This window comes from Periplaneta americana, chromosome 3, assembly GCF_040183065.1.
Source record: "Periplaneta americana isolate PAMFEO1 chromosome 3, P.americana_PAMFEO1_priV1, whole genome shotgun sequence".
Lineage (NCBI taxonomy): Eukaryota > Metazoa > Arthropoda > Insecta > Blattodea > Blattidae > Periplaneta > Periplaneta americana.
In genome coordinates, this window is record NC_091119.1 from 60692533 (window position 1) to 60836711 (window position 144179).

General features: G+C 35.2%; 1 protein-coding gene across 3 annotated transcripts; it reads right to left on the reverse strand.

The window, feature by feature from the left end:
• Window positions 1–47179: 47179 nt before the first annotated feature.
• On the reverse strand, window positions 47180–118279 carry LOC138696074 (protein IWS1 homolog). Of its 3 annotated transcripts, XM_069820600.1 has the most exons (6): window positions 118128–118279; window positions 85720–85923; window positions 68809–68947; window positions 67260–67392; window positions 63065–63176; window positions 47180–50781 (listed from the first exon to the last, which is right to left on the reverse strand). In XM_069820600.1, exons 1-4 carry the CDS (start codon window positions 118245–118247, stop codon window positions 67352–67354), a joined length of 504 nt encoding a protein of 167 aa, XP_069676701.1. In that variant the 5' UTR covers window positions 118248–118279; the 3' UTR covers window positions 47180–50781; window positions 63065–63176; window positions 67260–67351. The 3 variants fall into 3 exon arrangements, with proteins under 3 accessions (XP_069676701.1, XP_069676700.1, XP_069676702.1); XM_069820599.1 differs by lacking the exons at window positions 63065–63176; window positions 67260–67392; window positions 68809–68947; XM_069820601.1 differs by lacking the exons at window positions 63065–63176; window positions 67260–67392; window positions 68809–68947; window positions 118128–118279 and adding an exon at window positions 92805–93371.
• Window positions 118280–144179: the final 25900 nt, after the last annotated feature.

Here is a 144179-nt window from a genome sequence, read left to right on the forward strand (position 1 = left end):
GTGTTGACGTCAGTTGGCCGGGTTCGGTGCACGACTCACGAATTTGGCGGAACAGTACCGCACAAGCTGTGATGCGCAGAACCAAAAATACGGTACTAATTGGAGAGGAGGGCTATGGATGTGCACCCTGGCTCATGACACCCTACAGAAATCCAAACACACCCCAGCAGCGGTCTTACAATCGTCTACTAGCTGCAGAAAGAGTGATTATTGAACGCTGTTTTGGCCAGCTAAAGAGGAGATTTCCAAGTCTTCACTATGGTGTGAGAGCTGATTTACATCGTGTACCATCATTTATACTGACCTGTTTCATTCTTCATAACATTGCAAAATATCTTGAAGGCGATGACGATTTTAATGAATTTAGTGACAGTGGTGATTCAGACAGTGATGATGATAATAGTGATGTTGATTATGTTAATGAAGGTGTAGTACGTGAGAGAGGTCAGTGCAAGAGGGATGAAATTGCTGAAATTGTACATAACATGTAAATTATAATATTCAAGTGTTAGTCCACTTAATTTTCACAAAGTTTGAAATGTTTGTTTTTAAGTAATAAATTACAGTCAAAACTACTTCTTAAGATTTATCCTGTCATAATTTTCATTAAATGATATGGTATGCAGAAATAATTGTCAAATAATAATAAAATGTTTATCCTTTATAGTGACAGTAATGAAATTTTCAGTACACACTGCAATACAGTAAAAAAATTTAAATTACTGTTTTGTTTAACGACGCTCGCAACTGCCGAGATTGTATCAGCGTCGCCGGTGTGTCGGAATTTTGTCCAACAGTTCTTTTACATGTCAGTAAATCTACTGACATGAGCTTGTCGCATTTAAACACACTTAAATGCCATCGACTTGGACCGGGATCGAACCCGCAATCTCGAGCACAAAAGGCCTACGCTATACCGACTACGCTACCCAGGCCGACGTAATACAGTAAAATTCAAAAGTAAATGAAATGTTAAAATAAGCTGTGGAAATATTAAAAAATAGAAGGGGATTTTAAGCAGAGTGAAGCGAAAAAGGGAGCGGGGAAGGTGCTAGAAAATTATTTCCATTTTCATTTGGAGGCTACATTTCACAAAATTGTTTCCTTCAAAGAGCTCAAATTTACTCTGCATAAAAAAGTGAACACCTAAAAATTCTAACTCCGGTTATTACAATATGTATCATACGTATATTTTACTGAAAATGTTGAATAGCTATAATTTTTTCTATAGTCTCACGTTACTATTACTATTAATCATTAGGTAAAGAAATGAATTTAAGCCAAACATCACATCATCATTGTTATTTGAATGTTTATTTTTATTTTTATTCATATCCATATATGATAATTATATGTATTGGCTTAAAACACAATGGAGAATACAGTGAGTGTTTTTACAGTTTTTGTTAGCTATTAATATTTTACGACACTATTATGAGGTTAGCCTATAGCTTACTTCAGGTTTAGTAATACAGCAAGGACATATAGCTACATTCCTCAATGGTACAAATAACTTAGGCTACATGAAATGTTTGAGCAAATATAAAGTCGATGGTAACATTAATTGATTGCTGTTTCTAACCTTAATAACCTAGCAGCAAACTAAAAATGCATCGTAATAATTCCATTTACATCCAGGTACACAACAATCATTTAGTTTTACCAGTCACTTTTAAAATGTAGGAAAATATACCGGTAATTAACAAAAACGCTATTATTGTAAGGATGTTGTTAGAAACTTCAAAATAAGAATTACTAATGCATAATAAAATGGATTTTGCACGTAAATATTAGCACATGGAACAGGGATGGAATGAACACGGCACACAACACAACACGATACACAGTCTTTTTCTCTTCCTTAACTATTAATATTATTACCTCATACGAAATATGATAAGCCTAATTGCAGTGTTTAAACAACTACGTACACAAGACCTATAAATGCACATAAGTCTAAATTTATACTAATACTAACACATAGCAAATATAAACTGCGCTTAGCTGCACTACCACATATGAACAGCTGTTCCGTAACTAATAATGAGGGTGTCCTGATTGTATCAAAGAACACCCAGCATTATTTATTAAACAACTCATGCTGCAAGAAGTGATAAAAACACACCATCCAGGTTATGAAATTTGAGGTCGAAGTTTACAGTAGGAAAAAAAATTGACGGAGAAGCAAATTATTGTGAAGAAAATAATTACCGGTAACATGAAAAATAAAATAAAGCCAAAGTCAGACCTAAATCACACGAAACCACAAAGTTAGTAATTAAATTTACATGTAACCTAAAATATTGTAGACACACGGAGTTTTTTTACGCAAATTAAATGTATTATAAATACATCATAGAATCATTTTCCTAAAAATATATTATTTCTTACTAACAACAAAAATGAACTAACTTTTCTAATCAAGAACTCAGTTCTTGTTAAATTGTTTCTTGAAATATTCAGTCTGTAGGTCGACCAACATTAATTGCTTAATAATTATCAGCCAACGCTGCATGTCTCCTGTGCTTAGCTTCCTTGTTTCATCAGTTTCAAATGAGGCAGAACGGAGGCACTTGGCCGGCCTTGGCCTTAGAGGGATGTTTTCGGTAAAATCTGGAGTCCAAGAATGTGAAAGTCCTGCCACTTCTGGAGAGGATATTCCTACGTCTAGAGCACCTGAAAGAAATATCGTGACAACATGTAGCCTACAAGAACTCTTATAGGTCTGTTTGTACACTCACTATCAAAGTAATAATGATGACCATTATTCAAGCTGCAAACACAATTTGTTAATCTATTACACAACTAAAACGCTAAAATAATTAATTCGGTCAATGTAGAGTATCCACCGCCCACTGAACGAATATTTTACACTTTTATCACTGCCAATGCGCTATAAACCAATTTTCGGCAATCTAATGTAAAAGACTGCCTACAGATATTTGGAAAGTTTCAGAGAAAATTCACAGATTCAATCTTCTAACACGATATTTTTGTTTTTAAATAATTAAGTAATTTGCTGGGAGACCACTCTTACACTAAACTGGAGTAATTTGGGCTTATTTATCAGATATGATTCTACTTACTGTTTTTATACGCTCACCTGTTATGTAATTTTTATTTTATACATATTTCATTGTTATTTCCCATCCAAAGATCATTAAGAACGATGAATATTACTTAATATCTCCTATCTTTCTTCAAATAGTGTTTATATGCCATGTTAATTTTCATTTGTTTTCATAAGTTAACAATGATGCACATGGGAACAACTTACAAGAAATTATTTTCCTACGCAATCCACGCTATGTTCACGTTGTTTTGAAATGATTAATCGAAGATGGCTTGCTTATTGTTTATTACACGCACATTTGTATGTAATTCCTATTCCATACTTTTTTTTCTATCCCAAGATCATTAAGAATGGTGAATATTATTCATGCTTGTTTCCTGTATTTCTTAAAATAATGTTATGTGGCATGTTAGTTTTTATTTGTCGTTATTTACGTAAAAATGATGCGCCAAAAAATAAAAAATAATAATAATTTCGTACTCACTCCACATCCTATATATTCACTTTTGTTTTTCAGTGATTTATTAAAGAATGTACCGGTATTTAAAAGACTAATAATTTAGAAACATGTTACATAAATCATCCTTGTGCCAAAAGAGAATGCTCCCTGGACCAAATTGTCGTATTTTGCAGTGGTCGTCAGTACTCGCTGAAATGGGTAATAATATAATAATATAATATAATTATGTTGTACGTAGCATTTAGAAACATGTTACATAAATCATCCTTGTGCCAAAAAGGAGAATGCTCCCTGGACCAAATTATCGTATTTTGCAGTGGTCGTCAGTACTCGCTGAAATGGGTAATAATATAATTATGTAGTGCGTAGCAAGTGGGGTATCGGGGCTGCAAGCCCCGATGATGATCCGACGTGTAGCACATGATGAAAAAAGCGGGGTGTCGGGCACTGAAAAGTGCCTTTTCGAAAGCATGATGATGCGCATTTGACAAACGCAGTGTACATACTTGCTAATAATCTCTTTTTATTTCTCGTAATTACGTAAAAATGATGCGCCAAAAATAATAATAATTTCGTACTCACTCCACTTCCTATATTCACATTTGTTTTTCAGTGATTTATTAAAGAATGTACCGGTATTTAAAAGACTAATTTAGAAACATGTTACATAAATCATCCTTGTGCCCAAAGAGAATGCTCCCTGGACCAAATTATCGTATTTTGCAGTGTTAGTTAGTACTCGTTGAAATGGGTAATAATATAATATAATTATGTTTTACGTAGCAAGATCGATTATTCAATTGATAGAATATTTTAAGAGGTTGTCATGACTGAGATATCTATTGTCAATTGCTTTTATTTGTCAGAAGGCCTTGACTGACGGGTATATAAGGACTGGCGCTGTTACGGGTGGAGGTCGGGGTTTGGGATGGCTCACAAGCAACAAGTTATACTAAATATGTTTAGTGTAAAACTGGCCTATGTCTCTATAGTGGGCGGGACATAAGTAACATTCACCATTAATTCTTACTTACCCGGTATTCTGTTCATAGTGGGATTTTCCTCGCTGGACAAGAGGGACAATAATTCTTTTTCCCAAGGCAGTAGCTTTATTTTTCGGTTTCCCGTCCGATTTAAGTCTGATTTTGACTTTACTTTACTTTTCATGTCATTTATTTTCTTCATAATTTGCTTTTCGTCAATTTTTTTACTACTGTGAACTTCTAGCTCAACTTTCATAGCCTGGATCGCTATTTCTTTATCACTTCTTGCGGCAGGAGTTTGCGACTTGTTTAATAATGCTGGGTATTCTTTTAATAGATTAATAAACAGCAATTGTTCTCATTCTCTCTCTTCTGCACTTCCCACTTCGCTGTAGTTGTCGATTTTTTTGGTTAAACTACACAATCTTGTTAAACTAAACTCAATTTTCCCACAAAGAAATGGGAACCTTTCGCGTGTAGTAGCAGAATTCACCACCAGAGCGCACCAGGGGCTAACCCGGTCCCACATGGCGCGCTAATGTGCTTCTGCTTCGTTGTTACATGACGATGACATTGCTGGAAGTTTATTTCCGAACATAACTTTACGCTCTCTACTCATTTATGCAAAAGTGTGAATAATGGAGAATTGCGATGAATGGAGTTTAAGTCAATTGAAAAATGAATTACGCCGAAGGAAAGCGAGAATTCATGGCAAGAAAGCAGATCTTGTACAGAGGTATGTTCCTAGACCTAAAGTTTTATATTATTACATTTACGTCATTACTAAATTGAGGATTTGATTGAATTTAAATTCAGTGAAAATATTTCTTATTTAAAGTCTGATATGTAGGGCCTAACATTTGGTAAAAAAAATTCTTGTTTCAGGCTGAAAGATTACGATGTAACCTTCAACCAACGTGACATCATTCCTAGTGAAGATGGTAGGCGTACGTTCGAAATGGATTTGCCACATCCTTCTTTGTATCGGGATATTAATAGCGATACTGTACTTCCTGCCATATCGGACGACTGCATTAAGGTTTATTTGCAGCTGTGTGAAAAACGAGACTGTGATATGGGGATGAAAATGTATAATGAAAAATATTTATTGTGTGTTCGTATGGCATCAGTGAATACGTTTTCTTTTGTAAAAAGCAGAGTTGCATCTTCATATAAAAGTAATATAGTTTATAATGTTGATGTGAAAGTGAAAGACTCTTTAATTGACGAATGTGAATGTGCAGCAGGAATGGGACCAGTGCGCATTGCAAGCATGTATGCACAGTATTATGTGCTTTAATGGACTTCACAAAAACAAAAACAATGAAAACACAAGAAACGTGTACCAGTAAGCTTCAGGCATTTCACAAAGTGAAAAAGTTCAAGGGTTCACCAATGAAAGCGTCATGTTTGAATATAAGTAAGACAAGCACTTCAAAATCATTTTCTCAGTTTGACCCCAGACCACATAACCTACATTCCTCTGAGTCCTATCCCAGTTACTTTAGAAACTTATCCATTAACTTTTCTGTTAATTTTCCAACTACATTTCCTCCTCCTATATTGCAACTTTATTCCCCAGCAAATCTAAGAGCATGTTATAACGACCATGACTACTGTCAGTCACCTGAAAAATTATTTTTCCTTTCACATAAACTGATCGACCTGAGTGCAGATGAAGCAAGGAAAATAGAAGAGGCAACAAGAGGTCAGATATCTAATCATCTGTGGATTGAACATCGATCAGTGAGAATACCTAGTACAACATTTAAGAGAATTTGTCATTTAACTGAGAAAACAAACTTGTCGAATCTTTTGCAAACCATGACAAATTGGTCAGAAATGTTTTCAAAGCCCACAGAGCACGGAAAAAAACATGAATCTGTGGCTGTCAGAGAATTTGAAGACAGATTTGGAATTGTAACATCTCCCTGTGGGTTGTTCATCAGCAGTTCACATCCATTCATTTGTGCTTCACCTGACCGAGTGATAAGTGAAGAAGAAATACTAGAAATTAAATGTCCATATTCCGCCAAGGACAGTGTGATATCCCCAGAAACAGTGGACTTTTTATATCTTTGCGATGTGAATGGACAGTATGTGGTGAAAAGAACTCATCAGTATTTTTATCAGATACAGGGACAGTTATTTTGCAGTGCAGATTATTTGTGTATACATTCAAAGATTTTTAAGTAATTCATGTATATAGAGATGATGCTTTTATTCATGATATGGTTAAGAAACTGTGCAATTTTTATGAAATGCATTTCAAAGAATTTTTGCTCACAAAATTCTTATATAAGGAATGAATCATTTCCTCACTGTACAATATTTGTTGACTTACTGCCATTTTTATTTTATTTCATTCAGTAATACTCTCACTTTTAAAAACATTTGCATTCATCATATAATTGAATATAGTATTAAACATGGAATATAAAATACTCAAATATAAAACAATATCATTTCCAAGCCTATATATCATGTACTGTATATGTAATTATTGCAAATAGTGAAAATACTGCTAGGTCTATAGTTAAAATTAGCATTAATAGTGCTACTAGTATTAGTATTCAAGTCACATGTTAAAATAATTATAATTCAGAAACTTTACTCAGTCAATAGGCTTCACAGCAATATATAATTATTGTAAATAGTGAAAATACTACTATAGTTAAAATTAGTACTAGTGTTACTACTGGTATTAGTATTCAAGTCAGATGTGTTTAAATAATTGTAAGTAATTCATAAACTCTATTCAGTCAGCTAACTTTACATCCTCGTAAATATTGTAAATAGTCAAAGCACTACTATTGTTACAAATAGTTTAATATTACTTTTAAAGTTCAGACAGAAAGTAAAAGTAGTGTAGCAACAAATCTGTGTAGTATTGCATTACTGCAATGGAGCATACTGAAAAAAAAAATCATGCATGTTTACCAATAATTCCCTTCTTAAAATTGCATAACATAAAGCAAACAAATATTATTTCACTAGACAATAAAGTATGAGTTTGTATCATAGGAGAGCTTAGAATTTTGTATGTCTTTGCTAAACCAAGGATTCGTTCAATGTGAACTCTCTTACTAGCAACTCTACGGTCTCGCTTTACAGTTTCACACGATAGTTTGTTAGTCTTCTTGAAGAAGGATGGGATATTCAGCATTACATTATGAGGTACTAGTAAATCTTGTATGTCAAATCCCTTGTCTGCCATGATACTGTCCCCATGATTACATTTTCTTCAAATATTTGTCTGTCACTTGTAGCACCACCATAACTTGGACTCACAAATGAAACCAGTCCACCAGGTGTACATCCTACCACAACCTTAACTGTGTTCCTGTTTTTATAAACAGAAAAACTTGCCTGTTGAGCTTTTGGAAGGGAGGGTTTCTTAATGGGGCATTCTGTGTCATCAATAATTATACGAGTACTTGGAAATTTTATGTAAAAATCCCTTGGAGAGAAAAAATGGGTAAGTTCATTGCTGGGCCAAATATCTATCTCTTGCCACTGAAGGTACATGAATCTAATCCATGTGATGAAAATATTGGAAACTTGTCCTTCTGTTGTTGAAAACGAGAATGCTACCTCCTGATATGTTTTATTCTGTCTTAGAATTATTAATGTCATGAAAAACATATTTTGAGGATCTAAATGTGCTGGAGGAGGGTATTTGAAATAACTCAGAGTGTAAACTGCAGGTCCTAAAGAAAAAAAAAACATACAAGAATTTTTTAAACGTTTCTAAGCCTGTGTAGAAATGTATCATTTCATCATTATTAATCAAATGCACTATATCTAAGGGAATGTGTCTGGTTGTTTGACATTTGCTGCCAACTAAATTTAGTTGACAGTTAGTGGTCTGTTTTTCATTTTCTATATTGTCATCAGTGGACACTTCACTTTCCACCACAATTTCACAACAGTTCAATGTTTCAGGAAATTGTTCGCAGTTTTCCTCATCTTGTTGATCTTCTGCTATAGTCTGGCTTTCTAACAGAAGTTGGCGTCTGTGTATGCGATTCTCTCTCTCCTTGTCCGCATCTGTTGATCTTTTGTTCCATGGGAAAACAGACGGGACAGCATCTCTCTTCAGTTTTCTTTGCAGTGGTTTGTTACCCCCTATGAAAGAATAAAAGTGAGGCAGTATTATCAATTTTCGCTCTAAAATGATTACCCAAATGAAAATTATATACGATATGAGTGTTAATATATTGCACAGTTCGTCTAAAATGTGCTTACCTCGTAACGTAGATGAAATGTAGTCGTCGGGAGTGAAATGATTCGAACAAACAACACTAGTTTTACTTAACGTCCATTTCTCTCTCTTTATATTCAACAACCACTTTTTTCGTACAGCACTGTCTTTAGGAAACACGTGTCCACCTCTGTTTGCGCACAGGGGAACGCAACAACACGTTTTCGGCATTGCAATTGAATTACTTTTCAGTGCAAGCAGACAGCCTTGGATACAATATAAACAAAGCTGGCGCCATGCTGTCGGACCTGGACCGGGTTAGCCCCTGCTGCCATCTGTCGGGACACCATGACAAAAAAGTTCCCATTCAACGAAGCCTAGTAATTACATATTGCATTCCTTTACTTGTACACTACTGAAAACGACAAATGTCGGCGATTTGTGGTTCTGATATGGTTATAGTTGAGTTTCATTTTACATATTTTTACATATTCTTAGTAATATTACATATTTTACGTATTATGCAAAGAATGTAACATTTTTATACATATCTAGGCAATTATTGACTTTTAAATTTTTTTATTAAATTCTTTTCATTTTTCAGAGTAAATTATTTGATTTTTTTTTTTTCATATATACTTGGACATATGTCTTAAAGTCCTTGTCCTATTACTCCGATTGCAGGGCTGCTTTATGTTCTCATTATGGTACACGATGCTGGTAAAGAGGGAGGGCCCGGTACTGACGTCGTTATGTTTTGTTCACAACTATAGAAAATACTTCAATTTCTAAAGCTGGCTTAAGACAATAGTTCTTTTATAAATAAAAAAACAAACATAAAACTAGGGATTCTAACTCTTTGTCTGTAAAACATAATAGTTCGGAGTGCCTCAACTCTATACATTTGCCCTAAAGTTTCTCAGAATCTGGGATGGTCAGGTGCGCCGGTCATTTAACTATGTTACAAATTGAAAGTAGGCTATTAATAATAATATGAGAATTGCACACAAATGTGCAATTACGAGAAGGGTGTCACTGTTCACTAGCGTAAAGTAGCTATTAGCATGGGGTTTGGGTCGGGTATCAGGTAAATCAAAATACCATTTTGTGTTTAAAAAAAATATATTGTTCTAGGAAATCTTAAGACACGTGACAAAAAAGCATGAATTGTGGCAGAGACAAGTTGTATTTGCAAACTATACAATGAGGTGGAAATGGCAAGTCACTTTCCAGGCTATATCCTCCCACTTCAACTGACCAGTTAAATTGTGACGACATTTTTTGTGAATTTAATGCATTGATAAATAGTGACTTTAAATTACATATTTTATTAATACTACATATTTAATTACATATTTCCCCAATATTTACTACATTTTTATGTACATATTTCGCACTTTGATATTATATAAAAATCCGGGGCCTAATTATGAAGGTCCTGAAGGGACATTCATCTGCTTTCGTTCTTCTTGGAAAACAGAATCCCTCTGTTGTACAAACACAGTAGGCCTACCAGGTTGGCAAAATTAATATTTTGTAAAAAGTTATAAGAAAGCATAAAATATTGTGTAAAGAAATTATTAAATATCGTTTAAATTTAAATATTATTGTTGTTATTATTATTATTATTATTATTATTATTATTATTATTATTATTATTATTATTATTATTATTATTAAAATCAGCTTTACAAGGAAGTTAAATTTGGAAGCCAGATTCGCATAATATACGACCCTGTTCGTTAACATGAAACCACAATTTAAAGTCACACATATAGTGTACACCAGTCACTTCCAACTCAATGCTCTGTGATGTCATAGCGAGCTTCTTGCGTTCTCCGTAGCAATCCAGGTAGACTCTCGGAGCAGACCACAACGCCAGACCCTATCGAAGCAGTGCTGTATGGCAAACCAGTTTAACTTAGCATTTACTGTATCTAATAATAACATATTAATGTCTTAGGAACGAGATAGGTACACACTAGTATACTTAAATAATTTTGGTAGTTTCTCATATATTTATTGTACTCATGTGTTCATGTGGGCTTATTTTTAGACTAAACTATAGTCCTGGGCGGCTTGGCCTCTTATTAAAAACCCTTTGTGATGACCCAAGCTAAATGCAGTTATTTAGTAGGTAGACATATTTTACTTATGTAGAAAGTCACCTGATATAACTTAGGTAACAGAACTACATGTCTTTAAATAATTTTATATCTTATTTTCTAGGTTGAAGATATAAATGAAAATGCAAGTAATTGCACCAACCCTGAAATTTCTGCAAAGTGTTTCAAAATAACTATTTCTGTTGGAAGTGAAGCTGATTTATCAGCTCATCAGCTCACAATCCTAGGAAAGAAAGGTTGAGGAAATTAAAAGGACTTAAAAAAACGGTATATACAAAATAAAGTATCATCATTATCACCTGTAGGAGAAAACAGTCGTGATTCTCAGCTTGCGGGTGGAAATAGCGACCAATTAAAAATTTATGTGATAAGTTTTCAACTACAGTAAAGATTTAGCACACATTGTGAAAATTCAAGTGGATTTATGGGATCGTGGCAAGAAAGGAATGTGGTACCCAAAGGAACTGAAAATTGTAGCTCTAACGATGTTTTCAAGTCCTAATGTTCATAAGTTTATGCAGTAGGCTACTATTGTCTACAATGTGCTTAAGACAAATGACAGAAAAATGGCAGTACCGGTACTCTCCTGCCCCAAATGAATTTATATTTCCTGCTGTAAAGTTGAAAATGAGTAATTTGAGATAGAGAAATATTGTCTTAATTTCAGATTAAATGTAATTTTTACTTCACATCGAATGATGAAATAGTAGGATTAGGTAATACAGTACTGTGCAATGAAATGTGTAATCAAAGTTTGGCAAGAACTGGTAGGTCTACAATGTAAATTCTACATAGGGTAGACTGTATAGTTGTTGACACTGTTACAGTTATCGACACTTTTCCATTCTTGTGTACATAATAAGGTTCCTACTGCAAAGAGAAAGAAGGTACTTTCATTATTTGATGGTACATTTCAATCCTAAAACAACACTGGTAATTCGTTTTAAATAGTTGGTTGCATTGTCGAATAATTCTCAACTTTCATAGGGCGTGTAAAAATGAGTGCATATTTTAAATTTTTTCTTGAGCATTTACATTTATTCTTTGTGTGCCTGCGTACATATTTATTTATTTATTTATTTATTTATTCTGGTGTAGTTAAGGCCATCAGGCCTTCTCTTCCACAACACCAGGAATACAAATACAATAACAGAAATAAAAAGGGGGAAAAAAAACACTATAAACGAAGTAAAGTCACACAAAAATATGCACAGGTTGCAGTCACACAAACTTTAAATGAGTGATTAAGTATAATTAATTGTATCCTAATTAACTAACATAAACAAGAAACTTGCGATTTTAATCTGGAGTAAAAAAAACACAAATCAACACTTCTAGCAATATTTAAAAAGCATTAAACAAGACAAAACTTTCCAATTTAATTTTGAATTGTGATAAAGTCCGGCAGTCCCTGACATCATTAGGTAGCGAATTCCAGAGACGAGGTATTTCTACAGTGTAGGAGGATGAGTATAGAAACGTTCTATGATGAGGGATAGAAAGAAGTGCTTGATGTCGGTTTCGAAGAGTTGTAAGAAATTGAAAGCGCGATAAGAGATAATTCGGAGAAGAAGTATGCATGATTCTAAACAGAAGAGACAGTGAATGTATTGTTCTTCGTTCCTTCAGACGCACCCATGAAAGTAACTGGAGGGAAGGTGTTATATGGTCAAACTTACGAGTATTGCAGATGAATCGTATGCACACATTATGAACACGTTGTAGTCTCTCAGCTACGAGTGAACTTACATTAGTTAGTAAGGAATCGCAATAATCAAAATGGGGCATTACAAGCGTCTGAATAAGATTCTTTTTTAGACTAAGTGGTAGAAATTCTTTCATATGAAACAAAGAGTGAAGTTGAGAAAATATTTTTTTGCAAGTGTGTGTTACTTGGGTGTTCCAATTTAGATCGCTATCCATAAAAATGCCAAGATTTTTAACTGTTTCACTGTATTTAACAATAATCCCATTCAATGTTATATGTGGTATAGTACCACTATCAAGAGTACTTCGTAGACGATTATGTCCCGTTACGATTGCTTGCGACTTCTCTGGATTTAACCTTAATCCAAATTTGTGTGACCACAGTGAAATCGAATGTAAGTCTTCGTTTATTTTATTTACTGCGTCACTAGTCTCATCAGGGTGGAAATGCAAATAAATTTGCAAGACGTCAGCATACATATGGTATTTGCAGTGTTTTATCATTTTAGTCACGTCATTAATATAAATCATGAAGAGTAAAGGTCCGAGAACTGATCCTTGTTGAATTCCAGATTTCACGACACACCATCTTGAAGAATAATCGCATGCAATGACACATTGTTGACGTTCGCGAAGGTAGGATTCAAACCAAGTAACAGAACTTTCAGAAAGATTCAGAAGTCTTAATTTACATAATAGAAGGTCTGTGTCAACTGTATCAAATGCCTTACTGAAGTCAAGTAATGTCAGCAATGTTAATTTACGTTCATCTGTGGCTTCACGTATATCCTCATTCACTTTTAGTAGTGCTGTAGTCGTACTATGTCCATTTCTGAACCCGGATTGGTATTTGTCCAGTAAGGCATGTTCGGTTAGATAGTTCATTAGTTGTTTGTGAACAATACGTTCCAGAGCTTTTGATAGGGCAGGTAGGATACTAATTGGACAGAAATCATTTGCACATAATGGGGTTTTGATTTTAGGGATCGGACGGATAAAGGCTTTCTTCCAGAGGTTCGGGTAGGTAGAAGTTATGAGTGAGGCGTTGAATATATGTGTTAATGTCGGCAGTATTATGTCCAATATTTTCTTCAATAATATTATAGTAATATTATCCACATCTTCAGCTTTAGAAGTAATACGTTTTATTGCCGCTCTCACTTCAGTTTCTGTGACATAAGTGAAGAAAAATATTTCTCTATCCGGAATTGGAGTCATTTGTAATGCGTTAACTGTCTGCTGTTTGTCAACCGTATCCAAGGTTATTGACTGTACCGTTGCAAAATGGTCATTTAGTTCGTCAAGAGAAACTGGCACTCTGTCTACCTGAGTCCTGGGATTTCCTAAGCCAATTGTCCGTAAGTTTCTCCACAGTTGGGAAGGGTCAGCTCCCCCCTTCAAGATGTTGTGAAAATGTCTCAGTTTTGCGTTTCTAATGGCTTGAGCAGTTCTGTTACGTAAGAGTTTATAATAATTATAAGAGATTTCTGTCTTGTCATGTTTAAACGTTTTGTATGCAGCGTTTCTGTCCGTAATCATACTACGTATGTCAGCAGTCATCCATGGTGCTGGTGTCCTTTTTACACGTTTAGATTTGATAGGAGCATGCTTGTCATATAAATTTATAATATACTCATTTAGTTTAACAAGTTTCTCGTCAACAGTATGTAAGGTCCGTATTGAGTCCCAGGGAATCTTTATTGCGTCTTCAAGTAGTTGGGTTTCATCAATACGTTTCAAGTCACGATACTTTATGAGTTAAGGTGTGGGCTTGGGACACTTCAAAGAATATACTAGATAAATAATATCGTGGTATGAAATTCCCGAAGCCGCACATTGTCCATGTTTTTGTACTTTATCTGCATTCTTCGTAATAATTAAGTCTAATAGGGATTCGGAAGATTGTGTATGGTGGGTGGGTTCAAGGGGAAGGACTGCTAGATGAAGAGCCTGGAACATGGTCAATAGATGTCTAGTGTAGTTCGAATCAGAGGCTAACAAATTCGTATTAAGATCACCCATTATTAAGACGTGTTCATAATCTGTGATGAATTCCAACAATGATCTCTCGATCTCTGCAATATCGTTAATCTTCGGGGGTTGGTAAATTACACAAATAAGGCATTTCTGAAAGCTTGTCAAGACTTCTACAAATAGCATTTCAGGTTTTCCGGCATACTCGCCAGGAGATGCGTGTATTATTCTGGGATTGAGATCTGATCTGACATATGCAGCAACGCCGCCCCCTTGTTTATTTAAACGATCATTTCTCAATAGCGTATAACCATCTAGGTGTAATGTCGCTGAGGATAATGTAGGCTTTAGCCAAGATTCAGAGATGAGAAGAGCATGCAAATTCTGATTCGAGAATATGGATTGAATTTCGTCAAAGTGTGCAACCAAACTCAGCGTTGATATGGGCTACGTGAAGGGATGAAGAGTTCTTGGAAAATGCTGTTGTTAAAATGTTGAATGCTTCAGGGTGAGAGAGAGGATTCTGGTCAGCAGGTATAGGGGAATGGTGTGAGTGAAGGTCATTGTACAATGTTCTGTCAGAGACAACCTGATTATTGCTGTCAAAAATCATGGTATCCAACTTAAAAGAAAAAAAAAGTTATATAAAAATATGAAGTTGATACAAGTAAAGATTTCCTATTAATTAATAACTTAGCTAACTTAGCTAAATATAAACCCAGTTGAAAAGCTAGTAGATCTAACCTAGACTAAGAATTAAAAAGTATAATTAAACAATAATAATAATAATAATAATAATAATAATAATAATAATAATAATAATAATAATAATATAGTCTTGGGAAACTAACACTAAAGAAAATTAAAAAGTAGGAAGAATAAAAGTAACATTGCACAACAGCTCACAGTTCAGAAGTTCAAATCTGTAGCACAAGTTATCCGGCGCTTTACATTACCCACTTTAACGAATATTAAACCGTCTATAGTCCAGACATTAGACACACCAAATTTGCCTATCGCTTCCCGTAACAGGCCATGCCTTACCTTGGTCAGATCTTCCCTCAGGGTCATTCCGGAGCCCTTCAGCCTCTTTTTGTTAAAGAAAACTTCACTTCTCTTCCTGTAACTACAGAATTTGACAATAATAGGCCTCGGTCTACCGTCGCTAGTCGTGTGGCCTACCCGGTGGCTTCTGTCGATATCTTCTACCTTCAGTTCCACTCCTATGTTCGTTGCCAGTTCCACCACGAGCTTGTCGGTATTCTCGCCAACCTCCTCCTCGATCCCGAAGATCTTGACACATTGTCTTCTCTGATATTGTTCGAGATCGTCCACTTTTCTTTCCAGTTCACCAATTTTACAGTCCCGTTGCTCAATAGTCTGCTTAAGGTCCTGGATAACTTCGGAGTTGAAGTCTATGCTACGCTGCAGCTCCAACACTACCGCATCTTTTATAAGGTTGGCTAATGTTTGCAGCGCTCCAGACTCCTGCATCAACGTTTCTTTAACCACTCGCTGCACTGCAGCCTCGATTTCTTCAGACTTTAACATTTTCGGAGGCATGATTGCAAAGTATATAAGCACAAATAATTCTCTAACACTTTATAAACTGGATGAGCACTATTCTAACACTTAACACTAGATATTCACCTTCTTAACAACGTCTAAACTAGGAGCGTTTTGTATGCTGTTACTGACTATCCGCCATATTGGAATTATTAGTATCAGGTAAGATATAATTTCAATTAGTATTATGATTATGAAACTACCTAATATATTAAAACTATTTCTACCACTTTATTAACTATATTCTGGTAATTTATTCTCAGTGGCAATAACTAGAACCTTATACCTATTAAACTCAGTCACTGACACCCTATGTCAACAAGTGTATTTTTGAGAAATTTATTTACAGCTAGAGTTTTAACGGAATTTTATAGATTTTGCCATAATGAAGTGCTAATTTCACTTCTTACAGTTATTGTCACTGGGTGTCAATAACTGTGTGTTGTGTGTCAACAACTATCTTATTCTTGTTCATGCCTAGGCCTAATATAAATAAAAAAAACATCGGTATTCTTCTGAAGCATTGGAGACTGCTATAGACGCTGTGGATGTACATAAAACTCATCTCACATATCAGTTGAGTGAACTCTGTTCTGAATTAAAAATAATTCTGATTGCTCTGTACCCAAATTCTACGAGAATCATATAGCCAACAGATGTATCTGCTTTCTTTCCCCTTAAGTATGGATGGAAGTCTGCTGTGTTAGAATGGCGAAGGGCACACCCATCACAAGAATTGACCAAGAAATTCTTTGCTGCAATCCTGGAAAAAGTGGTGAAGACACAATAAAGGCTGAAACATTGCAGAAAGGTTTCAGAGCTTGTGGTCTATATCCTTGGGATAGCAATGCTATAGATTATTCAACATGTTTGGGTGACAGCCATAAAATAAAAGCCAAATGAAATGATTTACCTAGTAGAGATACGAATGAGCAGAGAGCATCCAACTCTGTTCTCACATACAACAGATTCAAGGAAATTATTGGTCAACATTTTCTTTCAAAATTTGAGTCTGCAGACAGAAACAACAAGATCTGTACTTGGGAGACTGAAGAGTCTAAAACGTTGTTTACAATGTGGATGGAGCTAGTATAGTCCCATGAAAGTCCGACTGAAATGTTGGAAACACAATTACCAGCAGAGAATGATGGGAACAAAGAAAGAGATTTGACTCAAGAGGAAGATAATGTTTCTGTACTCGAAGAGGAAAAGTACATCACAGATGCAAATCAATCAATAGGTGAATCAAAATCAATTCAAAGATGTGTAAATGATAACCCGGCTTTGGTTGATAATAGTCTACCAACACAAAATAACCACTATCAAATATTCTTGTATGGCCAAATCCCCTAAGAGGAAGGGGAAAAGAAATATTAAAAGAATGCCTTTTGTACTGACTTCAGATAAATGGCAGGAGTTACACAATGAGGAAGAAAAGAGGAAGCTTACATTAGAAAAAGAGAAATTGGAAAGGAAGAGAAAAAGAGAAGAAAAGAAAGAAGAAAAAACAAAAAGAAATAAGTAAAGCAGTCCGAAAAGAGAACAAAGGTTTACAGAAACAAATGGTAAAGAAGACTGTAACTGAAAATCAGGTAGAAGAAAGTAAAAATAATAAACTAAAATAGAATGAAATTCTACAGAAAAAAATGAAACTGCGAATCAGGTAAAAGAAAAAACTAAGGTAGTCAGGACAAAAAGCAAAGACCGACTTTAGATGGACTATGCTTTAAATGTGCAGCAAATGTAAAGAATTATGGAAGAGAGTGTGACTTCTGTGAAAAATTGTTTCATGACAAATGTTTCTCAAATCTCCCTTCAACATCAATTTCCGACAGTATTATTCTATTGTGACCATTGTAAAACATTTATGGATGATATTCTACATGATCGTATGTAGGATTCCATGTTCATTTCTCATAACCAGTTGTTGACCTTTATGTAGATAGACTAACTTACATAATTTATTATGTACTGTAAGTGTAATGTAGTCTAAATATCCTTCATTTCATTTTGTGTAAAAGTTGACTTAAAAACAGCTAGGCTAGGTCTGAATGTAAATAAAATACTTTTGTGTCAACAACTGTATCAAAGGTGTCAATATCTGTCTAATAAGTATCAATAATTATACTTTTTTGTATTTTTTTATTTATTAATCAATTAATGACCATTAAAGTGTATTTGAAAATATCTGACTCACCCAAGATAACATGAGTTCTTTAGAACTAGCAACAAAATGTAAAACACCTTAGCTACTGAAAAAAGAATTGCAGGAGACAAATGTAAAGAAAAGTGCTTAATGTGTCAATAACTATACAGTGTGCCCTATTTGTAGTTGCTTCATAAATGAATGGGAATTTAAAAAAAATTAGACAGAAGGCATTGCCTGTTTAAGTATGGTATTTCTTGCATACCGTATATAATATGATAATATGTAAATGTATTTAGTATCATTATTATGCTACTACTACTACTACTACTACTACTACTGCTACTGCTACTGCTACTGCTACTGCTCCTGCTCCTGCTGCTGCTGCTGCTACATTTTTCTATTATTATAATAAGCCTAGTTCTGTACCTAATACTTTTTCAGTTTTGTATTTCTTTGTATTACTAGTATGTATAGCAGGCCTGGTTTCAACACGGCTGCCAGCATGGCTTCATAATAGGCCTAATCAGAGGAACCAGAGCTAATAGCTCTGACAATCCACGATCCACCACAACTCCGAGCTCGGCTCTGACTATTTCTCCAGCCTCTTCTCCGAGAGGAAAAGCGTGTCTCTGACATCACAACTCGACCAGTTGGTAATGGCTGGTGTACACTCTATTTTGGGTCTTTGACGTTTATCAACCCACTTGAGATATGTGGACATAAAGGAAAGAATTGGTCCATGGTCACCTATTGTTCCTGGATAGCTCAGTGGTACAGCAAGATATTTTCTTGCTCAGATTTTTCAACTTTGTTGAAAGTTAGAGATGTATGTCTTAACATGCAGCTTGAAACTGATGCTGGACATGGAGATAACGAAATAGTTTCAACCTTGAAGGGCAACTTAAAGTTGCTAGAGAAAGAGCTCTGTTATAAAGGCGTGAGGAATAAAACATAAACTGTTCTCAGATTTATGTTTCATGAATAAACATTCAATAATGCTGGTACTGATATTTTCCTTTATTAAAAATTTCCAAGTATTTAATGAAGTTCCTGACTACTTTCCTATCAGGACCAGCTATATGCCCCCTGATAGAATATTTGACAACACAGAAAAAGATGTGAGAAAATTGCTACAATAACCGTGCCATCCAACTACAACAACATTTTCAGAAAGTATGTTGTAAACGTTTGGGACAAGGACTGGAAACCTTATGACTTCAAGTCAAAACTATACAGTATTGAAAAGCAAGCTGACATTTAAGATCACAGCAACGTCACAGACGTAAATGGCAGCTGGGTAGCTCAGTTGGTAGAGCAGCTGGCTATGGATTGGAAGGTCCGGAGTTCGATCCAGGGTGGTAACAGGATTTTATTGATGCCAAACTTCCAGAACGGACCAGAGTTCACTCAGCCTCCTATCAAATTGAGTACTGGGTCTTCCGGGAGTAAAAGGCAGTTGTGGGTGGTGCCAAATACACCATCTCATTCTAGCGCTGAGGTCAAGAAAGCATGAGGCTCTACCTCTATGCCTCCAACTCTCTTCATGGTATGTGAGGGGAAACCTTTACCTTACTTTTTACCCATGCGTAAATATCTAATTCAAGTCACACATTATGCATTTCCTATCGAAGTTGAAATACTAAGAAGAGTGATTACTGGAGACAGGATTTTCATGCACTATCAAATCGTAAAATATGCATGCATCCATGCACTATCAAATGGCCAAATATGCACAATGAAGGAAAAAACACTGAAAATATGCACTATCAAAATTGAAACTTACATTTTATTTTCGAATGGCACAATGTACTACTAACAGTCTTTCCAAATTTCTAAGATATTCTTTTCCCTTGATCCACTGTGCCAAAAGCTCTCTTCTCGAACATTTAATCGGGGGCATTACAACACTTCACAGATCACCACAGAACACAAATACAGTAGCTAATTCACAAAACACCTGTACATGTAGCCTACTACAGACCTTCTACCTATCTACCTTTCCAAATTAAAGGCATGTTAGGGGAAGCATGTTAGTGCTATTGTCGCCAAACTACAAAGTATGGGAGGGAGCAGAAGAGGCATTCTTTTAATAATAATTTTAACCTCAGGGTAAGACCTGTATAGAACAGGAGTGTAGAATTCCAGTGTGACAACACAATGAGAGGATTAGCTGGTAAGATTCAAAGTCCTCAGCTAGAAATCCTGCAAACCGTTAGATTTCACTTATATTTTTCAGTACATATACTCAATAAGCTCAGAAATACCAAATTCTACGAGGCAACATTTATAAAATGCTGTATCATGCGATTTAATATAAAATATGCAATGAAACTATAAAAAATGGACGTAATATGCAACATAAACCTCAAAATATGCATTTTTAAACTTAAAATCTAAAAAACATATATTATGCATGAATTTACCACTAAAATGACCAAAACATGCAAATATGCACGAAAAAAGTATACATATTTCGAATCACTAAGCCATGAAACGGATATTTACAAAGTTTGAGAACTGTAGCAAGCTTATATAAAAACATGCATTTGCATGGAAATCCTGTCTCTAGTGATTACAATTGCACAAGCAATTAAAAAATCAGAGGGACTTCAGTCCACAAATCATGTGAGCACAAAAAGAGCGAAAATGCCAAAAAAACTACGTACATATTCTGACAATACTACAGAAGATAGACATGTGTTTTACAAAAGAGAGAAGTAGGAAATATGATGGAAATAGGAAAGAGTACGATGAAGAATCTTTATATTAGGAGAATTAACGAAATATTTCGCACATCTAACTAAATAGTATTAATTCCTAAGAGCAATCTTAATATATTTGTAAAAAAAATATTGCAATTTCAACATGTGGAACAATTATTTGAGTTTTGTCACAATATTTTACTAATTTTAATAAGCAAAATATGTTTAGGCCTATATTAAGTATTTAAATATCATAAAACCAATAAAGCGACAGTGAATTTTTGGAGATGTTCAGTTTAAAAAAAAAAGTGCAATATTTTAATACATTTTTCTGAATATTGTATAACTGTAATTTTCATGAATGCACTTGAGAATGTGTATCTAGTTTAGAGCTCTAATACATTTTTTTTTCTGTTTTTAATTTCTTTAGTAAAACTGAAAAAACCTTCTCGTGAAAAATTAAGTTTTGATAAATATTGAGTTTTATTAAAACAGTCCTCAATTTTATTTTCAGATTAAAATAAAGACATCATTGGATAGACCAGTTTTTATTCTTTGATTTACATATAACATATTCCTATAAAGACGCCATAGATATTAAATTATTAGCATCACAAAGCGGAGTTACGTCAGTGTTAAGCGAAAATTTATCCTTTTCATCCCAGTCATTCTGGAATAATAACCTTAATCAACGTTAAACATTAAATGTATATAACATGCTATGGCAGCATAAAACACAGTACTGGTAGCTAGCAAAGAAAAAACTTTTTTGACTGTTCTAAAATATTAACATTTCTAATTACTATTCTCTAACAGTAAGCCCTCGCATTATACCATTACACATAACAGTAGCCTAGACTGATCAGCGAAGCTTCAAACATCTAGTAGACAATGACATAACAATATGGAAACAATCAAAATAATATACTGTTTTCTGTTACTTGGTAATGTGATCTACATTTTGCTAATTCCGCTGTAGGCTAAATTCATTAAATCTGTACATATGACATGTGAAAAGAAAAATATAGCCGAAGATAATTTTGTTGAACAAATTATTATTAAGATTCAGCTGCAATGAAGAATCGCATATGATAACAGCTTAATTTCAAGACGAGAGAAATCATATCAATATTATTGTGAAATGAATCCGTTTCAATGTCTTGTTGAATTTCACTTGATTTCATTTTTACAGGTGTTACATAACTTTTCAATATACTGGTACAATTATTATTCGAAGTTTTCTGCTGTCTGGATAAATATTTCCGCAACTTAACCCAAAATAGTTGTGTTCTGTTTTCTTCACCTGGTTCTTTTCTTCAATTATGTTATCATATTATCGTCGCTTACTGCTACTGGAATGAGTGTAAATACTATATGTACTATGTACTATTCATAAAATACTTTTAATAGTTGAATAATTAGCTTTATTGTTTTATTTGTTATCAAACAATTTATAATTACTTTTCGGAACATTTTACTGTCACATTGTAATTTATTCAATATTTAGGCCTAACTGTACATTGCTGTAATCCAGTGCACTGCCACTTCTTACTTACTTACTTACTTAATTACTTATGGCTTTTAAGGAGCCCGGAGGTTCATTGCCGCCCCAGCATAAGCCTGCTATCGGGCTCATCCTGTGCAAGTTTAATCCAGTCTCTATCATCATATCCCACCTCCCTCAAATCCATTTTAATATTATCCTCCTCTACGTCTCGGCCTCCCCAAAGGTATTTTACCCTCTGGCCTCCCAACTAACACTCTATATGCATTTCTGGATTCGCCCATACGTGCTACATGCCCTGGCCATCTCAAATGTCTGGATTTAATGTTCCTAATTATGTCAGGTGAAGAATACAATGCGTGCAGTTCTGCATTGTGTAACTTTATCCATTCTCCTGAAACTTCATCCCTCTTAGCCCCAAATATTTTCCTTAAGCACCTTATTCTCAGATACCCTTAACTTCTGTTCATTTCTCAAAGTGAGAGTCTAAGTTTTACAACCATACAGAACAACCGGTAAAATAACTGTTTTATAAATTCTAACTTTCAGCTTTTTTGAGAGCAGACTAGATGACAAAAGCTTCTCAACCGAATAATAACAGGCATTCCCCATATTTATTCTGCGTTTAATTTCCTCCCAAGCGCCATTCATATTTGTTACTGTTGGTTCAAGATATTTGAAGTTTTCCACCTCTTCAAAGGATAAATTTTTTATTTTTATATTTCCATTTCGTACAATATTCTTGTCACGAGACATAATCATGTAGTACTTTGTCTTTTCCACTAGACAATTTTAATTCGTCTATTTCAAATTTGGATATTTTCATATGAATTAAGGTCTAAATTAAATACTACAGCATGACAACACCTTTGCATTTCACTAATATTTCATAATGCACTACATATCCGAATTCTAATTAAAGAACCTACTCTTGTGGTAGCAAATGTACTGGTACCCGTACGTAATTTTTATAAGTTCTTTCAGATGAAGTATGTTGCAATTACTAAAATAGTTCGATTTGGTGTATAATGATAATATGAATTCAAGTTAAAGGAATAACAGTTCATTAAATGGAAGTATGTAAGTATTAACGAAAGGTTCGGTTAAGTGAGTATTATATATTCTGTCAAACGGGGTGAATTGAGACAGATTTTAGATATTTTGTTCTATGTTATTTTTGAACTAGTTCTTTTTATTATCAATAGTGCAATTCATACCTCAGGATATATTTGAGCATTTGATTACAAATGTGTCTTTCTTTTTTTAGAAATATGTTGTCTCATGTCACCTCGTTAGTGGGGGTGACTTGAGACACTCATGGAAATCAATTGAAATCTCAAATAACACTGCCATTGGGGTGTAATGAGACAGAGATATTGTTTTTAAAAATATTTTAACGCAACAGAAAAATTCACAAATTTAAAAATCACTTAAGAACTACCTAATATGCAACATTATGAATAAAAACCATATTTAGAAACAAATTTAAGATAAATGAAACACAAATATAAACATAGAAATGTGAAACAAAATGTCAGATATAAAAAAATTAAGGACATAATAAAGTTATCATTTCAGCTCTTTCGCCAAACAACCTCTGTTTCTCTTCTTTCATGCCAAAAGAGCAACGTGCCATGTTTTCTTGAGGGAGCAAGAAATGCAAATGAGTGCTGTTTGCAACTAACAGCACAAAGTTTATGTCCCCGGTCTGACAAATACTGATCACCTATTGTGAATGATGGCTGGACAGGTTGTCTCCAAAGAGAAGCTTTTTTTCATCAGAGCGAAGTCGCTGGAAATACGGCAATGCAGACATGAATCAATCCTCAAATACATGTTGATCAAAGCAACCAGATTTTGTTCAGTTGTATCGTGTTCCTGGAGGGCCATTTTGGCAGCACGATTTTCAGAGGTGGTCGGCATTGCAGCACACATACAGTGACAGTAAAGTTCCATCAGCGCTGCCAGAAAACATGACTGAAATAGCTGCTTTGGATGAATTATGTTTTTCTATATGTTTTAATTTATACGACGCTTGACTACAACTTTTGTGTGACCAGGCCCATTCACGAAGTTAGTTCCGTCATAGTTGACAATGTGAGATGGCAGAAATCCTTGGACACTCTGCTTTAAGTTGTCAAAGTAAGCATTAATTGTTTCATGGCTCACTCCTGCCCTAGCATGATTAATATTTTCACCAAGTCTTTCCGTTAGGACACTAGAGGGCCGATAGAGGAATGAATTTGTCCACTATCAGTGGCGGCTCGTAAACATTTAATGCCTAGTGCCAGAGATAAAGATAATAATAAGCAGTAACAATATTATTATTATTATTATTATTATTATTATTATTATTTTTATTATACTCACCAAAATGTATACAAGTGTACACAAAGTCCAGACAAATTAGAGGAAAAATGCACACTCGTTGGTTAATAGACAGGCATTCCATCAAGAATGGAACGTAATTTACTTATTTACTTGGTTATTTAACGACGCCCTAAGTGTAGTAAATCTGTAAGACCCCTTTTGACTAGTTACGTTCACCTCGGAACAGAACACACGGGAAATAAAAGAACACTTCTCCATATCTCATCCACACAACCAGTTGTTTTTTATAATAAACATCCAAATTGAATTTGCCAGATCTGTTAACTTTGGCAAGTTGCTGTTTTTGGTGAGTATTTAAACGCCGTGTAAGTAAATTATTTAACAGGAATTTAGTTTTCATAATATATTAATATTGAAAGCGGAGATTTTAATAAAGTGATAACTGAATTAATTTATTCACAACTTACATAACACGATAACACTTCACAGGTATATACATTCACACTACAGTTAGAAATATACTGAAATAAAAGTATTCTTAAACAAAGTATTTTAAGAAACCGGCAAGGATTTTACTACCTTATTTTTGCATCCTTTCTTCCAAGTCTAAGAAATTTATTCCGACAAAGCGGGAGAACAGACAAGAGTGCGAGGTAAGGGAGTGAGATAGTAAATAGGGTTGTATACAGCAACACAAGCATTTAAAAACGAAAGCGCTAAACTGTGCCTGGCACCTTTTAGAAGCTGAAATGGACGGGAGGAGATGAAAATTGCGCGCGCATCCCATTATGGGATGTAGTGCCTGGCTCAGATCCATGCTGCAAACACTGGTTACAACGTGGTTGGCGGCAATGATAATATTAGCGGTAGAGTTTTCAAGTACAAGCGTAACTTTTTTCTCTCCGGTTTTGCGCGGAAAATATGAATTCTCCTTTTTTCTCTTCTGTTCTGGTAGTGCCATGGCACGATGGCACTGCCTCTAAAGCCGCCCCTGTCCACTATACTACCAGCATGTTATTTCGGAACCTATTTTCGTTTCTACCTCTATTGTCCAGGTAACCTTTTACTATAAATTTGATTGTTTTAGTAGTAAACAGAAATCCCCATATATCTGTGACAATGATTCCGTCAACCAATTGTTTTTCATCTGAAGTTAAAACTCGACCTCCAGGCATCTTAGCGTGTGCCTCGTACTTGGCATTGTACAGAATCTTCGGTCACGTTATAGTTTTCAGCAATGGCCTTTAGGGACTGACCAAGATGTGTACAGATGAATTCCACTGCTTTCATTCAATTCTAAGGGTCATAGTTTCGATAAGATTTTGATTCAAACCTTTTCTTATAAATCCTCAGCATGTCTCATTTCACCCCACGGAAACACCTAAAACCAAAATCTGCTTTAAATACGAATGTAGGATGCAAACCAAACAATGCGAATTTAATGGATCGCCAGTAAATACATTTCTATTATATAATACTTTAAAAAATGGTTGCTCAATATAATCATTGGTAGTGAAATATGCAGAAGTTTAACGAATACTTACAATTTGAATAAATGAAGGTCAATATTCACGATGTGTTTTGAAGACTTGCCGAATCAGAAACTTGTTTGTAACTGAAGTGATGCCTACCTCTGACCATACGAACCAATGGTAAAAAAGTCGCGAGCTGATTTAAATAACAGTATGGAGATTAGGCAACATTAAACAGAGAAAGGCACGTTTGTCTCAAGTCACCACGCAGTCTCAATTCACCCCATTTGACTGTTATAAAATTAATTTTGAAAGTCCATAAATGTAGGTTAAGTACCGGTATGCTATAGAAATGGAGTATTATTTATCAAATATTGGCTACAGATATTCTTTGCATTGTGCAACAGTGATAATGCAGCAATATAAAAAGGCAAATTTATTTACTGTTATTTGAAATCTTTTATATTATGTGAAAGCATATATTTATGCATCTTGCGTATTCTGAGATTTGGAGTATATGCATACCTTCAAGACATCGCTGGTGGACCAGTATATATAAAAGCTAAGGCCCGATTGTATAAACCATTTAATCTTAGATCAGAGCTTAAATTGATCCTTGTTTCAGCTGAACTTGGAATTTTGTGTTGTATAAAGTCTAATCTGAGATTAATTTGTCTCAAACTAAAGTCAGTTTGTTAGCTTCCTCAGAACTTCGTTTTTTTGCACTTGGTCAGTTTTCATTTTGACTGTATTAATTATGAAAATGAGATTGCATTTAATCCTCTAACGACTATGCAAACATTATGTAAAAATTTGGAATTACTTGCATCTTCACCCCTTCTACAAGCCGATCAGAAATTCTCTATCTTAAATGCTTCGATTTGCCCTACACTCATCTATCATTTTCAAACTATTCCCCTTCGTCAGATTCCCCAAAAATTTCTAGAAGACTCTGACAAAATGGTAAAATGCACTTTAAAGGAAATCTTACAACTCCCTGTTCTTCCTGACATATGGTTTACAGTCCCAGAAAACTTAAAGGCTTGGGACTTCTCAGATCTCAATGGGAAGCAGTTCTGCAGCAAATTAATGCTTTGAAAACACTATACAAATCAAATAATACCTATATTCTAAATACCAGAGCCCCAGTAGATGAAAGCAAACATTGCTTAACCAGACTAAATTTAACATACGATGACAGTCTCACTAACTCCCGAGATGAATTTCTTGATTCAAGGAAAGTGAGGGCTACGCTAAGAGATCTAGAATTTCAGAAGTGGAGCACGCTTTCTCAAAAAGAGAAAGGAGTTTCCCTTTTCACGGAACATCCTGCCACAAACCATGGATCACTCATCATGAAGGACTGAGCTGTAATGAATGGAGGGATGCTATAAAAATGGTCGGTAATGTTGCGGCTGTACGCACTATTCCAGGCAGATCCATGGACAGTAACCGTTCTCGCCACTGCTTCACATTCATGGTGAGACATTACGCAATGCCAGGCATCACAAAATCAGGTCCGCAATTGCTCAAGCTCTTCGCGACAAGGGATATACCAGTTATGAAGAAATCCATGGTCTATCGGAAACAGGAAGCTGTCGGCGGGTTGATATATTAGCCTTAAACAACACAACAGGCTATATAATAGATCCTACTATCCGGTTTGAATTGAATACAACTCAACCGGAAGATGTCAACAATGGGAAGAATCAAATTTATGGTCCAGCTGTTCCTTATTATTAACATATCGATGGCTGAGAACCAGACTGTTCTAAGTCCAACTTTTTATAAGAAAGAAATCTGTGTTTCATTGTGTTCCAATTCTTGTATGCATGTATGAATCGAACAAAATTGTAAATACTCATCTCCATAAGGTTGCTATGAAGCTATTCCAGATTGTTTCATGAAGCTTTGAATGTCAGGAGCTTAAAATGGCTCTCCTGAAAAAAAAAAATAGTAAAATGGACTTGGAACAGTCTGGTTCTGAGCCATTGATATGTATAAGTTACAAATAATTGAAATTATTGGGTTATTAGTGGGTGCTAGAGGCACGATTATAAAAGGGTTTATTAATTTCTGTAAAGAGTTCAATCTTGAACCTTCTTTGGCCATGACTGTTTCTTTGATAGCTCTAAAATATTGAATCTATCTTCTGAGAAATCATATATATAAAGTAAATTAATAACACAATGATAATAATTGTATTTCTCACGAAAACATTTTCACAAAATTGTACGCATTCACCAATACTTGTCTATTTGGTAGGCTATACTTTGTCTTTCAGGTCAACCCCTATTTTAGGGGAAGTTTGTTTTATATATAAAGTTTAGGTGTGCTCACTCGAAAGCAATAATTGACAATATGAAATATATTGATATTGAGTTTCTAAGTGAATGTCTGCAACTTGAGTGACTGTCCTTGAGCTTTATTTTAATATGGTCATTACTCATTACAAAAATCTATCTCGCAGAATCTATCTCGCAGTACGCGGGCGCAGAATAAGATAGCCACAGATCACACGAGATACTTCTTCCATGCACATACGTGCGCATTTCGGTGTTCATCATTACTCATTACAAATTCTAGTCGCACTGAAATTGAACTTGCTTAAAATCGAAAGGCATGTTAGTGGGTATCACAAACATACATAGGTTAAAAAATTTTCTCCTGTCATTTACACCTAATATTCTCACTTATATCACGTATTGCATTAGTTTTTTCACAAAAATTCTTATTCCATTGCATAAGTATACAGGTAAATATTTTGCTATAGTACTATTGGTCATTCAAAATTAAGTTTCAAAATATTTTGATGGCAATCCTTCAAAGAATTCAAGAAATCAGTTGGATAAAATACTACAGCCTGCTGACTATTTACAACTGTATCGAGAAACTCGTCATATATGGTCCTGGATTGTGTAAAGATACTTATTGCCTGAATTGTCTAGATTTTAGCCTTCATGATGTAAAACAATGTTATTTAATTTCGTGTTGTATTTTCCAGGGACTCGTGAAAATATATAGGCCTATGTTGAATATAACAGAAAATAAGAAAGAACATTTGACAGCAGAATATTGGATTTTAATATTATACATGAATATTTGATCGTATTTATTTTTGTTTTATTTTTTAATTAATTTGACGTCCATATGTCCAATTTTAATGTAGCCTATGTTTCTTTCCTGGCTATGAAGGTTAAATGTGCACATTTAAAAAAAAACGAAATAGAATGTGTTCTAAACCAAGCTCTCAGGCATAGGTGGAGTTATGGGGGGGGGGGGGGGGGCATGGGGGGACACTGCTCCCCAAAACTTGTCTCAACTCTTTTTTTTTTTCTATTAACATTAGAAAATATTGAATTCAAAAGATTTTTCTTGCTTCTGTTTATGATTAGGTTTCTGTGCTAAATTGAAGAATTAATGTCTTCAGATCATTTATTTTAAATTTCTAAATGTATCAGAATTTTTATACCTCATATGAGGAATGGAAGCACTGTAATGTTTCTTTTGTAACAGCCTGTACCCATGTGTTAGAAGTCTGCAGGTGTTCAGGCCACCATTTGGAGAAATATGAATAACATACTGCAGAACAATGCAGAAAAAATAAAAGTCATCCTGGTACAATGTGTAAATTTAAAGACGAGAGATTAAGTAAAATAATTAGAATTTACATTTCATATGATATCTTCAGGAAGGTAAGCTTCAGGTAAAGTTTCTGTTAGCACTGTTACATAGTGTTATTGGTGTATACATGTGTTTGTGTATGAGAGAGAAAAATAGGGAGATTGTTTTAAGTTATGCCCTATTATAATTTGTAGTAGACCTACAGTTCAAGTGCTATACAACTCAGTCCAAAACATCGCGGATATGGATGTAACACTGTAAGAAATATGTCCCCCGAAAACACCTTGATTAATGATCATTTTCCGATATACTGTACCACGGTCAAACTATAATGGGAGAAGGAGGTAAATAATGTCCTCCATAACCTTGTTATATAGGGATTCTATGGGTTTGCTTTGCCCCCCCCCCCCAAGGAAACTGTTCTCTCTCCGCCTATGCTCTCATGCTCATTACTGGTGGAATCAAAACAACTCCAATAGATTCTATGAGATTCCTCACTAATACAGATATGTAAGTAAAATCACGTATCAGAGAGAAACAAGGAAAGAACCACTCAAATTTAATGGGAAAATGCTTACTTCCAGCAGCTCTATTGCCGAAGCCTTTAATAAGGATTATAGCTCTCAACATAAACTTTTTCCTGAAGCTAAAAAGAAGCAAATGCAGATTAAAAAAGATCTAAAAAAATTAAGAAGTGTCCAGAACAAACAAATGATATATTCAGCAGAGAATTCAGCATAAGGGAACTAAATTCTGCAATCCATTAAAAGATAACAAATCTCCTGGATCAGACAAAATACATGTTGAATTTCTGAAATATCTCGGACAAAAGGGAAGAAATGCACTACTGAAATTATTTAACCTATCATGGACCTCTACTGTACCTACAGAGTGAAAAAAAGCAATAATTATCCCTATTCTAAAAAAAGACAAGACAGCTGATGACATAAATAATTACAGACCAATTTCTTTAACAAGTGTCATTGCAAAAACAACAGAACATATGATTTCAGCGAGTTCAAATTGGTTCTTAGAAAGTAATAACATACTAACAGCAGCACAAACAGGATTCAGACAACACCTATCTACAAAGAAAATACAATTCAGTTATCCCACGATGTCAAAGAATCTTTCAACAAAAATCAAGATACACTATCAGTTTTCATTGATTTTGAAAAAGCATTCGATTCAGTATGGAGGTATAATCTACTCGAAAAACTCACAAAACTAGGCATTCAAAACATGTTAAACTGGATCACTCACTTCCTTTCCCAGCGCTTCTGTGCTACAAAATACAATGACAGTACTTCCAAATTCCGACAAATAAAAATGGTTCTCCGACAAGGTGCAGTATTGAGTACAACCTTGTTTAACATTTACATCAACGATCTTCCCTCGGCTGTATCAAGCACAGAAATAAAGACAGCTCTTTTTGCAGACGACATGGTCATGTGGACATTTTCCCCACAAATAGTCAAATCCAAAGCTTCAATGGAAAAGGCTCTGATCCTATTAGAAAGGCGGATTGACAACAATTTGATGGCCATAAATACCGATAAAACAACATTTCAAATATTTAGCTTGAAGAAAAAAATCCCTAAACTAAATCTACAGTTCAAGAAAACAAACCTGAGTCAAACATATGAAACGAAATATCTAGGGACAATTTTTTATTCAAAATTATGTTGGAGAAATCATATTAAAAAAGTAATAAACAAATCAACAAAAAGACTTCCAATTTTAAAGAGATTAGCTGGAGCAAAGTGGGATAGCAATGGGCAGATTTTGAACACCATGTACGAAACATTCATCAAGCCAATACTTCTCTACAATGTGGAGGTAATAATTACAGCAAATAATTTTAACGTGAATCGACTAGAAGTATGCCAAAATCAGGCCCTGCGACTAATAACTGGTGCAGCAAAACTAATTCCAATCACGGCAATGCAAGGCTTAACCCAGAACCCTCCAGTATGTCTAACTCTAGAGGAGCAGGCACTAACACACCATGAAAAAATGCTACGGTTAACAACAACAAAATGGGGAAAAAAGACTGTTACAACCAACCAAGTTGAAAACACAAACAAATTTCCTGTCCAAAGTCACAGAAATAAAAACAGAATTGAATTTCCCTAAATCTAAAGAAAACATTTTAACCAAAGAAAAACCCCTAACCTTCGAACCAATTAATATTCAGTTAGATTTAGAAGAACCAGTTACAAAATCTGAAACTTCCAAACCTGTACTAAAAGCACTAGCATTAGAAGCTGTGAACAATACACACCACCAGAAGAATGGTTACATATCTATACAGATGGAGTTACTATCGATGACAACTCAGGATCAGGAATTACATTTTATCAACCAGCAGGACACCATACAACAAATTTTGATGCGAAAATAACGGCTATTCATATCTCACTCCAACACCTACTATACAGAATAGATAAATTTCAAAATGCTGTCATTCTCTCTGATTCTAAAGCAGCATTATATGCAATAAATTCATATAAAATGATGTCAATCCAAATTAAAGAATGTCACAAAATGATCCAACAACTTCAAACACTACAGAAAAGAATTCAATTGCAATGGATACCTGCACATTGAGGAATTGCTGGAAATGAAACCGCTGATTTTCTTGCCAAAAAAGGCTCCAATTTAATTCAGAATACAAATAAAAGCCTACCTTTTCAATCCATGAAAAGACTAATTAAAAACAAATATAAAATCAAGCAAAACCAAGCACTATGTAACAAAGCCGAAGATAAAAAATGGAACATTTTAATAAAAAAAAGAACAGAAATTATTCCAGAAATCCCACGTAAAACTGCAGTAGCAAAATTCAGACTGCTTACAGAACATGATTATTTGGCCATACACTTGCATAAAATAGGAATTTACACGAATTCTAATTGTCCTCTATGCCACAAAGAAGAGGAAATGAGTGCAGAACATCTACAAACCTGTGAAGTTCTACCTGTTGGATCCACCACAGAAGTACTGTCATTGTATTTTGTAGCACAGAAGCGCTGGGAAAGGAAGTGAGTGATCCAGTTTAACATGTTTTGAATGCCTAGTTTTGTGAGTTTTTCGAGTAGATTATACCTCCATACTGAATCGAATGCTTTTTCAAAATCAATGAAAACTGATAGTGTATCTTGATTTTTGTTGAAAGATTCTTTGACATCGTGGGATAACTGAATTGTATTTTCTTTGTACTTCGTTATTTCCTGGATCCCCCTCGTATTTAAGTCTACAAAACGGCATTTCTAATAAATTACAAACTGTGTCATTTTCGGGATACATATTTCACACTCATTTATCAACATTTTCTATGTACTGGTCCCTAAGTACTCGTATTTGTATAATAGCACTATAGTGATTAAACATATAATATACACTTAGATGTAGGATTAATACACTATATACACTTATCACTAATATACTCTAAATACATTAAATAATAAATTAATATATAAGTACACAGTATTAAACTACATGACTTGTACATTTACATGCGCGTTAAACTTTCAAATACAAGAGCTGGATCAAAACTGATGAGCTCATGAGAAGAAATAACCGAGGAAAACAAATTTTAAACTTTGCGAATGTATGTGGGGTGTATTCCTGATCAAATAACATAGAGCCAGCTAATTTACTACTGCAGGGATGGCTGCTTGGACACAGGCAATGAGAATACTATTCTCGAGTCAGGTAGTACATACTGTAAAATTTCACAGCCCTTAAACAATAGCCCCCAGCCTTGGAGACCAGCTTCAACCCTTCTCTATTATTAGTACCGTTAGATCTGCAAACTGGTTGCTCCACCTTCAAGTCTGACAGTTCTCCGTAACTGAAAGACTCAGAAACGCACTTCACTCATACAATCTTTCTTTAGTGCGTGACATCACGTTACCATGGAAATCAAGTGCTGTATGAGAATGGGAACCCAAATAATTTCACCTCTACAGTATTGTGAGTTCCAATAGGCACCGCTCAGTGCTCGTGGCAATTGACATTATTCTATTCAGCGGACGGTTCCAGGCACTATTTATACAACTAAACAATGTTCACAACAACTGACAAGAAAACTTTTTCTATTTTAGAAATATGATACCGATAATAATTAGAATTAATTATTAATACGAGATAAAATTGTGTTTTACACATAAATAGATGAAGTGGCACTTCACCTGAATAACCGCCCCTGATCAGATTACCAGGAAATAATTGGCATTCATACAGTCCTCTCTATAGATTAAAAACTCGAAAAAGTTTCATATCCATGGTTCAAGAATTAAAGCAGAAAACCAACATCCCGAATTTAACAGAAAACTTACAAATTAAACCAAACCCTTTAACTCTATTCCATATAGTATAATCTAAATTTAACAGAAGAAATATTGAAATCAGAAGTAAACACTGAAATAATGAAACAATTGTCTTTAGAGACAATTAATATTAGGTACACTCCACAAAACTGGCTTCATTTATACACCTATGGATCCTTGATCTCCAGGGAACAAGGTGCAGGTACAGGTGTTATGTGCTGTCTCTTCTCACTTTATAGATCTCTTGGATATGGCACAACAAGTTGTGATGGAGAAATCATATCTTCTATGCCACACCAATAAATTTAAAAATGCAGTTATATTGTCAGACTCCAAAGCAGCTATTCTATCAATAGTCTCTAGACACACACCTTCATCTCAAACAGCAAAAATAACTACAGTACAGTAAAACCTCGATTATCCGTCACCGTATTAACAGATTAATGGATTAACCGGCTGTTTTTTTCACTCGCTCTTTTTGTTTTGTAGAAAAAATATTAGTATTGTACATTATATTAGTACGACATTTTTTCTACAGAGTGTTTTTTTTTTTTACAAACCTTTACCCTTACACAGTATGATCTACTCTTCGAGTGGGCGTACTGTTTAACTTCTATGCAAAATCTCTTCCACAAGTGTTAAAAAAAACGTATTTGCTACGAAAAAAAAGTGCAAGTAATTGAGTAGTTTGGGAAATGAGAAACTGTTTCATCACAATACGAGACAGGAATTACAACTGTGCGCGATTTAATAAAAAACAAAATATAAAGTGCATCAATTTTGTAAATCTACAATATGAGAGCTCTACTATTATTATGTCCACAGATAGCTGTCATAAAGAGTTTCCTTGGCCATTAAGAAAAGAACCCGTCATTGAAAGACCAAGGGAGAAATGACGAAATTATATTAAGCATTTAGTTTATGAACACCCATTCATAGTACGGATTATCAGATTTTTTCGATTAACCGTTCATTCCACCCCCTTCATTACCAAGGATAATAGAAGTTCTACTTTATTTGAGGAACAAGTTGAGACAAAAATTTTGAACAGTGACAGCATTATGTACTTACCCTCTCTCTCGCACAGCTACTATGGGGTTGTTGGCATTGGTGCTATCCCTTCCATCATGTCCGTGAAAGTGTCAGTGGTGGCCTGCTCCTCTGTTGAGTGTTCACATCCTTTGTCTTCGCTATCTGTCTCTCCTATGTTGATTACAAACCGATCGATGACTTCGTCAATTAAACCATCTTTCTTCCAATAAAACTTTTCCTCCTTTTCTACACTTTCACACGCTTTTCTCCAGTTTACTGGTGTCACTTTTGATAATGCTGTTTGAAAGAGAAGTGTTACATCACTGGGTCTGAATGTTACATCATGTTTGGCCACATCGTTTTTTACTTGGGCCCAAATTAATTCAATTGCACTGAAGTTGCAATGATAGGGAGGAAGACGTACTACGGTATGCCTTGCTAACTTTGCAATAGTGTCAATTTCATATTTTCTAAATCTATCTTTCTTAGTCTTGATAATGTCATATAATACTACTTTGGTGGATCTCGGATCGTATTCAATGTTTTCTTCGCGTAACCAGGTTTCCACTTCGCTTTTTAAACGTGATGATATTGAGGCTTTATTTAGTTCCACCGAATGATAAGGTGGATTGTCCACAGCAATTACACTATTTTGAGGAATATTTGGAAGGAGTTTGTTTACAAACCAATCCCTGAAAACAATACCATTCATCTCCTCGTGACAGTCCTTTGTGGATTTAGACCGAAAATACAGAAGGCCGTTCGGAACAAACCCTTCAGAAGACCCGGAGTGTACTATAATAAATCTCTGCCCTTTACCCAGGGGGACAATCATAGGTAAGTCAATTTCACCGTCTGGCATGTCACATAACCATACCTTTCCTGTAGTATGGTTCACATTCAACCAAGTTTCATCAAGATAAACGACTGTTCGACCACTTGCTCTCAGTTCTTGCATTTTTCGTAAATAATAAAAACCTTTTTGCTACAATGTCGGGTTTTTCCATTAAAAATTTTCGTCCTACAATGTTTTTAGCGTAACGGAAATTCATATTTTTTAATATTTGTCGCACTACCCATATGCTGCCCTCAACTTACTTAGCCTCCCTCAAAGCTTTGTGTATATCAAGCAAACTGGGAATGAAACTTGTTTTGTATAGGGAATAAACGATCCTCTTAATGGCAGATGCAGTGAATGAGCGTATATTCGTCTTCTTCGGTGTACTGTTGGACCTTTTCTTAATCGGGGTTCGAATTTTGGTTCCTGTACTGTCAGCATTTATCTTTTTATTTAACATTCTATAAACATTAGCGCGAGATACTCCAGTCGCGGTAGCAGTTTGTCTGATGACATAATTATGTGACTGATATAGTAGGCGCTCCATTTTTTAAGTGCATCGAATTCGTCTTTAAAGAACTTGTGCACATTAATCACAATTCATCTTCCATCTGACTGAACTGGCTTTCCCTTCTTTCCACCACCGGTTTGAAAAAGAATTAATATTAGAGCAAATATTATTAAATATGAAACTAACGTAAATATGTCTGTGTTCTGATGCATTCCTACAACATAATAGAATTTGTTAACAACAGAGAAGCGCCACTGTTCTCCACTTGCACTACCCAGTGGTTATTGTTATTAAAATACAAAATAACACGATACAGTAAAACAATAAAATAAATACTCAAACAAATAACATAAAAATAACGTCGAAGTAAAATATCGCACTAAAACAACTCGCAATATTGTGACCGATAACACAGACCGACACTGGCAACCTCAAGACTTCGATTGACGCAAGTGGATTCTTTCTTCCTTTCTATTGTCAACTTACACTCTCTCAACCGGTTGCCTGGGAAAGGCCAGAGCAGGTATCAGTCTCAAGATATTCCTCAAAGACTGTAAAATGCTCTCTCAATTAATAACACTCAATAAAATAATTGTATTCCAATGGATACCATCCCATTGTGGAATCCTGTGAAATGAGAATGTGGATGCTTTAGCAAAGAAGGGCAGCACTGCTACTTACAGACCTGTTACTAAATCTATGTATTACTCTGTGAAAAGATTTATCAAATCTACATACTTAGACTTCAACAAACAAAATTTGATAACACAATCTCAAGGGAAAAAAAATGGAACTCTCTGCATCATAATCCACAGTTAATTCCCGATTTATCACGCAAATCGTCTGTAGCTGCATTTAGATTGGTAACAGGCCATGCAGTGGCGGCGAGTCAATAAGAGCACAAGAGCACATGAACACCTTGTTTCCATTAATGCACGACTAGTTTTATTATTTGATACTGTATTGACGTAGTGAGGATGTATAATATCAGAATTGAGTATTTTAAACTTCCCGCATCTTGCATGAACTTCTTATGTAAACTTGGCAACATCTGTTCACGTACAAGCCGTGCTCTTTTCGAGATGGTTACAGGAATTTCACGCATGCGCGGGAGAGAAAATTGTCTTTAGCTGGCCGCTTATGACTCGTCAAGAACACAAAGCGTTAAGTGAACATGATGAGTATCTATCCTACAGATGTCAGGTGCATCGATGCCTATCGTTTACGTGCTATATCTCGAGGAGGAAATTTAATAGCCTGTAGATGTCAGCATCTGACTGTAGGAACGTTTACTTTACGTGGATGTGTGTACAGTGCTGCTACGAGAGTGTAGTTTGTGAATTACTGTACTTCAGTGTCGGCATAATAGCATAGTTTGACTTTCAAACACGTGCTGGCTGACTGTGGTGGTGTTATGAATTTAAATACCTGTATGGTAGTGTATAATATTTAAGAATAATATTTACTGGCATGTATTTATAGTAATCAATCTATCCGAATGGGATTACAGTACTGGTATAGGCTATAGTGTATCAGTGTGTTGTGAATCAAAATATATTACCGAACACACGCGTTTGTAAATAACGGGACTGTGGTATGCGTTCATTTTTAACAAACGTAAACAATGAACTCTGTTCAAGTAATTTTGAACAGTAAACAGGAAAAATTGGAAAAAGACTGGGTTTTATTATTACTATTACTATATTATTATTATTATTATTATTATTATTATTATTATATGTTGTTTTGAATTTATATACGGTTTTTTTCGATAGTGAAACATTGGAATCTTGACATTTCATATTAGACTAAACGTACGATTCCAAATTCTCTTCGATTTTAGAACCACAAAATTGTGAACACACATAATATTTTATCACGAGCCGCCACTGAGGCCATGCTGTATAGCCAAGCACCTGCATAGAATTAGAATATATCAGTCCCTTTAACTATCCATTGTGCAACTCAAATCAAGAAATGGATTCGGAATACCTCAAAATCTGTGCTTCAATGGCTGACCATGACAATATCATTGAAAAATATTGGAGTGCAAGAGATCAAATGACTTTATTGTCAAACGCCTGGCATTAGAAAACAACAACAACAACATATTGGTCAAAGCTTGTAGATTTGTATTGAGAAAACAAAACAGACACAGACACACACATATATACATACATACACTTTTATATACAGGGTTTCTACAAAAGAACTCTGGGGTTTCAGACAAGGTTTATTACACTAAGGAAAAAGAAAAGTCAACTTGCATGCATAGATGACATGAAAGCATACATACAGAAGGTTATTAATGGAGAAAAATTCGCTCTGACGCCGGAGATCGAACCCGGGTCCCCCAGCTCAAGCTCAACGTCAGCAACATCTCGCACCTGATGTCAACCAAGGTCATGTGTCTGCCTCTCTAAGAATGGGATCCAACAAATTATGTGAAGTCATCGCTGTCGAAAGAGAACCATAGTGCAGATGATCTAAGGATAAAAAGGAAGAGGGACGAGGAACTAGCCCCAGAAAACAAGAAAGGAATTTGAAATCTTTTAGCCTAGGTGTTTTAAAGTACGTACCTCTAATCAATGCAAGCCATAAATCACAACAAAAACATTATTTTTGTTACTACCTCCCATCCAATAGCTTTTTATTCACTCTATTCATAATACTCGTGAGAGAACCGGTTGTTAATGAGTATGAATATCACCACTGGATTATGCTTTCCCCTTATCTTCACGTTTTTCAATCGCCACTATGCTTCAAAACAGCACTTCAGTTTTACAAGGTTACAGTAAAAATTTATTTCATTATTCAGAACTTCTACTCATGAGTTTAATTGAATCAGGGATTGCAGAAACAACACATGTTAATACACCACACATTGCTGTTTCTGCAATCCCCGATTCAATTTAAGTCAGCCGTGGCGAGAACGTGACTCGCGAGACATTGTGGCTCGCAGTGATAGCTGTGCATTTCGCTTGCTTCTAACCTCCGCCAACCCCCACCCTCTCACTCGCTGGAGTAAAACTCCGTTCCATTTGTATTTGTTTCTGATCTGCGAGTGGCATATGTCTCTCTCGAAACCATGTACGAAAGTTCCAAGTAGGATGGGAGGACGCATTTTTTTGCTGTCAATATGATGAGAATATTAAATGTATGATTTGTTCACAAGTATTACGAGGAAAACGGTTATATAACATAAAATGGCATTATACTACATGTTACTGATGAAACATTAAAAGGTTAAGTGTTATTATTGTTGTTATCATCATTATCTCTGTACATCGACCCTTTTTCAGCAGATATACGAATAATGTGGTTAGCTCTTCAATTTGAACTCACTGATTTACTATGTGATGTCAAATGAAAGCTAGATGTAAGGCCTTGACAAATGTTGAACTTCCAAATCTTTGCCAAAAAATAAATATCCGAAACTTCATTCTTTCGCTTGCTCTGTTGAAGCCATGTTCGCTACAACTTACGTTTGTGAAAAATTATTTTCAACAATTAAAATAGTAAAAACCAAATTAAGATCACGACTGACAGACAAATACCTTCATCATCAACTACGACTGGCAGTAAGTGACATAATTCCTGATTTTGAAACTTTGTCGCAGAGACATTCTGAAGACAGTTAATTTTAGGTTGTGATATTGTTCATTTCGTTTCTTCGTCACACGTACTAAACATTAGTTTGTAGCCTTGTACTGTATAAAATTATATTTAAGTGCTTGACGTAAGGAAAATGAAAATCCGTTAATAAGTCAGACAGTTGCTTCACTTCTCCTTCAGGTGTCCGCCTCCCTCCATAGGTGCTATGCACGTTGCAGGTTACACAGTGGCTCGGTGCACGATTACATTTTTGCCACTGCTGATTTAAGTAATAATAAATAAATCACATTAGTAAGGTAAAATGGGAAAAAATTTACATGGGACAAGTGAGTAATTTGCTCAATTTGTCTTTAAATTTTACTACAACATTTTTTAATACGCTGTAACTTTTAGCATACTATCCACTAAATATCTTAAATACTGAGTCTGTGAAGGATGAAGGAAAAAAATGGCTGCTGGTAATTTTTAAGAAAATAGTTTTAAAATACTTGGAACTTACTGTGTAAGTGCATTTTCATTAATATCTTAACTTTTCCTTTTAATTTAAGTCCATTTTAAATTTCAAAATTACAACACTACTGAAAAGACAGTGCACACATTTTCATTTGAGTATACTCTTACACTGTGTTTTCTTTCTACATAAGCAGGTGGTAGAACTCTGTGTAAAATTTATTGGAGCCGACTTGGAGATGATTACTGCCCAGTACATTGGGAATTCAAAGCCTAAGCGGAGTTCAGGAAAAAACATAATTAAACCTTCTTTATTTTCCTGAGATTTCTTCCATGTTAGTATAAATAAAACTGACTAAATTTTGGCTAAAAAATTAATAAATTTGTTTGCAACAAAGACAATAACCATACTAGATACTAATAACCCGAAATATTAGAAGATTTTTCCACAGTATAGCCATTTTTTCAGTATTTTCTTCTTTTTGTCATGCTTTTTCCTTGTGACGTCTTTTAGCAGCCAAAATTTAGCACAATGGTCAGAGTTGGAGTTATCAAAGGAGGCCCAACAATTCTAAAGTTTAGTGGGCAATATCAGCAGAGTGATGGCAATCTGGAAGTGATGCATCGAATGTGTACACGTCCAAAACCAGTGACATGCATGCAGGGCCTTCTTAATGGCATTATAGGCTAATTCACACGGGGATAGTTTACAGGAGTCAAGTGCTTGGAGCAAGTCGACTTTCCTTCAACTTTCCCCGTGTGATATGGTCGAGACAGTCAAGTTGTGACTTGGCGGTCAAGCAGAATTTGAGTTGACGACCCGTCAACTTTTGTGTCCACTTTCCCGTCACGTGACCAACTTGACTCCACCACTTCCCGCGTGTGAATGCGAACTTGTAGCAACTTGGCAAGTAGAAAGTTTGTAGTTTTAGGCCTATTGTCGAAGTAAATTCATAATTATTAATAATGAGCGCCCCTAAGTGGAATTCAAACGATATCATAAAGTTTTTGGAAGTGTATGAGAAGTATGAACTTCTATGGAATATACGTGACAAAGAATACCTCAATAAAAACAAGCGGGAATTATTATTCCAGAAACTAGTCAGTGAACTCATGGAACAAGGTTTCGAAAACATAGACGTAGAAGTAGTTCGAAAAAAGTTAAAAACCCTTAAAACAGGACTCATTCTGAGATGTTTCCTGTATTATGCAGGACCTTCTTCAGCTAATTCTTTCAGCAAGGTATTAGATGCACCGTGCATAATTCTTCTACGAATCAATTTCTTAATCCATGTTCTCTTTTCCTTTTTTTCAAGAATATTTTGTAATTCATACAATAACGAGGCGCCAATTAGCTGCACACATGCTTGAATATGTGCTGGTGGCATCTTCAGTTTCACCAAACTAAAAATGCTAGTTCACTATTGATTTTTATTAATTATAACAGAATACAAAAATTCAAACACCACCACTAATACAACATTCAGCGCGCGCTTTTTTCAAGCATGGTTTCAAGTTTAATGTCTCCGTGTGATCACAAATATAGCATCAAGTTTAGAGGCTTCAAGCACTTGACTCCTGTAAACTATCCCCGTGTGACTCGGGTTTATAGGTCTCATGGCAAAGGTGTGCATTGGGCCTTGCCTACACAACCACTCATATGAGTAAAAATGGAAATTATCTATAAACTTATATTATGATACCTCCAAAAAATCAATATTTTGACATTTAAAAAGCCTCACGTACAGCAAAAATTAATTATTACAAAAGTTTGGACAGTGCAACATGAACTTGGAAATAAAAATTTTAACATAAAAATTGTACTTGGTTAGTAAATGAGATAACAAAGGCGCACGTTGTGAAATTACCATGAATTATTTATGTTTTTTTCTTAATCAAGTGTCCAATACAAACATTTGCAAAAAACTTCTTTGCAGAGAATTCCTTTATAATTGGGTTGAAGTAAGTAGTCTTCAGGATTCCATCTTTCACAAGCCTACACATGAGTGAAGAGAAATGCAGAGAATCTCAAATACTGTTCTGAAAAAGTTAATTGTGAAAGATAGTTGCAGTTAACTATGATTACCTAAGGATGGCAAGTGATCAGTTTTACTATCTGCTAGTTTCTATACAAAGAGAGCAGACAACAATGAGAATACCTCCAGCAAAACTAAAAAAACTCTGGTTTTCATTTACCGGAGACAGTTTCGTAATTCTTATAGAGGACTGCTTGCTTGTTTTTTACATTCCTGATTATTTACTTCCCATCCCCGTACACAAAAAAATGCAGAGTACATTGATCATTCCATCTATCCATGTTTCAGCACGTTCTAATGCAATTTCTGCAAGCAACTAAATAATTTACGCGCGAAATCAGCCATTAAACAGATGGAATCATGGGAAAAATGATGCATCACTGCTCACTAAAGTTGGAAGGCAACCAACTTGTTCTAGTGATCTGCAAGTAGTGATATGCTGATGCAGTGATCACTTGCACAGTGGTGTACACAGTGCAGTTTAGCAATACGTTAGTGACTACACATCACTAAGTGATACAGTGTACATGAGGCTTAATAAGAAGCAAGGAATCATCTCACTGGAGAGACAATGAAGTTTAGTTGGGAGGAGTCTCACAATATATTGGCAGCGCGAATTTCGAACATTTCTCGGTTCTGTGATGAAAAATATAACAAAAAAGGGGGATAGGCTGTATTGGAGAGAGGCTGCAAGTTTTATAAAATGCTGATAAAATGGCTATTAAGGTATACGTCAACAGTAACAAACCAACACCTCTTCTTTCCAGACACTCTGAAAACCTGGTAGGACCTATATCTTCCCTGTGCAGGAACTCCCTCCTGCTAGTAGTCATCTTCTATGCATTAAGACAGTAATGTCAATTGATGCCCATAGGCGCAAGCGCACGCTTTAGAGCTCAGGAGAGCCTGAGCGCTTTAGAGTGGAAAGGAAAGAGACTGACGAAAGAGGTAGTATATGCCGCTTGGTCAAGCTATATTCAGGGATGGCCAGTACTAATTCAATGGATAAAGGGAAGATAACTTATTAAAACTGTATCCATGTTAATTTTTAAATTTGTCTGTGAAGTATAAGTGCATTATAACAATGTAAGTTTTAATGTTAATGCTCATTTTTCACAAGCTTGCTTTTTATTCAAAAGGAATATTTTCTCAACTTTTTTACAGAAAAGTGAAATTTTCAGATATGTTAATTTTGTAGCCTTACAGGTACTGAAACAAAGTTTTCGTAAATCTAATATATCATAACTACGTATTACTGAAGACAGTGTATTGAGAAATGCTATGGTCATAATTTTTACAGTCTACCTGGTTGGCGAGTTGGTATAGCGCTGGTTTTCTATGCCCAAGATTGTGGGTTCGATCCTGGGCCAGGTGGATGGCATTTAAGTGTGCTTAAATGCGACAGACTCATGTCAGTAGACTTACTGGCATGTAAAAGAACTCCTGCAGGACAAAATTCCAGCACATCCGGCGACACTGATATAACCTCTGCAGTTGCGAGCGTCGTTAAATAAAACATAACATTTAACATTAATTCTTACAGTGATCATAATGAAGATAGTGTATTAAAAATTTTGAAAATATATGCATGCAAAATGTTTGTAAGGAAATGAATTAACAAAGCAACTACTGTTACATCATAAACAAAATATATATGCCCATGTGTTGTAAAAAAGTCAGGCAGAATTCGAGAAAATAATTTAATATTCTGACGATAGGAAGTTCAATTATCGCCTTAAAAGCATAATGCGATAAGAGTTTTGTTATGTAATATTAGTTACAATTAAAACATATACCTAGGTCACTTGTTTTGCACTATAATATTGGTTTGATTAGTTTATTGACTACTTTTACAAGGCTAAAGATACCATCAATATCAATTCCAACTTATCATGTCATACTCAATCTCTTTTTTTGGGATATCACTTTCTTTATGAATGATGTGTTTCATTCACTTAGTTCAGTATAGTTGTACTACCATGGAATTTATGTGAATATTCCTTCTTAACTCTTTATTATGTTATTAACGTTTACAACACAACTGCAATATTAAAAAATTAGTGTTAGTAGGCTAATTTTGTTTTACAGACAATAGAAAATAGTTTGTGCACCACTCAGGGGCGTATTTTGCGGACTACCGGGGCTACCGGCGGTAGCCCAAGGAAATTACAAAAGAAAAAGTTTATGATATAACATAATGTAATAATTTTGTATTATTAGTTTTATCATAGTAATTAAAATTAAAGTATCTGTTAGATTTATATGCGCTCTCTGCTCTCGAAAAGAAACAAGTTGTCAAGGCGGCATCGTCGCTGGAGAAACCGCTCCTACGAATGGTAGCCTGTGACCATTCCGCGCACGCTGTCCTTCGCACAACTGCCTGTCCCCCGCTTCCTACTGTTTCCTTCGTGTAGTGTAGGCCGGACGAGTTGCCGCTCTCGTGATCGGTTTCTTCGCAGGCACAAAGCAACAATACGCTTAGTACTCCAGCTCATGAATGTGATTGAGTTCTTGCATTACAGTATTTTAAATGTGTGATTTGTTCGAGTGTCTAAGAGTTATATTAATTGTGAATTATTAAGTTTTTAATTTCCCAATTAAGTGATATTGTGAAAAATATGGCAGAGCAAGTTTCTGGAGAGGTTTGTGTTGAAAATGACTGTGTAGTAGAAGGTTTATTAAAAGTGCCTTTTAACCGTCGTAAATACAACGAGAAAGTTGAAATTGTGAAAATGGAAAGACCAACTCCTGAGTTAAATTTGTCCATGGACAGAAAAGAAAAACAGCGTGAGTACACATGCCATTTCACTTCAACATCATATGGTAAATGGAATTGGTTGTGTGGTAGTTCTAAACTGTCTAAACTATTTTGCTGGCCATGTTTGTTATTTAGCCGCGAAACTAATGTGTGGTCAAAAGAGAGGTTTTCTAATATGAACTCCCTTCGAACGGCAGTCCTAAAACACGACAAATCAAAAGCTCATATTTGTAGTAGCATGAACTTTGCAAACTTTGGGAAGACAAGAATTGATTTACAGCTAGATAAGCAAAAAGCTCTACACATCAACCAACAGAACGCTCTTGTGAAAAGAAATCGGGAGATTTTACTGCGTCTTATTAACGCAGTCTGCTTTCTAGGAAAACAAGAATTCACTTTTCGGGGTCATAACGAGAATGTGGAATCAGACAATAAAGGAAATTATATTGAATATTTAAGTTCCTTAAGTGAATTTGACCATTTACTGGCCAACCATCTTTTGGGTTCAACAGTATTTCGTGGTACTTCTCCTGCAATTCAGAATCACTTAACATTTGCTATAAGTGGGGTTATGATAAAGAACATAAAACCTGAAGTAGAAGAAGCACCTTTTATGGCCATTGTTGTTGATGGAACAAGTGACTGCTCTAATCAGAGTCATTGTCCACTGTTTTAAGAAACGTCGACAGTACTGCCAATGCTCAAGAACGGTTTATAGGATTCACAAACGTCAGTTCGGGCAAAACTGCTGCTGCTTTGTTTCAGCATGTGGAAGGTGTTACAGCAGAATACAATGTCGGCAATAAGTTAATTGCACAGACATATGATGGTGCTTCAGTTATGGCGGGAAATATTAATGGCTTAAAAACAAAAGTTCTAGAAAAGTATCCTCAAGCACTATTTGTTCATTGTTACAGCCATGTTCTCAATTTAGTTTTGCAACAAACTACTTCATCCATTCCAGAATACCGCATTTTTTTTCAAATCACTGTCGGGTTTAGCTGAATTTTTCTCATCATCTCCTAAAAGATCAGAAAAACTCAAAGAATTTATGAACAAGAAACTCCCAAAAGTAGCACAAACTAGATGGAATTTTACATCTCGACTTGTAAATACAGTAAAGAATACAGAGAACAACTGACTGCTTTCTTTGAAAATATCATTTGTAATGACTCTGAAGAAAACTGGGATGATGTAATTGTGCAGGCTCAAGGATATTTGTATTTTTTCACACATTTTCAGAATATATTTCTTCTTGAAGTTTATGCTAGAGTGTTCGCACATACAGATGTGCTCTACAATATTCTTCAGACAAAAAGTCTAGACATAGCATACTGCTTGCAAGAGGTATCAAAGTTAAAAAAATACTATATCAGAGTTCAGACGTAGTGGGTTTCCGTCCATATGGAGTAATATGGAAAATGAAAATTCTTCAGCCAATACAATGGAGCCACCATTAAAGCTGTACTACAGCATACTAGATCGTATGCACATGGAAATTACTGACAGATTTTCTGATTATGGAAAGCTTCAGTTCACACATCTCCTAGATTCTCAAAAATTTTCTGCTTATAGAGAAAACTTCCCGAATGAGGCACTAAACAAATTATTTCAGTCCTATAACAGTCACTTTGATCAAGTACATTTGAAAAAATGAATTAAGTGTAATATATTCAGCAGAAGTCTTTGATTTTTCGAACAAACCTATCCATGAAATATTATATGCCATATATGAAAACCAGCTGAACCAAGTTATTCCTGAAGTCCTTAAATTGGCAACATTAATTGTGACAATACCAGCTACGTCAGCATCGGTAGAAAGAACATTTTCTGCATTGAAGAGAATAAAATCCTACTGTAGATCAACTCATATACAAGAACGTTTATCCGGCTTGGCACTGATGTCCATTGAGAAGTAATTTTTACAGAAACTTCGCAAGTGGCCCAACTGCAATTTCAAAGACGAAGTCATCAACGTATTTTCGTCCCAATCAAGACGTCTGGAATTCACTTATAAATAAGTAAGGAATTTTATTATAGGGATTTAAAATATATTTTGTGTAATAATAGGGTCAGTGGTAGCCCAGGCTCTTAAACCAGTATATGCCACTGGCACCACTGTTTTCGTCATCCAACAGGCTGCTTATCCCTATACGTAATCATTCTTTTTTCCATACTTAGCGCTTAATGCCAGCACATGACGTCAAAGTCAGAAAAATGCGCTTGCTTTGACATCACAGCATTAAGAGTAAACATGCCAGTTGCTACAGAAACCATAGTGCTCTATTGTTTGCTACCAGTTGCTTATACACCTGCCCCCATCTGGCTTGCATGTGCCTCGAAATTGTGAATTTTCTCACTTCACTCAAATCCACTCGCGAATTTTTCATCTAACTTGTCGATTGTTGATTGTTGATCAATTGAGATTGTAGATCTGGTTAGTTTACGAATCATTTGACACTGCTATGAACGAGATACTGTATCTCTTCACATTCTCGAGTTAAACTGCTTCGGCTACTGTGCAATCCGCCAAATTCCTCATTCAGTGTTTCTCTACATGGCATCATTTGCTCCAACTCAAGGTCACGTTGGATACATTTTTATATTTCGTTTGTCAATCGTCACTTACTTCATTGAATTATGTTGTGCAGTTTGGAAATTAAAGACACGACTAAACTGGCCTGAAAATGTGTTGGTCGACTTTCTGGGATGACACCCTATTAGGTATATTGGACCGAATTTTTAGACGTAGCCTATTCACATTAAAAAGGTGCCGTTTTGGCGCATTCTGCCAAAAAAAAAAAAAACTGTTCTTGCTTCAGTCATTTTATATATGTCGGACAGATATGGGCTACAGATATTACAGTGATATGCACTCTGATTTACACTTAACCCAAATCATTCTTGAAGTTTTCTTGTCAGACTGTTTACATTACATTGAAGATATATATAAAAGCAAGTCAAATTCGAGAGATGAGAGTTCTTATTCAAATTGCATTCTCCAGGAAGCATTATGCAATATCAAAAAGGTACTTTGAAGTATGCTGATCATATTGTGATGCACTTCAATGAATATTAAACAGCTTGAAAACTATACAACATTTATTATACTTAATTAATGTCCAGCTTTCTGTAAGCAGTTCTGTAGATGGAGTGGGATGGGATAGTTATACACTCACTCTATTCTCAGAAACTTAGTTAAATATCGTGAAAACAATGAAATAGTAGTAATGTAGTTCTAAATGAAGAGCTGAATATAATGCGCAGAGTTTACTTAAGAAATTACGAGAAAACTGATGCCAAATTTATTCCTAAGATTTTTTTTAAATTTGGACCACAAATTTCGACTTGCTCTTTCCCAATTTCTTCTTAAACTTAACTTGGCTAAGTTATACTGGTTTTCTTTTATGAATAACGTAAAGGGCAATAAAAATCACATCCCTGAAAATTTTAAGCGGAGTCTGTACTTCCATATCTTACAATGTTAAATTCCTCAATTCTGGGTACACTTTTTTTCAGAATTTGTAAAAGATACAAATGTAGAAAGAAATAGAGCATATGTAACATAACTTTATCCATGACCATAACAAAAAACATGCCTTTACTAAATACTTTTGCGTTTGTAAAGTAGGCTTTTATTCAGCATTACTTTATTACACTAGTGAGATAAAGACTTTACCTCACAGTTTGAACTTTATCTCACAGTTCATTAGTATTTTTCTAGTACCCAGATATACACACGTATACTTTTCCATTCAACTATTATTCAAGAAGTTAATATATTAGTTACTAGATGTCACTACCTCTACTTCTTTATTACCATTTCTTAAATATACATACACTCAATCTGTGCATTGCATCCATATCTAATAATATCTAATATGTATTTTTTTATAAACTTTGTAATAATTTACATTTTGGGATATGAGGAGACTTCAACCTGCGAAGTTGGGTTTATAGGATTTTAAAACAACACGTGTTAGTCAACTGAGCTAAACAGACACGATGATAAATTACGTTTTAATATTCCTCTTAAGTTTACAGAAGTAAAATGTGAAATTATTTTAATCACATTAGTCCCATGAACACTTCTAAATAATCCCTGAAACTGAAAAAAATATATATTAAAATTATAGAATTAATTATAATTTGTTATTTATCCAATGCCTTAGATACTATTCTTCACTAATCATGGCCTCCTACATCATAACCTACCTAGTATGCGTATCGATTCTAAAATCCATGCCATATGACGCCTCGTGCTTAAATCTTTCCACTCGCACAATAAAGATGCACTTACCTCACAAGTACCATAAATAACTATTATGTATACAACTGGTTAAATAAATTTAAAATTCCACTGAGCGGATGGCAAAAAAAAAAAATCATTCGTAACATTTTTTTTTTTTGCATTAAGAATTACTACAAATTATTTTTTTTTATTTTTACTGAAGATAGAAATAAACTTAATTTATTTAACCTACTAATAAAATGTCATCACAGTGACATTGTATATTAATTTCAGCCTTCTGGGTACAATACTTTCTGAGAAAAGTGCACCAATATCACAATAATAAGAAAGTGCAGAAAAATGGTGTCAAAGTTTCCATATCATGCAATGTTAAATTCCTCAATTTTGGAAGCACTTTTCTCAGAAGTGATAAAGGCTACAGATGTAGGAAAAATAGGGCAAATTATGTAACATACTTTTATGTACAGAATCGGCTAAATAACTTTAAAATTTCACTGAGTTGTTGACAAAAATTAATTCACAACATTTTTTGCATTAAGAATTACTACAATATTTTTTTGCCGAAGATAGGGTTAAATCTGACAATTGGAAGAAATAGGTCTAAAATCATATTATCATTTTACACTACCGAAAAATGATAAAACCAAAATTTCATTTTTTTTTTTTTTGTCAAAATTCGTTGTAATTCCCTTAATTAGCCTACCGGCACGTCTCCACTAGTCTGTTTCCTCACGTAGAAATTTCACTAAAGAAAAGGCTACGTGAACAACAATACGGAACTCTGAAATATTTCTTAATTCTGGTGAAAGAGATTGCAACATAACTGAAATAAAATGGGTAATTTTATTTTATTAAACAAAATTTTAACATTAAAACAAACAAAATATCGATATTACACATAAATTTCACATGACAACCAAAGTTCTTCACTGTCAGACTCTCCAAGCATTTAAACAGCTCAATTTCCATTTTGCGACCGTCAATAGATACAGTCACAGACACAGTTCGTCTTTCCTGCATCTTCAGTCGCTTCATGTTCAGCAAACACCTTTCGAAGGGGTTCAACCTTTTCTTTATGGACTGAAGCAAAACAAAAGTGACAAGCAAAATTAGCTTCATATATTCGACTAAGGTTATCATTAAACCTTTACAATACAGGGAACCATCTTATTAAAGTGCAGAATGTCTAAAGCTGTTCTAAAATAGTGGGCTATGCCACACGTTGGGCTAGTAGAGAAAATGTTTACTGCTATGCTGTACAATGCATAATCTACTGAAAATATTAACTGTATCTATTTAAAAAGAAAATATTCACACACACACAAAACGCATTGTCACTCATATAGAATATATCTGGAAAATTATTATTATTATTATTATTATTATTATTATTATTATTATTATTATTATTATTATCATCACCATAATCATTATTATTGTCATCATCAGGTTTTACAATGCCCTAGAGCACCTTCCTATACTCATTTTCAGGATTTTATAGTCTTTCTCCATTCCTCTCTATTCTCCCATGCCCCATCTTCCAATCCTCTCTCTCCCTCTCATTGTTTTAATTATTCCTTGTGCCCATGTCAATTTTGGTCTTCGCCTCTTCCTTTTTCCCGTTAGAATACATTCATTACTTTTTTCGGCAATGTCATCCTTTTCGTATGACCAAACCATTTTAATTGTTTTGTTTTGATTTAGTCTACAAGCGATCCTTGCACTTTCACTTTTTCTCTTATAACATTATTTCTAATTTTGTCCTTCCTTGATATTCTTGCAGTTCTGCAGAAATTTATCTCTGTAAAATGTAGTTTTGCTACTGTCCTTGACTTCAAATGCCACGTTTCTGAGCCGTAAGATATGATTATGTGCTTTTAATAATCGCATATGTTTGTTTTTGTTGTGATATCTTTATTCCATGTAGTGTTATTTAATTTTGAAATTGGTTATCTCACTTTGTTAATTCTTTCATTTACATCACCTTCGTGATTTTCATTTTTAGTTATTTTGACTCCTAAATATGTAACTTATATTCATCATAATGATTTATATTTTCTTTTCCGGATAATTTTACCTTAATGGTACTCATTTCATATTGGAGTGAAAATGGCAAGTTGTAACCGATTTAAGTGAACACCATATTTTAACGTTTTGGTGGCTACTTCATTCACACACAACCCCCAGAATGTCTGGAGGACCACACCTGCTGTTGGTCGATGGTCCATTGGACCTAGCTGGGAGATCTTGTTGATCACCAGCTTTCCCTCCTTAAGCCACTGGAGGACGATTTTAGTGCCAACAAACAAAATTTGATAACACAATCTCGAGGGAAAAAATGGAACTCTCTGCATCATAATCCACAGTTAATTCCCGATTTACCACGAAAATCGTCTGTAGTTGCATTTAGATTGGCAACAGGCCATGATTGTTTGGCCAAACACTTGCATAGAATTGGAATATATCAGTCCCCTAACTGCCCATTGTGCAACTCAAACCAAGAAATGGATTCGGAACACCTCAAAATCTGTGCTTCAGTGCAGGCGCGGCTCGTCTTTAGGTTCACTGGTTCACTGAACCCCCTGTCTCTTGAAGCCACTCACGTTCTTCATATTTAAGAGTAACTATAGAAAGAAACTGCTGGATGTTCGGCTTCTTTTGGTTAGAGCATAAGTGAGTTATAGCCAGTAAAGTCGGGCGAAATAGTTGCATCTGGGGGTTCATTCTCAGACGTAAACCAGCTAGACCTTTTAAAACAGCCTGCGGCAGTGGGAACACGCTAAGAAGTAGAAGAAAAGTGTATTTAAAAAAAACGCTGTTGTCGCCAACGAAAACTTTGGCTCCAACAGTGTCCTTCTGTCACTCACACTATCCTCGTCTGTCATTCACACTTCTCTCTCTAAAGCAAGAGGGCTATCCAGCTTGCTTCAAAGCTGCCTAAATAGAACAGGTTTCTCTTTTGTTAACACTTCAGAGGGGTTGAGTGTGGGAGAGGACTAGCTCATGAATTTGTAAGAAATGTTGTTTTTAGCGAAGTTCTGAGGCAGTTACAACATTGTGTTCCCGCGGCGCGGACTTCTGTATAAGTACCTACCGATAATAATAGTGAAACCAATGTTATTGTAAATACGTTTTACGTAAGAAAGTGTGTTTCTAACAATACTAAAACGTGTGCTTTGTAATGGTGGAAAATAGGTTTATACGTTTTACGTAAGGACGTTGAGCGTTTTTAACTAGGCCTATAATTAAACTTGTGATTTGTAATGGCGGAAAATAGTGTTAATGTTCTCCAGACAATCAACTTTTCATCTCTTCCATTAGAAAAAAAACTTGAAATAAAGGCTCTGGGAAGACCACTTCCACTTTTATCAGTTTCTCAGGGTCGATCATGTAAGGGTAAATCATTTTGTAGAGTGTTCAGGCCTCAAATGTATGAAAGAAATAACTGGATCTGTGGATGTGAAATCACAAACAAATTGTTCTGTTTCCCGTGTTTGCTCTTTGCTAAAGAAAGTGATGCTAGTTGGGTTAAAACAGGGGTGTGTGATTTAAGTCATCTGACTCAAAAAATTAAAAAACACGAAGAGTCTGTGGTTCATAAGAATGCAACATTGGATCTGTCAATGCTTGGGAAAACAGATATCAGGGAACAACTCGACAATGCGTTCAGGAGAAATATTGAAAGACATAATGACGTGGTGAGAAAAAATCGGTATGTGTTATCGAAAATTATCGATTGTGTCAAGTTTTGTGGTGAATTTGAATTAGCACTGCGAGGACATGATGAAAAAACATCATCATCAAACCCGGGAATCTTTAGAGGTTTAATCAATTTCACATCTGCGTTAGACGGTGTCTTAAAAGATCAACTCACTACAGCAACTGTTTTCAAGGGAACATCAAAATCGATACAGAATGATCTGTTGAGTTGCATGCTTCAAGTGTGTCGTGAACAAATATTGGCCGAAATAGCTAATGCTGATTTTGTTTCTGTGACAGCAGACGAAACGTCAGATGTGTCATCAAAGTATCAGCTGGTGGTGGTGATTCGCTATGTGTTGCTGAACGGGAAACCAGTGGAAAGATTTTGGACTTTCTCGAATCCATCTGGTCATGACGCTCTTTCCTTGGTGAACTGCATCAAAGATGTTCTTGCAGAGATTCTGAAAACTGATAAAGAGAAACTAATCTCCCAAAGCTATGATGGTGCAAATGTCATGAGTGGATGTAATGCTGGAGTTCAAACCTTAGTACAACAGGATTATCCTTACGCTTACTTCATTCACTGCTACGCCCACCAATTAAACTTGATCATGGCTAAAGCTGCTAGTCAGAACACTCAGGTCCGCGTATTTTTCGCCAACATTGGAGAAATACCCTCGTTCTTTGCCGGCTCACCTCAAAGGATCGCCATCCTTGATGAAATTGTCAGGAAAAGAGTTCCGCATGGTTCCAATACCAGATGGAATTTTAACTTGAGAACTGTCCAAGTGGTATATGAAAATAAAGACGCTATTCTGGAGTGCCTGGAGAAAATTGAAAATACAAGTAAACAGAATTTAACCATAAACCAAGCTCAAGGTTTGCAGTTGAAAATGGAACTTTCTTCTTTTAATTTTTGGTTGGAAATTTTCTACAGGATCATGCCTCATGTAGATATACTCTACAACCAAATACAAAAAATCACAGCTGATTCGTTAAAAATCAAGAATGCAATTTCTTCATTTGAAATAGAAGTAATGAAAATTCAAAATAGCATCGATAACATTGCAGCTGAATGTGAAGAGGACAATAAGGCAAAGAGACGTCGTGAAAACACCCACATCTCTCGTGGCAGCGAAAGAAGTTTGTGACGTGATTCTGAATCAGGTACGATTGAGATTTTCATTTACAAATCACATGTTGGCAGCAAATCTTTTCGACTCGAAACACTTTCCAAATTATAACAAAATGTTCCCCGAGAAAACCTTGACATCTGTAATAGAAACATATCCATTTCTTAAATTCCAACAACTGAAATCTGAGTTGAAAGTGATCTACATGAGAAATGACTTCAGAAATGCGTCCGGTGTCGTTGATCTTTTGCAATTCCTCATCGAAAATAACGTGGTAGAGTCATTCAGTGAAGTGTCGAAGCTCCTGAAAATAATAGCAACAGTGCCTATGTCTACCTCGGAAGCAGAGAGATGTTTTTCTACATTAAAGCGGGTGAAAACGTTTCTTCGAAGTACGATGGAGGAAGAACGTCTGACGGCCTTAGCAATGCTATCCATTGAAAAATCCATGATTACGGAATGTGTGGATTTCAACGAGGAGTGATCAACATATTTTCAACAAAAAAGGAGAGAAGGATGGATTTTCACTACAAACATTCAACAGCAACATCATCTTCTTCCGAATTACTGGGTTAGGTGAGTATTTGATTTTTACAGTTTGATTTTATGTTTATTTTTTCCGAGAATGAGTTCATATACACGAAAACAGTAATGCTATAAATTAATGTCGTAACTTATTTATGAGTACTGATATTCAATATGTGAACCCCCAACATCAAATCTCACGAGCCGCCACTGCTTCAGTGGCTGACCATGATAATAGCTTTGAAAAATATTGGAGTGCAAGAGGTCAAATGACTTTATTGTCAAACGCCTGGCATTAGAAAACAACAACAACATATTTTCTTTTCCGTTTTCCAAAATTAAATCCTTTGAACCTGCAGCTATTGTCATGTAATATGTTTTCTTAAGATTTATATTCAGATCCCATTTCCCATATTCCTCTATAAGTTTGCTTGTCAAATACTCCATGTCTTCATATTCTTCTGCATTTACCAATTAATCATCAGCAAATAACAATGAATATAATATTGTCATCTGTTAGTAATAAACTCATTTCCGAATATATGATTTTTCAAATTTCTAGAGCATTTTGAAGATTTATTATTATTATTATTATTATTATTATATTACTATTATTATTATTATTATTATTAAATAAATAAATAAATTTAGCCTGCTAGATCCTGTAAGGGCAAGGGCCTCCTGATTGACAGGGCTTGGCTCAGTAGACTTCACTCGTTAGGTGAGTTGGCTCTAAGGAGTAATATCATCGAACTTGGCTGCACTTCTTCGTTTCTATGTACTAAGCTAAACACTATATGCACTTGTACGCTCCCTATTCGCACCACACTACACACTGAGGACGGTTGCTTCTAGATCTCTCCATAGCTGTCTGTCTCTTGCTCTGCTCGTCCATTGTGCTCCTGCCTTCTTCTTGAAGAAATCAGCCCATCTAGTCATCTGGCGTCCCACTCTTCTTCTACCGATCCTAGGATCCCAATGAGTCTATGCATCCATCTTCTGTGGTCCATCCTTACCACGTGCACTCCCCATTTCCACTTCAGCCTTTCTGCGGTGTTTAGGACGTCTTTCATGCTGGTACGGTTGCGTAGCTCCTTGTTCCTGACTTTGTTCCTCAGAGAAAGTTGTAGGAGTTTTCTTTCCATACTGCGTTGGCAGGTTTGAAGCATACGCCTCTGTCTTGATGTTAGGGACCAGGTTTGGCATCAATACAGTAGGACTGATAATATACATTTTCCAGGGTCTCATCCTTTAAGCTTAGCTTCTGGAATTTGTCTGTAAGTATGAACTTTAGGGACCAGAACTTCTTCCATGCCATGCTGATTCGTCTTTTTATTTCTTTCTCTGAGTTGCTGGAGAAGGACAGGTTCTGGTCCAGGTAGGTATAATCTTCCACATATTCTAGTGGCTGGCTATTTAAGTGCATCCGGTCTTCAGACGCGTTAGTCATTGGTTTTGTCTTTTCTGGGTTCATGGATAAGCTATTATTATTACTTTCCTCTTATTGCAAGGAAATTCTCACTTTAAACTTTACTTGTTCTTTCTCGCTGAAACTGTGCATATAAGACAATAACATAATTTCTGCATCTATTATACAGAGTGAATAAAACGTCTGGAACCATATAAATACCGTATTTGCTCGCGTAATTTGCGCACTTTTTAATTAACTTTGGCCAACGAAAAATTGGGGTGCGTAAAATATGCGGATTTTTCAAACAATAGGTCCTGTTCTGAGTTTATCTCAATTAGTATATGTATAGGTAAGTATTTACGGTAGGGCTAATTTTCTATACCAGTAACTTGTCTCTACCAAGGACAAGCATTGTTAAAGTAGCGGGACTTTGGGGTTTCTTTCTGAAGCAGGTACTTCAGTTGCTGGTGAATGACCTACGATGGACTGTAGGGAAGGAAAATCCCTACTACACTGAAAAAAATATGTACGTAATCCCTACTACACTGAAAAAAATATGTACGTAAAATGTGTGGGCAAAATACACGGAGCAAAAATAAAGTTCAAAATAATCCCTTAAAAATTAGGGTGCGCAAAACACGCGGGGGCGCAAATTATGCGAGCAAATACGGTATATTCCATATGCTTGATTTTCGATTACTATAGGTGTTATCAGTATTTGTAAGACCAAATGCTCTACCAGTGACACATTCGGTTCTAGCCCATAGCTATCTCAAAAGCCGCCATTTTGAATGCAACTTTGAAATTTTAAATGGAAAGGAGATCATGTAGGTACTCAAAATTATGTGAAATTTTCTGAGAAAAACAATGGTGCAATCCGTTTTGAGATATCTCTAATAGTTTTCAAGTTATTTAAAGATAACTGTCATAATGACACAAACATTAGTGTCATTGCATCTAAAGATATTTTGTAACGTGGTACAGTACTAAGGAGGCTTTGGAAAAGGTATTTTTATGCAATTCTGGTAATTAACTTTTCCTGCTTTACTGTTTGGTTAACCTAAGACAGTTTCAATGCATTGTTATGATTATTTGAAGCTTTCCTGTAACAAATTTCTTGATTTTCGTGATGGCATTATCGAAAGAGGAAAGAATTGATATCATTCATCATTCTGTTAGGTTAAGCCACAGAAATATTGGAGCAGACTGGACGAACAGTTCCCTGGACACTGGATTGACCGACATGGACCAGTAGAATGGCCAGACAGGTCTCTCCTTTTAACACCCCTTGATTTTTTTCTTTTGGGGTTACATAAAGAACTTGGTGGGATGAAGAGAAAATTGAGAATGTGGAACATTTAAAGAACCGTATCATTGAAGCCTGTGCTAAAGTCACCCCGGAAATGCTACAAAATATTCTATCCACATTCTCAATTTTCTCTTCATAGCCTATATCAAGCTTCCTTCTTTCGATAATACCATCACGAAAATCAAGAAATTTGTTACAGGAAAGCTTCAAATAATCACAACAATGCATTGAAACTGTTACAGTTTAATCAAACAGTAAAGCAGGAAAAGTTAATTACCAGAATTGCATAAAATACCTTTTCCAAAGCCTCCTTAGTACAGTACCACGTTACAAAATATCTGTAGATGCAGTAACTAATGTTTGTGTCATTATGACAGTTATTTTTAAATAACTTGAAAACGATTAGAGATATCTCAAAACGGATTGCATCATTGTTTTTCTCAGAAAATTTCACATGATTTTGAGTACCTACATAACCCTCTTTCCATTTAAAATTTCAAAGTTGCATTCAAAATGGTGGCTTTTGAAATAGCTGAGAGGTAGAATCGAATGTGTCACTGGTAGAGCATTTGGTCTTACAAATACTGGTAACACCAATAGTAATCGAAAATCAAGCATATGGAAATATATTTATATGGTTCCAGACTTTTGATTCACTCTGTATAAAGCGAAGCATGTTATTAAAAAATAGGATCAATATTGACTAGAGACTGAAAAGGGAAGTACTACCACAGTCTAGTACATACAGTCACGAAGCTCAATACGTAGGGAATATACATCCAGTGAGAAGTGAAATTTAGTTGCTAGCCATTAAGATCGCTACTATCGCACAGTCTTTTGTTCCTAGTACTTTCAGTTGCTAACCGCTTGGAGCGCTGTATCGCGAGAAAAGCAAAAAATCACTTCAAGTTTCTTACTGTATGATATTGGACTGTGGTACTACAAGAAGCCATTTTTTCTCCAATATTTCAAGACAGATTATCTTCTTACAGCCATTTTCACCAACACCAATAATTTCTTTATCCAGGTTTTTGTACTGAAAAACTATAGTAATGCTTATTTTGCGTTTCGCCAACATAATATCTTGGTTTGTGACATTATCTCAGTTTATATTTTAACTGTGGAAGATTGGCCGTAAAAACAGGATTATCCATGACAATTCCCCTAAAAGAAAATGAGTCGTATGCAGTGGCAGTTTCTCAGGGGAGTCCACACCTGTGGAGTAGTGGTTAGCGCATCTGGCCACAAAATCAGTTAGCCCGGGTTCGATTCCTGGTCGGGGCAATTTACCTGGTTGAGGTTTTTTTCGGGGTTTTCCCTCTACCCAATATAAGCAAATGCTGGGTAACTTTCGGTGCTGGATCCCAGGCTCATTTCACTGGCATTATCACCTTGATCTCATTCAGACGCTAAATAACCTAAGATGTTGATATAGCATCGCAAAATAACCTACTAAAATAAACAAAAAATTCTCGGGGGAGAGAAAGGAGGAACGTCCTCCTCACATTTCTCTTCTTTTGAAAGTAAATACCAAATAATACAGTATATGTGCCATGAAATTCGAGGAAAATTTTATAATTTTTAAGTTCACAGCTATAAGAAAACCTCGGTTAATCGAGTTTTAAACAATGCGCGCTCATGTGTTGCGCGAAAGCTGTGAGAAGGATGCGGATTGTTTGTGAGGAGGAGAGTCAATCCATAGACTTACTAAATACCACAGTCAATCTTTCCTCCTCCCAGTGTTGCCAACCAAGGGACAAGAAATCCAAATCTCCCTGTATCATATTAAAAATCCCCCTAAAATTCAGAGAAAGCCCCTAATTCTTTTTAATTTGTACTTGGAAAAACGCAACATAAAAATTAGCAAATGTGATTGTACATACACAATTGAATTGAAAAAATATTCGTACGCATGAACATTGACATGCAATAGAATAAAATACTCACAGTACAATTCTGTATGTCCCTGCACTGGTAGACGATTTCTTGAGAATTTGATTTTTAAATGTTTGCATTTGCATTAGTTGCACAATGTGTTCAAATATGGCATTCAGGGGAAAAAAAGTAAGATATGTTCAAAAATATTCTTCATTCATAATATAGAACAAACACACATACTAAACACTGACAACAACAAACACGCAGAGAGAATAATGTACTGGCATCGATATGTAGATGACATAATAGTCTTATATAATGGAAACAAAGACAAATAGAAAACCTACATCAACAACTCAACAAAATACATCCCAAATTAAAGTATACAATAGAAACAGAACATAACCAAGCTATAAATTTCTTAGACATCACCATAACCAAAACAAATAATAGACATGAATTCAAAATAATTAGGAAACCCACCACAACTACAACACACATACACAATTCATCAAACCATCCCATACAACATAAACATGCAGCTTTCCGTACAATGACACACAGATTAATTATTAACATATCAATAAACAATGACAATTATACTGAAGAACTGAACACAATAAAATATATAGCACAAGACAATGGATATAACTCTAACATAATAAACACACTAATAAAAAAGGCAAAACAAAAACAGACCAAACCAATACAAACACAGCATGAGAATAAATACATAACATTAACATATCACAATATCAATACTCACAAAATTGCAACTTCATTCAGAAAACTAAAATACAAGATAGCATACAAAATAAATAACACAACACAGAAATATCTAAATAATCACATCAAACATTCAAATAAATATATTTCAACTGGGGTTTACAAACTAAAATGCAATAGTTGCCCACATTTTTACATAGCACAGACAGGAAGAACCTTTCAAACAAGATATAAAGAACACATTAAAGCTATAACCAAACCATACATCACATCAAATTACGCAAAACATATTATCAGCAATAATCATGACTACAATAATATAGAAACAGATATGGAAATTCTACACATCACACCAAAAAGTCCACAGTTAAACATCTTAGAACAACACGAAATATACAAACATACAATAACACACCCACAACATTTACTTAATACACAATTACAGTTCAATACCCACACATTGTTCGATATCATGATACATAGCACACAAACAACCACCCCCCACCACAAGAGCAACACACCCCCACCCCTACAACTGACGAATGCAAATGGCAGAATGCAAGATCAACAGGAACATCAGTTGTTCGTAGGACACTGAAGATGACACAGAACCGGTGTCGAAACGGGCCGTCTGTCTCAGGTACATAACCTTTTTTAAAAATGTTAACACTTTTAACATGTCGTTAAACAATTTTAAGTTTTTTAAACAAAGTGTTAACGTGAACCGGAATCAATGAAAAAAAAAAATTCAATGCTCTGAGAGACAAATCCATTGTTGAAAGGTAAGTTATCGACTTATGTTACAGAGTTGATATTTTTACGTGGCAGTACAAACAAGAATTATTTAATTTCTAATGTGCAAGGATTTTTAATTATTAAAATAAGATATTTATTCCAACGGTACATATCCTTGAAATTACTTTATAAATAAACTAATAGGCTTCAAAATAGTAATGTAAAACATACATTATTTTAAATTTTTTAATTAATGATTTAATTTCTTTGAATTTCTCTTAATTCGTTCTCGCATTACGAACTGGTTGGCTCCTGATCCATCAGGACAACAATGTGTTGCATTTTGCAAGTATTGCTACAGTACACTTAAAGTGCATAACACTTGCACCTTGCTGAGAGCTGACGTTTACTTGGGCAAGCTGACAGTTTCAAACTAAAAATGTTATTCTTAGCTAACGTGACTGGCAAAAAATATTGTTACCTTTTTATGTAAAAATAGCTTCACTATGATACAGATGTATTGACTGACAGTTACATTCCTTGAGATTTTATTAAAGATGTTTGCTGTATCTTTCCACTTATCATTTTTAACTCCATGACTTCAATTTGTTTTCAATCACATTTATATGTTTTTGTACGAGTTCCAATGACAGATCTTTCCCTTTGTATGTCATGTTAGGCCTTTTCTTCTTCTTTTTCTTCTCCTCCATCAACACGCTTCGTTCTTTACGGTAACAAAACTGTTTTTATAATCAACTACTCCGTCGAGATACTCATATTGCTGTTTTTACTTTTATTATAATGAAAAACTTTTATGATGCTAGTCAGTTTTTTTTTTTTTTTTGATGATCTTCTTTCGAGCAGTACCAAAAAGACGGTGTTGGTTCCAAAATGAGAATTTTAAGGATCAAAGTGAATTGAAACAAAATTTTGAGTGTTCCCCGAGACCATGTTATTAACAGAGTTTTAGCAAACTGAGATAAATTAATTTACCGGCACTGGTGAAAATGACACTAAGCTGTAAATATTGTAAATAGTGTACAGTATTTGCTAAACTGTAATGTAGTAACTGAATAATGTATACTCCTTAAATTGTTAAACATATATATAGGTTCTGCATATATCGGATATCAGGGATTGTGTGTTTGTGTTCCACCATGAGTACCTACCAAGGTAAGGCGTAACTCAAACTAGAGAAAGAATGATGCAAATCAACTTTTAATTTCCATTCGACAACAACATATTTCCGATAAATCTGTGGCTTCAAGACAAAGTGTCATTTATTGCAGTTTTTCAGGACCTATGCTTTTAAGGTTTGAACGACTGTATAAAGTCATAATAATCAGTTACAAAACAATGGGTTAGAGAGAAAAATACCACAGATAATATGCATATCATCTTTTGTCACAATAAAGATACCTTTAGGATGCACAACATATTACAAAACATCGTTTTCGCCAAAAATTGATATGACAACTTTCGCCTTGGAATCACAGAATTATAAGACAATGCAAAAACATTACGCAATATCGCAATATTTTAATATAAAATTACAAAATGATAGATCTTCTCTTTCATTAGCGTAAGTGAAACAATGTAAATTACAATTTAAATTATTATTGTGAAGAGAAATTAAAAATCATAATTCTGTGGTGTTCGGGTAAAGGGGGATAAGTCATTTTTTGTTCAGATGGAATTTTGTTCCCCAGATGAACACACAAGTTAAATTATACAAGTAAGTGTGCAAAAATCAAAAGAATACTAGCAGTTAATGTGTTTTGTGTAGAAAATTATTTGCAATAAGGGTTCGAAGTTTAGTTTTCATTTATCTCTGAACTCATTTTTATCTCCCTTTACCCAAACAACACAAAATTGTTCCTGAATTTCTTACAAGAACCATTCTATTTAACACAACAGAGTTGCCGTCAATCATGACACACTTACCACACTAATGTCTGTCTCATTTTCCCATTTGGGACGCACAAAATAGTCCTTATTAGTAGGTTCTGGCCCATGTACCCTAGCCACCCAACCTTTCTCTCCAGGGCGGACTGGTCTGAAACATTACAAACGATCTGTGTACTCATTGAAACTTACCTTATAAAAGCTACAAGAGATGTCGCGAAAATTAAGAGTAGGGTCATTTTGGGAGATCTTGACACTTTTAAGAAAAGTAGCTATTGCAAGCACTGTTCCTAGTGAAAAAAGTTGACCTACAGCCTACGAGATCTGTGTTGACTGTGTTTGTAATCTCTGTGTCAGTAGCATAGCCAGGCTAATTATTTTGGGTGGGCCAGTTATGCAGGGTTAATAAAGTACCTGGCAATGTCTTGAAACTCGTTCTCGGAAGTCTTATTTGATAACATGCAAAATTATGATACATTTATTTTAATTGCTCAATCAATAACATTTATCTATTTGCAAATTTTATTATTTGCTATTACATCTCAAATAGATATGAACGTTTTCGCCTGTTCAGCATCATCAGATATTTAAAAATTGACGAAATCTAAACTTAATCCATTAAACTGTACAAAGTAATATGTATAACAAAGTTGATTAATTTTATCATGCGTTTTATGTAGTGGAAAACTTATTGGTGGAAATGTTCAATTTTGAATTTGTGTAATTTGTTTTGCCAAAAAATAAAGTATGAAATTCAAGATTGTGGATGTGAATGTTAATACATATAACTCATGTTACACTTTTAAATACCACTTATTGTCAAGATAAAATAGTTAAAATTGATAAAATTTACATAATGTTATACTTTGTGCCTATATTAGATCAGATCACTAGTGCAATGCAATTATTATGATGCAGACAAATGGTGAATGTCAGTGACGTATGCTGAACCTGGAGTTTGGGTGTTCTGTTAAAAATATATAGTTGGTCTATCTCGCACAATTATTATAGGCCTCAGTGAAATATCGGGTCAACATTAACTGCCATTTTTTATATATAATTTAGTATTATTTATAAATAATAACTATGGGGCGGATGTTGATGACCTAAAAATCTACTTAAAATGATCATTAAAATGCCCTTAAACTAAAGGAAAAGTGACATAAAATTAAAAGAAAATGACATTTAAATATTATTCAAAGTACTCGCACCACAACTTCTTAAAAATTAATCACCTTGTTTCAATGACTGCCCTGCATATGCCGGAGAAAGGAGGCAACTACAAATAACGTTATTCAAAATTGCATTATTTATGATCAAACAATAACCATGGCCAGCAAAATAACCTGTTTGAAGTTCCACAACCCGCTAACTATTCTACAATTTCATATTGTGAAATAGAAAAATGTCTAGTACATTGTTCGCTTTTTGTTTTATATTGATGCACTAAATTCGGAAGTGGCGGGGTAGGTCTACCCTTATTCACTATATGCAATATCTCTCCTAGTGGGCGAGAAGAGAATGGCTTTTGCAAAAGATCTTTTACAGTGTACATTTCCAAGTGCTATTATCATTAAATAAGTACCGGTAATTTAAATTGTTCACCTGCGCTGGCACACAACTATGAACCCTAGTAAAACCTAAACACAGTAAATTCACTCACACAAACAGTAAACACACACGTCAAACACAATATTTTGTAACGGTATTGACAAGTTGAGCTGGCTGTATACAGGATGACCTGCGAGCTTGAGAGAAGCAAGTATCCGCACCATGCCACCTTGCGTGCGCAGAGAATTATAGCAGTAACTCTCAGCAGGGGATGTTCTTTTGTACGGACAGGACAACCAGACCAGAACTCATCCCCCTTCGTCAGGCAGAGCGTACGTTATAAAACGAAAGCCATTCTGGGGATGGTGTGCACATTCAACCAGCAGGCATTTAAAATATTTAAATGGTAATGAATTAAAATTAGTCTTGAACTATATACGTCAACTTCCAATGAGATTACCACGCATTTAAATTGTGATAAATTAAATATAAAACAACTTGAAATAAAAAATGAGATTACCGAATTTACAGGGTGTCCAGCGCACACCTTGAACATCCGCAATATACGCCCCTGGTGAATGTTTATGCAATACATTTATCATTATTGAATAGATTTATCTGGAAAACCAAAATGAATTGTAAAATGCAAAATTATGATAAACAATTATGCAAGTCATACCTATAAAAACGCTTCATAAGCTGAACTGGAGCTGTCGAGATTTCCTAGCAACGAATTTGTTGACCACTGATGATGGGTCCTTCAACAAATTCCAACTTTTTTTTCTCTCGATGGATAAAATTGATAGATTACAAAGCCTTGTGCTTGACATGGTTGTCCTGGTGTAAGTTTTTTTTCGTCTTGATGCAGAAAAAGTGTTTTCTTCGGAAGCAGTTGTGATGGGACAGATCAATAGGCCTATAATTTGTAAAACTTGGAGTAGTTCCTGGAATTCCAAACTCATGTTTGTTTTGTAGTTTAGAGTATAGGTCACACATGTTTTGATTTAATATTCATTATTTCACTAAGGAATACTGTCTCTCTAGAAGTTCCTTGTTTCTGTTTAACACAGAATTTGAAAATCAATACAAGTCAGCCAGTTCTCGCAAGGTCTTGAAGTTCATGGAATCAGAAGACTTTGGATCACAAACTGATACTGCTTCACAGAAAACAGAATTTTCTTCAAACTGTCTTTTCATTTCTGATATGACATTATCGAGTATATTATAAAAACTTGCTCTCAGCAAACCCTTATCTTGTTGCTCTGAATCGGAACTCTTTACTCTTCAGCATAGCGCCACCATCATCAGTAACAAAATAGTCTGTTACCAGAGATTGTGGTCGATGATTTCTTTTTTCTTGTGCAGAGACATTGATTCCCAAAACTTCTGTCAAACAAACGGCACTGGAATAAAATTCTTCGAATTTTTCTTCATTTCGAAGCTTTGAAAATTTTCTATCATTGCCTTAATGAGGGACGAACATTTACTAATATCCATTTTTGAAGACTGAGGTGCTTCCGATAATAAATTTGCAAGAGCAAGAATATTGTCTATATCAAATAAAATAAGGTATCAAATTTTCTAGCTTATGTAACGATCCAGTAGCCTCCACAGCTTCCTTCTTTTTATTGCTGCCAGACAGTTTTTTTTGGCCCAACCTAACACAGTTAAATTGGCTCTTGAAAAAATGGACAATTTTTTTACTTTTTATCTTAATTCTATCGATTATAATTACTGCTCTGGATCCATGGTTTATTTTTAATGTTGAGTGTTTTCCCTAAAAAAAAAAAAAAAACTAAAATATTCGCAAACTTTTTGGGTGGGCCTGGGCCCACTTGACCCACCCGCTGGCTACGCCACTGCGTCTGTGTAAGTGAATCTCGTGGCTTCAACTTGTGTTTTACATTCACAGAAGGCAATAAACAGAATAAATGTGATTTACACTTTCATTTTTGGTCATGAAATATAATATATACCAATTTGACACACTTTGTAAATGTCACATCACAGTGCGATTAAGTGTTATTGTTGTTGTTGTTATTATTATTATTATTATTATTATTATTATTATTATTATTATTATTATGTCTGCCACTATTGAGTTCATTCCACGCCCTTTGCTTTTTCTAATAGGTATATTGTCTTCAAATTATTCTCATAATATTGATGAATTCTTAATGTCATCTATGATCACTATTAAGTTGGAATATTAAATTGGACATTTAACTGCAATTTTCAATAAAGATACCGGTATTCGTTTTTCAGTGTACAAAGTAATAATTATCATCATTTACATACGTGTCCTTGGCAGATTCGCCTTTATCTCATTTACAGGTAAAATACTTTGATCATCGATTACCTCTACAGGTACATTTGGCAGGTTCGCCCTTCTCTTATGGAACGCCTCATATATTTTAATTACTTATGAGAAAAAAAAACTGTTGTAATATGACTATAATTTAACATGGTTATCAAATCCTTATCTTTGCCTTCATTTACCCGATTACAAATAAAGAGTATTAAATGTAACCAATTAATTTATGAATTCAAGCTACTGTTTGTGTAATCTTTACTGCATTAATTGAACTTAATTTAAGTAGTATTTGTTTTAATTTATAGTTCTAGAAGAGATAAGACGTAAGATTAAAGCAACTTTAAACAAACAAACAAATCAAAAACTTACTTTCTCCCTGTTTCGCCAGATGTCAGCGCTTTGTCGAAGTCTTGCTTATCCTGACGATCTTCTTCATCTCTGGTGCGTTGCCTCTTAGGCATCTATTCCAGTTCACGCTGCCTCCACTCCTCTTTATTTATGTCTACACAAAATTATACTCGACTCAGTAACAAAGTTTCTTCAAGAATTTCAATCTTTACAAATATTTATTCCTACCATATGAAAATTGAGTCATTTCATGTTAAATCAACACACTGATTCTGATTTTCTGGGATTTTGATGAAACTTGCTGTATCAAGTGCTTTACATAGTTATGAATGGAAATCGTAAGAAATTTTTTTGTCCTACATTCATAAGTTATTAAGTATTAATTTTTGTATTATATTTTATCAAAAAAGAGAAGTTTTATATGATATTCTTATTGAATTTGATATTCCCAAGAAACTAGTTTGATTAATTAAAATGTGTCTCAGTGAAACGTACAGCAGAGTTCGTATAGGTCAGTTTCTGTCAGATGCGTTTCCAATTCACTGCGGGCTAAAGCAAGGAAATGCACTATCACCTTTACTTTTTAACTTTTCTCTAGAATATGCCTATTAGGAAAGTCCAGGATAATAGAGAGGGTTTGGAATTGAACGGGTTACATCATCTGCTTGTCTATGCGGATGACGTGAATATGTTAGGAGAAAATCCACAAACGATTAGGGAAAACATGGGAATTTTACTGGAAACAAGTAAAGAGATAGGTTTGGAAGTAAATCCCGAAAAGATAAAGTATATGATTACGTCTCGTGACGAGAATATTGTACGAAATGGAAATATAAAAATTGGAAATTTATCTTTTGAAGAGGTGGAGAAGTTCAAATATCTTGGAGTAACAGTAACAAATATAAATGATACACGGGAGGAAATTAAACACAGAATAAATATGGGAAATGCCTGTTATTATTCTGTTGAGAAGCTTTTATCATCCAGTCTGCTGTCAAAAAATCTGAAAGTTAGAATTTATATAAGTTGTGAAACTTGGACTCTCACTTTGGAGAGGAACATAGGTTAAGAGTGTTTGAGAATAAGGTGCTTAGGAAAATATTTGGGGCTAAGAGGGATGAAGTTACAGGAGAATGGAGAAAGTTACACAACACAGAACTGCACGCATTGTATTCTTCACCTGACATAATTAGAAACATTAAATCCAGACGTTTGAGATGGGCAGGGCATGTAGCACATATGGGCGAATCCAGAAATGCATATAGAGTGTTAGTTGGGGGGCCGGAGGGAGAAAGACCTTTAGAGAGGCTAAGACATAGATGGGAAGATAATATTAAAATGGATTTGAGGGAGGTGGGATATGATGATAGAGACTGGATTAATCTTGCTCAGTATAGGGACCAATGGCGGGCTTATGTGAGGGCGGCAATGAACCTCCGGGTTCCTTAAAAGCCAGTAAGTAAGTATTTTATCAAAAATTTCTGCGTCCTGAAGTACCAGTAGTTAATAAAATTATCATCTGCACGTTTTAAATTATTTAATCCTATCAATTCTAAACAAATGCACCTACCTTTGAAGTCAGCCCACTCATTCATAAGTTTGCGAGCATGCTCCTTGTTCTCCTTGGTTTCATCGGGGTGCTTATACAGGTACATCACTGCCTTTCCAATACCAGATTGCTTAAGAGTATCTTGACTGATACCTGTGAACTAAAGACATGAGCATGATATTATTAAGTAGTTTATAATAAATTGTGGTGTTCCCCTGCAATGCGTTAAATCCACTTGCTTCTTAATTTGTAAAAATACCTGTTGGAAATTGCATCCATACGTAGACTCACGACAAGAAAAACTGACCAGCTGAGAAATGTCTTCATAGCAGCCATGCTATACAGCTATACAGAAATTTTGCATCATACTATCTCTACAATTCCACTTACTGTTTTCCCTCCCACGACTTTAGAACGAAACCTAACCCTATTCTGCCGCTACTTACTTACTTACTGACTTTTAAGGAACCCGGAGGTTCATTGCCGCCCTCACATAAGCCCGCCATTGATCCCTATCCTGAGCAAAATTAATCCATTCTCTATCATCATATCCCACCTCCATCAAATCCATTTTAATATTATCTTCCCATCTACATCTCGGCCTCCCTAAAGGTCTTTTTCCCTCCGGCCTCCCAACTAACACTTTATATGCATTTCTGGATTCGCCCATACGTGCTACATGCCCTGCTATCTGTGTCTAATTTAGATTATTATTTAACTCACGAAACTTCCATATAACACGAATTTAATAACAAATAAATCTTCAGATGACCGCGCTCTTCACCAGGTATACATGTGGAAAACACGTTGGCAAAGTCTTATTCTGAAAATGTGTGATAGCTCATTAGTAAAATGCTTGACTGCCTACTGCAACACAAACTGCTCTGTTTTAAGAAACAAATTTACAATATTTCATCCCCACTTATTGCTTGATTTTTTTTAAGTTTGTATTTTCACGTAATAGTTTTATTCCACTATCACTGTCGTAACATTTTGTTCAAGTATATTGCTATAGAACAATATAATGTGCATTACATGATAATATAATAATGAAAAACGATAAACTATTTCGAACTGACAATACCAATTTTAGTTTAACAGCTTTGACAGAGCTTGCTTTATTGCATGATTCTGTCTGCACCTCGTGTTGTATTCACTATGAAACGTGTTTCTAATGTTAAAACCCATTGAGAATCAAAAAAGTTCATGAGCTGTATTTTCTCTTTCGTTCATATGATTATTGGATACCTAGTCATTGTGGTATACCTGGAAACGAGAAAGTCGATAATATTGCAAAACAGGCAACATATTTGCAACCAAGACCTCTTCAAGTGATATCTCTATCCAGTGCTTTTGCTTCGGTAAAGTCTCATTGTATAAACCTATGGCTCAACAATTGGCTCTCTTCTGACAAAGGAAAAATTTTACAGTTTGTACGAAAGAAACGAAACCAAATGACCTGGAAATGTACAAAAACTTACCTGAACATGTTCAAACATTTTTAACAAGAGCCAGAACAGGTCACATTGTCACACAATTGTACCTACACCGATTTCACATTTCTGATAATCCTACTTGTCTGTGATGATGAAGATCTGGAACACATTTTTCTACTGTCCATCCATAAACCACAAAAGTAGTAAATTAAAATCATCAGTACCAGTTGCAGAAGACACAGCTCTGCAGTATATATTGACTACACCCCAACTCTGGCTACTAGCAACAGGCGTCTATAATGAACACCGATTAAAATATCCCTCATTTCTCGTGAAAAACAACAACTGAATAGACTACAGTGGACTATAGTGGACTTTATGTAGTCAGCAAAAAGCTGGATACATTAAGAAAATTGATTGATTCATATGATTATAAAATGTATTTTAAAAATTCAGTAATTAAATTTATGTTACCCTTTTATACACATTTCATTCTCGTTTCTTTTACTTAATATTACATTGTTAACATTTTTATAATATGAATGTTATACAATAATTCCAGTTGTGAGAAATAAAAAGAAAATAAAAACTGAGTTAACTAGACTCTGTAAATTATTACTGAATTTATGACTATTTTATGTAACTAGAATGTTTTAAATATTTTGTTCATACTACCATCCTTCATTCTTTAAAGAGTGGAATAAACAGCCATTTGATAACGTTACTCGAAATTATATTATAACTAGTGGCTTGTGGAGCAAATACTGCAAACTAAGTCCATAAGAAGTACAAAAAAAAATTGTTCAGATTTATTTTCAATGAAGAATACCAGACATTTTGAAAGTTATTTGCTTCCATAATAGTGAAACATACTCCCTCTGAATGTTTTTTTATGCCAAATATTGTTCCTTGAACTATCCGTCTTCAGTTCTTGAGTTTCAATGCGAAATCGCAAGTAACAATGTCAGGACGATCAGCGAGTTTTTCATGTGGGAATAAAGCAGTAGCTATTTCAGGTCATAGCGGATTGTAGGTGAGAGTTAAGAAAATGTAAGGTTTGTCATGCTTTGAACAAAAGACTTAGCACCTTGGTATAGCTGCTGCATGTTTCGTGAACTACCCTGAAATGTAGAGGGCAGAATCACTTTTTCCCACTAAGAGATCTTGCTGAGGTGATCAAGAGACTACAAAACCTTGTAGGCTTCTTATTTTATCAGTAAGTAATACCTTTTGGTCTTTTCTTAGGAATTGTAATTTTTGCGCTTCCTCCAGACAATACTGATCTACCAAATACTGCTGGATTAATTTGTGTAACAATGAATGTTATCTCGTATATTTCTGTAATACAGGCTGTTGTGATGAATTTATTGCTGAGATGCGAAAAAGGAGGCGAATGATATGTCAAGTGTTGTAGAATCTTATATGCACCCTAAATAAAATTGTCCATCGTAAATCGTTAGCAGTTTCAGTGTTTCATTCGTTGCTGGTTGCGGGAAATAAACTTACTCATCACGGTAGCAAGAAATGTAATGGCATGCTATTTTCCCTACAACAAAATATGCTTGGCAGTGATCACAAATCTAATCAATTAAACCAAAGAAATATGAAATTAATTTTGATGTAGTTTAAAGACGTAGCATGAATCAATTACTACCAAGGAAAATTAGAGAATCAGACATATAAATATCTATACCACACTGCCTACTTGATTAATAACTATAAAAGTATTTCATTTTTAATAACAATATTGTTACCCTCCGTAAGTTTTATAGTTTTCAGTAACATATATATAGCCGTTACACAGTAAATGATAGAAATGGAGATCTAATATAAAATATTCTTTCTCTGCGTCTACTTACTTAAAGCCCCAAAACGTTTCACTTTCATATCATCAGTATACCTTTATGTGTTGTATTACCTATAATAATATTTCATTTTTAATGGTAATAATGTCATCAAACATTCTTAAGTTTAGACCAGAGAATCAGACCTGTAAATTATTTTTTATACGTTATCAAAAAATTACACAAATGAAGATCGACATATTGGCATTATGATGTGAAAGAATCTGAGCCATCTGAACTCTAACCTATGTCAGCAATCCTGCAGGTCATGGCCTTCGTGTAATAGTCTATTGTTTATTGTAGTGTGTGTTTTGTTTTATTCTGAAGTGCAATTAATTAGTTCTCAAAACTGACGAAAGATGGATTTTGAAAAATAGGAAAATGATGTAGGAAAACTGACATTTCACTGAAAACTACTATTTTTCTGAAAAACTTTGGGTTCCAAGCTTCAAAATGAGGGGTCATTTATTAAAATCCGTTCAGCCGTTTTCCCGTAATTTCCATCACCAATTCAAATTATATATATAGATTGGCAATTATAAATTATTATTCTGGGCTATATATCCGTTTCAATATTATAATATGCTTCTGCAAGTATTAACCTTAGACTGCTATCGTCATTGAGTAGTAATGTATTGCTATTGTTACGAAAAAATGACGTAACAGGCGAAAAGAGTGCTTTTGGATTCTATATTCGTTTCGGAATATAATTTTTTTATTCTTTTCTTTGTAGTGTTTAGGTCTCTTTTTCGTTTCTAATTTTTATTTTCATGAAAATAAACTTCCATGAAATACATATATCTTATAATAACTTGGCTAAACGTCTAAGTTACAGCCTTTTGTCATGACTGATAGCAACTGACAGATGGAGGCATAGCTAGAAGGAGGAGGGACTCGCTTGGCGGGAAAACCAATGAGGATCAATTATACGTCAAAATTACGTACGATAACATTCTAGGGAACCCTAATTAGCGTATCCCTTCCCACTCGAATAGAAGAAATCTGTGACAACAGAGATTAAGGATGTGTATATTGAATGACAGCCAAAAACAGCCCTTTCCCGGGCTACATAATTTTCCCAAAATGTATTCAGGAAACATAAAATAATTCTGAGCAACATACGTTTAAATTGCAAAGATGTGACAATAGACCCTAATAAAAAATACTCGCAGGCAGGGCTTGAACACGGAACATTTTCTTAATAGGCTGATGTGCTTTTCATTTGTTATGAATGAGATACAAGGTGCACGTGTATAACATTGAAGGTGATTAGCATATGGGTAAAGCCACAGTATTTGTGTGTTACGTATGGGACATTTTGCAATACATTTTCTTGAACTGAAACATAATTTACAGTTTTTAAAAATAAAGACTCACATATAATTCAACAGAATGCTTTTCCTTACATTATACCAAAGTCAGGAATCCAAAAATCTCATTTCAGTGCAAAAAAAAATTAATACCAGTTACGTACAGGACAGTAGAAAATCACTGGTTTATTTCCACTTCATTTTTTCTGAAATTACTTATAGTCAAAAATGCTTTTTGGTGCTCAGCATTACTTTACAATATATACTTAGCATGCCCTATCAGATCAAAGATTTTCCTTTATATGTTCCAATCACAAAAATATAATTTGTGAGAAGTGTGACAAATAGACGAACAAATATTAACCTCTTTTAATGATCTACATAATAATTTGAAGTTTACACAGGAAATTGAAGCTAATAACATGATTCATTTTTTGGACATCATCATAAAGAAACACAAAAATAAATTTGATTTCAACATTTACAGAAAACCTGGAACCACTAATCATAGTATTCCGATAGATTCTGAGCACCCAACCGCACATAAATTAAGTAATTTCAACTTTTTGGTCAATAGATTAACACAAATCCCTTTAAATAAAAGTAACTATAACAAAGAATACAACAAAATGATTCAAATAGCCAATGAAAATGGTTATAGTAAAAATTTAATCAAGAAATTGATAAATAAGAATGAAAGAATTAAAAAACTAAATAATACATCCACTTTAACAAAACAAAAAAGTAATACTAATAGTAAACGTTTTGGACTATCATACAATAAATACATATCAAATAAATTAACTAACTTTTTCAAGAAAGAAAATATTTATATAGCACATAAGCCTGATAACAAACTCAACAACAATTTAAATAATAGACTTCATAAATTCAATAAATCAAATAATAACGGCATCTACAGATTGGAATATTATACTTGTAAACAAAAATACATAGGACAGACCAAAAGGAATTTCAAAATTAGATACAGTGAACATATCACCGACTTCAAACATAATAGAAAAAAAATCTACATATGCCACCCACCTAATTGAAACAGGACATGGATTAGGCCCTCTCCATAAAACTTTGAAAATTTTAAAATCTGGAACAGACAGAAAACTAATAAATTCCGCCAAAGAGTGTTACATTGCCAAACAAATTCAAAAAGATAGTTGTGTTCTCAACGAAAATTTAGTTCACATCCGAAACCCCTTATATAACCTCTAGACGTAATCAATCACAACCCAATATTCTTCCGCATTAAATGCTCAATGTAAGCACTACAGGTCGCTCACGTCACATCAGTCGCAACATCATCATAACTAGTCAACCTCATTTCATCGTAAGTACGTTCATACAATTATTATATTCATTTACACCAAATTTCATATATTCTTATGTTAAATTTCATTGCAGATAAAACCCAGTCTCAAAAAATCGTCTCAATGCAAATGTCAACACATAACCTGTGCAGTACACACGATCTTAAATGTGAGTATTTTCGACAACAATTTAATAAATTTTAACATTGCATCATATAGGATTCTCTACATAATAACTAATATATTTCAGATTGATTTCACCGTAACAAGTAATGAACAATTGAGACAAGACTAGCAGTAAAACATCCAATTAACGATATTATGAAGTTTAAAGAGGAATGAAATCTTTTTATCATGTTCACAGTTTTATGATATTATAATTTAAACACAACACAGCAGTGCAGCCACAATTTTATATCATTATTATGTATTAAATTTTCATATCTGTACATTAATTTTAGATTGTTAATTACCATAAGTCAATTTTAAATAGTTATTATTTTCATTATAAAACAGGTTATGATTAATCATTTGTTCCACAATAAGAGACAAAATGTACAAGATATTGTATGTAAAAAAGCCTGATGATGCCCGAAGGGCGAAAACGTTTGCTTAATTTTTATATTTGTATAGTACACAATGATCACTTACATAGGTAAGTGTCATTGACTTTTTATATTTGTGATATGTCAATTAGACTGAATTAATAAAACAATATTATATTATATTATATTATATTATACTGACTATCTGAACATTTCAACATGCTTTCTAAGTGTGACAAGTGTTTGGTTACGTATAGGACACACTAGTATTAAGTTATCCTATTCAACTTAACAATAATAACTAAAAGAATGTTTCAGAGTGTGCCTTACATACCCAAATTTTGAATTTTGGATTCAATCATCTTAATTTCATCAGCTAGAAGTGCAAATATTGGCATTTATTTTATTCAGCCCTTCCACAAGCATTTCTATGTTTTCATATGAGCACTTGCATACATTGTGAACTCTGCATGATGTTGGAAATGCTTCTGATGGTCTCAGTGTTTTAAACATGGATAATCCTATTTAAAAATTATGATCTTTTTTTAACAAACCGTATCCCTCTTAAATTTTCACTATTAAAAGGCAAAGGCAAAAAGGCAAAACAAAAACAGAACAAACCAACACAAACAGCACGCGAGAATAAATACATAACATTAACATATCACAATACCAATACCCACAAAATTGCAACTTCATTCAGAAAACTAAAGTACAAAATTGCATACAAAACAAATAATACAACACAGAAATACTTAAATAACCACACTAAACATTCAAATAAATATAATTCAACTGGAATTTACAAATTAAAATGCAATAGTTGCCCACATTTTTACATAGGACAGACAGGAAGATCCTTTCATACAAGATAGGCCTATAATGAACATATTACAGCTATAACCAAACCCTACATCACATCAAATTATGCAGATCACATTATCAACAATAATCATGACTACAATAATATAAAAACAGATATGGAAATTTTACACATCACACCAAAAAGTTCACAGTTAAACATCCTAGAACAGTACGAAATATGTTGTTGTTTTCTAATGCCAGGCGTTTGACAATAAAGTCATTTGACCTCTTGCACTCCAATATTTTTCAAAGATATTGTCATGGTCAGCCACTGAAGCACAGATTTTGAGGTGTTCCGAATCCATTTCTTGGTTTGAGTTGCACAATGGACAGTTAGGGGACTGATATATTCCAATTCTATGCAGGTGTTTGGCCAAACAATCATGGCCTGTTGCCAATCTAAATGCAGCTACAGACGATTTTCGTGGTAAATCGGGAATTAACTATGGATTTTGATGCAGAGAGTTCCATTTTTTCCCTTGGGATTGTGTTATCAAATTTTGTTTGTTGAAGTCTAAGTATGTAGATTTAATAAATCTTTTTACAGAGTAATACGTAGATGTAGTAACAGGTCTGTAAGTAGCAGTGCTGCCCTTCTTTGCTAAAGCATCCGCATTCTCGTTTCCCAGGATTCCACAATGGGATGGTATCAGTGGCGTGTGGTGATAAATAATCCTGGTGGTGCACAAATATTTATTATGATTATCATATTATTATTATTATTACACCCTATTATTATTATCATTATTATCATTAGTATTATTATTATCATTATCATTATCATTATTTGTACTAACTACTCCATAACTATTAACATATGTTTTATAGGTATAGATTTACATAATTTTGTTAGTCAAGAAATTGCAGTTAATTAGTTTCCTATGTAGGTCCATTAATAGCAAAGTAAAATGTTGAACTTCTATTGCAACACACCGTAAATAATATTGTTTTAGCTATATTGCGTTTTATAACAAAGTTCATCATCAGCCTTAACTGCTATAAAGTCAACAGCATTCTTTATTTCTTTGAAATCTCATCATGGCATACATGCAAAATGGCTTGAAGGACTTCGTTCTGTATAGTGTTTGATGTGTCCTTAAACACTTTTGCTCTTTACAAATGTTCCTTAAGAGTGCGTCTAATTCAGAACTTTTAAATTGATGAGGTCAAGAAAAATACTAGCGTTTAAAGATGAGTCTCAGTCATCGTGACCTCTTAAAGCCAACTCAAAAGCTCCACAAAACCGCACGCACATATCTGTTCTTGGTAACTTTATCATTGTGAAGTTCAACATTCCAATATTAAATCCAATTGTGTCTGTATGTTTGTTTGACCCAACACTGCTAATTTAACATTATTGTTGATGTGTGCAGCTGAAGAATCGTGTTTTTAATTCTTTCATTCATGTGCTTCAAAATCAATCATACCCGCAGAACAATAATCAAAATTATTTAGTTACTACGCACAGTCCTAAATTCAAACAGAAAAATAAATAAAATTCATAAAACGTACTTGTTTTTGTCAATAAATTATCGCCGTCGAACAATTGGCAAGCAAAACAAAATACAGCGTCTTTTATATCGTAGCCGCATATTGCTTTTTCGTAAGTCCGAATGTTCAATTTTCTTTTCTCTTCTCTATTACTATGCTTCGCCACTTGTAATTTTAATTCATGTGTAGGTGTACCCAACTTCTTTATTTTAATCTTTTCGTGTAAAGGTCTTACAGAAAATTACATATTTAAAAGATTTTGCACACTATTCATTGTAACATTTGTGATGTAACGATCTAACTACTACTGCAAACAGCTTGAGAACACATCTGAAAGTGCTCCTAACCCCTCTTATGCACATTGTACTGGCTCCCTACCATGCTCCAAAGCCTGCCAGTGAAACAGCACTACTGCGCATGCTCCAATGGAACAGTGTGCCGCAAGTGTCGAGCGGTAAACATAATTCCCAGGCGTCAACAAGACCAGTACACGTGCAGTGTTATTTTTACACAGTATTATAATAAAGAATTATGTCGCTCACATAGTCTACTGCAGCTCATTGATATAAATTTAAAAACATGTGTTATTTGAAGAGGTGGTGCACTGCTCCTGTGCTCCTTAAGAGAAATCGCCACTGGATGGTATCCATTGGAATACAATTCTTTTATTGAGTGATATTAATTGAGAGAGCATTTTAGTTATTTCTGCTGTTTGTGATGAAGGTGTGTGTTTAGAGACTATTGATAGAATAGCTGCTTTGGAGTCTGACAATATAACTGCATTTTTAAATTTATTGATGTGGCATAGAAGATTCCTGAGACTTTCACTTATTGCAATGATTTCTCCATCAAAACTTGTTGTTCCATACCCAAGAGATCTATAAAGTGAGAAGAGACAGCACGTAACACCTGCACCGGCACCTTGTTCTCTGGAGATCAAGGATCCATCAGTGTATAAATGAAGCCAGTTTTGTGGAGGGTATCTAATATTAATTGTTTCTAAAGACAATTGTTTTAGTATTTCAGTGTTTACTTCTGATTTCAGTATTTCTTCTGTTAAATTTAGATTATATTCCATATTTAAGAGAGTTAAAGGGTTTGGTTTAATTTGTAGGTACGAAATATATAAGAATACAATAGCACACCCACAATATATACTTAACACACAACTACAGTTCGATACGCACACATTATTTGACGTCATAATACATCATAACATACAAACAGCCAACCCCCACCATAGGAGCAACACACCCCCACCCCTACCATCGACAACTGCACATCTCAGAGTCAAGATCACCAGTGGGTCAAGAGACACTGAAGACGACGACACATAGCGTCGAAACGTGCCGTCTGTCGAAGGTAAATACCTTTTTTAACAATTTTAACACTTTTAACGTATGACGAAGTAAATTTTATGTTATTAAAATATGCTTTTATATTTGTTTCCACTTTCGAGATTCAAGATTTTTCACAGAAACATATTCCCTCTTTCCTGGCCTTATTCTGCTTATGTCATTCCTCCTGTAGAACTGTATCACTTCACACTTTTATTCTTCACTTAGTGCATCACTCCGTTTCTTTCTTTCCTTTAGATCACTTATCAAAAAGAGTTTAAGGTTTTCAGAAAGTATTTTTTACCTTTGAAGGTGACAGATTTTGAATGGTGTTGGAAAGAACATGAACTTGTTTTGTTGGAGATGTTGAAAGAAAAATTAAATTATGGTTTATTTAACGATGCTCACAACTGCAGAGGTTATATCAGTGTCGCCCGTGAGCTGGAATTTTGTCCCGCAGGAGTTCTTTTACATGCCAGTAAATCTACTGACATGAGCCTGTTGCATTTAAACACTTAAATGCCATCGACCTGGGCTGGAATTGAACCCGCAACCTCGGGCATAGAAGACTAGCGCTATACCAACTACGCTACTGAGGCCGACATGTTGGAAGATTGCGTTCAACCCACGTGAATACCTTGCCTATTAATTGTAGTGAAATCTTTTATGTTGATGCGTCTGATATCTGAGGTTGAGCAGTTTGTAACTTTTTTCTCTCTCTTTGAACTCTCTTCTTCTCTCTTTTCCAAATTCTTTCTCGATCAATCTCTCTCTTATTCATTTTACAGCTCTTAAGCATTTCTATATAGTCTCAATCTCTCTCCTTCTTTCTTTTTTTCACTTTCCCTAAGCTCTGGATTTTCTGTATTTTTTTTGCCTATATTTTCTCACTCTTCCTGCAACTGTCATAGAAGCCATACCTTACAAGTGGATAATAATGGCACACCATGAAGACTATTACATCATATTATATGTCTATATAACATTTACAATAAATTTTGTACCTACAGTCAGTAAAAAATGTCTCCATACACCAGGCTCACATATTAACATTTGTGAAAAAATCTGATTAAATATATAGTAAAAAAATAAATTTTATTATTATGTAAAATATACTCTGTTTACGGTTAATACCTACAGGAAACAGAGCAGTTACCTCTGTACATTTTCTTGTAAGCACGACACAACTCAGAACTAAAGGAGAGTATATAAAGTCTCTGTACGGACAGCACTGGTGTAAGAGAACCTGTGTTTGTTGTTGTTCAAAAAAACTACAGAGTCAGTATAGAGTTGTCTGTGACTATAGTAAGGTAAGACGCAGCAAAATTTGGGACTACAATGGAAATACCAATACCAATTAGAGAGTTAATTGTTAAGTTGAGAAAGGAGGGACAGTCAATAAAAAAATAGCAGAAAATGTAAAAAAACCCTCTTCTGTACAATAATGTGTTTGAAAGGTACAATGACACAAAATAACTGGTTAGTAGAAGTCGATCAGGACGATCCAAGAAACTGGAATCCAACCATAGACGGGCAGTATTGGGATCCATCAGAAAAAATCCAAAGATAATTGCACAGAGACTGGCGGCCATGGTTAAAGAAGATTATGGTGTAGAGGTGGTATCTGAGACTGTACGAAATGTCATAAAAGACGAATGTTATCATGGCCGAGTTGCCCGAAAGAAGCCCTATGTGAGCAACATCAACAAGCAGAAGAGATTGGCTTTTGCTAAGGAGCATGTTAACAAACTGCAGGACTTCTGGAATTCAGTCATCATAGTCAGTGATTCGGATGGTAGTACAATGGTATGGAGAAAGCCAAGTGATCATTTACAGAGCAAGAATTTGTGCCCTACTGTAAAACATGGAGGAGGTAGTGTTTTTGTTAGGGGCTGCATGAGTGCTGCAGGTGTGGGAAATTTGGTTTTTGTGGACGGTTATATGAACTGGATACAATATTTGAACATCCTGAAGGAAAACCTACACGACAATGCTGAAAAACTCAACATCAGTGAGACATTTATCTTTCATCAAGACAATGACCCCAAACACACTGCCTCAAATATGAAGCTCTGGTTGTTGTATAGTACAAAAAAAACAGCTCCATACTCCTCCACCATCCCCCGACAAGAACGCCATAGAACATTTATGAGATGAAATAAAACGAAGGCTGAAAAAACATAAGATAAGAAGCAAGCAACAATTGAGGGAAAAATTCTAGAAGAATGGAGGAACATTGAGCCAGAGAAAACAAGAAAACTAGTACAAACAATCCCTAAAAGCATGAGGGATGCAATAAAAACAAAAGGAGGTCCAATTGATCACTGAATGAAGAGCGGTTGGTGATTTGAATGCATATAAACTGTAGTGTACGAAGACTTGTTGTTTTATTATGTTTTTGGTTTTCAGTTTCATTTAATGTAATTTACAAGTTTGTTTGTTTATTTTTCAAACTGTAGTATATAATTCCGTTAGTATACATCAGGATAATTTATACAAACGGAACAGCACGTTTTTGTTTTACTTATGTATATGTTATTATGTAAAAGAGAATAAATTGGTAGGTTGTATGGAGACTTTTTTACTGATTGTAAATATTTTTGCTTCTTAACCTCAAAATTATGTAACCAATATTTATGAATAAAAAAATAACTAACCAAATAGGCCTAAGTGAAACAAAAACTTCCTTCACAAGTTAAATTATTATAATGATCAAAATCACATTAGTTCAAGCAGCCCTACTAAAATCGTATAAGTAATATAAGGAATATTTTAAACGTTTGCTAAGCAAAGAAAATTGGATTGAAGTAACCAACTTAACAGATGTGGATGCGAAAACAAACGAATTTATAAACTCAATAACTCATTATTTTGATGTTGCTTTTCCACTAAAAAAATGTACACTTACAAATAAGCAGTTCAACAATTCAAAAAATTGGATAACGAAGGGGATTGTAACTTCTTGTAGGAGGAAAAAGGAGTTATATAAATTGTGCCAAATTACAAATAGCCTAGATCTTAAATTACATTATAAACGATATACCAGCATATTAAAGAAAGTTATACATGCAGCTAAACTGAAATTCAATGGAGAATTCATTATGAAAGCACAGAACAGAGGTAAAGCTATATGGGAAGTTGTAAAGAAAGAAACTTGTAAAAATACCAAAGTCTCAAATCAAGACTTTTCAATAATACATAATGGTCAAACAATTCAAAATTCCTTCGAAATAGCTGAAATTTTTAATAAATTTTTTTGCAAATGTAGCAGACAATCCTAATAACCAGGTAACAGGTAGTCAGGAAACAACCTTACATGGAACAGGAAATGTAAACACCATATTTCTATCTCCCGTGACTGCAGATGAAATTCTCGATATAATAAAAAAACTAAAAAATAATCTTTCCTGTGGACCTGATGACATTCCGGATGGTATTGTAAAGAAATGTGCTGTACTACTAGTAGCTCCACTAGTAAACATCTCCACTAGTAAACATCTTTAATTAGTGGTAAATTTCCCGAACAATTCAAACTCGCAAAAGTATGTCCTATATTTAAGAAGTGAGATAAACAAAATATTAACAACTATAGGCCGATATCTCTATTATCTACATTCTCCAAAATCCTTGAAAAAGTTATGTATAACAGATTAGTTCGGTTTTTAGATTGCAATGGTGCACTATCTAATGCTCAATTTGGATTTCAAAAAGGCAAAGGAATTAATAACGCCATATTCACTTTCACGGAATTTATTCTAAATTCAAAAGACAACAAGAATCAAACAGTTGGGCTATTCCTGGACCTGAGCAAAGCATTTGACACAGTTGACCACATGATACTGATCCAGAAACTACAATGGTTTGGCATAAGGGGGTTAGCTAAAAGTTGGTTTGTTTCTTACCTAAGTGCAAGGCAACAATTTGTTGAAATAGGCTCAATGAAATCATATCCCACTATCATGAAAAGCGGGGTGCCTCAGGGTTCCATACTTGGCCCAATTCTATTTCTCCTGTATATAAACGACCTTCCCTCAAGGATAACACAAGCTAAAACCGTTCTCTTTGCAGATGACACCAATATTGTTTTCAATGCTCTTGATAAAAATAATTTACAGGAGAAAATAAATGAAACCTCAAGACAACTAGAACAGTGGTTAGCTAGCAATAGACTAAAACTGAATGTCAGTAAAACCGTTTGTATGTATTTCAGTCAGAAACAACTACATGACTCCATTGAAATACTACTTAATAATACTGGAATAAAGGACGTCGATTGTACAAAATTTTTAGGGATATGGATTGATTCCAACCTCACGTGGGAAAGTCATATTCAATTCTTAACTGATAAACTAAGTCGTTTGTGTTATGCTTTCCGTGTCCTAACCAATATAACTCCCAAGGAACTACTTAGAGCGGTTTACTTTGGCTATGTTCACTCTGTATTATCATATGGGATAATTATCTGGGGGTCGTCATCAAAACTTGCACAAGTGTTTAGACTGCAAAAGAGAATATTGAAAATTATAAAGAAAGTACCTATTCGCTCGGATAGTAAAAAAATATTCAAAGAGTTTGATATTTTGTCCCTACCTTGTATTTACATTCTTGAAACAGTCTGTTTCATCCACCAAAATTATGATAGTTTTAAAATAAACTCTGATTATCACAACTACAGCACAAGAACATGCAATAATTTACATTTTAATCATCATAGGTTATCCAAAAGTCTCAATAGCTTGTCACATACAGGGATAAGACTTTACAACAAACTCCCTGTTGAAACTAAAGCCCTTAACTATGCTAGATTTAAAAAGTCAGTGAAGCATATTTTACTTTCCCACATGCCTTTTACTGTCAATGAGTATCTTAGTTTAGCACTCCAAATTTAGCTTACAGTCGTTAGTATCTCCTTTTGTGTTTACTGCTGTTCTTTTCTGTCTGATTCATGTCTGGGGTGAGACTGCCCAAGAAGATAAGGAAACCAAGAACCTTGTACAAGTAATGGTCTGGAGAAAACTGTGGAGAATTGACTTCATTACTGAATGTGTTGATTGTATATTATTGTAGACATCTTGTATGTCGGAATAACATGTATGTAACCGCATATTTATTATGTATTCACTCTGACGATGCCATGAAATCATTGTATTTCCTAAGGCTAATATCTATCTATCTATCTGTCTGTCTGTCTGTCTGTCTGTCTGTCTGTCTGTCTCTCTGTCTGTCTGTCTGTCTGTCTGTCTGTCTGTCTGTCTATAATGAAACTTATCTTTTTAGTTAAATCAAGTTTTTTTTATGTAATGGGCTACTAATTATATGTTGCTATCATGTATACCAAAGCCATAATAGAGGTTGGCTTTTCCTCCATATTGCTGGCAACCTGACTACCTGAAAAATTCTCAAATGTTACAGAACATATATCTCCCTAAAATGGAATTTCCTTAATATCTAAGGAAACAGTCCCATTAGTAACAGATTTTAAAATAAAATTTAATGCCTAATTCATATCCCACATTTTTTATGTTAATGTATTTTCAGTTACAATATAACACAATACTTTAAAAAATAAAAAATAAAAATTTTCTGCATTGATAACAAGGCACAAAGTTTAAAAATGTCGATTAATTTGTTACATATGGGACATCGTCTTCATTTTTACCAGAATACCACTAACTTTTAAACTGGATAAATCTTTTAAATACATGATATGAAAGACTTTTAAGTACATATCTTTGAAAACATAGGTAGAAATATTTCAAATAAATTATTTAAACTTTAAGCCTTTTTAAACTTTGTCCCATACGTAACACAAAATTACACCACTTGAAACATTTTCAAGCTCCTTTTAAAAATTCTGTACATTTTTGCAAAATTATCCCTGGATCTAAGTAATAGAGATTTCAAGCTTTAAAATAATGTATTACACAATTCCCTTGGGAGAACCTGTAACCCCTAGAGGGTGCGTTCCCAGGTGGCGGATCGGGGAATGCCTCTCAGAAATAAGTGGTAGGAGAGAAATTAAATATCTCCCGCGGACCAAGAGGTACCTATGCTAGCCTGCCATGATATAGAGATGCATCCCACAGGAGGCAGAGGTGGAAACGGTCGGTGGACTCAAGTAAGCCCTCCCGGCTAGGTCCGAAGGATCTGCTGACCAAAGACAGGTGTGGTCCTCCTTTCATATAGGGGGTTGAGAAAGGACAATACAACCGCCAACTCTTAAAAACATGTTGTCCTTCAATAAAATGGTTAAAATCAGCTCCTGAAAATGTTGCATCCTAAAGCAAACACTTCCATCACATTGGAGTGCTGAATTCACCTAAATGCTTACTGTGCATCAGAGAAGAGGACATGGAGACGGAGCACCTGGCTAATTGTGAAACTCTTAGGACATTTGTGAACCTTCCATCAAAACATTGGGAAGCAAGAAGGATGATGACTTCATTGTTAAATCCAGAGCATTAGATACACACACACATTTGTCTTTCACTCATTTTATGTCTGGTCTCTTCTGAACAGAAATACTGTGGCTTCACCCCTATACTAATATTCTCTCTAATATCAATTTTTAGATCAATACGCATTTACAGGTATAAATGTAGCTTCTGACCATTCTAAATCTTGATTACTGTGCATAACATCAGGATTACTTTTAATTGTGTTAATGTAACTTATATTCGGGTTGAATTAATGTGGGTAACTGTACCATCAGAAAACACAGTCGGTAATTTTTTTGTTTTTTTGAGTGTATACACTATGAAGGGTACAGGACTGACTTACCTCCCAGAGCAGCTTGAGGAGGTTATCTCTCATCTTGAGGCTGAGCATGCTGAGGTCAGGCGTGGGTGCTAACCAGACAGACAACACGCTGTGTTCAATGAACGTGTGCTTCAAGTTGTGCTTCCTCAGCTGGGACATCACTCTGGGGAGCATTGCAATCTTGTTCATAGCAGGCATCTGCAGCTCGTTCAGACACCGATCTTGCTGCAATAGAATTGCAACTACAGACATACTGTTGGCTACACAACAAATTCTCTTAAATATTACTTGCAGAAATTATCTTCAAGAAGACTGAATATAAGTAGGCCTACCTATGTTATTTGACTGGTTGGCTTTCAATGGTAAGTACTTAAGAACTAAGTCACTACATCGTTCTGATTAATTTCAGCTTAATTAATACCCATTTTCTATTTTTTTTTTTTGTATCAGCAGGTACCATTACATTACATGCTGAAAGCTGAGGACTGTGTTGAAGTTGAATATCAAGACAGTCTAGTTTTTATTGTGTGTAGGATCTTTCGGAATTTCCGAGTTCATTACATCTGTGAAGTCATTTACGAGTTGAAAAAATGCATTAACTTCTTCACTTATGGGTACCAAATATTTAATCAGAGCAGCAGTGTGATGCGAAAAAAGTTCCATGACCGGTGCAACTCTTTGCGTATCATTCTCTTGCACAGTAATGTGACCCCAATGTAATTTCGGGAATAGTTGCAACTCCGAAGAATCGGATTACACTTTTTTCTATAATTGTGTCATTCAACTGAAACCCACTGTCAATAAAATGGTTTTTTAATAACTTAATCAGGTGGGGCAAATCTGCAAAAATCCAAATATTTTCGTCGGAAGCAGGATTTGAAAAGCAGGTTTGAATTGCATTTATTTGCAACTCATTTCACAGTCTTCTATTGCCGCCACTCAGATCAGAAACAATTGCAACTACTCTGAAACCTGCCACTTCAATTTCTGTTATAATTTCGAACAGTAGCTCTCGGTTCATTGTTTTGTCGAAATCATAATAGATAGGCTGCTTCCACTCACCCGTCAATCCTCGGATCATTACGATTTGAATCGTTCCCTTGATCGTAACAAATTACACCATTGACATTCATCTCATCAAATAGTAACACTGATAACTTACTCATTTCGCTCAAAGACAGCCCCTGCTCTTTTAAAATGTTCAGTACCGGTGTAAGAATACCAGGAGAAAAGGGCAATTTTTTTGTCCGACGCTGCAGGGTAGCAACGCTTGGTAGAGGAATTCCCACCTGTGATCTCAAATGATTGTACAGTTTATCACTAATTGCTCGCTGAGCTAATGCCGAATTATGTGTTGTTCTTCCCATCTTTGCTTTCTTTTCCCTCTAATAAGCATTTTTATTTGCCCTGCAGTGAACACTTTAGCTAATAAATGTTTACTTTTCCATTTACTAAGCGATTTAAACACTTTCTTTGTCGTTGTGAATTTTGATTTACCCTAAAATATGCTTGCTTTTTATATTTTGTTTGTAATGCTTTTAATTTAGACTCTAACTTTTCAATGTCTAATTTAAGTTTTTCATTTTCTATACGTAGTTCTTCATTTTCTTTCTTGAGTTCCAGCCCCTCATTTTCTAATGAACAGACGAAAGATAACACACCCAATGGATCGTCCTGCCGCACTGTTGTTTTTGCATCTAATGGTTCACTTACCGGTACCTCAGACAAAACTTTTTTTCTGCACGTTAACTTCTAGCACTCTTTATCTCACTGTTTTTCACATAGCACACTGGTAAATTCAGCGATGGTTGGGCGTTTGATATCAATTTTTTCTTTGCTGGTATGCTTAAAAGCTCGGCTTTCAAATCACGCTCATAGGAATCAGATGTGAAATGTTCGGAACAAATACGCGCAGTTTCAAGATTAAATTCATCTTTTCGATAACACTTACTACAAATCATTCGGAGCTAGGGAACAGAGGGAAACGTATGATAAATAACACTCGAGCCCTTAGTTTTCCTGCTGTAATTATGACACTTGCTCACCGCACAATTTGGCATTTAATAGTAACATAATAGGCCTATTATAAACAGCACACTATTAAGGTCTATACAAAATCACAAACATAGCCCGCGTTTTCTAATTCCAATAAGTACTAACAAAGACAGCGCAAGCCGAGGGGTTGACAGTGAAGTCATGGATAATTATATATTTATCCATGGTGAAGTATTGAAGTGTCTCCCCATGGTGACGTCACAGATTTACAACGCATTCACTTTCTCTTTAAAGGCTGTTATGAACAGCGTATTCCGAATCTCACCGGTCCGGTGGCATCAATGACGTCACGTTGCAACGAAAATAAGGAACAAAACTGTTGGAAGAATCGATGCTGTCATGGCGACCGTGTAAGTGGTTATCTGTGCTACGCTAGCAAAATTTTGCGAAATTTCCGTACTGCCATCTCGTTCAAATAAAAGAGATCATAAACAACTTATTTCTTGAATCGGTAGTAATAACTGGTCCGTTGATATGTTCGCTCATAAGCCATTAATATATTGTTTTTACGTTCTGCTCATTACAAACAATACAGCAGAACTAAAGCAGAACACACCGCCATGACACAACAGTGCACGATGTCATTCGTCTGCTAATTCCCGCCCTATACAAGAACCAATCAGATTCACTGATGGCGGCTGATGGAGCCTTCCACCACCTCTGCAAGTTGATGGCATCGGTGCGACACCGGTGGAGCATCAATGACGTCATCGGTGGAATTCGGAACACCGTGATGGCCTCGGATTGCTCACCGGTGACCTGTGAGAGCGACAGCGACCGACCGTCCACGAACCTTGCTTTTCACTTCCCCGCAAGCACCGAAAACCTCATCAAAGTTCAAACTGTCCCTTCTGTGCTCACCAAAGAGTAGCCAGAACAGAATAGCCAACTTACGCATTTAGTACCTAAAACTCCATATTTATTAAAAAATGTATTTAAATATAAAATATTTATTTTTTCTATTACAAATGTGGTTTTTACCCATCATTTTCAATTATTTTGGTTCATAAAATTAGACATATTAAGTATATCCAGGTCGATGGCATTTAAGTGTGCTTAAATGCAACAGGCACATGTCAGTAGATTTACTGGCATGTAAAAGAACTCCTGCGGGACAAAATTCCGGCACACTGGTGACACTGATATAGCCTCGGCAGTTGCGAGCGTCGTTAAATAAAACATAACATTTTTCAATACTAAGATGATAGAAAAGTTCGCCAACAGGAAGGAGAATGGACTTTAATTTTGGTTATTAGAATGATTGCTATTATTATTATTATTATTATTATTATTATTATTATTATTATTATTATTATTGTTGTTGTTGTTGTTGTAGCACATACATTTAAAAAGTCACGAGCCGCCACTGATTTCAACTAACTATGACAATAACGAAACTCATGTTAAATGAAAGAATAATGGGTCATTCCACAATAAGTGATCACTTTGCAGTGAAAAAAAAAATCATCTTATAGTTTCTTGTTATATGTCACTTGAAAGTTTATTTCATGTAGTTTGAAGATAGGCGAATCATAACAGCTGTTTCCTTTCGGTTCACCACTATTTTCATGATTATACTTATGGCAGTCAGCAATTTCACGTTAGTCACAGGTCTATTTTTTCAGGTCTGTTTTTCAAAGTCACAAGTAACATAATTTGGCATAATGGCTTTAGGGTATAGAATAATATAAAATGTATTCAAACCTGCACACACTATTAGAAATTATCTTTTATGTTTGCCAGTAGCCATGGTGTCCTAACTAACATTTTTAAATTTTAACTTTGCATCTGGCAACCCTGGAGTTGCCTATGGTGACAATATTGCATTCAATGACAGGCTTTCAACATGGCTCCTTGGTGCTGAATTAGTATTCAGATAAGTTTAAATTTATAAATATGAAATCATTTTGAAAATTCATGCACTAGGTTGTTAATCACAGGACATATACCTTAAATAAATTGTCAGGAAGAATTACTTAAGAGAATTGAATTTATATGTTGTTGTTTATTTTGTTTATTGACATTTCTGGCTTTGAGCCAGAGGCCGTTTTAGGGTCTTATACGCGCAGGATGTCCTCTCCAACCATTGTACATAAATAATAATAATAATAATAATAATAATAATAATAATAATAAACGTATATTTACATATATGACAGTATTTCTGGCGTAAGTGCCAGTAGGTGTGTGAGTGCAGTGACTGATTCCTTTTATTTTGGTGTAGGCCTAATTTGTTAATTGCGATGTATCATATTTTTTGGTTAGGTTTGATTGTGACCCTAAGTAAGCCAACGAGGGTCATTAAGGCTTCCTAGCAAATTCGAGCTACTTTGAGATTGCCCATGACAAGGGCGTAGTAGATGGAGTTGATGCAGAAGTGAAAAGGATGGTGTGGCTGAAAGTTTTGAGAGGGCAAGCTGTAGTAAATACTGCAGAAAAATTTGCTGTAGTAGCTGGTGGAGACTTGGAATCCAAAATTGTAGCACTGTACTTTGCTCCAAAACATGGCGGCCTTCCCTCACACAGTCACATCCTTCACCACTTAACTGTAGGAAGGTGCAAGTGATAAACACTTAGCTGACTTGCCAGTTGTTGAAGTCGTCATATTGTATTTCTTTCACATGCCTAAGGATTGAAGAGAGGATGGGGTTCATAAGAGTTTATCAATTCCAGGAAGAGAGACCGTCATATTCTGGAGCAAAGTACAGTGAAACCTCTCCTTACGGACACCCCCAAGATACGGACACTCCTCATATACGGACAGATTTTTATGTCCGAACTGAAATAATATAGAAATAATGCTAAATTAAACTCTCGTTTACGGACACACTCAGACACGGACACGGACTGCTGTTTCACAGTCCTAAAGCTTGCTTTACCTCCTGACTGCGGACAGAACTTGGACTTCAAGACCTAATGTGTTACAAAAATGGAAAATTTAGTTTTGAGAACTGTACAGAAATTTCTTAACATGAAACATAACATAAGGGTCTCGTAGGCTACCGCTTGCCCAGCTGGATATCCCTTGTTTGCTGGAAGCGGGTGGATAAACAAAGTCATAAAATTTAACCTGTCTGATGGGTCCAGGGTTTCCGCGATCGTGAAATTGTATTCGACACATGACAGGGTTAGTAGGATTATTCTCTTCACTTCAATCAGTTGTTCTCTTTCGAGAGACATGGCACCTGGACGTAAAGGTTAAGTTGGAAACTGTAAATTACAGTACTGCATAACTGTAGAGCTAGAATAAAATTGCATGGCACAGTACTGTATTTTCCTTTTTCAGTTTTATCTACTGTAGTTCAAAGTTGCAAAGAATTACTTTAGTACTGTAGTACAGTATACTGTATTAAGAATTAAACTACAGTAATACATTTCATTTAAAGCGTGAAGGGATACATAATGCATATTATAAATTTACTGTTAGGTTGGGGAGCCTCCCTCCCAATAAAGGACACCTCCCAGATGCGGACAGATTGTTACGGCCCTTCGATGTCCGTAAATGAGAGATTTCACTGTATATCTGCATCTGGATACATTAAGATATATGAATCATGTGCAGAGACTAAGAGAAAGGCAGAAAATAGGAAGTATTGGGGAATGCTGGGTTTGCAGTGAAAGACCTGCCCTTGGGCAGAAAACTATGAATGAATGTATCTGGAGAAACCATATAAAAGGAAAAGGGAAAGTATGGGAATAAGAATTGTTCGAGATACATGAGCACTCCATTACATCAGACCTGGGCAGTCTCCTGTTGTTCTTGAATTTGCACAGAATTCAGTATTCATTGAAAATACACAATATGACCTTCCAGATAAAAAAATTGAGGATAAACAGGTAAGTTTACGACTAAGTTTGAAATGAAACCAACATAACTTGCAGCTCAGTTCTTAACTAGTCAGGTAGTCTAGTAGTAGGCCTAGTAAGTGCAACTGACTAATTATTTGTAGTTTTGTATTTCATTTCAGGAAAGTGTGGTTAATGATAGGTAACTTGAAAGTAGAAGAACACCACCTTGTAAATGAATCCGAATTTGGAGGAACTTACACAATAGGGAGTTTTGTTTTAGTACCATGGTGCATGAAATTGTGCCTTGGCCAAACCATAAAAATGTGACACAAGAGGGAAAACTTGAAGTTATTTGCTATAGAATGACAGACCGAGCAAGAAACAAATATTCTGTCATCCAGAGTATGAAGACAGAATTGTGGTTGATTTAGACACAGTTATTAAGAAAGTACAGATCTCGGATTATATCTCTGCCGGTCAGTGGCCGTTAAATTTCAAATGGATTATCTTACAACGTGGACGTCAGCTTATTGAAAAGCATTACATCTATCCTCCCATCGCCTTACCTCCCCAGCGCAAATATGACGTTGCACAGAGGCAGAGATAAAATACGAGATCTGTGCCTAAACCCGTCCAAGATAATTGTGGTCACTATAAATCTGAATTTTTAATTGGATGTGACAAATTAAATAATTGGCCCTAGGTTGTCATTTTCATTCGGTAAATAAACGTATACAGATCATTTGGTGGCTTCATTTACATTGGTGGACGAATATGTCCTGTAACTAACATGGCCCATGTCCTGTGACTAACGTGACTTCATTCCAAATTTCCTCCCCTAATATTTTAACAAAGAGTAATAAATTAATGAATGATGTCTCATTTTGTTTTGCAATTACAGTACTCTTGCACATTAAGATTGCAGTCCTATCCTCCTTATGACTGCTGTGAATTAGAGGATTGAAAATGATCTTCATATTATGTCAACATTTCTTGGTCCTGTGACTAACGCTGCATTTTATTATTGTTTACTCAGTAAATAACAATAATACTGCATTGAACTAAAATGAAATTAGTAGCAGATTTTGATCTATATAAAGCTAAAAAAACGGGACATGAATATATTTATTACTTTTAGATATATGACATTCTGAATGTCCTGTGACTAACAAAACTCTTACTGTGGAATGACCCTCCAGTTTACATTATAAGTTCATAAATGTTCAATGTGACCCCCGTTTGTTACACGACACACATCTAACCTGTAGGCTAATTCCTCCCATACTTTAATCAGCATGTCTGGAGTGATGGCAGCAACAGCTTCTCGAATCCTGTCTCTCAACTAGGGCAGGTTAGCAGGTTAACCTTTCCACTAAGATGAAATGTTGATTCATCAATTAACACAACACAATTAAGAACGTCATCATTTTCCAATTGAAACATTTCAAGTGCACAGCGTAGTCAGTAGGCTTTAAAGCCTGTAACAATTGTAAACGGTAGGGACGCAAATGTAAGCGTCTTCTGAAGACCTTCCATACTGCCATCACTGGCATTGCAAGTTCACGACTAACTTTCCTAACTGACGTTTTAAAACTACGTAAGAAAGTGTCCCGAACTCACTGAACATTCTCCTCAGATACTCTTGGTCGCCCTACACTTTTAGCTTTACACAGACAACCGGTCGTTGCCAACTGGTTATGCCATTAACGGATGTTGTTGATATTTGGGGATCACGATTAAACTGCCTACGAAACACACGTTCAACTGTTATAACCGATTTACAACTCTCAAACTTCAAAACACAAAACGCTTTCTCTTGAGGAGTCGCCTTCTTTGTTATTATCGCTGCCAAGGAAACAAAACAAAGGAAAGCTATCTGCGCATGCATGCAACTAAAACTGTCTTCCTTCCTCTTTCATTTGAGCCTACAAACAACTTTCTACACCTCATCTGAGTGATAATGTAACGACTATAAACTGCTACACGGTGTATAATAGGGTTATCTTCCTACAGTATTAGATTAAATGAAATTAAGAGAAAAAAATGAAAGTACAAGGATCCTTGTAGACTGTATTAAAACAATACAATTAAGATGGTTTGGTCATATGAAAAGAATGATAGAAGACAGACTGCAGAAGAAAGTGTAAGATTGGATTCCAACGGGAAAAAGAAAGAGGGAATGATCAAATCTGACATGAACAGAAGGAATAATTAGAACGATGAGAGAAATGAGTTTGGAAGATGGGACATGGGAAAATAGAGAGAAATGGAGAAAGGAAAATTACACCTATTTATGAACATCTCAACCACAATAGACAAAAATGGCTTAACCATGTCAATAGAATGGACCGTTCCAGACTCCCAAGACAAATTCTCCGCTATATACCACATGGAAGACGATCTTTGGGACGCCCCCTGAAAAGATGGACGGAGATCGTAACAGGCCACTAGGCCTAATACCTGCAAGGACGACGACGACGATGATGATGATGATGATGATAATAATAATAATAATAATAATAATAATAATAATAATAATAATAAATTGTTGTGACAAAATAAATTATAAGAAAACATAATTTATAGTGTCGGCCTTGGTAGAGTATTTGGTATAGCGCTGGCCTTCTATACTCGAGGATGTGGGTTCGATCCCGGCCCAGGTCCAAGCATTTAAGTGTGTTTAAATGCGACAGGCTCATGTCAGTAGATTTACTGGCATGTAAAAGAACTCCTGCGGAAAAATTCCAACATACCGGCGACGCTGATATAACCTCTACAGTTGCGAGCATCGTTAAATAAACCATATTTTTTCATTTATGGTTATTAAGTCAATGTCTGATGTTCTTTTGGTTTACAAATTGTCAAAGTCTGCTAATTTCTAATTATGGCCAACTGGTCAAGTTATTTCTTCGTTGTTTTTATACATAGGTTTTTTTTATATTTTGAATTAAGAATTTCCATTGTGATTTTCAAACACATTTTTAATTTGCTGGATTGTTGCGTGTGTTCCGTCTATATGATCTAATAAGCCACGTGACTGGTTACAGAAACTTCTGGTTCTGCAATACATCCACAATTTCAATGATATATTGTATACCATCTCTCTTATTTTAAACCATTTTCTTTTCTGGCCTCCAAATGTGTAAAAGCGGGTTTCAACTGCATATTATATTTACTTGTACTTCTACCTACACTAAAACCTCGTTTTAAGAAATGAATTCAGAAGTCTTGGCAAAACTATCATATAAACCATGTTACTGATTCCTGCTTTTAAGAAAAATCCTAGTTTAAAGGAATACATCTGAATGGATTTGCGAATATAGAATCTATTTAGTGAAATTCCGAATCTATTTCAAACATTTGTGACTGATTTCTGTGCAAGATATGATCACACAAGTGTGACACTAATAGCCGTACATTGCAATCAGTCTCTATTAAAAGTAAGCTTATAAAAATGTTATTGCGCATTTACATGTAAACATTTTAAATTTCATTAGGACACTTAAAAATAAGTTATTGTAATTTTGTGAAAATATAAGTAAGTAAAATTGGAGGTTTAAAAAATTTCGAATGAAAGTCACTAGCTAATAAAATTAATTGTGTGCGCAAATGAACTCCTTCACAATCATCTGTGAAGCATGTCTCATGTCAGCCAGCAGCTGTACAATAATATCGCCGTTATCGTTCATGGCGATATATTTTCTCTTTCTTTTTATCTAATATCTGTTTTTTCTTCAACAGCATAAACTCAAAGTCAGACATTTCGACAAACTCTCTATTGAGCAGGGTGGGACAGCTCATAGTGAGTGCAAAGACGTTTGAGTGTGTCTTGCACGGTCAGGGAGGGTAGAGAAGTGAAGGGAGGCAGAGGAAAACTGCCGCTGTTTATAATCCATATTTCGCTGCAATGCACAGTGTTTCCTAGAGGCATACAAGCTGGCCAAAAATACTAAAAGGCACTTTAACACTTTTTTTTACCAATTTTTGGTACCAACTGAAAGATAATATCATATTAACTAACAATATATCAGATCTACTGGCTTATCTTGGGACAATGTTTCTCAACTGATGGCTCGCGTTCTGCTGGGTATACTTGAACAGTGAAGTGGTAGACCCAGTTTTTTTTCGTCCATAATAAAGGCGCTTAATTTAACACTTTATATATATATATATATATATATATATATTAGTATTGATTGAATTAATCTGTGCATTAAGTTATTACAAACATTTTACGATTATGTTCTAGACTGTTTAATAGTAACTTTTTAATGTTGTTACACGTTAAAGTAACTACACTGTTTATTATATTTATTACGGAGGCACTTAATAAATAATAAATTCTAAGTGAGCACGTACACAATACAGAATCAGAAACACTTTAGCACTTTAGTAGGGTAACGAATGTTCATTGATCACTATTACTAGTATTGGTACTGTCCTCCCCTCCGAAAGTTGTGACAGGGCTTGCAGTAGGCCTGAGCCGTCCCTAGTTTGTTTCAGAACTCAATAGATTTATGACTTCCACATGTAGTGTCCTTTTCTTGTATTTTGTTCGGTTCTCTTGGCGGAAGTATGTTATAAAAGGATCAGAGGTGGCAAGGAGTCGATTGAATATATCCCGATTAGTGGCCTCTCTTGAAATCTTTCTGGCATACAGTTCACGAAATTGCTTAAGGTGTTTATACCTTGCTTCTTGTGCTTCTTCCTACATTTGTCCAATTGAATGATAAATTTGCGAAACGACTTAAGTACACATTTTGGGAGTTTTGAGTTGAGAGCATGATTATGTTACTATGTGCAAGGGTCATCGTTTAGTAACAGAATGACTTTAATCCACGACTTTTGTATAGTTTTCCTTAGCAGCAGAATGTTTGGTTAAGGGGTAAAACGAATTTAGTCCTGGTCTTAAGTTGTTTTGCCTGTCAAGTACTGAAGAAACTTACATAATATGTAATTTTAATTATACAATTAGCTGACAAAATGTTTTTTGTCTGTTGTCATTGGTAATTCTTCAGTTGAGAAAATTTACTGCGTTTGAAAAACAGAGCATGAAAATGAAAAGCAATATGTTCAGTAATCGTGCTGAACTTGTAGCTGAAGTAAAAAATATTGCAAAATGGAGCCAAGTTAAGTATCTAGAGAGAGAGGGTTTTCTTGCTGTCACATTTGACTACATGAAAAATGTAGCTTGCCTAACACCAGTTCAGGATATGTACTACTATCGCCAGCTCACAGTCTCAGTTTTCTCTGTGCACAGCATGAAAACTAGTGAAATTTCCTTTTGTGTCTACCATGAGGGACAGGCCTAGAAACGTCTTAATGAGGTATGTAATTTTCTCCTGCACACTACTTCGATAACTATGTCACATCCAGTATATTAAAGAACTGTGGTTGTTCTGCAACAGTTGTCCTGGACAAAATAAGAACAGCCTACTAATCAAATTCTTAATGGCAATAAGTGCTCAGAAACATTTCTTCAACATCAAACTTTTCTCCATCAGAGGTCTGTGCTCTTGTGATTAAAAAATTGTTCAAAATAATGTTGTTCAACAATTGCAATAAGGTTATTTTATGATTTTGGTATAGGCTAAATACATTTAGTTAAACATGTTTATGTGACAATAACCTAATAATTATGATGCAGAATTGAAGTTAATTTGCAGAACAACTTAAGTCCTGAAGATAATTAAATTTTTTACAACCTGAAGAAGAGTACAAAAGTATGAATTTTTATACTAAAAATTTTTCTCTTACATATATCTTACATATAAAAAATAATATTGTAACAATATATGGTTCAGCGAAGTCAAAAACAGTTTTCTTTAATTTTCTCAAAACTACCTCTAGGGACATAAGTCGTTTTGTAAATTCACCATTCAATTGGAAGTAATGCCTCGGAAATAATAGTCGAACCATGAATGTGTATTTTATGTACAGTGACAGGCATGGGATACCAAGAGTATAGTGAGACAAATAATCTGGCAGACTCAGTTGCATATTTTTCAAATTCATTTGTGTTTATTTCAGATCCACAGGATATGGTTTTAAGTATAATTCCACATCTGTGGATGAGATTCCTGTCAATGCCGGTTATTTCTGCACTTACTTTATTTTTGCAGCAAATGTTAAATTTTTCGCAATCTCTGCAGATTTTCTTACATTTTGAGTTTTTCTACGCTTAGACCTACTACTGCTCTCTCCAAACTTTGCCTCTGGTCCTCCTCTTTTCTGTAGAGTAGGTTTTATAGCATTTAAATCACATACAAACTCTTTATCTAACACTGCTCGTTTTTTTTTTTTAATCAAACACTCATCCTGTTAGATTGATCGATTCTGCGAAACAAATTAATGCAAAAACGAGAAACATGTCTTTCTAACAATTTAATTTGATCATGGGAGACTTCTAGACCAATTTTTGTAATAAGAAACTGCAATACTACGTCTTTCTGTTTCTTACGACCACTTTTTTCCTTCTGTAAAGTATCAAACAATTATTTCCTTTTGCAACGGTACTCCATTCTGAAACCAAAATAAGTGACTAAAAATTTGTTACTTTTTACTTTTATAACTATTTGATAGCCAAATTGTACATAGTTTTGCTGTAGAGAAGAAATTAACTGATACTGAGAATATTCGTATTTTAGACGATTAATTTGAAGTACGCCAATACATATATTTATCTAAATTTTATCAAAAGGGGCAAATATGGGCAATTTTACCTTTCAAGATCATCAAGTAAACATGTCAGGCTACACGTTGGTCAAGGAAATAACACGGGGCAACGTGAGGCAATTTTTGCTGGTCTGCATAAAGACGGAACTTAAGGAATCACAAAATAAAATTTTACATAATATGATTATGATTCCTCAGCGAAGCATAATATACTTAATCATTATAATAATAACGTATTCTTAATTCAGAAACATAACTCTAACAATCCATAATAACATTTACCTGAAAATCAACCATAGAAGTACAAAAAATAATAATTGAAATTCTAATTGAAAAACACACAATCACAACACAGCAAAAACGACACTTCATGCACTACTTTCAAAGGTTCGAATACAACTGCGTAGAATTAGACCTGCTACGAGGGTGGCTGTTTTATGACCGCCAGACCTTGGAGATAGTTGGGGTATATTGCAAACATCATAAAATTAAAAGTGAAAAAATCATTTTTGGCCAGCTTTTGAGCCTCTTGGAAACACTGTGCAATGGCTTGCAGAGCCACAAGGGGAGATCTTTCCTCCCCTCCCACACCGCTATTATAATGCTACATCAAATGGATTCTGCATTCCCTTGAAACTAAATGGCAACATTTTTATTTTCTCTTCACATACTTATTGTTGTAGAATCTTATCAAGTTAGTATAACGAAATTAATATATATATATTTTTTTTGCCTATTATTACGTATATATCCAGCCTCCAGCAGAACCTAATATTTGCCTTAACTCAAAATGATTGCGCGAGTAGAATCCTTTTGATATAGCACGTAAACTACGAAAGAGACTTCTTTTACAGTTTCACAAAAATGTTGACTATCAGTATATCCGAGTGTTGCTTTGTTGGGACATCTTAGTACCGTAACTTAACCAGTGCAAATGTGCAAGCATGAGTGTTTGTGAATTACAGAATATTAATTTTATTTTTCTCAACTTTCCCTTGCGGAAAAGATTGATGTGAAATTAAAGGGTCGTCCGTTACCCGAATTAAATCTTATTCAAGCTTCGTCCAGCCGAAATAGTGCATATGTAAGGATGTTTAACAATGAAATTTACGCTAGGCATTTGTGGTTACGGTGGCTGTGAACAAAAAAATTCTGTATTTTGTTTTCTTTGCCTCCTCTTCGGTGGTGATGCTGCATGGACTAGGCATGGTGTGACAGATTTAGGATATTTGCCCCTAAAAAATTAAAAAGCACGAATCTTCGCAGTCTCCCCTGAAAAAATGTTTCATTGTCTATGTTAGGCAGTAATATTTCTGCGCAACTAAGTGAAGCGTACAGAACAAACATTCTCAAACATAACTAAGTGAGAAAAAACCGTGAAATTATTAAAAAAAATTGATTGTATCAAATTTTGTGGCCAATATGAATTTCTCCTTAGGGATCATGATGAAAAAAACGATTCTAAGAACCCTGGTGTATTTCGTCAGTTGCTACAGTTCGTGAGTAATCTAAACGAGCTTCTCAAATTCATTTGGAACACGCCACTGTGTTTAAAGGTAATTCTAAAACAATTCAGAATGAACTGGCAGATTGCATGTTGAGTGTCTGCCGATCTGAAATTCAGACTGAAATCAATGGTATTAGATTTTTAGCGATCATGGCAAATGATGCCATTGAAGTCTTCCAATTAACTCAGGAAGTTTTGGTTTTTCGATATGTACTGCATTTATTTCTGTCCTATACTTGCTGGTAGGCTTCGTATTCCAGTTACCTATAAACTGGAATGAGGTTGTACAGTATATTCGAAGTATATGTGACGTCACAGCGCTGGTACAGGTATGTTCGTGTACAAAATAGTTACACATCCTCTGCTCTCTTCCTCTAGAAAATCAAAACCGGACGCAGTCATAGTGAGTAGTCTTATCGATCACTGCTCTTACTAGTCGTATTATTTAAATAACTACAACTTTGTGGCTAACTGAAGGTTCATTGCAGAGGTGAAATGCCTTAGTGTGCGTTCACGTACAAAGCTGGCAGCAAGCGACTTGTCGCCAGTGGCTTGTTTACAAGCTCTTGCATGTTCCGAAAGGTTCATGTACAAAACTGGAAACAAGCTCCTGTTGAGCTATTACTCGTTATCAGTTGTGAGATGAGTTCTTCAAGTGGAAAGTTATTTTTGATTGAAAAAGTAGAGTTCAAATTGTATAGAAAAAGAGTGGGTGTACATGAAATTAACTGTGAAAGAAGAAACTTTGATGAGTACCATCAACAATCTTCAGTCTCTACATAGCCCTGTACCCAAAAAAGGAACAATTTTTGGAGATTTCAAACAGTTTTTCTCTATGGTCTTACAAGGGGTAGCAGATGGTAATTACCGGTTTGTAATTATTGATGTTGGTGGTTGTGGTAAGCAAAATGACGGAATACACTTAAATCATCTGATATGTTCAAATTAATGATAAGAAAAGAGTTTGATATTCCTAGTCCGTCATTTCTATCTGGTACCAATGTAAAAGCTCCGTATGTGTTTCTCAGTGATGATGCTTACCCACTTCTACCTAATCTCATCAATCTTTTCTTAGTTAAGGAAATGTACAACAAAAGTTTATCACGTATGAGAAAATGAATTTGAATGTGCTTTTGGAATTCTTTTTTTTTTAAATGGAGACTATTATGAACTACCATAGAAACCGAGATAAATATTGTGGAGGACATATTCAAGTGTACCAGTCTGTTGCACAACATAATCATTAATAAAGAAGGCATACAGCACCATTTAACCGAAACCACAGTCATCCCTTTACCAAAAAACAAAATGAAACCTTTGGGAAGACCCACAAACGTAGTAGCAGAGATATGTTTAAGACATACTTTGCCAACAACCCCCTATACTTCATAGGCTAAAACTGTTCATAAAATAATTTGTTATAATGTAACTGTCATAAAATAATATGTTTAGATAGAAGAAATTACTTAATTACAATAAAAACAATAATTAATTACAATAAAAACTATCAAAATTCATCTTCGGCTTTAATTTCAGAAGATATTTCCTTCCAACATTTGCCAACGAAAATCCTGTTAGCATGTACTTTCAGTCGTTTATCCCAAATGGCTCTTCTTTGCAATATATGATATATTAATTCATCAACATCCACCATTTTCAATGACAATAGAAAAGCACCGAACAAGTGTCCGTAGTGCTATCCACGAGCCGTCCAGCGCTGGAAATAAATGCTTCATTCATTCTTGTTTGCCGGTCGGCACTTGCAACAAGCGCTTGCATGTCCAGACAGGCTCTGTCTGTGAACAGACACAGTTACAATAATGTGGACTTTTACTCGTGCTGGCAAGCGCTTACAGGTGCTTGCAAGCGCTAGAAACCAGCTTTGTACGTGAACGCACCCTAAGACGCTCAAGCGTGTAATATTGCAGGACATAATATGAACTAATATTTTCACTGTAAATATAGACAACATTGCATATAAACTGTATAAAATGAACGTAAACGTGACAAAAACAGTACAATGAAAGACACTGTAATACCAAAGGGCGCAGAAAGTGTGTTGAATGTAATCCAAAAGAACCAGCACCATAACAATCTGAAAATTATGAAGATATTAACTCGACGTTTAGCATGGATTTGTGTAGCCTACCATGATGTTCAGTGTCAACATCCCAATTAATAAATTATATAATCTACATTTTATGGAATTTCTAGAAAAGTACGTGCAGATTAGTAAGTTTTCAGTGATGAGCGACATATGTAATATCCTAATGAAACACGAAAAAATATCAGACAATAGGAATATCTTCTACTACATCATGCACCAATAACATCATGTGCTACTGAAAGAATTTTTTGCAATATCAAATAATTTCAGGTGACATCCTCATATGTTCAAGTTACGTACCTTACGAATGCACGTTATTATTCACGGCAAAGATCACAATGAAAATGAACATCACAGTTCAAGCATGTGTTTACTAGTATAGCTTCAGAATTTCGGGGAGTTGACTGTACTCCACGAACACGCAGCAACGACTTGTTTGTTTATATCCTTTTTCGTTGCATTACGTGTATTCGGCGTACTAAATACCCTATGTTTCTTTAACTTCAGTCTTTAAGTAGCTGGAATACGAAGCCTACGTATTAGTAATGATATCAAGAAGTGAAATTTGTATGTACCAAAATCTACTGCAGCTCCCCCAAACCACAAGTTCACGAGCCGCCACTGGTAGTAATATTATGTATACCTACGTTATATGTATACATCATAATTAGCAACCAAGCAACAATCAACTCTTTTCTTTTTAAATATAAAAGGAGCTTGCAGTTTAACATGGTAATATTGTTTGTCTCCGACTACTGTGAGTATGATTTAACTCTTCACTTCACTTAATTTTTAATTAATTTTATTGTCCGATCGAACTCAAGACCTTCAGTTCTACCTATTGAATGCTCTATCATTGAGCTACACCGAAGCTCCCCAGTGTCGAAGGGAATTTTTCTGCGTTAATAAAAAATAATAACTTTAACGGAGAATTCTGTAGACTTAAAAATTAATAATATCAACAAAGATTTCCATATCATCGTTGTTCCTGCAATAACTCCTATGTGCAAAATATAAAATTGTTCAGTAGGCAGGAAAAACACATTTATTCATCCTATAGCAGCCATACATTTTCGAAACAAAGAAATATAATTACATATAGGAGATTTTATTATTTGCTGTATCACTTACTTACTTACAAATGGCTTTTAAGGAACCCGAAGGTTCATTGCCGCCCTCACATAAGCCAGCCAGCAGTCCCTATCCTGTGCAAGATTAATCCAGTCTCTATCATCATACTCCACCTCCCTCAAATCCATTTTAATATTATCCTCCCATCTACGTCTCGGCCTCCCTAAAGGTATTTTTCCTTCCGGTCTCCCAACTATTTAAGTTATTTAATAGAGCAAAAATCTGAAAATCAATAAATATGTCACATAGGAGTTATTGCAGGAACAACGACAATATGCTTTATTTCAAAGTCAGGTAACTCTTCATAGCTATCATATTATTCAATTAGCAGAAAATTTATTGTTGCAGAGAAAAATAAATATTGGAACGTTATTTCTTAACAAATCATATAAGCTAACCCAAGTGTTGTAGAAAAAAATCCTGGCAAACAATTATTTTACTATATAAAAAGATTGAAAAAAATGTAATTTACTTATCTTCATTAGTGTTAGTAAAACAGTAAATGAGTAAAATGAAAATTATTACCAAAAAACCTAAAACCCACTCTTTTCCAAAATACTTGCTCAGTTTTAATGAAAATTTTGTTATACATGCTTCACATGTGCCTCATATCCAAATATCATGATGCAATGGTACAAACTAAGAGATTCATAAAATGTTTAGCGATGTAATGCAGACATAATAATAATAATAATAATAATAATAATAATAATAATAATAATAATAATAATAATAATAATTTTACTTATTTATTTACATTTATGTGCTGGACAACAGCCATTGGCCAATAAAAGTCCAGCACAGTGATACAATTAATACAATAAAATGAACAACTGTGGTATAAATTAAATAATTGAGATAACAACAAAATGAAGAACATAGATTACAATGATTAATTTATAAGAATTAATACTATAATATTTTATGGAAAGGAGTTTATTCTTACAAAAGTATTACTAATTTGTGTATTAGGATTATGCAAATAATATTACCAAAGACATTGCCATATTCTAAAACTTCCATACATTGAATAGATCGAAATCGCCTACATGTAAGTTAGCATTTTTAATAGGCTACATCTGGAGATCGGCGAGGAAGAGTTAGAATTTCTAATATAGAAGAGTTTGTGATGGCTCAGGTCCCTCATAGGAATAGGAAGGCTGACACTGTTTAAGAAAGATTAACAATTAATGTCACCTTTAAGGACCTTACATAAGAATAAATAATCGAGATCATTACGTCTAGCATACAAGCTTCGACATTTAAAGTGCTCGAATTTTTTTTATCATAGTTATACCCGGAGTTATTAGGCAGAAATCTATATTAACGTAAAGAAATAAATTTCATTTGAATATTTTCCAGTTTTGCCGAATCAGAACTAGTAATAGAGTTCCAAACTACAGTGATAATGATGATGATGATCATAATAATAATAATAATAATAATAATAATAATAATAATAATAATAATAATAATAATAATAATAATACGTTCATTATGTGCAACTGTTATGGAATAGAAAGAAGCTTGGCAGTTCTAAGCTGTAAATTTTAGGTCAAGTTAAGACGAATAATTCAGCAAAGTACAAGAAGCGATAATGAGAATAAAACTGAAGCATAAAATACGAATTTCAGCATGTTGTTGTTTTGTTCGTACTTACAAGTAAGAAAGCACTGATCAGCATTGCAAAATCTGTCACTTTCCATTACATAAGAAGTAGGTAAACGAAACTCATTTCCATGGTAACAACACATAATGTATTTGTTCCAACAATTAATTTCATTCATTAACAATACCATTTGAAACCAAATTGCATTTAAACCTTCCTCTCTTGAAGGTTACATCATAGACCCTACTGTGAGATTCGAATCGCACGAACACCAGCCAGAAGAAGTACACGAGGAAAAAAGGAATATATATGAACCTTCCATCAGTTTTTGTAAGGACAAATATCATCTGGAATCCATCGTCATTACGGGACTAATGATAGGAGCCCGTGGGACCATACCCCGGTTCCTAGTCGACTTCTGTAAATCTTTTGGCCTGCATAAAAATATTTTAAGAGATCTAACAATTGCAGCACTCAAAGGCTCAATAGCTATTTTCAGGCATCATACATATGGACCAAGACTAATTCGCATCTACTTGACGTTACTTCGTTTAATATCATGTGTTTCAATATAATTCAAATTGTTATTTTTCACTCTAACAACAATGTATCACTAAGCCTCAAGGCATTTACTCTATTGTATCATGGTACTCTTTGTCGATGGCAACCTGTAGTGGTTACAGGAAGAAATTAAATCTAAACTGACCATTCCTTACATTTATGTCTCTCATTTCAAATGCTCAGATTTTCATTTTTATACAGTTTATTCTGCCCAGCAGTGATGCATTGTTGTCCACCAGGTAGAGTCTAGCAGTGGCAGAACACTATATGAAACACTATACTATTTTTCCTTGTAATTTTTTCAGATTTTATGACAGGGTAATATTTATCAATTGTCTCTTACAAAGACCTAAATTCAGAAATTCATTTGCTCCTGAACTGCAGTTCTGGACAGCCCAATCCATTATTTTGCGATGAGAAACTATGTTGTTTCTTATGTGGTAGTGGGACAGAACTCCGCCTTGCTAGAAAATTATATTGTCATCTTGGGGAATCAGGAAGTCCGTCATATTATTATGTCGTGATACACAATATACAGAGTGATTCACGAGGATTTACCGTCACTTACGGAGCTTATTTCCAAAGACATTCTGAGCAAAAAAATGTCATATAAATATTTGTCCTAATCTCAATGTTTTCAGAGCTACACTAATTTGAAATTATTTGAAAATACCATTATTCTTGAGTTTTAAGAGTAAAAGAATATTACAGATAAAGAATAAACTATTCAGGAGTATCATTTCTTTAATTAGCTAGTATTCTGAAGCTAAAAATGTGTTGTGAATTCCACAGTTGCTTCGTACAATTTTTTTTTCCGATTTTTAACTACAAAATTACACTTTCTTACGCATTTATCAAATAATTGTTACAAATCACGCCGCTCTTGTAAATTCTTCAAGATTGGGATGCATAATTAAACTGTAAAGAATCAAGTTCCTAAAGTCGTATGATTTGTAACAATTTTTGTGGTAAGTGCGGAAGAATGATGTAATTTTTAGTCAAAAATTGAAAAACAAAATCTGTACAAAGCAATTAACAACATATTTTTAGCTTCAGAACACTAGCCAGAAATAATGCTTCTGAATACAAATGATTGATAAAATGGCAAACTTACTAGTGTTAATTATATAAGCACATGTGGCTTACAGCTGTTTCGGTGTATACTGTACACCATCATCAGAGCCTTAGATCCTGGCGTCATCTAGATATCGCTGCCTGTTGTAGGGGTGTGTTTGCGTGTTGAAAAGTGGAGTCAGATAGTGAGTGTGTTCTGAAATTGATCTGTGTGTTGAGAATTTGATTAGGGTGTGTTTTAGTGTGCCTGTATATATCAGGGGCGATTTCTCAGGGCATGCTATGCTTGCTGCGCAAGCCCAATATTTTCTACGTCTTTCCTGTAGCTCCGAGAAATGAGCAAGCGTTGCGATACTTGCGGTGTGCAACCTGCGGATGATATTACGCCTATACAGTATTCCAAAAATCAAAATAAATTTTAATGTACGTAACGCCATTTTGAGAAATACACATTCTACGAAAATCGCCCCATATATATATCAGGGGCGATTTCTCAGGGCATGCTATGCTTGCTGCGCAAGCCCAATATTTTCGTAGAATGTGTATTTCTCAAAATGGCGTTACGTACATTAAAATTTATTTTGATTTTTGGAATACTATATAGGCGTAGGCTAATACCATCCGCAGGTTGCATACCGCAAGTATCGCAACGCTTGCTCGTTTCTCGGAGCTACAGGAAAGACGTAGAAATAGAGGGAATATGATGTGTGCGCAAGTGCCTTCCTCCTTGGTCCGTCCTAGGCGCACATGCTTCTGTTATGTGTTGTTTGAAGCTCTGGTCCGAGAGCTACACCAGCGACTATTTAACGTTACACAGACCAGTACTGTCAGCGGGAATGTGCTGCGATTTGCGAGTGCAATGTAATTGTATGAGCGGAATGCATGTGTTAGCTGCTGCATGTATTATTAATTCTTAAACATTAATTTTAAGTATTGCAATGAGTTCGGAATTGTGTGTTATTGAAACCTCATTATTAAATCCATTTTCCCGAAGGACTATTCAAGAGACGACAGACATTATAGAGAATAGCCTATGTGCGCTGTTCACTGCAGCTCAATACAACAATGTGCGTTGGTTGGCAGGGTCGAAAAAAACTAAATAAACTGTTTTGTTGGCCATGTTTGTTATATTATATGGAACTTCAACATCTGATAAGCGAATATGTTCCATAACTCATAATGATTTCATAATTATAAAATAAATTATTTATGTGGGTGTGATTATTTTTATTAATTATGAATAATTATAACCTCCCATCTTCCCCTGTGAATAAAAGAGCAAGGCTAACTTTCGTGACTAGCATTCTCCCCTGATATATATATATATATATTAGTAGGTTATTTTACGACGCTTTATCAACATCTTAGGTTATTTAGCGTCTGAATGAGATGAAGGTGATAATGCCAGTGAAATGAGTCCGGGGTCCAACACCGAAAGTTACTCAGCATTTGCTCATATTGGGTTGAGGAAAAACCCCGGAAAAAACCTCAACCAGGTAACTTGCCCCGACCGGGAATCGAACCCGGGTCACCTGGTTTCGCGGCCAGACGCGCTAGCCGTTACTCCACAGGTGTGGACGTCTGTATATTTCGTATTGTTCTAGTATGTTGGATTTTTGGTTTTCGGGTTGTAGGCTATGTGTAGGATTTCCATGTCTGTATTTATGTTATTGTATGTATGGTTAGCATTACTTATGTGTATATATATATATATATATATATATATATATATATATATATATATATATATATATCTGACTCCATTTTTCAACACTCAAACACACCCCTACAACAGACCGCGATATCTAGATGACGCCAGGATCTAATAGGCTCTGATGAATAGGAAGTAGTAGGAATTGTGTATTAGCGGGTATGACATCGTGTTTTGTGTTTCATCTACGTTCATTAATAAAAATATATTTTATATGAAGTAAACGACTTTTTTTCAGTCTCTTTTGATCATTTTATTGACTGTTTTAATGTCTCAAAATCAGTACACCGTCCATACCAGGTACTGAAATCTCATACTCCACAAATTGCACTTATGCTAACGATTATTTTATTGGAAATCATTGCTTGCAGTGTTGCCAACTTAGAGGTTCCCCCCCCCCAAATTTGGGTGAAACACTTTTACAGGGAGAGGTTTGGGGGGATAAAAATATTAGGGGCATGTTCAGGGGAAATATAAACTTTAAAGGGTTTTGAAGTGTTTTTTTACACTACGTCATTATGATTTATTTTTTAAATTAATTATACTGTGTTCTGTAATTGAACAATGAATATCAAGATTATGAATCCTCTCTTCGGTCGTTATCGCATATTGCAAGCATGTTTTCTCACTTGCTCTCGTTATTACTCATATTATGACCCTCTCTCTCCCGACCGTCACACAGTGTGCAAAAACGCAAATCTAGTTGGACAAAATTCATAACTTCTCTTCATTCCAACTGATTGTTATGAAACTTTGTACATACCTTATAGATAGCACATATTCTTTTTGCACAAACTCTGACTACGATTGTGTAAGAGGAACTACCCCTTTATACGGGGTGGTTTTAGACAAAAATAGTAACTTCTCTCCTATCTAACAGATTTTTATGAAAAATTGTACGGAAGTAACAGGTAGGATATAGTTTTTGTGTACAAGCTATATTTACAGTTTCAAAAGAGGAAGTACCCCTTTAGAGGGGGTGCATTTACGCAAGATTAACTTCTCTCCTACATAACAGATTTTATGAAACATTGCACAGGAGTTACAGGTAGCATATAAGTTACTTTTTGTGTACAAATCAATGCTACCTATAGGCCTAGTAGTTGTACAAAATTGCATAAAAATATATTATATAGGAGAGAAGTTGTTAATTTTTTACTAAATGTACCACTATAAAGATGTAGTTCCTCTTATAAAACATAATCAGACTTTGCAGACAAAAAATATATTCCACCTGAAACTTCTGTATAAAGCTTCATAAAAATCTGTTAGATAAGAGAGAATTTATTAATTTTGTTTAAATGTACCCCTAAAAGGAGTAGTTCCACTTATGGAACCGTAAATATAGTTTTTGCACAAAAAATATATGCTACTTGTAACTTCCGTACAACGTTTCATGGAAATCTTTTAGGTAGGAGAAAAGTTATTAATTCTGTCTAAATGCACCCGCTATAAAGGGGTAGTTTTTCTTGTGCAAACATAATCAGGATTTGTACACAAATCATATGTGCCACCTTATGACATGTACGAAGTTTCATAACAATGCGTTAGACTGCAGAGAAGTTATTAATTTTGTCCAGCTAGTGATTTGCGTTCTGATTCACTGTGCGTTTGTTTAGGTTAGATAAAAATGTGTCCAATGTATTTTTAAACTGATATTCCATATCATGTGAATAATTTTGTAGGCCTAAAACACTCACAGTGATTAAAAACTTCCTTAGTCAATGATTCTTTCCTGCTGTTAAGCCAAATATGGAACAGTTGCCATATGCCCCACTATTGAAAAAAATTAATTACTAATAAATGCGCAAGAACGCGCAAACAGAACAAGAATTCAACACTCTAAATGATGCTATATTAAATGGTAAAAGAATTGTTGTAACCGGACGTGAACGGCTATACTAAAACTCACATTATATTTGGAGACTTAGAAATGGATTCGGAACACCTCAAAATCTGTGCTTCAGTGGCTAGTCACGGTAATATCTTTGAAAAATATTGGAGTGCAAGAGGTCAAATGACTTTATTGTCAAACGCCTGGCATTAGAAAACAACATATTTGGAGACTTAAAAAAAATAAGTTTTTCAATTGTAATATTTAAACCCTACTGTAAGAAGGAAAATACATTTTATCGGGCTCAGAAAACTGCATGGATAAGAACGAAGAGCGAAAAATGAATATAGATTTTTTTTTTATTTTAACCCTGAAATACCAAGCGGGTTATTCTGGCCACCCTAGCTATAAAATTAGTGTAATAGCACATTTTCTAGTATATACAGTATACACAGTCACGAAGCTCAATACGTAGTAAATATGCATCCATAGATAGTTGCTAACCACTAGGATCGCTAATATCGCCTCATTACAGACAATGCGAAATAGTATCGGCACAGTCTATTGTTCCTAGCAATCTCACAACTGAAGCTTCGTGACTGTATATACTAGACTCTGGTAAGTGTATAAAATCAATGTGCGCTACAACACGCAATTGTGGCTTTAAGGTTTTGTTAAATAAGCTTCTCACATTACAACAATGCATTATTTACTTATAGTTTTCTATTTCAGTTAGTAATATTGTTTAAGAACTGCCTGGGGTAATCAAATTACTCCTCTTGGTATGGTATGGAATGGAATGGAATGGAATGTTTTCTTCCTCTTCTCGGAAATTTGTCGTATTCGTTTAGTTGTTTTTGTGTTGTACAGACGGACAGACACACGGACGAACAGACAGACAGGCAGATGAACAGACGGACAGAGGGGCGGACGGACAGATCGACAGAGGAGCGGACGGACAGGCTGACAGACGGACGTACAGATGGACACACGGACGAACGGACAGAGGGGCAGACGGACGGACTGACAGCGATGATCGGACGGACTGACAGCGATGATCGTACAGACGGACAGGCAGATAGATAGATAGATAGATAGATAGATAGATAGATAGATAGATAGATAGATAGATAGACAGACAGACAGACAGACAGACAGACAGACAGACAGACAGACAGATAGATAGATAGATAGATAGATAGATAGATAGATAGATAGATAGATAGATAGATAGATAGATAGATAGATAGATAGATAGATAGATAGATAGACAGACACAGACTGACAGATAGATATACATTAAGATAATATTTGTGATATTTATTATATTATAGATCACAGACAACATACAAGTAATCAATTGAACCCTTACATTACACACATAATAGTACATTATGCAACGAGACTATAATGAAGGTAATTAAGAAGTGAGTATGGATATTTATGAAACGAGCGCAAGCGAGTTTCATAATTTTCATACGAGCTTCTTAATTACCATTATAGGCGAGTTTCATACGACTTTTTATGCTCGACCATATTTCTAACTTGATATTATTAATTTTATTGTATCTGACCTGGAGCAATGTCCCGTATGTTGTGAGATGTGCGCAGACACGAAAGTATTGATTTTTTTCCGAGGAACAGATGTCCACATTGACCTTGCTAAGCCATAAGAACCTACAGAGATAACATTGAAATAAAATTAGACATTGAAAAACGAGATGACAAATTGAATTTATTTGAATATTATTTACAATTAACGCTAATTATTATAGTAACAGAACATAACCTTCTGCGACAGTATTGGATTTCCAGCCTCCATGACTTTTCGCTAATTCTCTTTCGATTGCATATCCGAGAATAATCGATACTTGTGATTTTATAACGGTAGAAAGCTGACCTGTCATTGGCTGAACAGTTGTAACCTGAGTCGTCATTGGCTGAAAAACCTGACCTTTAATGAGTAGGTGTACTTTAATGACATGCATTAAAGGTCTGCTACCAGGTGTATAATTACTACATTTCGGCATGGTCGAGCATAAAGATAATATAATGCCACTATATAATGGAAAATTGCTTTAAGCATCTGAAAATATACAAAAATTTACTGGGGTACTTAAACTATCCCACTTGGTATAAGGAAGATGCTGAAAAGCTTGAGACCGTAAGATTTAATGTCCCCCACCCCCACTGGAGAAAACATTCAATTCGCACTCTGTAGGCCTACCAAACTAAAGATCTCGTCTAGATCTGTCGATTTAAGTTAGACATATTCACGTAAAACCCACGGCCGTGTCCCCAACACAGCTACAGCCAGATTGTTTTTGTTTTATTTTTATTTTAGTTATCTATAATCCAAGTTATTTTATAAAGTTAGAAAATGTTTTCAAGCCTCTGTATCAGCTGATAGTAGCCTATATAGCACATAATACAACTTACAAATGGCTTTTAGGGAACCCGGAGGTTCATTGCCGCCCTCACATAAGCCCGTCATCGGTCCCTATCCTGTGCAAGATTAATCCAGTCTCTATCATCATATCCCACCTCCCTCAAATCCATTTTAATATTATCCTTCCATCTCCGTCTCGGCCTCCCCAAAGGTCTTTTTCCCTCCGGTCTCCCAACTAACACTCCATATGCATTTCTGGATTCGCCCATACGTGCTACATGCCCTGTCCATCTCAAACGTCTGGATTAATGTTCCTAATTATGTCAGGTGAAGAATAGAATGCGTGCAGGTCTGCGTTGTGTAACTTTTTCCATTCTCCTGTAACTTCATGTCTCTTAGCCCCAAATATTTTCCTAATAACCTTATTCTTAAACACCCTTAATCTCTGTTCCTCTCTCAAAGTAAGAGTCCAAGTTTCACAACCATACAGAACAACCGGTAATGTAACTGTTTTATAAATTCTAACTTTCAGATTTTTGACAGCAGACTAGATGACAAAAGCTTCTCAACCGAATAATAACAGGCATTTCCCATATTTATTCTGCGTTTAATTTCCTATGTAGCACATAATGGAAAAATTGAATTTTTTGATTAATTTTTATTTTGCAAGACATGGTTCTGACTTCCAGGTAACACTGGTCGAGCATGACATGGTGGTAAAAAATAAATATTGACATCTAGTGAGCAAAATATGAACTTTAGAGAACATTAAAAAATGTAGGAAACAGCAGCCACATTATAGCTTTGGAGTCACATAAGTCAACAATAGAACATTCCCTCTCTAATTAAAAAAATATATTACTGGATGTGACTCTCAGGTCACATGGGGCAATAGAGGGTTATCCGTTGATGTTTTAAAGATAGGTTTCAAACTTTTTTTTTTTTTTTTTTGGAAATTCCATCAGGAAGTGCTCCGAAAATAATTATTAAATGCCAGAATTTTTGTGGTCGAGTCTTCTCTGAGTCCTCTGAAAATGGGTGTCTGGTGTACCATATCAAGATGACGAATAATCGGGCCTTGTCCTATGAAACAGTCTTAATTCTGAGGCTATCAAGATATTGTTGATCAGTTCACAGCTTTACTGGAAGTGGGTGAATGTGACGCCTATACACAGCAATTCCTTCATCACGAAGTCAAGGGCAACACTGAATAGAATTGGTGAGAGTGAAGCCCCCTGTGCAACTCCTAGCTTGAGCATATAGGGGCTGTTTTATAGTTTTATTAACAGTGATAGTAGTAGAATTTCCTATTAAAAGCGATGTTATAAGCATCTTGAGTTTTGAAGGTATAGGCATAGCATTGAGGGTTTGATCAATGTGTTGATGAGAGACATGATCAAATGCCTTAGAAATGTCCAGAAAGACTACACAACAATTCTTTTTATTAACTTTTGAATCCTTAAGGCCTTAAGGCATCCATTAACATTAGAGGAATTTAGGAAAACACCTGGACCAGACATAAATCCTCGTTGGTTAAGATTTAAATCAAGATAAGATCGTAACTTGATATCTAATACACGCTCAATAATTCTGCACAGAACAGAATAGATCGTAATTGGACGCCAGTTCTTAAGAATATCTGGATCACCATCCTTATAAATCAGAATTGTGCGTGCACGGCGAAAGCAAGGCGGAACATGTCCCCAACGGAGCATATATGAGGCAATCAATGAAAGAGATTTATATAAACGAAGCTCTTTAATGACCTTCATTCTGACTCCATCTTCACCTGGTGCAGTCAACCTTGATACCTTTACATGCAAATGCAATTTCTTCAGGGGTGATGATAATATTGTCAGGATCTGAATAATCGGGTACCGAAGATGACTGATAGTTATCAAGTGTGCAATTGTTGGCGACACAATATAAATTGTTGTAATATTCGTATACCGAAGAAACGGGTAACTTACATTGCATAGGACCTTTAGAGGATAATACATGCTGCACTATTTTACTAGTTGGAAGTAATAGTTAAATTGTGCTAAATCATAAGCGTATTTGTTCTTCCTTCTCTCAGAATTCTTCTTACTTCTATTTTTAGGATTGTTTTACTGTTTATAAGTAATACCATCTGGATTATTTTTCCTACCTTGCCGTTTTTTGTAATAAGTTGTTGCAGTATGTTGGGGCCCTTTACATTGAGATACTGATTGTTTAAGGTAATGACAATATTTTTCAACACATTTATCAAAGACGGCATTGTCTGAGACATCTAAACAAGCTAAGGTGTTGAATTGTGTATCCCAATACTTAAGATCAAAATTATCATGTAGGGAATCAGACGTAGACGAAACGGGCTGAGACGAAGAATTTGTGAATTCATTGTTGAGTACAGGATCATTATATGACTGATTGAGAATATTTCTATGTACTTCAGACGTTGAAGATATAGAAGGAACGGAGTGAGACGAAGAACTTGTGAATTCATTGTTGAGTACAGGATCATTATATGAGTGATTGATATGTCTATGTACTTCAGAATGGGCACGTACGATATGACGGTTAACGCTTTTAAAAAGACGGCCACATATTTCACATTTACGTAAATTCTTAGGTGATACATTTTTATTTGAATTTTGAGTATTAAGAGTAGTTTCCTCATTAGGAACAGCTTGGGATAAAGAGTTGTTATTATGACATAGATTGACTTGAATATGAATTCCTCTAGTTGTGAACTGTTTATGACAGATTTTACAATTTACGAAGGATCTTGTAGGCCTATTGTGCATACTATTTGAGGTTGTGGGAGTATCATCCATAATCACGCAAACCCATCACAAATTTCAACCAAAGACATAAAATATTAAAATGAGGTCGATCAGTAAGTCTTCAAAAAATATATATACAATAGTTTGTTTACCTAAATTAGAAACACGTATAGTCACAAGTTGAAACTTCAAAAGAAAACTGAATAATCGAGATAATACGTGAACACATCAAAAGTCTAAAAGAACAGAACTTCATTATCCACTTCGGATGGGTCAAGGCTCATGTAGGAATAGAGGGCAATGAACTCGCTGATAAAACAGCAAAAGAGGCAGCAACAGAAGATGGCCTTGAAGTGGCATACAACAGGAAACCTAAGTCCACAATTGTAACGGAAATAGAAGAAGAAGAAGAAGAAGAAGAAGAAGAAGAAGAAGAAGAAGAAGAAGAAGAAGAAGGGTTCGACGAATGGGAGAACGACTGGAAAAACAAACTTAAAGGAGCTATATGTGAGAAGTTCTTCCCATCTGTACGTCAGAGCATGAAACAAAATATCACGCTGACAGCAGAAGTAACCGCCATGATCTCAGGCCATGGAAAAACCAAGGCATACCTACACCGTTTCGGGATCAAAGACGACTCAACGTGTTTATGCCTTCGAGATGCACAAACGGTAAATCACCTAATATACTCGTGCGTCAAATTGAATAAACAAAGAGATATACTGAAGAAGGGAATATATAGAAATCAAGATAGATGACCAGTGTCACATGAGAGACTATTGTTAAAACACTATAAGGAATTCAGAAACTTTGTTCAATCAATAGATTTCACATCACTATAAATATTGTAAATAGTGAAAATACTACTCTACTTAAAATTAATATTAGTATTAGTATTCAGTAGTAATAGTAGTTAGATATGTTAAAATAATTATAAGCAATTCACGACCTTTATTAAGTCAAAAGACTTCACGGCAGTGTATTATATTGTAAATAGTGAAGATACTACTCCAGTTAAAATAGTATTAGTATTAATAATTTTAAATAATTCATAAACTCTATTCAGTCAGCTGACTTTACATCCTTGTAAATATTGTAAATAGTTTACTATTAGTTTTGTTTTAAGTTCAGACAGAATGTAAAAACAGTGTAGCAACAAATGTGTGTAGTATTGCATTACTGCAATGGAGCATACTGAATAAAAAGGGGGATAAAAAAAAAGAAAAAAAAAAAGAAAACTGAAATATTCACTAGAAATTGATAATATCTTCAAAAGCCATAAGAGATATAGCAGGAATTAAACTCTTGCATAATACAGTTGTCCACAAGACCACAATATTTCATTAGTTATAACCATAATAAATTGAGGCGTCTAGAATCAAAACCCGCCAAGTCCATCGAAGAAAAAAAATGAGATAAAGTTATTTTTCTGTGTATCTTCGCATGGCCAATCCGATGCTGGCATTATTTTTCTACAATATCCGCCGGATTCCTCTGAAAATGCTGGACAAAAGTTAAGGTTAGTTTCAATATCCGCTAGATCCAACTGAATTTCGGCCATTGTTAGTTTCAAAAACCTCCAAGTCCCTTTCTGCCAATCAGGTTGTGGGACTCCTTTACCCAGCATTCCTCAGCTGTGCGATGTTGATTTATTATTTGTGTGGTTAAGCTTTTGTTAAACCTTATTAAGTTTAATTTCTACTCTAGTAATATTCAGTGAAATGGTGGATAGAGTGAATAGTGAGTTAGAAAAATGTTCTTATCAATTAATAATTAATTACATAATTTTGTCGGTACTCCTCTTGTACCCTCCTACTATACCAGCTTGTAATAATGCTGTTGGCAGTAAATGGAAATCAAACAGTTTAAGTTTGTTGGACATAAAGAAGTTCCATTCCGTTCCAGATATAATTTTAAGATCTCCTGCTATTTTAAGTTCAGTCCCTGTAAAAGATTTATTTTAAGACGATCTGCATTGAAAGAACAGATAACAGTGCAAGATGAGTTTAACTATAGAACTGACACCGTTGTTGCAAATATAGTAACAAGAAAAAACAATAGAATTGAACGTGAAGAATAAGAAGACGAAGAAGAAACTGTTAATCTGGAGGAAGAGGAATGTGACAATATTGTGTAAAATTTGTATAAACTTAAAAAGTGCAACATATATTCAAATTTATACTGCTGTTATGTTTAAAGCATGTGCATAATCATACTTCATGTCTGGGTTTCATTGCCTACATAATTTGTAAGATTTAAGTTAAAATGTTTTCCTTTTTGACTCATTTTTATGCTTAGAACTAATTCTCTTACTTTCAAAAGCCTCCAAATATACTTTTCAGTTTCAAAATCAGTTAGGTGCTAATTTAACCTCACGAATTTGTTAGTTTCAATGAAGGGGCAATCCTGTAATTTGTTTGAACGTATCTAATGATAATAAAATACTTGATAAAAGCATTGTTTATATCCCAAGAATGTTTATTTATATGGAAACAGTTTTTTCCATTTTCCCACAAATTTTATTTTATGGACTTGGAGGGTTTTGATTCTAGACGCCTCAATTGTATGATTCTTGTCCATAGAAACCATGTTAACAAATAGGACCAAAAGTAAATTTAAGATTTATCCATAATATAAAGAGTTAATTATGCTACTAACATTATCACTTGAAACACGTTTAAAAATAATAGTATCAGTATATAAATCTGCGTTAGAAACTCACAAATAAAATAATAAACTCCAATATATCAGTTCTTATAAGCAGATCATGGCTATACATACTTTGAATACATACTGCTTTACTCACTTCGAAATGTCGCGTTCTGCAACCACTGACCTTCTTGCTGCCCACTTTTCATCCTGCGTACGACACACAGATTACCCCTTCATCGCCATGTTATGCAATACGCACGCCCAAGAGGGAACCTTTCCTCACTTCTCACTGAGATAATAACTTGCTTCATCCTTCATGCTTATTTACAATTCAGACATTTCCATGGAAACGCAACGTAACAATGCAACTAATATCGTAGCATCGATCGACTCATATCTCCAGCAATATAATTATTTCGAGAATCACTGATCGACAAATTTCAAATTTTCAATTTTCCCCTGAATAAGAATGGGTGAGTTTTTATAATTCGACCTCACTGAATCCAAAGTAGCAAACGAAAATAGCTATCTCCTAATGTTTTGCTAGAAATTAATAATAAATGTTACCTGGTGAAATACGGCTTTGACAAGACGAGCATGCGCAATGGCTTCATAATCGATCCCACTATAAGATTTGAGGGTGCCGAATTCCAACCACAAGAAGTAGATCTGGAAAAGAAAAGACATTATGAACCCTGCTTTCCTTATCTGGAAGAGAAATACCGTATACCCGTTTGTCGCTAGGAAGTAATTGGCTTGCTCTTTGGTGCAAGGGACACTATGTCAAGATTTTGTATCAATTCTTTCATCGTTTCCATATCGATCTTTTGGAACTTCAAGATATAGCCATTAATGTTTTAAGACATTTCTTGTTAATTGTAAATAACCATCTGTACAGCTCTATATATGAAAAATAAATTATTCATGTCGAGGATAGCTGCCCCCCAAAAATTAATTAAATTAAAATAGGCTAAAATAAAAATAAAATTTAAATTTAAAATAGAATATTGTTGATCTACAATTAATTTAGGTGCTGTTACCGCTCGGTACCCCTTTTTCAAGGGCAGCTATCCTTTTTGGATTCTTCTCTCTAGTAGTATTTATTTATTTAACCTGGTAGAGATAAGGCCATCAGGCCTTCTCTGCCCCTCTACCAGAAGATTCCAACTATAATATGGAGAATAAAATTACTTATTAGTATTAAATTTACAATTACAATTACAAATAAAATTACAATATTAAATTTACAATTAAAATTACAATAAAAATCAAAGTACGAAAAGATTACCTGACTAATGAAAGCTAGATAATTTATCATAGAAAAACAAAGAATATTTTATATTTACTGAATTACAAATTAAACCTAGAATAACAAAATTGTATAGTGATGAAGTTACTGGATATTGAAATATTTTGTGATAGATTATGGAAACTATTTACAAGAAATCAATTACTGACCAAGTGCCTAGTAAGTTTGCGTTTGAATTCAATTTTATTTCGACAGTCCCTGATGCTAGCAGGTAGCGAATTCCAGAGTCTTGGCAGGGCTATTGTGAAAGAGGATGAGTATGAGGAGTGCGATGGGATGGTATTGTTAGTATTGTTTCATGACGACAGCGTGTGTTCAGATTGTGGTGGGAAGAAAGGTAAGTGAAGCGAGACGACAGGTACGAAGGAATAGAAGAGTTCAAGATTTCGAAGAGAAAGAGAAGTGAATGTAAATATCTTTTCTTATTTAGTTTAAGCCAACCTATTGCTTCCAGGGATGGAGTAATATGATCATATGTACGAACATTGCTTACAAAACGTACACACAAATTATGAGCACGTTGAAGTTTCGTTTTGTTGTCGCTGGAGAGGTCAGTCAGTAAAATGTCAGCATAGTCAAAATAGGGAAATACAAGTGTCTGCACAAGGGACTTTTTAAGCAAGAGGGGAGATGAACATTTATCCTTTTTAGCACATGGACAATAGAATATACTTTTCTGCAGGTTTCTATCATTTGCATGTCCCAATGTTGTGTATCTGGAACTTGGAAATTGTCGACGGCCAATCTTTTTGCCGTTGTGTACGTACAAGAGCGCGGTCGTTCGGCTTCCCAATCATTCACAAGAAAAGAAGTAGTAAGCGCAATAAACCTGCTGCAGTGTAGCCTTCGGGTCACTGCTCCGTACAAGAGAAAAAAAAAACGAAGCATAATGTAAGGTGCCCATTTATCGTCCCCCGTTTGGTTTTTGCTTTTGTTTAGCCATAAACAGGGCTATGATTTTGATGAAATTTCATCTTTTTTCTAGTAAGCCAGAAACATAGCTGCTTTAGTATTTACATATATGTTATGTGATAAACTGAGTGTTTTAAGACATATTTGTTAGGGCATTGTTCTGCATTTTTTTCCTGTTCCAACTCATAAGAGCATTTTTTGTTTTATTCTGTCATTTTTTAGGCATTTGCTTTTAATTTTGGCCATATATCCCCATTACTAATGTAAAATAATGTTTGTTTCCTTTGATATTTTCTGTACATATTTTGTTCATTAATACCCATTATTTTGTATAAAATTTTAATAGTTTTTCTACACAAATATTGCCATATTAACATAGTACACCACATGTAATGGCTCAGTACAACCATCCCTTCAATATAGACTCCTCTATGTCTGCTAGTTCCGGATAAGACTGGCCTTGTGGTGGACTATATGGACACTACATCAGGTAAAATAATTAATTAAAGATTTTTAGTAGGTTATTTTACGACGTTTTATCAACATCTTAGATTATTTAGCGTCTGAATGAGATCAAGGTGATAATGCCGGTGTAATGAGTCCGGGGTCCAACACCGAAAGTTACCCAGCATTTGCTCATATTGGGTTGAGGGAAAACTCCGGAAAAATCTGAACCAGGTAACTTGTCCCGACTGGGAATCGAGCCCGGGCCACCTGGTTTCGCGGCTAAACACGCTAACCGTTACTCCACAGGAGTGGACAATTAATTAAACTGTACTACTTAGAAAAAATTATGTAAAATTAAATAAACTTAAATGTTGGCACTAGAATTTAATTTAATTACTAGTCTAAATACTGTATTAAGTAGTACAAAATCTCTTTTCCTACTAAGCCAATTATTTATTTTATTTTATTGGGTTATTTTACGACGCTGTATCAACATCTCAGGTTATTTAGCGTCTGAATGAAATGAAAGTGATAATGCCGGTGAAATGAGTCCGGGGTCCAGCACCGAAAGTTACCCAGCATTTGCTCATATTGGGTTGAGGGAAAACCCCGGAAAAGAACCTCAACCAGGTAACTGGCTCCGACCGGGATTCGAATCCGGGCCACCTGATTTCGCGGCCAGGCTCGCTGACCGTTACTCCACAGGTGTGGACACTAAGCCAATTATGTGAGATCAATTTTTAGGGCATTTTGAAAGATTTTTAGATCATAAATGCATTGTTTTTAGGATATTGTTTCATGATTTATAGGTCATCAAAATCCTAGCCCTAGTCATTAAAGTTGAAGACTAGAAAATTATGTAGTTAAGATCCTTCAACATTTAGCTACAATGTACTGTACAGAATTCGAAATTTATAAATGTGGAAACAAATGGAATATAAAACATGAAGAATGAATTGATGCATTTTTTGACATTTCAATGAAGTGGTCTGCATTGCGTCCCCTATGCTTTTTAACACATTCAGTGGAAATTATTTTAATAATACAGTGAAATTAAAAGGAATAGAACAAAAGCACCTTTATTAATAACTAATGATCATTGAAAATATGTAATATTTTAATGACATTTCGGAAAAAAAACACATCTTTGATGTATGATATTTTTAAACAATTTGAAAACATTTTACACAGTTTAAACTGAAATTAAATAGTTCAATGCGTTTTAGTCAAGCCTGAAATATAAATGACAGCAATCTTCTTAAAATTCAAAGGATGCGAATAAAGATCTGAATTTCGTCCAAGGGACAAAATTTAGAGACAGACCCTGGAGGACGAAATATAGACATGTGTACCAAAAAACGTATAGCGGCATCTTGTCCTAGCTACGCTGCAATATCCGGTCCGCTGACTGTATACACACTTTAATCTATATAGAAGCAAAAATATTACGGAAATACGTACATTGGGCTGTGAAGCACTACCGAGAATATATAAGAAGAATAGTTTTCCAACTTCACTCATTAAAAATTTAGGGCCGTATTCAGAGACATTTTTAGCGCGGGTTTCTGGTGGATGATCAGCGTTTTTCGTATTCATAAACCAGTGTTAGCGATAGGATATGATTTGAATTCTGTACTAGTAACCAGTGGATAGCCGGGGCTAGCTTAGTACACTCGTAGCGCGTGCTGCGAAATGTCTATGAATAGCACCTTTAAATATCAGCGAAACAGACAACAATACTCGCTCCAATTGAAGGGATGGTTTCTACTCACAACCACAGGGTGCGACACATTATAGGAGAAAACCAGGGGGACAAATTTAGGCAAGGGGACGAACATTGGGCACTACACCTTACATGGAGATGTAGGCCTATAGAATATATTAAAACCAAAGTATCAAGTGCATACTGACCATACTGATTACTACATTTAATAGGCCTATTCTGATGCTTTGAATACCAACTTCTCTTGTAATTCTAAAATTGAAAATAGATCTCTCTTTTTCGAGACGCATTTGGGATCTTCAATTTGTTTTATTATGTTTTCATTTCTATAAAATAAAATGTCTTCCACTTCTGTCCACCTCCAGTAATTGTCGCTTCTTACCATACATGAAACAATAGCTCCATTGTTCTTCACTTCAAAAACTTTCCCTGGCCACAATTCCTCCTCATAAGTAACTACCACATAACTACGTGCCTTTAGCATTCATTTAACAGATTTCGTCCTCTTTTCCACATCTGACTCATTGTCTGTAGATATGGAGAGAACACTGGAAACATCAGAATCTGTATCCAATTCAATATCTGACTTCTAGCCATAAGATTAAACATTTTTCACGTAGAGTCCTTAACCTCAGCCAGTTTAATTATTACGTGAAAGTAAACACTATATAGTGAGGTTTAATTGTACAAATAATCATATGTCTGTACCTTACACGGAACACGGTCATAGTGAGTGCTTTAAACCAGTGAAATCTAAAAGTCGTATTATTTACTTAACGTAACATTTGTATTTGTGACGAAGTACAATGCCAAAGACAAAAAGTTCGAAGTACGAAATGCTGGAGGACTTAATTCAGGAGTTTGGAGCCAATAATAATTTACATTAGGCCCTACATGTAAGTTGTGCAAAATAGATATAAAAGTTACAAGAAAACAGTGCATTGAAAGACACTGCAATACAAAAAGGCATAGAAATATGGTTGAACGTAACTCAAAACAAGCAGTACCATCTGAGGGAGAGTACGATAAGAAATCCATGTTTTGCAGGGATCTATGTGACATTGTGGTCATTGTTAATATACCGCTTAATAAATTGAACACTAAACACTTCAGAGAATTTCTAGAAAAGTATACGAAGGAAAATATTCCAAGTGAGCCCCAACTCCGTCAGCACTTTGTACCCATACTTTATGAACAAAAAATGTTTGTCACGCAGGTAGGCCCTGGCCAACTTCAGGCTGTTGCGCCGTTAAATTATAAAATCAGTAGTTTCTCTACTTTTATTTCAGGTTGGATGTACTCTATGAACATGCAGTAAGAACATGTTCGTCTGTCTCTTTCTCTGCTGCATCACCTGGGTTCCACTTACTATATAGACTATTTACCCGCAACTTGAGTCTTTTGGCAGCAAGAATACTAAGCTTATATAAAAATAATTTTCCAGAATGTTGTTGTTTTCTAATGCCAGGCGTTTGACAATAAAGTCATTTGACCTCTTGCACACCAATATTTTTCAAAGATATTATCATGACTAGCCACTGAAGCACAGATTTTGAGGTGTTCCGAATCCATTTCTTGGTTTGAGTTGCACAATGGGCAGTTAGGAGACTGATATATTCCAATTCTATGCAGGTGTTTGGCCAAACAATCATGGCCTGTTGCCAATCTAAATGCAGCTACAGACGATTTTCGTGGTAAATCGGGAATTAACTGTGGATTTTGATGCAGAGAGTTCCATTTTTTCCCTTGGGATTGAGTTATCAAATTTTGTTTGTTGAAGTCTAAGTATGTAGATTTAATAAATCTCTTCACAGAGTAATACGTAGATTTAGTAACAGGTCTGTAAGTAGCAGTGCTGCCCTTCTTTGCTAAAGCATCCGCATTCTCGTTTCCCAGGATTCCACAATGGGATGGTATCCATTGGAATACAATTCTTTTATTGAGTGATATTAATTGAGAGAGCATTTTCCAGAATGTAAAAATCGGCATTTAACTGCTAATTCATACTCAAGGTGGGTAGTCTATGTCTATATTTGTATTTTTCATTACTCAAAGTTCAATAACGTCTCAAGGAATGTGTGCAGTACACATTACTTTCGGCAATGAGCTTATAATCATAAATAAAGGCTTGCCGCTGCATCTGTAGTCTCTTTATTGGAATTCCAATATACCTGTACTGCGATATAGCGCAAATGTTTCTTGTACGATTGTACTAGCTATGGTAGAATGCTGTCAACACATCTTGCTTATCGCGATTACGTCATAACCAGGACTTGGGAGTCCAGTTCGCTACTAAACGCGGCCCTACAGTAACATGAGCTGCTGCCAGGGAAGTTAAAGTTATGGCAAAGAAAGCTTTTAATATAAAAAGGAGCATCTTCTGCGGACATGCGGAAAAGAACTAAGGAGGAGACTAGTGAAGTGCTTTGTGTGTGATATGCCAATGTAAGGGGTATAGAGTTTAGAATTACGACGAAGTGAAGAGAAACGACTAGAAGCATTTGAAATGTGGATATGGAATGGACAGACAGAATAAGAAATGAAGTTGTGCTGGAAAGAGTGGGTGAAGGAAGAATAATGCTCAAACTGATCAGGATGAGAAAAACAAATTGGCCGGATCACTGGCTGAGAAGAAATTACTTAATGAAGAGTGAAGGATGTACTGGAAGGAATGGTGAACGGTAGAAAACTTCGGTGTAGAGAAAGATATCAGATGATAGGTAACATTAAGAAATATGGATCATATGCAGAAACTCAGAAGAATGCAAGAAAATAGGAAATATTGGAGAATCCTGGATTCGCACTGATATACCTGTCCTTGGGTATCTGAGAAAGTGCGGTGCGCAGACCACGCACCTCTTACAAGCAAACATTCTGATGGGGGTAGATAAAAAAAGTTATTTTTTTCCTCTCCACCATGTTAATAATATCAAAAGAAGTGCTTATATAAATTTTGGCCACTCGACCGCAATTACGAGGGCTGTAAAAAATAAATTCGCCAGGAGCCGTTAACAGAAAAAAACACAATTTCATTGGGAAAATTTATTGGAACAGACACAGCAATTGTTGAGCTATTTTTCAACATATTTCTCATCGGAATTGAAACATTTGTCTTATAATGTGATCGACAGAGGTGTACAGACGGCTGTCAAACGCTGGTTCCGATCCCAGGCGGCTGACTTCAACGACGCAAGGATACAAAAATTGATCCCATTGTATGACGAATGTCTCAATTCCAGTGAGGGATGTGTTGACAAATAGCGCAACAATTGTTGTATCTGTTTTAATAAATCTTTCCATGCAATTGTGCTTTTTTTTTCTATAAGCGTCTCCAGAGAAAATCACTTTCTGGGTGGCCTCGTAATTGCGGTCGAGTAGCCAAAATTTGTATAAGCACTTATTTTGATATTATTAACATGTTGGAAGAAAAAAAATAACTTTTTTATCTGCCCCCATCAGAATGTTTGCTTGTTAGCTTTACAAACCACTGCTCGTGTAGTATGGATTTGTACCAAACGAGCCTCGCACCTCGCATGCGTCGGTTCTTAAAAAAAGCAAGCCTTTAAAAGACTTGACGGAACTCTCACATTTCAGTGCCCTACACTGATTTCTGTCTGAGATTTAGATTCAAACGTAAGCGCGGCTTAAATGATACTGACTACAACCGACCCAGTGATCATAAACCATTCTGAATTGTCAATACTTTTAATGAAAAAAATAAAATCAATTTAAAATGGAATAAAACATTGTGGGAGGAGTATTAAAAGAGGAAAACGAAGTATCTTATTAATGTGCTTAATAGTGTATTTTATAGTTTAAAGTCTATTTATTTCTTTAAATTATGTTTTTGAATAATGAACCATGGTTCATTGTTGTTTATGCGGTAATGGCACTTAAAGGGAAAGAGATTTTGGTAGACGACTGCCAAAGTAATTGCAGATGGGTTTCAAGCCGGCAAGCATATCGACGGGCCAGTTGAAAAGGGAAACAACTCAAAATTTAAAGTTTTGAGAGAAAACTGAATTTTAAAGCTTCATGTTGCTGTAAAAATCCAATTAAGACACACTACTTTGAAACTTTAAGTAGGCCTATATATAAAACATGATTCGAATTTGGATTAAGTTCAACAATCCTTTGATATTTCACAGCAACATAAAGCTTCAAAATGCAGGTTTCTCAAAACTTTAAATTTTGAGTTGTTTTCCTTTCGAACTGGGCCGTCGATATTGCATTCCTGTTCTGACTGCCTGGACACTTGGATAAGAAACAACGATTAGGAATTGAATGGAATTTAACTGAGGGGGTACGGATGGCCCAGCACTGCGACCTATTAAGATCTATTGCTCTAACCCTCGATATGGAATGAGTTGCGTGCCATAGATCCCCTACGCGCACCGCCCTAACCACATGACACTCAACGACCGGTCCCTACCAAAGACGTTATATACTATACTAGACTCACACAGAGCGCTGGTATGCTGTCCAAAATTGAAACCAGTCTGCGCATGTTTACGCCTCCATGTTACTGGCAGAAACAGAGTGTTAAACACGATAGTGTCATACTTGTCCTTTGTTTTGTCTCGGGTGTTTTTAGTGAACAGTGTGAAAGTAATGTAAATTAATGTGATAATAGTATGAATTTTGATTTTGTAAATATTATAGTTGTTGATATATATATATATATAATACTTTATTTACATAATGCTGCTACATTACCTTACTTACAACACACATCATATACATACATACAAACATACTGTGTACATCATATACATAGGTTGGATAAAAAGTAATGGCAACACTGCTGTCACGTGACGATGGTGCGTTCGAGAGTTGCCAGCTGTATGGACATGAACAAGAACTGTTAGGTGAGTTAGTGTAGCCAGCAGCGACAGTACTCTGTCAATCTACTGCAGTGTGTAGAACATTGACTTTCATAGGGATAGTGCGAGCGCCCTAAGATCATGTTTACAAAACTAGAGCAACGTTCCTGGATCAAAATTGAAGTGGCACAAGAATGTTTTCAGGGACTGCGTGAAGCATGTGGCGATGGGTTAAAGCGTTTCGGGAAGGCCTTGTTGGAAGTGCTGTGAAGGTGATGTTCATTGTGGCGTATGACATTGATGGGGTAATACTGCACCACGCTGTACCTCCAAGGCAGACGGTAAACGCGGACTACTACTGCAGGTTCCTGCAGCACCACCTTCGTCCAGCCCTCAGGAGAAAACGACGACACGTGGGGGTACAGAACCCCATCATTCTTCATGATAATGCAAAGAGTCATACCGCTGCTGCTGTCAAGGACCTCTTGCGTCGCTGGCAATGGGAGATTCTGGAACATCCTCCGTACTCACCCGATATGATCCATGCGATTACGATCTTTCACCAAAGCGAAAGAACCACTGCGAGGGACCCGGTACAATACCAGAGATGAAATTATCAGTGCTTTAGAGCGGTCAATACGGAACATCAACAAAGATGGACGCGCTGATGGTGTACGACGCCTTCCAAACATTTGGCAAAAGGTAATAAATAAGGGGGGCGACTATATAGAAGGTACGTAAATGTTGTACCCCTGTGAATAAAGCCATGTCAGAAATATCGAACTGTTGCCATTACTTTTTATCCAACCCAAGTACATACATAGGGTATTTACATACAAACTAATACTAGGCTATGATACAAGTTTGTTGCAACTTTCCCCTCTTTGTTTATATACAGAAAAGATATTGTATAATATCCTTGCGTTGTTCTTGCTCATTCTTATGTGAATCTTTTTATGATTCATGTACAATCACATCCTTCATTTTGTAAGATATAATGCACCGTGTTTCCGAGAATCCACACACAAGCATCCTGTTTAAACTTAGAAACTAATTTACAATCTGGCCTCGTTAGATATAAGGAATAAACCACGGGTATCGATCAATCTTCAATCCCTGTGTTTTGGTGCATCGTCCAAAAATGTGAGTCAGAATTTCAGGTTCACCACAAAACTCGCAATTTGGATCATTTAATAGTTTTATCCGATAACGTCTGTGTCTAGTGGCTATTAAATCGTGAATAACTAAGTACCACGAAGATTTTACCGGAGCATCTAGTATTTTATTAGTAATATTTTCCCAGAGTTGCACTAGATTAACTACGACAGGAAGGATGTTACCAACTCCTCATATTGTTGTAAGTGTCCATAGATTTTCCTTTTTTGTAGGACAAGCATTTCCCACATCCAACATAATTATGTAACTCCCTTCCTGCATGTATATTCTTAAATATTTCAACATGGAAGGTATTTTTCGTAGATCAGGTGGATTCCTAAGATCGACTTTTGTCTCCACTGTTGAAACCACACCGCTGATATGGTGTCTATATTATTTTGAAGAATCTGATTTCGATAAAGAAATAACGTAGTACATTTTGTAATTACATTCCATAAACCTAACCCACCTTTGTCAGGAGCACGATACAAGGTGGATAATGGTACCTTAAATATATATTCTTTCCATAAATACCGTAACATGACACTTGCGATTTGTCTGCTATGACTCACCGTAATTGGAAATACTTGCGCCAGATACCATAAGGCAGATAATATAAATGTATGAATAAACCATACTCTTTCATAGAGACAGAAATCCCTCCATTTATATATCAATGTAAGTCTTTTTATTTTTCGGACAACCTTACTCTAATTTATACTCTGCATAGTATTGGGAAGGCGATGATAATATTCCCAGTATTTTTTGTTGATCTACAATTTTTATAGTTTCAAAACTTGGTTCCTCTGTCCATACCCCTATAGGCAAGGCAGTCGATGTTCTTTTATTGATTTATAACCCTGATACTGCCGCAAAGGGGTGTAATACTTCCCCCAATTGAATTTCATCATTTCCATTATTTATAATTACACTTACATCATCAGCATATGCTGCAGCAACTAGCCTAGCATTCCTAATCCTATATCCTGAAAGTTTTTCATGTAATAAATATAGGAGCGGATTTAGTGCAAGGGCAAATAAAACCATAGAAACAGGGCATCCTTGTCTAATCGATCTGGTACCTAATTTGTTTTAACTTCAGACATTTAAGAATAGGTTCTACGAACTGCGAAAAATTCAACAAGTTAATCCGGCGACTGGTGTGAACTGACTGAATGACACCGTTGGTATCCAGTAAGAATTCAAGGCTCCTGAACTTGTGCACAGAGTCCGTGGATATCCACAGTACCGCAGTCCTTTTGTGTCGAATATGCTGACAAATTAGCTATTGCTATTCCAGCGCACGCTGTTTAACTATACAATACAGGGAATGAAAGCAGTCTTTCAGAATCATTTTTTTTTATTTTAAGGGCCATGGACATTAGTCTAAATTGAGTTGTACTTTAAATATTCCTATCCCAAGCATGTTGAAATGGAATAACAATGGCGGCCAACTAGCTGATTGCGCTACTCTGGAGATCCACGGACTCTGCTTGTGCATAGCTGAAAGGTTCACTACTTCAAGATGTACAGTCCGGTTCACCGTTTTTGGCGTGTGAAATAAGTAATAGGAACGTTAAGTGCGAGTGTTTCACATTTGCCGCAGTCAGTCTGACAACTGTGTTTGGCATATGGGTGATATGACGTGTGAAGGAAGTGGTACCATTCTCAGCTGCTCTATCAACATGCTCACAAACAGGGCACTATATATCTAGTATACACGCCAAAAACGCTGGCGCCAGCTTATAAACAGTTACTGTACCTTGCCGTCTATCGAAGTGGAGGTTATAAAGACAAGTCTCCACCTCCTGTAGCCTCTGCACCCCCTCGTGCCTGACGTACTTCTCCCACTCGGCGTGCCGCCTGTTGACTCCATCGAAGTAGGTGCTCGAGATCTGGGTGGTGGCAGCGTCCACCATCCTCGGCTTTGCCAGCTTGCCTGCAGTTGTTCTATGTCGAGCTAAAAGACAGTGTAATTCTTAGTTGAAATCTTCGTAATACAGTGATTGCTAACTATGAAGAGGATAAATAGGTATCGTACTGTCCAGCCGAATGGTTATGTCACAGTCTAGTATATCGTCGTTGTTCCTGCAATAACTCCTATCTGACATATTCATCGATTTTCAGATTTTCGCTCTATTAAATAACTTAAATAGTGATACAGTAAATAATAAAATCTCCTCTATGTAATTATATTTCTTTCTTTCGAAAATGTACACATAAGAATTCACAATCTCCTATGTACTATTGTCATAGAATGAATAAATGTGTTTTCCTTCCTACTGAGCAATTTTATATTTTGCACATAGGAGTTACTGCAAGAACAACGACGATATACAGTCACGAAGCTCAATATGTAGTAAATATGCATCCATAGATAGTTGCTGACCACTAGGATCGCTACTATCGCCTCATTACAGACAATGCGAAATAGTACCGGAAAAGTCTATTGTTCCTAGTACCCTCAAAACTCAAGCTTCGTGGCTCTATATATTAGACTGTGGTTATGTCGCATTCCGGTTTGTCCCACTCGTTTCTTCTGTCGTCTGTGTAAGGGCTAGTGGTTTACAATGAGCTGTTAGGCTCTTCTCTGCAAATATTTGCTGTACGGAATTGAAAGTTTACGTTGTATTGTGTAATTGTTTAAAACAATTTAAAGAAAAGGGCCCCGTTAAGTAATAGTCGTGTGAATTCCCCCGTTTTGACAACCGTGTGACATAACCACTCGGACGGACAGTAGCATTACAACATGTCACCAGACTATTAACAATAAGTGAAGCATAAAAGTAAAGTCTGAAAAGGAATCAAAAGATGACGCACGTAGTAACGGTTACTTCTAATATAGTTACAACTTCAAAGAGGAATGAATTCAGGGAGCTGAAATGAAGGGAGTTTAGACTTTTATTAAAAAATGAAATTGATTTATCCATATTCTTTTATTTTTAGATGGCTCCTAAATGTCGTGTACCAGCAATTACCGGAGTCCTATAAGTGAGTGTTACCGCATGTTACAGTTCTCAAATTTCTAATTGAAAAGGATAAGTTACGTAAAATAATGTTATAAATTTTCAATCAAAGACACAACTATCTGCAAATGTTTATTTGCTACATGAATATGAGATATATAAACGTTTTCGCCCTGTGGGGCATCATCAGATATATTAAAATTATGTGATCTGAACTTAGATTAAATTAGATTTATAAAAAAACAAATACGAACAGTGTGTGTTACATGGTGATAAAATTTCATGAGTTATATGTATACTAATTGTAACAAGAAATAAGATAAAATGATGAATTCCAATGTAGTGTAAATTCAAATATGATTAAAATTGGAATTGTGTGTACATATAACTCATGTTACATTATAATACATATTTGTCAAATAATGTTATGCAAATTATGATCATGTTAAAATGAATGGATAAAATCTTGGGTTATAGTTATTCAGCGTTTAGAAAATGACACGTCTTGGAGAACTGTGTATCATACCGAAGTTTGCAGTAATCGATGTTGTAGGTTGATTGTGATGTGCGTATGAATTATCATTCATATAGAGTACTTTGCTTGATTGTAATCAAAATGTTGTCTAGTTTCGATGCAAGTTGTGGTTATCCTTGATCCTTTAGATCTAAAAATCTATCTTTTATGATGCATATCGTTGTTGAATTACTGTGTTTAATTAAGATGTGTGTATATGGAAGAATTGTATATGTCTCGGTGTATGTGGGAGTGTTGATGGTTTGAGTCTACGTTCGTATTTGTTTTTTATAAATCTAATTTAATCTAAGTTCAGATCACATAATTTTAATATATCTGATGATGCCCCACAAGGCGAAAACGTTTATATACCTTACATTCATGTAGCAAATAAACATTTGCAGATAGTTGTGTCTTTGATTGAAAATTTATAACATTATTTTATGATATTACTAGACACATCTGAAATATAAAATGAACTGTAAATAAGTTACGTAGTTAGAAGCTACTCGTATATCACGAAATGTCTTCGCGCCAACAGAGCATTCTTTTGTGTATTAAACACTTTGAAGTAAACGATTTGTATCTAGTACATGTTTCTAGAGACAGAGAAGGAAATGTGCAAGAATACCCCCGAAATACAGTGAATAAAAAAATATTAATACATTTCTCACTTTCATTTGATTATGAATAAACACAACGCAAATCAGGTAACAGTCTCTTGTACAAAAACTTGCCCAGACATGTTCAAACATTTTAACAAGAGCCAGAACAGGTCACATTGTCACACAATTGTACCTATACCGATTTCACATTTCTGATAATCCTACTTGTGTGTGTGTGTAATAATCATGATGAAGATCTGTCCATTCATAAACCACAAAATAAATAAAGGTGACATCATCAGTACCAGTTGTAGAAGACACAGCCCTGCAGTACATATTGACTACACCCCAACTCTAGCTACTAGCAATAGGCATCTATAATGAACACCGATCAAAATACCCCTCATTTCTCGTGAAAAACAACTGAATATATTACAGTGGACTATAGTGTACTTTATGTTGTCAGCAAATAGCTGGATACATTAAGAAGATTGATTGATTGATTGACACCTAATTATATAAAATCTAGTACTTAATTCTTCCGTTGGGTGGGATAAATACACAGAAAATCCAGATATGAAACTGATAAATATTACATTTTTTAAATATCTTTAATAATACTATATTAATGATATTAATAATAATGAAATAATGAATAATTATTAATATTTATTTTGTAATATTACGATTATATAATAATTGTTATTGGTGATGTTTCATGGTTCTATTGATTCGTATTTTCGTGACTTTGTATGCACTTTGCAGTATTCTCCAGATTTAAAATATTATTTAAATCAAATTTACGATTCACAGAATTCAGATCTTTCAGAACCGCTGCATTATGCGATTTATTTTGTTTGTATTTATTGACAAGGGACGACGGTCATAATACAATGTAATGTATTAAAATCATAAAACCTCATTGTCCTCAATAATTTTTTAATTGCGTCGAGCGTTTGGTAGTGTTTTTAAACGTGCCTGTCCAATCGAAGCTTAATTATCAGCCCCCAATATACACATTTATTCCTAGAATCGCCGTTGACGCTACAAAACGTAAATGTTTTATTCCCTACTTACTGTTGCAGTTTTCAAGCAGAAATCGTAATATACGTAACTTAGAAAGCTTACCTCAGTGGGAAGACGTTCATCCTGGTTGTCTCATGGGAATCGAACCGAGCTCTTCAATAAACATACTGATATTGCAAGTTATCTTGAACCTTCTGAGCGGGGACAGAGGGGCAGAGAGAAGGAAGCGCGTAACGCGGGTGGAGCCAACTGAGTTGTTTGCGCATGCTCCGCAGCATAATCTCTTGTCAAGAAACATAGTACTATTTCCTTCACTGCGTACCAGTAGTGTTGACTTGGAGCAGCAACCACAGGGTAGTAATTATGGTGAAATCACACCACCGCGGAGAAAAAGTAACGCTGTTATCCATAGCCGAGAAAGAGAAATTATCGCAAATATAATAAAATTGAGTGTTGCGAGGATGAAAAATTAAACATATATTTGCTGGAACCTCTTGCTAAGAAATATGAGAGAGCGGATAAATACTCTGGCAAAAGTGAAGATAATTAAAAATAATATTGAATTACAATCGAATGAACCTCACACTACTCCGGGAAAGAATAGGTTGTAATGTTTAGAAATTATTGCTATAATAGTTATGTACAATAGTGTGTGTATTGAGACCGACATAATGAATTACTGTTGCAAGTTATTATTTTCTTATAGTTCTACTAAACATATTATTTCATTCCAGAATTAGACTTGTGTAAAGTTGAAGTGGACGACTTCGATCAACATGTTATTCGGGATACAATCGAAGAATTCTATCGCGTTCAGAAAGTAGTACCTACGATTAAGAGGATAATTCCGAATGGATGATGCCATTGGCGAAATAATTAATTTTGGAACAAGCGATGATGGCAGCAATGATAGGGATATGGATTGTGTGTAATTGTAAATCAATGTAAATTCAAATAATAAGCCTGTAAAATATTGTTATAAGAATATGTACATATTAGCTGAAGGTGTAAGTCATGCAGGCCTATATAATGTATAGAAGTAGCTGTAGTAACTCCTCCATTGCCGGTTCCCAGCCCGGATGAGAGAGGAGTGTACACACGATTATATTTAAATACTTACTCATTACAGGTTAATTAAAGCTTGCTACGAAACTATGTTCTCCTCTCAAAACCGGAGTATCGAGAGAAGATGATGTCTGTATTGAACCAAGTTCTTTTACAGTAGAGAGCCGTAAGGTAAAAGAACCAACGTGTTTTGAAAAGAGTCACGTTACCCGAGGGAGGGGCATCCTTGCCGTGTCGTTACGTTGATGAGTACACGCCGTACCGAGCAGTTCCAAAGACAGACTTAGGGGATGTAAGGTTCAAGATAACTTGCAATGACAGCTCCATACAGCGCTATCGAAAATTAACGAATGTTCACGGATAAACCCGAAGTACAGTCGATAATCGATATAATCGAATACACTTGATAGTTAATACTACCTGTGCGTAGTACATACTGAATAGTAGTAGTATCAGGTTTATACATACAAAACAAAATATATACTTATACTTCAAGTATCTTCTATAGTCAAAGCAAAAGGTAATACTACAACTTTATGCATCCTTCCCATGATTCCATGTTGCGCGCCTAGCTATCATCATGGCCAATAGATCAAAATATTGTCTGTAGGCAAAGCCCATGAGATGTTAAACAAAAAGTGAAAAAACGCTTTCCGCTTGTGTACTGTTTCCAAATCGCATAAACATAAGCATGAAAGTTTGGAGTTTGCTAACTTTCATGTTAACGTCTTATGATTAAGATTAAGTTTATGCTTATGTAATTCATTGTGAATGCTTTTATTAAATAACATGGACACAAGGTTTTATGCTTACGTTATGTTTATGTTTAATTTTCATTGTGAATGGGCCTTAACTGAGTGAAACATTAACAGGAGGAAAATCGAGCTCACTTCACCAGCGCAGAACTTAAACGTATCGGAGTCTTGTTGCTACGGTAACCATAGCAAGCGAAACAGAAAGTCGCAATGCAAGAAGTGGATTCACGGGCGCTATGTCCGTTAATTCTTCAGCGCAGCGCGATTTTTGAACGCACATTAAACATAAATATTTTAAAATCAGTCACATTGTGATGTGTAGTAAAAGTAAAGTGAATTTTTAAATTTTTTAAAGTTATATGGTGAAGTTGTGCTTCACTTGGTTCACCTGAAAAGGCGCCTCTGTTCAGCATGGCTCTTCTACGTTACTAATGGGGGTAAAATTGAAGTTTTGACAGCGATAAGGGATAAAAACAATATCTGCCTACTGAAGGCTTAGAAACTCCATGAATGTCTGCTATTGCATGGAACCCATTCAATGCAAAGCAATACAAAGTACTTTTTTTTTTTAGGTTAGGCTCCACTTTCCCCTGTTGGATATGAGGTCCTATGTCTTGCAGCCGTGCTTTCATTGCATTAAGACTCATTACAAACCTTTCATTATATTCATAACATAGTGATATGAATGTGTTACTAGTTCTTTGCCAGAAAATATTACGTCTTCGTTGATTAATTTCAATATCTTCATCTGAGTCACTATACCGCTAAATAACAAAGTTTATCTGTTATTGCAGTCCAGTTACTCGGGAAACAAATATAATAAACATGTATTTATTTCCTTTATGCAGAATTCGTTGCACTTTCAAACTTCACACACTTAAGGACAATTGTAGAAAATGTGCAAGTTTTACAAGTAAAGTTTACTCATCTGTAAAATCATTCCTTGATTATGAAACAAAATACGTCTTGTAAAGTAGATTATACAAAATTTAATTTGTAAAGATTTGACTTTATTTGTAAATTTATATTAGGAGAAAAATCCGCTCCGGCACCGGGTTCTTGGTCCTACGTATGTTCTACGCTCTGACCACTGAACTACGCCGAAGTTCAATCCACAGCATCGGATCGAATCCCTCTCCTCTATTGTTTTTTCCCTTAGTGGCTTTAATCCATGTTCGACATATTTGTGTTATTTTTTATTTATCTGACTTCTGACCCTAATGTGAGTGAAGTAATTAACTAAATGCAATTTCATAACCTTTTATTTATTTATTTTATTGCTAGTAAATTTCAAATAAATACAAATTAATATAATATAAACTAGCACACTTCTGAATGAGTAAGACTCGTGCTCAGGAGGGGATTTCAATACAAACAAAAATAAAATTGAGAGTGAATAAATTACAGATTAAAAAGTGTTAAATATCTTTAAACCCAAACTATAAATCCAAATTATTTTTATATCTTGTTTAGGGACATCATTGATGATCTTCAGCTTATAATTACGTTCTTTTAACTATCTTCTGGTTGGTTTACAATAGATTGAAAATTGTTCTTTGATAATTTCTATTGCAAATAATCTCTTATTTTGTTTTCCTGACTAATTTGCTGATTTTAAATCGTTAAAAAAAATAATAACCGGAAAATAACCGGTTAACTGGCTATTTTTAATCGGTTAACTTCTTTTAGATTAAATTAATTGTAAAATAACCGTTAACTGATAACGCCGATTTCTCGGAATTGTTGTTTCGGAACTATGGTCACAGTCGGAAACCAGTGACAAATCTATCACAGCGACAAAATCACAGGTCTTCAAATCACACCCCATCACTACTTTAGAGCCACAATTGACACTTTTTAAGTCACGTTCTTTTTGAGCCACACTAAATTGAAAGTGTCTTTTGAGCCACGACATTTTCAACCAAGTATTTGAAATTTTGCACAGAACTGTACAAAACCGCGGTTTTCCTTTCAGAGACTTAAACCGCTTCATGATACAAAATAAACGAGGGTTAAAATATTTAAGCTTTGTATCATAGGTATGGTTAAGGGAAGTTTAAGACTGAAACTACTAAAACTGACGCTTTTCAATTTTATTCCCATTAAATTTGTAGCTTTTTTCTGAATGAGAATATATCCATATAGTAATTATTAAAGTTATCATTTATGCTCTTCAGAAAGACATGTTAGACTACGGCACATAGAATCAATAATAAAATTAATATTTTTTACGGTTTTTTAAAGAAATGTTTTGCAATTTTCAATGTTCCTTTTCTCCTACAAGTTCAATTTGTATGACTTGAGGCTTTCCCAGCGTTTGATGTAGAATAACTCTTCTCGGGTTCTCAGCCAGGTGAGTTGGAGATTTGTTTCCAAGCTTTCGATGGCTAGCTCTGCCATCTTCTTCAGGGAATGAAGTGGCAGGCGGTCAGGACTAGAAACTAGCTCCTGATTGGCCCGCAGCGGGAAGCCCTACTGATGTATATACAGAGTGTTTCCGGGGTGGTGTTACAAAATTTCAGGTATGATGGCGAAAGGCACATGTATCTATTTGAGATAAAGAACCATGGTCCGGAAATGACTGAGTCGAAAGTTATAAGCAAAAATAGTTGTGTGGAAATGGAATTGTAATTTGGCACCACATGCCCTCCTTCCCTTAACTTTTGGAACAGTCGTGGAAAAATGGTATGGGCCGGATGTCTCCTACAGTATTTGAGGAACAAGTTGAGACAAAATTTTGAACAGAGACAACATTATGTACTTACCCTCTCTCTCTCGCACAGCTATATACTATTATGGGGTTGTTGGCATTGGTGCTATCCCTTCCATAATGTCTGTGGAAGTGTCAGTGGCGGCCTGCTCCTCTGTAGATTGTTCACATCCTTCGTCCTCGCTATCTGTCTCTCCTATGTTGATTACAAACCGATCGATGACTTCGTCAATTAAACCATCTTTCTCCCAATAAAACTTTTCCTCCTTTTCTACACTTTCACACGCTTTTCTCCAGTTTTCTGGTGTCACTTTTGATAATGCTGTTTGAAAGAGAAGTGTTACATCACTGGGCCTGAAGGTTACATTATGTTTGGCTACATCGTTCTTTACTTGGGCCCAAATTAATTCAATTGCACTGAAGTTGCGATGATAGGGAGGAAGACGTACTACGGTATGCCCTGCTAACTCTGCAATAGTGTCAATTTCGTATTTTCTAAATATGTCTTTCTTAGTCTTGATAATGTCATATAATACTACTTTGGTGGATCTCGGATCGTATTCAATGTTCTTTTCGCGTAGCCAGGTTTCCATTTCGCTTTTTAAACTTGATGATATTGGAGCCTTATTTAGTTCCACCGAATGATGTCCATAACAATTACACTATTTTGAGGAATATTTGGAAGGAGTTTGTTTACAAACCAATCCCTGAAAACAATACCATCCATCTCCTCGTGATAGTCCTTTGTGGATTTAGACCGAAAATACAGAAGGCCGTTCGGAACAAACCCTTCAGAAGACCCGGAGTGTACTATAATAAATCTCTGCCCTTTACCCAGGGGGACAATCATAGGTAAGTCAATTTCACCGTCTGGCGTGTCACATAACCATACCTTTCCTGTAGTGTGGTTCACATTCAACCAAGTTTCATCAAGATAAATGATTGGTCGACCACTTGCTCTCAGTTCTTGCATTTTTCGTAAATAATAAAACCTTTTTGCTACAATGTCGGGTTTTTCCATTAAAAATTTTCGTCCTACAATGTTTTTAGCATAACGGAAATTCATATTTTTTTAATATTTGTCGCACTACCCATATGCTACCCTCAACTAACTTAGCCTCCCTCAAAGCTTTGTGTATATATCAAGCAAACTGGGAACGAAACCAGTTTTGTATAGGGAATAAATGGTCCTCTTAATGGCAGATGCGGTGAATGAGTCTATATTCGTCTTCTTCGGTGTACTGTTGGGCCTTTTCTTACCCGGGGTTCGAATTTTGGTTCCTGTACTGTCAGCATTTATCTTTTCATTTAACATTCTATAAACACTTGCGCGAGATACTCCAGTCGCGGTAGCAGTTCGTCCGATGACATCTGTGACTGACATAGTAGGCACTCCATTTTTAAGTGCATCAAATTCGTCTTTAAAGAACTTGTGCACATTAATCACAATTTCTCTTCCGTCTGACTGCACTGGCTTTCCCTTCTTTCCACCACCGGTTTGAAAAAGAATTAATATTAGAGAAAATGTTATTAAATATGGAACTAACGTAAATATGTCTGTGTTCTGATGCATTTCTACAACACAATAGAATTTAACAACAGTGAAGCGCCACATGCACTACCCAGTGGTTATTGTTATAAAAATACAAAATAACACGATACAGTAAAACAATAAAATAAATACTCAAACAAATAACATACAGGCCGACACTGGCAACCTCAAGACTTCGACTGACGCAAGTGGATTCTTTCTTCCTTTCTATTGTCAACTTACACCCTCTCAACCGGTTGCCTGGAAAAGGGCAGAGCAGGTATCAGTCTCAAGATATTCTCAAAGACTGTACGTGGGTACCTGGCCCGATACAATCTGTAAGCTTGTCTACTGTCCCCATTGGCTCATCCGTATTCGAAAATCAGGTCTGCTTATTCCGCTCTCGTGTACTCCTCCATTTCACTGGGACTGATCGACTGGACACTGCAACTTGTGCACATACACTGCTGTCTACAGACGTGCATATCAGGACCGACCATGTCTGTTACACATTATTCTATCTGCATTGTTTTAGTGTAGTTTCCTGCCCCCATCCCTCAGCTGTGAATGAAATACTGTAAGTAGACAACGTAAACAACGTCATATGAATACAGTATGAGCAGGATGTACAGATAAATACACATAAATAAGGTGTACAGACTCTGTACTACAGAGGAATAAAATTATTTCATTTCCACAGAACTATTTTTGCTTGTAACTTTCGACTCGGTCATTTCCGGACCAGGGTTCCTTATCTCAAATTGATACATGTGCCCTTTCCCATCATCCCTGAAAGTTTGTAACACTAACCCGGAAACAACCTGTATACTGTGCACGTTAAATGTAGCCTATGTATACACTAGATACATCCTAAAACTCATTCATACTGCATGTTAAATATTCTGAAAACGTATTTTATTGGAAACGATGAACATAACAGATCTTTTTTATATGTTAGTAATGAAGATATGAAATTCTCTGTCCCTCAGACTGTAACATATGGCTCCCTCATAAAATGTGTGGAAAAATATTTACACTTTTGAGAAAGGACAGTGAAGCGTATGCAACAATACAAGACGATGTTGAAAAGGAGGCACAAAAAAACTGCGATATTGTAAGATAGTAAGTAATAAGGATCTGGATATCTTGAAGAAGAGGAAGAAGAAAAATGTGAAGTACTAACCACCAAATTTCCATTTCCAATTGTAAATTTTTTCTACGGATCCGAGGGGTGGAGCTAAATAGTCACTCAAATTACAGACATACAAGATATTTTAGAAAGTGTGTATGGGACAAGCAGGAGAAGACAGGCGAAAATGGCTGAATATTGAGCTTTAATTAATGCAGTTTGTGATTGTCTACAGATGGACTGCACACATTGTGCAAATGTGTATTGAACATTTTCCTTAAGCATAAATTTGGAATGTACTGCAATTTAAATAAAATACGGCACCAAAAGATTTGAGTTAGTGCAGAAAAACGAGCGCCGAGCGAAGCTGCTCAATTTGAGCATGAGTGCTCTACTCGGTTGTCTGTTTTTTTCGCGAGCCGCGCATACGAGCACAGTTTGCGTCACACAGTCGCACAGCGAATTAGAATGCAAATCTTGCTAGATGAAATTAGTAACTTCTCTCCAATATAACATATTTCAATTCAACTTTGTACAGGGTTACAGATAGCATATCTTTTTTGTTTACAAACTCTGATTACGTTTTTATAAGAGAAAGTAACTGTTTATATGGGGTTCAATTAGACATAGTAACTTCTCTTCTGTACAGCAGTATTGTATTAAACTTTGTACAGGAGCTACAGCTGGCATATATATTTTGTTTACGTACTCTGATTACGTTTCTATAGGATAAACTACCTCGGTATAAGCTAGGTTGTACGTTTAGACAATAATAATTTTTCTAATGTCTAACGGATTTTTATAAAACTTTGCACTGGAGTTACAGGTAGGATCTATTTTTCTGTGCAGACTTTCATTACGTTTATGTGAAAGAAATTACCCTTCTATATGGGGTGGTTTTAGAGGAAATTAACATTAATTCTCTCTTATGTAACAGATTTTTATGAAACTAAACGTAATACCTTTCTTTGCAACTCTTGGCTGAATCACATCAAGCAAGAACTCGAAATCTGTAATTAATTCTAATTAATTTTTATATTGCCCATTGAGTTCTTGATTTTTCAAAATATTCCATACGTTCGATGCATCATTAGCACTTCTATCTGTATATAGATTCGTTTGCCCCCATCTCTTCTGATTTTTCTTCTTCGTCTTTTACAAATAAGACCATCCCACAAGGATGAAAGCAGCGCTCGCGACTTCTATATCCGACATCTGTAATGGGAATGAAATATGGAGCACTTCTGAGCCGAGCATTCAAAGTAACATTTGCTCACTGTGAGCATTACATTACAGCGATCGACTCGTCAATCGCCGACTTAAGAGAATCGTGTCCATGACAAGAAGGTTCCATGGGAATTTCGTCGGCTATTTCTCGCGTAAGGTTGTACTTCAACGCTGATTAACTTCTACATTACTATTGCTACTTCAAGGGCGTTTGTTCTTCCGAAAACAAAATTACACTCCCACGCGCTCGCTACCATTGTATTGCTGTGGATTCAGAGAGGAGAAGCACTCAAGGATGTCATAATCTAGCTTGTTCGAAATCACTGCATTATAGCGAAGACAGCTTGTAATCTGTAACCGTAGCCTATATAATAATGTTTTCATCTATTATCTGCAGGACGGACAGACAGGCAAACAGACAGACAGACAGACGACTTCCTTTTGTCTGTATTTATCTGGCTGCGACAAACGTGCAATAAGGAAATTGTCGAAGTTTGGTTTCCTGGATGAACAGTGATAGACTCTGCCCCAAACTCTTCGCAGCTTTTCCCTGTAATCTCGTCTCTTACTCATATCCAGGCCATGTAAGTACCACAGTGAGCTAGTTTCAGACCCAAGCGATTCATTTAGCCTACATTTTCTTATGATACGAAGTATGAAGAAAATGTTTGTGACGCTGAGCTGCAAAAATACAGATTTGCAAGGAAACGGATATTTTCAGCATTAATGATAGCGAATTAGTGGTTCTCCGGTTAAGACGTTGCACTGTAAGTCGCAAAGCCGTGGGTTCGATTCCCAATGGAGTTATGGATTTTCTCCTTTGATCTAATTCTTACAACTGTACCATCGCCCTGGGATCTACTCAGCCTCTACCAGAAAAAAGTGCCAGGGGCATTTCCTTAGAGGTAAAGATGGTAATCACGTTGGACTGACATCCCTACTGCTATTAATGCCTATTATCTGCAAAGGTGGTAGCCTTAACTTCCCTCTAGTGCAAGGGCCTAAATCGCTTCTAACTAGGATAACTTTATATTTAGTCTACTTACGTAATTACATTTATGTATAGCCTATCTTTTGAACGGTATATAGTATAAAAAATAAACTCCAAACAAAATTATTTTATGAGATAATAAGGAACTGAATTGCGAAACGCATATAATGTATGACAGAGTATGTACACTATCTTCCAAAAAGTAATTGGGCACTGTTTTTGCCCCTTTAGAATCTCGTGGTACCACCTCTTGTTGCTATAACAGCAGCCACCCTGTCAGGCATGCTCTCCACTAGTTTGTGTAGGATATCCACTGGAATGCGTCGCCATTCCTCTTGCAACATGCCACTCAGTTGAACAATGGAAGTTGGCCACATCTCCCGAGACCTCAATCACCGGTCCATTTTCTCCCAAAGGTGCTCATTGGGATTGAGATCAGGACTCTGTGCAGGCCAGTCCATCCGGTGAATATTATTGTCTGCATACCACTGCATAGTAGCCGCCGAAACATGGGGCCAACTTCCATTGTCCAACTGAGTGTCATGTTGCGAAAGGAATGGCGACGCATTCCAGTGGATATCCTATACTAGTCTTGCGATGGCGACTAGTACTTTAGAGCGAGAGCTCTTTTCTGCCCGCTGCGCGCGGAGCTCTTTTACCTGTAAACATTGCTAAAGGATGTACAGATCTTAGAACACAGCGCATCATGACGGAACTGAAGCGCTTAAAACTTTCGAGGAAGAGTGGAAGATACAATATTTATGCTTCGAACATGGTGATGAAGTCCAGTGTTTGTTGTGTAAAAAAAATATCATTTGCAAAAAAGCAACATAAAACGGCATTATGAGACGCAACATGAAAAAATATATATAGGCATTATTCAGGAGAAGAGAGAAATAAATTGATTTCGGAATTGACATCGAATGTAAATTAATTTACATTTGGGTCAGTACACTGTATCTAGATTCCTTTTATTTCTTTATTTTAAATGTATTGTTGATGTTTTATTTGTTGCTTGTTTCTGGATATTTACTTTTATTAGACTACGTGTTTCTTTAATTTAGAAATAATATTTTATCTTTGATTGAACCTTAACTTATACAATTACTAAGCTCAAAAAGCTAATTCACTTTTATTCCAATAACTACTTTCAGGATTTTGAGGAAATATGAACTAAACATTTTGAAAACTTTGATGCAAGGACCTTTTTTAGTAACAATATAATAATATACTTAAAAATATAATTTCAAAACTATTAGACCTAATTGCACCAAATTTTGTACAGCTATTATTATAGATCTGTTTATATAGTTTAAATTTCACAAATTTTGGTCGAAAATTGTGGAAGTTTTTAAGATCATACATATCCCCTTAAATGGTTGACCCCCAAAAATTACGATGGCTCTCAATATCTTAATTTAATCAATTTGTTTTCTCGTATTACGTGCATCTCACAAATCCCTCTAAGAAAAATCATTACATAATCATGACTGGAGAATAAGGACTACATTTTACAATCACACAATCAATATACTCTATTTCGATCAATACTGGCATTATTATTTTTTCAACAAATACTCAAAAGTACTTAGAGATCACACACATGGAGCAGGTAGACCCCATTAGTTTCTCCTAACCAATGAAGTGAGGTATTTACATAATAAATAATTCCTGTTAACAAGAAAATGGTTCACATACAATTAACTTTTCCTGTTTCTCGTTTTGTTCCTA

Bases quoted from the DNA above. Each gene is read 5' to 3' on its own strand.
- LOC138696074 (XM_069820599.1), bottom strand. From the start codon at position 118,247: ATGTCTTTTCTTTTCCAGATCTACTTCTTGTGGTTGGAATTCGGCACC. The intron at 85,924-118,127 runs GTAACATTTATT...ATTCTATTGCAG, and splicing joins TCAAAGCCGTATTTCACCAG to CAAGATCGGTGTCTGAACGA. The intron at 50,782-85,719 runs GTAAGTCAGTCC...GTTTTGCTTCAG, and splicing joins TCCTCAAGCTGCTCTGGGAG to TCCATAAAGAAAAGGTTGAA.